This window comes from Chaetodon trifascialis, chromosome 7, assembly GCF_039877785.1.
Source record: "Chaetodon trifascialis isolate fChaTrf1 chromosome 7, fChaTrf1.hap1, whole genome shotgun sequence".
Taxonomy (NCBI): Eukaryota; Metazoa; Chordata; class Actinopteri; order Chaetodontiformes; family Chaetodontidae; genus Chaetodon; species Chaetodon trifascialis.
The window spans coordinates 26,034,983-26,140,745 of NC_092062.1; the positions used below are offsets into that span (position 1 = coordinate 26,034,983).

At 43.9% G+C, this 105,763-nt stretch overlaps 4 protein-coding genes across 7 annotated transcripts; 1 reads left to right on the plus strand and 3 right to left on the minus strand.

Moving 5' to 3' along the window:
* Positions 1–5,757: 5,757 nt before the first annotated feature.
* mtmr11 (myotubularin related protein 11) lies at positions 5,758–42,507 on the minus strand. The gene is made up of 17 exons (XM_070966399.1): positions 41,993–42,507; positions 33,828–33,897; positions 27,123–27,259; positions 26,915–26,984; positions 25,702–25,841; positions 24,092–24,176; positions 18,745–18,892; positions 18,264–18,351; positions 17,563–17,651; positions 16,802–16,929; positions 15,649–15,727; positions 15,122–15,192; positions 12,368–12,540; positions 11,928–12,098; positions 11,503–11,721; positions 9,802–10,119; positions 5,758–8,064 (listed from the first exon to the last, which is right to left on the minus strand). The coding sequence occupies exons 1-17, from the start codon at positions 42,047–42,049 to the stop codon at positions 7,612–7,614; spliced, it is 2,496 nt and encodes an 831-aa protein (XP_070822500.1). The 5' UTR covers positions 42,050–42,507; the 3' UTR covers positions 5,758–7,611.
* A 2,217-nt stretch (positions 42,508–44,724) lies between these two features.
* On the minus strand, positions 44,725–77,453 carry otud7b (OTU deubiquitinase 7B). Of its 4 annotated transcripts, none has more exons than XM_070967457.1 (12): positions 77,231–77,453; positions 58,584–58,812; positions 57,769–57,939; positions 57,435–57,662; positions 56,450–56,551; positions 55,966–56,093; positions 54,415–54,521; positions 53,625–53,752; positions 52,888–53,037; positions 51,929–52,043; positions 50,951–51,029; positions 44,725–49,922 (listed from the first exon to the last, which is right to left on the minus strand). In XM_070967457.1, exons 2-12 carry the CDS (start codon positions 58,666–58,668, stop codon positions 48,432–48,434), a joined length of 2,784 nt encoding a protein of 927 aa, XP_070823558.1. In that variant the 5' UTR covers positions 58,669–58,812; positions 77,231–77,453; the 3' UTR covers positions 44,725–48,431. The 4 variants fall into 4 exon arrangements, with proteins under 4 accessions (XP_070823558.1, XP_070823557.1, XP_070823556.1 ...); XM_070967456.1 differs by having other exon boundaries at positions 51,929–52,046; XM_070967455.1 differs by having other exon boundaries at positions 57,435–57,665.
* A 344-nt stretch (positions 77,454–77,797) lies between these two features.
* Positions 77,798–81,658, minus strand: rbm8a (RNA binding motif protein 8A). The gene is made up of 6 exons (XM_070966365.1): positions 81,578–81,658; positions 80,950–81,009; positions 80,762–80,839; positions 80,222–80,358; positions 78,547–78,683; positions 77,798–78,286 (listed from the first exon to the last, which is right to left on the minus strand). The coding sequence occupies exons 1-6, from the start codon at positions 81,642–81,644 to the stop codon at positions 78,238–78,240; spliced, it is 528 nt and encodes a 175-aa protein (XP_070822466.1). The 5' UTR covers positions 81,645–81,658; the 3' UTR covers positions 77,798–78,237.
* Positions 81,659–85,199: 3,541 nt separating this feature from the next.
* LOC139334282 (type-4 ice-structuring protein LS-12-like) lies at positions 85,200–87,110 on the plus strand. Its single transcript, XM_070967079.1, has 3 exons — positions 85,200–85,251; positions 85,585–85,735; positions 86,806–87,110. The coding sequence occupies exons 1-3, from the start codon at positions 85,200–85,202 to the stop codon at positions 87,065–87,067; spliced, it is 465 nt and encodes a 154-aa protein (XP_070823180.1). The 3' UTR covers positions 87,068–87,110.
* The last annotated feature ends 18,653 nt before the right edge of the window (positions 87,111–105,763 follow it).

Consider the following 105,763-nt stretch of genomic DNA (forward strand, 5'->3'; position numbering starts at 1 on the left):
GACCTGGCCTCATTGATTTTTACCCCACAAAGCTGTGTCTGAGACTCTCCTCCTCTCCATTAACCTGAGCACACACACACACACACACACACAAGGGATGCTACAGCGCAGCATGCGTGGCTCGGTGTCCCCGTCACGTCCCATGCAGGCAGGTCAGGGATCTGGTCTGGTCAACAGCAGCGATGAGACAGACTGTAGTCTTACTGTATTTACAGAGGAGAGACACACCCGTCCTTTATGGACACACACAGCAGAGCAGAAACAGGCCTGTCCCTGCGCCTCACTGTGACCCTCCTGCTGTCAGGATCAGGGGAAAAAGGCTCTTATCGGGATAAACTTATAGCTTCTATTTCTTGTGCTGTTTGATGCACAATTTCTTTGAAATCTTACACATGAACATGCTATTTGAAAGTATGCAATGATTATACTGCATAATATTCATTTTAGTTTCTCTCGGTTTTTAGTTTCACAGTATTAACGAGCATTTGATAATGATCAATAAACCTGGCTCTGATTGTCAGCCAGTAATAGCTGATCACAAATATATCACTATTGACATGTATGTTGCATGATAAGTAACAAGAATCTCTAATATAGAAAAGCCAAATAGATGTGTTTTCTACAAATGAGGTTACCGGAAATATACAGCTAATAATGTACAGTTCAGGCGTGGTTCACTGTAGACCATAGACCGTAGAGTCAAACACTCAAGGTTAAGGAGAGATTTGGTTACAAACAATGAAAAGACAAACTTTACTTTTAGGTCTTTGATGGGACATAAACTCAGGCCTCTTTACTGAAAGTCAAACGTGCTCCACCACCCTGACCTCCACAATGAATGTTGGCAAAGGACATAAATTATGGAATTGTCCGATATGGAGGTAAATTCAAGGGCCACTGACTTGGCTCAGCATATATCTTCTTCTTCAAGAACAACTTTAAGGGGCCCTAATCAAAAGTGTTTGTTTATTTTATGTATTTATGTAATAAAAAGCATCACTGAACCAATCATCAGATGACATTTTACACGAAAGACGGACGTGAAGGGAAGATATTTGGACACCTCTCCGTCTCGGGCCCTGCAGAGGAACCTGCTGGGAATCAGACTGAGCAGAGCTTCACGTTTCCCTGCAGCAGCTGGAGCCGACTGAAGCCCTGACACACCAGATTATCGTCCCAACAAAGCCAGATATACCTCCAGAAACAAGCTGCAGCTCTACGGCTACTCTGTGTGTGTGTGTGTGTGTGTGTGTGTGTGTGTGTGTGTGTGTGTGTGTGTGTGTGTGTGTGTGTGTGTGTGTGCGTGTGCAGCTGTTGACTCTAATTGTTCTTTAAATGCATCTTCCTCACCTGCCCTCACAAAAAGCAGGGTCACGCCTGGTTGACACACAATTTGATGTCCAAACAGGATCAGATTTCCTGGACTGGATCACGCAGTCTGGACCAGTTCAATGATGAGCTCTGATCTGCAGCTGTAAGTGCTCTGACGACCCTCAGCAGGAAGCAGAGGAGCTTTACATGAAGCTGCACAGGGACTGTTGAGCCACGTCCATTTTTAAATTTCTCATCATTAACCGTGATGCAACATGACTCATTAAGCTCCGTGAGGGATTTAATGTCAGTACAAACTCTGGTAAGCTGGTGTTTGTGACGCTTTACTGTATTATTACCTCTAATGGTTAAAAACAGTTCCTGCCTTTAAGGGAGAAAATGAATCACAGCAAAATGTTTGAGTCTCTGGAGTTTGTGGTTTGGTTTTAGGGCAAATATTTGTCGCCATCTGGTGGTAATATCAGGTAATGCTTACAGTAAAAAAATGTCTTTGCTGAAACATTCAGTCCACTTGAAGAACTGCTCCTCAAAGCTGCTCTCTAAGTCATAATTCACACATATATTTTTAACCAAAATGTAAAAGCCAGTTACAGTTTTGGAGCTCCAAACCTTCAGCGATGGTGAGAACAAGGACAAACTCTTCCCAAACCCTTCATCTGCTTCCTGTTCCTGCTCTGATGCGTATATTGTGTGTATTGAACATCATGTTTCCTGCATGCCTGATTAATGTTAGTAAAATGACAATAAAGTTGAATTGAAGGTGGAACTGGATTAAAAGAAAGAAATTAAATTAAATGATATTCATTTAATAGAGGTACACCTTCTGATGTGTGACTGGAAACAATATAAACAATCTAAATATGATCATAGACATTTTATTGTGTATTTTTCAGATAGAAAACATAGAAATAAATAGAACATTTAAAACATTTCATGTGTGAACCTATATGACACTCCATGTTGCTTTTAAGTGTTTTAAAATATTGAATTCAAAAGGGATGTCTGAATAAACTCTGAAATGTTTACATGCCGACATTTTTAATGAATGTTTTAATAAAAATACATGACATAACGAGCCCATTACCAGAGCAACAGTAGAACTGTTTTTGAAGGAAAATGGCTTTTATTCAAATATTATTAAAAGAAAACCTGTGACGTATTGTTGATGTCATTTTAAATTAAATCACCTGAGGATCCAGATCCTGATCCAGATCCAGATCCAGACCTGGAGGTGTTGGAGAGATCATCATGATCCAGTCCAGTCTGTTTATTTCATCGCTATTTTGAGGCCATTTCAGCCTCCAGCTTCACTTCGAGCTCATTGGTTGATTCTCTCTGATTGATGCAAATGAGACTCCTCCGCTGCGCCGCTCCGCGTCCGCTCTGCGCCGCTGCTGCGGAGGAGGAAGAGGAGGAGGAGGAGAGGAAGCATCGGAAGCGACTCAAACGCGCACGGACTGACGGAAACACGAAATGGAAGCAGCGCTTTGTTTACCTCCCCTCACATGCATGACGATGGCGATGATGATGATGATGATGATGATGGCGCATCCTTTTCATCCGTGTATGTAAAGCGGTGGCGTGGGCGGGGGGTGGCGCAGGATTCTGCTGTCGGTGTTCTGTCCTCAATCGAAAGGCTCGCGTTTTCTCAAATATGACGCGCGCCAGAAACCAGGTCGCTGAAGTGCGGATTCGACCATGAGAGGCACCGGCATGGATCTGCTGTGGAGGATCCTCGCAGCTCTCAGCTTCGACTGCTTTAAAGATTCATCGTCGTCAAGGTGAGCGGCGATTCACTGATTCATTGATTGATTGATTGATTAGCACCTCAAATCCCGACATTCCCGGAATATTCCGGTGTGTTTCCAGCCTGCTGTAAATCCACCTGCTGGTGTTTGTGTCGTGTGTGTTTTAAATAAAATCCACCACTGTGGTGATCTTTTAATGTGTAATCCTGCCTGCAAAGGTCCAGGCACAAACAGATCTGCTTTAAACACTGAGAAACTGGGAAACGTCGCCCTGCTCTCCGCAGTCGTTATGACAACAGGTTTTTCTGAGTCATGATTTGTGCTGATTTTATCCAGCTTTGCCCCACTGAGGGCCAGCTCCTGTTACACAACTCGGAAACGGTCAATCAGGAAAATTCCCATTTTCCATCACATGAAACGGGCCGAAGCACCGTGAATTCACAGCGGCGCTTTAAAATCAGGCTCCAGGCTGCACGCTTACAGGTATCTGCTGCACCTCAGCACGAGGAAGGCGCCAAATATCTGGATCTGAAGACAGATAAATGTCAGCACGCAGTCTGAATGATTGAGCAATCACTCACCTCTGCCCTGGCTGGGATTACCTCAGGTCTCGTTTTACCGGTTATTTATTCTCTGGAAGCGAACTGTGCACAGCAGCACATGTGTTGCGGCTGTGGACGCTGCACGAGCCTGATCCCAGCTCGCCCCCTTTTGTCTCAGCTGCGTCTGTGGTGTCTGTTTTTAAGGTTTGGTTCAGACAGCAATGTTTGGCTTCTGCCCTGAAGATGAGTCACTTCAGTCATTCTGCTGTGAGGATCTGCTCATTTTCCGGTTTGCATAATAAATAAATTGATATATTTGTCAGCTGTGACCGTTTTCTGAACCGATTCGTGGAAAAAATAACTGGCAGATTTATCAGTGCTGAAAATAATCTTTAGCTGCAGCCTCAGTTTGGCAAATCTGCAGAATGGAGTAAAATGACACTGAAATGGTGCTCAGATGATTCATTGAATTAGTTTGATTCATTTTGTTAATCTGTTCATTTTTTGAGTGACGTGTTCAGTAAAAATGCCAAACATTTGTTTCTTCTGGTCTCTCAAAAGTGAGTGATTTGCTTATTTTCCCCGTTTCATCTAATTCTGACTCAAATATCTTTGGAACACAGTGTTAAAAGACTTCGCCTCTGGCTTTGGGACATTATTATAATGGATTTTTTTGCTGTCCCAGGCCAAACAGTGAATCAGGCTGTTTCCCAACGTGTCAAACTCTTCCTTTAGCCAGCTGTGGGTCAGGTACGAGCTGAGCGAGACGCTTCACAGCTGAAAAATAAACTCGTCTGTCTCTTGAGGACAAACTGACTTGAAAATAGATCAAACATACCCAACATTTCTGTGCTGACGTCACTTCTCGGGCGTCCACACTGATGCCAGTTTATCAGCTGGTAAATTGACCCCCTGATCTACCTGTGTACGTTAAGCGTATGTTTAGGTTCAGCTGTGCTTGATGATGGATGGATTATCAGAATCAATCGATCATTCGTTTAGTCCACTAATAGTTCCAGCTGTGTGCGTCCTCTCTCCCTCTCAGGTCTCCCACCAAGCAGAGCTCCAGCCAGGCCGGCAGCCTGGAGAGCAGCTCCCTGACGGGCTCCCTGTCGCTGGGCCCCGACCTGCCGCACTGCCAGTGCTGCATCTCCTACGAGGCCCGCCTAAAGCGCCTCTCCTGCGGACACCTCTACTGTGACCCCTGCTGCGACCAGATCGTCAACCTGGCCTTCGAAGACATCGAGGGCCTGTCCGACTACCCCTGCCCCATGTGCAAGTCCATCCGGCAGCTCGGGGGCCTCGGCCCGTCCTCCTCCGGGTACTTCTACGGGCCCTACGGCATCCTGCAGCAGCAGCAGTTCGCAGGGAAGGAGCACGGCAGTCGGTGGGGGTGAAGCTGAAGCTCGCCCACGGGAGGCAGGCTGACTGATGCTGGACTTTTAGTCTCTTCAGCGATGACTTGGTTTTTAATGCACTGCCATGACAGCTGCCTGGTGACATGGACTACAACTGACGGCCATCTTTCCTCGTCTCTCTCGCTCTGTCGTCTGTGGTCATCCGGTGAAACGTGAGAATGCATGACACAAACATCCATTGGTTCAAAGTGCCAAAATGCATCTCGGCAGGTGGCTGAAAACTTCATCATAACAACATGCGGAGCAGAGGTGTCTTTATATTTCAGTCCAAAATGTGGTGAAACAGCGTAATGATCGAGAAAAAATCCACCTCATTCATGTTTTTAACAGCATGCAGGTTTTCTACCTAAAGTTCATTCTCCTGAACGTGATGTTAGAAACTGACCAAACCAGAGCTTTACCTGATTTAACTGTGCAGTAGATATTTTGTAAAGTTAACGTTTCCTGTCAGGTGAGTCCTTACTTTGTACCTTTGTGTGAACGTTTTGAGCATTTTGCACATGATCCTCTGAGGTGTTTTATTCTGACTGTACATATCATGCAGGGCGGCTGGATTTTACATTTGAATTCTATTGTACAGTGCCATGCTACTTTTTAAGTGTTCCAGATCATATGTAAATATTTATTTTGTTAAAAAATAAAGTTTGTGAGCTGTGTATCAGAACGGATTTCGCCTCTTTATGTCACAGGTTTGGATCATGAACACGGCCGAGAGTTTATGAACTGATAGCACTTTTTATTTATCAGGATCAAAACATGCTGATACAAAAAAATATGTACATCTGGCAAATTTAAGTGATGTTCGTACCAAAAACATTAAATTATACAACGATAGAGACGGACAGGTGTAGCGGAGGATCAGGTCAGGTTTTCCATGCAACGGGGCAAAGACGACCTCGTGTTTCTTCCATGGAAGAGAAGTAAATGCATCGGCATCGCACCAGGTAAGCTCTGAAATAGTAGCTGATATCAATGTGCTTTGATATTGATGAATATTTACAGCAATTTAATAATTCATAGTGCTATCAAGTGAGGTACCTTTTCACATGAGAGAAGATCGACATCAGTCACACACCTGACGGCGGTGATCCTGCCCGAAAACATTCGGAAAAGCAGACTCTCTCAAATACAACACGGTGCATTTTCATTCGTCCGTGGGAATGACGCCAGTGCATCTACTTGACACCCACATCATGCAAACGACAGCCTGCTCGGATTTAAAGGCGCAGGATCCGATACCTCCCTTTGTGCTTTAAATACAGTCAGACACTTCCAAGTCCTTGGCCTAAATGCTGGCGGCATACTAACACACCACCAGGCAGGAAGCAGAGATCAAATGAGAAGCAAACACAGGAAGAAAGAAGTTCCCTTTGTTTCCAACACTGTTCCCTTCTGAAGGTACGGCAATCAAAAGGCAGAAGAAGGTTTGTGTTTTTCAGCTCCACCGCAAAAGGATGGAGAAAGCCTCAAAGTAATACTACATTTGGTCGGAGACAATTCAGAAATCACACTTATCTACATGTATGACATCAAAAACTGACCAGTAACGGTCGAGAATACTTGAAAGATGAAAGTTTAGATATGATTATATTAATATTATTATTAAGCCCTGGAGTGATGTCAGTCATGCAGCAACTGAATCGTACTGTGACAACGTGCCGGGACTTTAGCCACATCCAGGCTAATGTAACACTCTGAACTGAATATAGGCCTCTCGCTGCTCTCATGCAGGCATGCAAATGGAGAGATATGAGAGCAGTACCAAAATAGCTCTCATGCCCTAAATTCCACGTTAAAGTCACTGGTCACAGCGCATGAGGAGTTTAACATGACGGTGACGAACGGCACTTTCAGAACAATATTCTGCTTTTCTAGTCGAAGCTGAGATACAGAAACTAGGAAAATAAGGTGCTTTGCACATTAGCATGATATGATGAAGATTTAAAGGGCTGGTCGTGGAAACAAGTCTTCTGCAGACATGCAGGCTGACAGTCACACGGGTCAAAGGTCAGATCCATCCACTGCCATGTATCCTGTCAAAGTGCCCTTAATCACACCTCTGTGCACGTCCTGCCCAATCACTGTCAGCCGCCTGGATAAGAGGCTAAAAGTGGAAACTACAAGCTTCCTCTCCGCCTTGAAGGCTGACATTAAATGTGTCTACTGCATTTTAAGATACTGTGAGATGTGCTTCTGAAGCTCTGTGGACAGACATTATTAAGCATCTTCAGCCCTTATTCTTTTAGTCTTCTTATATTCATCAGTGGAATACTGAACGCTAAGCTTCTTTACAAATATACAAAAACAGTTGTCACAGTTTTGAATACAGTACTGACGATACGCAGCAGAGTCAGGAGCTCTTGCGCTGATTTTTTCATACTATTGCGGTTCACGGCGGCCCAGCCAAATGTCGTTTTATCACCAATCAAATACGGTGTGACAGGAAACATGTCTGGGTCTCCTCGGGACACGACACCAGCGAAACTGTGCAGGCAGGTGATCTGCTAGCACGCGGTCACAGGCGGTGCGTTGTGCATCAAACATGAGCTCAGTTCAGACGAGGACCAGACCTCAGGAAGCTATCGAGGACCCGTTGCTCTTAGGCAGCTTGGCGTTATTGGGTGCTGGGTAATAGCGCTGGTCGGGGCGGGCCTCTGTGACTGACGAGTGCCCGAACAGGAAGGTGTGCTTGTTGCCGCCACCATTGTCTTTGTGGCCAGGCCTGGACGGTGGAGCTGACGCGGGCGGAGGGCCCCTGGAGGTCTGGTGGTTGGTGGAGGTAGGAGGGGGCGCCACTCTGGGCATCACAGCGCTCTGAGGCCGTGGCGCCGGGAAGAGGAAGGTGCCATTGTTGGTGTTTTGGTTCAGGTTGGTGTCGTTGCGCCGGGGCTCGGCCATCTTGGCGGGCGGGTTTGGATCCATGCCCGTGGACGCTTGCGCTAGCTTGTCTTTGAGCTGCTGCACCTCCTGGGCTAGCCGCTCCACAGGGTGGGGGTGGTTCGCAGAGACGGGGTGGGAGAACGCCTGAGGACAGAAAGCAACATGGTCAATTCCTCTAACTTAACAACCTCAGCCTCAGCTCGCCCACCAGACGGTCTTCGGTCTGGTGATGTACAGTGTAGTCAAGGCCTGATATGTCCAAAAACTACTCAGAACACAGCAGTGAGACACCGCTCCACCGTCCCTTCGCTCGCCGTCACGCTGCACCCAACGTGTGTTAATCCACAGCTGAAAACAGTCCTCAACGAATACTCTGTTTACTGTTGTTTGAGTAACGCCGGCCAAAAACGACACCGCAGTGCGAGCTGTGTTAGTGAGCATATTTAACCTTTTTAAATAAAAAAAAACAAATACTGAATGTGTGACCCGTTTTCAAAGGTTAACGTCCTCAGGGGGAACGAATGGGCTCAGGGCGGGGAAGTCTGAGAGTGCTGAGAGACGGATTAACACATTGCTGAGCTTTTATGGGATTTGTTGACAGCAAAAACATAGAATGTCACCATCCTTATCATTTAACATTCAAAAAATGTTGCATTGCTATACCAAGGTGCCAGTTTATTAGGTACGCCTGTACAATCTAATGCAACAGCCCTGCAACAAACGCTGCCTCCTACCTGAAGATGACAATATTCAGTGTTTGTTGATGTTGCTGTGCAGCATGTTTTGATGCTGTACAACCCTCCTGTAGTTCCTGAGCACTAATGTTGAGTCATTTCTGAAAAAACGGGATTGTTCTGGCCTGGAGGGGCAGCGAAATGATGTGTGAAACTGCAGGGAAAACACTCCAATTACACAAAAGCGCAGAATTCATCCTCATCTCTCCGCACTGTTAACCTGAATCTGCGTTTGAGCGCTTTCACTTCTTCCTCTACAGCTCCCTTAAAATAGACGAGCGCACCCACCCACGGCCCTCGACTATTCTGAACATCACCATGGGGACGCTGACAGACGAGGCTGATGCACAGACGGCTCAAAGGCCGCACCACGTCCGTACTGGGAGATGTCGATCGACAGCTCCAGCTAATCTGCACATCAAAGGGACGACGTCACGAAGCGAGAGGACGCAACACGGAAGACATGACGAGGCTGAACACGGCACACACGCGGAGCCTCCCGGAAATGTTGTAGGGCCAAATTTAATGAGACATTTGCGGCGGATGTCGCCCACTTGATCAACTCAATTACACACATCCGCACTTAGACACTCAACCCTGCAATGTTTAAATTAAACAGCCAATGGTTCGTTCTGCCTATCTGATGGTTCTGTATCCTGATGCTTTGTCTTTTAAAAATATCTATTTGGCTTTGAATGTATCCTTGAGTCCAGCTTGAGCCAGATGTCATGAAACTCCCTCCAGGTGTTCCCGAGATATTACGTCCACAAGAATTTAAGAGACGGACAGACAACCCGAAAACACGATGCCTCCAACCACAGCTGCCGACAGCACGGAGGCAACAGCTGCTGGAGGTGATAACAAATCCCTCTCGACTCACTAACTTTAAAAGGCAGCTGTGGAGCTGTTTCAAACATGGAACATATCACTCAGCTGACCTGTATCACTCTCTGACGTGTGTTTTAGTCACATATAATGATGGAGATCTGTGGCACTGAGGCATTGGCTGCAGTATAAGAAGAGAAAATAACACCAGTCCCAACCTTCATGCTAGACGTTCCAACCCTTTCTGATGTGAGCTTCTGCTTTTTCTTTCATTCAAAGGATGTTTGAATCTACCAGCACCTAAGGGACGCTTCTGACATACCTGTGCATGGAGCGCCCCCCGGAGGTAGCACTCCCTCCACAGCCCCATGCAGGGTCCCATAAGGACAGGCAGCAAAGGCTCATACGGGTCAAGCGGTCCTTGAGGTCCGGAGGTGGAAGCGAGGCCCTGGGGAAACTCGGTCAGGGCCCACGCCTTCAGCAGCCTCTCCAGGCCAGGCACGTTCTCAGAGGACGCCGCCCTCCGGTGGCTCTTCTTGTAAACGCCTGAACTGCTGCTGCGCCAAGGAAGCAGGTTAGCGGGACAGGAGAAGGTGCCTCGAGAGAGGAGGAAGACTGAGCCGGGGATGGTGTCAGCCAGCTGGTGGACAGATGTGGGAGGAAAAAGACTGTCAGGAAAAATTCTAATGACTTTCAACTGTGGGTCTCAACCATGTGCACAGTGCATGCAGTGCAGGTATTTATTTCAGAACAATTACTTTACTTCCTTATTTCAGTGATTTGCACCCCTCTAACCAGAGAAGAGCAATAAATCAGTTAAATTAGTGGCAGTTTGAACAACATTATAGTCAGCCTGTTCCCGAGGAGTTGATCTGGAAAGGATGCGTGTTTTTTGGCTCCCACAGGAGAGTGAGTGCTCAAATACACACTGAAAGAGGTCAGCTCAGTCACGAGATCAGACAGTTTCCTGGGAATAAAATCTCTAACAGTCCCTCGTGTTCTCTGATGCAGTTTTTTACTAACATTTCTACCTTAATTCATCAGTGAAGACTGTCTGTTTCTGATCTCTGGCTATGCACAAACATGACGTACCCCAGCTGAAACGATCCATTTCAACTCAAAAGCTGCAAAGACATTAACATCCTGCCATGAGATGCTCTGTGGTAGAGGTAAGATCTTAAGCCCAAGCCCGGGCCCAAAATGTCAATTATTAACTTTGGGTCGGGCCGGGCTTCTCTCTCGCTAATTTTTTTTAATAAATATATATTTATTTGAAGTCTGTAATAACCAAATACACGGCTCGGGACACGCGCGCGCTTTATGCAGCGCTCAATGCCAGATGTTCAAGAGGACGAGACCCGAGACTGAACTCCCGCACAATACGCACTTTACACCGAGATGACCGCCCTGGACCACCTACCTCAGCAGGTCTGACTTCTGCAAACAGCAGCTGGTCCAGAAACAAGTATGAATGGATTCATCCGTGCGCGCAGTCTCCAGCGGAGGATTTTTAAAGTCTGTTTGTCTCCGCCTTTGGTAACGAAGACTATAGTGAACCTGCTGCGCTCTGGAGGCTTTACCCCGTGTATCTCAGATGCCCTTCCTTGTGATCTACAATGAAGCCCAGAGACCTGCTCCTGCTGCTGTTCCTCTCCTTGTCAGAGAGGCGCGTCCATGTGAGCACAATATCACACACAGAAATATCTTTAACAAACTTTTCCAGCGTTATTTCATTGTGTAAATGCATTTATAATGATCATGAAAATATGTAGATTATTTTAACATTAAGAAAACTTGCGATATAAAATTTCGGGTTTGTTTCGGGCTCGGGCCTGCAAATCAAGTTAATTGATCGGGCTCGGGCCGGGTCGGGCTTTAATACCCGTGGGCCTGGGTCGGGTCGGGCTGGATTTTTTAGGGCCGATCTTACCTCTACTCTGTGGTGTCAGCCACCGGAAAACCCAGAGCTCCCAGCATGGCCACTAGAGGGTGCGTTGCATCATGAATGAGGTGGCAGCCTTACCCTGTGAGCGTCCGGGTTGATGTTGAGGTTGCCATTGAGCAGCGGTTGGAGCGGAGGCGCTGGGGGGACGGGTTGGGTGAAACGGTCTCGCCTGTGCTTGCTGTACTGCAGGGCCCAGTCCCACACCGGGGGCAGAGGAGGGTCAGACGGATCCGAGGAAGAATCCGGATGAAGCATATCCCTCCAGCCATTGACTGGTGTGTAGGACTGCCCGAGGTTCTGCGTAGAGCAGGATATACAGTTGAAATGTTCATTATATTCATGTTCTTCACCTGCTTAAAGTCTGAGGTTCTACTATGACGATGACAAATTAGAGTTAGCTGATTATTACTCTAATCAATACATTTCACAGCAAACCCTCTGAGGCCTTTTTCAGTCCAGTAATCAGGCAAAAGATGCCAAAGCCCCTCTCAGGTGTCTGGTACCTGGGAGCGTTTGCATCTCTCTCGCTGGCAGTTGGCCAGGAAGCTGGAGAAGAGTGGCAGGTGGATGCTGTCGTGCAAGGCCAACAGGAAGTCATCTGTCAGCTGGAAGCGAGAGGGATACTGGGACAACAGCTGCCACACGCAATCCAGGAAGAGCAGGAAGACGGGAGCCTGCAGGGGCAGAGGGAAGAGAGGTTAGTGCTGTAGGTAAGTTAACTTTATTTCTATAGCGTCTTTCAAAAGCACAGTTACAGGAAGCTTCACAGGTGCACAAAAACAATACCATAAAAAAGGTGTAATTTCAGGTAACAGCTCGCCAAATAACAATATACAAGGCATTTGTATGTTAACAACTGGTCTTGCTTTGGCGACATCACTGTATAATTCTGCAGTTGCTCAGTTGCACCAGTGCGGTGTTGTTGTGAACCTTGACCTCTCACCTCCTCCTTGTCATTGTCGCGGTGGTAGTTGATGCGGCTGTAGAAGCGGTGGCCGGCCATCACCCACTCCTTCTGCAGCAGGCTCTGGAAACCGTGCTGGGTCCGACAGTGGGGGTCACACATCACCTGCACCAGGCTGGACACCACACAGCTCATGTCCCGGTCGTCCGCCTCTGTAACGACGACACAGGAGGTCATCAAACTTCTACGCGATTACCTGACGCTTGTTTTACGATGTTGAAAGTGAAGTTTAGCTCGAAGCTCACGTGGGTTTCAGTTTTAGAGCAGCCTCGACATCAAACACGTCAACCCATCATCTAACCACAATGCACTGCTGCTCTTCACAGACCTTCTGAAGGGGGCGTGTTGTTTAAATGATTTTCCTGACATACATCTGACCACTGTAAGTATTTAACATCATCCATAAATGAGTCTGCATGAAATCTTTCCTGTGAGCTGCAGTCATTTAAAACCACCGTTTAATTCTCCTCTTATCTCTAAGGGTTTATTCTCCTCGACAAAAGAGGGAGAGAAGGAGAGAGAGAGAGAGAAAGATAACATCGATAGCAAAGACATGCAGCTAAAAACAATGACGACCACGACCCGGTGCCAGACACAACAAGAGAAGAGGGAGAGGCACACCGAGTTTGCTCGGGCTGGTGAAATGAGTCATTTCTGCAGTGGGATATTTACTGCTGATCCAGCCAACGTCAGATTTACCGCAACACGGAGACTTACAGCTCGACTGATGTATAAACCTCCTAGCTAAACGCTGAGGTTCGTCACTTAAAGCTACAGAGTGGTAAAGAAAGTCAAACACCAGCAGCGAGTAGCAAACATCCTTGGCTGAACAGCGTTGGGTCTGTGTCTCTCTGGGTGTTTATGAAGGCGCCACAGGCAGTAAGACCAGAAGACTGGAACGCAACAACAGCCTATTATCTGTAAGACAAGTCCTAACAGAATCAAAGGAGTTCTGCGAAATTTCTTCTTCACTCTCACACAGGGCTGGGACATACGGCCTTAAAGTAATGCCGCAGTATATCAGGGTACTTCTGCAGTAATGATATTCTCGACAATACGACAAAACAGGGAGAAAAAGGTGCCAAATGTTGGGCGATGCTGAGCCAGTGCAGCTTGTCTGCTTGGTTTAGACCTGAAAACAGCTGCTGAGCTTCTGCTTGAGGTGCTGAAATGAGTCTTCTTGCACTTCTTATACGTTACTGTGGTTTGTTGTACATCTGTACACTTCAACACTACTGCAGTCCCTTTTTGGGTCTCCTCCACCATGCAGCGGGCAGCAATGCTCCTTTAGCTTTCAGCCGTGCTCGTTGTTTCTGTGCTTAACGGTGTGACGTCATTATGTCGAAATACTGCCATTATCACAACATGAATATTTTTTTATCAAATTAAAACTGACACTGATATTATCATGAGTGCGATGATGGCACACTCTTACTGTCAGACACACATATAAGTGCAACTTGAAAATTCAACGTTACTGTGCCTGAGCATGTTAATGTCGGGAGTCAGAACAACAAAAACACAACTAATCAGCTGGCGATAACCTGAGGAGCTGAAAGCTGAAGACTCTGTGGGCAGCCAGACGCTCTGAGGTCACCCTCACTGCACTTTTGGGTTTACCTTGTCTGTCCAGCAGCTTCCCTGTCACCTGATCCAACTCACTGCCAGGTGGCGATCAGCTGACACCCACAACTAAACAACAGTGAGCGCCTTCCTTTTTGCCACACGCAGTCACGTAGAGGTGACCCTGCTGTTCAAAGGAGGAAACTCCAACAACACTCAGACGGAGGCTTGTAAGTCTTCACCCCAGGCAGCTCCAGGAGAGGGACATCCAGAAGTTTGGTCTGAGAGACAGTGCTGTGTGGACAGATGAGCCACGCTATGTTTACAGATGGTACTGCTCTACCTTCCACAGTACAGAGGTGACCTTTCACGTCCAAAGAGACAGCTTTTGTAGCCAGGGGTCAGTTGCTTTCACCTGATGCTGGAAGAGCACCAGACGGCTAAACTGCGTGTGAAACGCTGATGTTTCAGCTGGACTGCAGGTTTACGGGAAGCAGCAGTAGGAGCTGCAGTCTAAAACTTTCTAACTGATGCATTTGGTGATGTAAAAATACTGTTTGTTTGTCCTCCTCGTAAATCTGAAACTGGATGTATTAAGGAATACATCCAGATACCCTCAAACCTTCAGACCAGACGCTTTGTGCAAAGCTGTGATCTCCATCACTCCAGCTGTTTTTCATCAAATAATGACAATATAAAATCTAGTGTAAAATCATTTGGATCACAATGACAAAAAGTGATGGTTTTGGCAAGACTAGATTGACCAGATGTTCAGTATTATATAATCTAAAATAGGTACGTTCTTCTTTGACTGAGAGAAAACTAAAATGCCCAGACTTTTCATCAGCTAAAACTGATTAAAAAGGATGAGGTTTACTAAATAAAAACATGTACATTTGACACACGAGTAAATAACACTGGTAAGGGCTTGGAGGAAGATGTCCAGCTGGACTCTGAGACGCAGCTGCTGCAGCCTGGCGTGGCCGTGCCTTTAAAAGCACGTCGTATGAAGCCTTATTGACAGTGTGCATGTAGGCTCAGTGGAGTGTGCTTGTCGCTGGTACATAGCTACTTCAGGGCAAGCCCTAATGTGGGATTAATGAGAAGGTGGTGCCGTGAATAATGAATGGATTGACTAATATGAGCCGGGGTCTGGGTCACGTGACTCACCTTGCAGCGCCACGGTCAGGTGACCGCCACGAAGCAGGCAGGCTACCTCTGAAGCTTTCTTCAGACAGGACCTGGAGACAGAGAGGCAGCTTGATTATATCCAATCAGATCAATCTCATGACACTTACACAACAGCGATCACATTATAAAAATATGGGTAAAAGTGTCGCAATTACTTGAGAATATGATAAAAAGTTTTGCACATATGAATGTTTTAATCATGCTTCCACACTGGCTGTGCTATAACCTGTCGCAGGTTTCATGTTTCCTTGATATTTCTCTAAATACTGTTTTTTTTTTCCTCTGTAAGGTCAAACACTCCAAGGCTGAAAACAGAAACCCAGTTTAATTAGCAGCCATTCAGTTCCATAAATGTTTTAAGTCCTGAGTTCAAGGATTTTAGTTTCCTCCACCAGTGAACAGTTCGACAGCACAAGTCTAACATCAAACAGCCACGAGAACAAAGAACCCGATAACTTCTTGTTATGGATGATACGCTTTCCCAGATGAGCCAATCAGAGCGTTACCTGATGTAGTCTAGCCAGTGGGTGCTTTCCAGGGTAGATAACCATTTGTCATCGGGCACGGACACAGATGTGGAGATATCTAGGAGTCGAAACAGGAAAAACACAGAATGTGTTCAGACATTATGCATCACTACTAACGCAGACAAGCCTTCAAAGGGTTCAGCTGATCTCCAGAACCAGAACACAACGGCAGACACAACAAAGACACATGGAGCTCTGGACCACACAGTTCTAAATAAAGCTAACATCACATTTCCAACATGTGGACGAAGACGAGTGCGATGAAAACTTCTCTGTCCATTATTTACTGCGCAATAACAGTAACAGCTGCATTTCCAATCTCATGTCCAAATTCCTCTTTTTGTTTTATCCAGAAACACATCTTTAAAAACAGTCATTTGAAGAATGTTATTGTGACTGAGTGTGGACATCCACGTCACACCCAAAGAAAAGCTCAAAATAAACCATCCACATCTTAAATGGGATCCTAAATGCAAAATCCACTTAATCTGGAGGGGATTAGCATTTAATACAATCCCCAAAGTCTATTTTCATTCTATATCCAGTTGTTGTGAAGATTCAGAGCCCACTTCCAGTAAGCCAATCAAACACATCCGAGTGGCTGTTTTTCAGGACAATCCTCTGAGCTGTGAAGCACTCACCCACAAAAGACATAACACTGAGCTGACAAATGCGTGAACCGTGATAATCGGTGACCTTCACGCATTGTTCGTGTGCAAGAGAGAGCAAGAGCGAGCCAGAGAGGCCAGCATTTCAGTCCCAGGGCCGGTGGTCGTAGACGGCCGTGAGTCCTGCCTTCTTTCTGTTTACTCAGCCGTGGAATGTGCTGTGTGTGCTTACGTGACAAACACAACAACAAAGACCATCTCACAAAGGCTGCTCGGAGCTGCGACTGCGTGAGATTCAGCCCCAAACAGCTCTGCGACACCGAGATGTGATTATACACTCTGAAACGCGGGTAAAGAAAGCAGGAAGGTCAGAGAGCCTCGGTGGCTTGAACGACACATAAACTCTTTATCTGAGAGAGATGTGGGTGCTTCATCCGTCACAGCTTTAGTTATTTCTGCTGTGTGTAAACACATATTTGCTCAGGTGTTGTGTGCGGACATGTGTGTTCATGTCTTATCACCACCTCCCAGGCAGAGGGCACGCAGGCGGCTGTGTGCCAGCTGGATATCTGCAGGTGAGGGCAGCTCGTCGGCCAGCTCCACCACCACACACAGAGAGGACTGGCAACCGAACAGGATCATCTCCAGGTTCCTACAGAGCAGCACAGAACTGCTGTTAACACACTGACACACCTGCAGCAAGCCTGACGTCTCTGTAATCAAGCCGCCCTCACAGCTTTCAGCAGCTTATTGTCATATGTTTGTTAACAGTGGTTTAACGGTGATGTCCAAGTCTTTCATGTTTAAAGGTATGCGTGTTTCTCCTTTCAACTAGCAATGTGGGATTTTTACTTTTGTGCCTGCATCTCTGGCCCAGCCTTGCAAACTGAGCTGACCGTAAACAGGCAAGAGACTGTGTCATAAACTGCAGTGATGTGTTGTATGTCTGTCCAAATAATGCTCCTAAAACCTGAATAATATCAACAAATCCCACACGTCTTAATCGGAAAATGCCCCATTCAGAACAAGGCTGAATTTAGAAAATCCAACCGGAACATGCCGTTTATATGAGTCCTATAAAATTCAGATATTGTCATTTTGGGAATAATAGTGGAAAATTAGTGTGTGTGTTAAAATAAACTTAACTGTAGTGCCAGAGGCGGTTTGGCTGCAGAGAGGAGGCTCGCTCTCTTTCACACAGTTCATTGTTTTTAATTATACAGTGTACCTCTCAAAGAAATAAAAGGATGTTTCAAAAAGAAAAAGGAAAGCATGAAGCGCACACCTGATGTCGTCTTTCTCGTGGTAGATGTTGTTCTGGAAGCTGGCCATCCGCAGCAGATCACTGCCTCGGGGGTGTCGCCAGCACCAGCGCTGCAACACATTTCCCTCTTTAATAACACGTTCCATAGTGCTGAAACTCCCTGAAGGCTCTGCATCAGCGTTCATCTTGTCATTTGTGTCACAGGAATGTTAATGAGAAGGGAAAGCATGTCGAAAAGATGACTGCTGTTAAACTATCATTCTATTATTACACATAATATACACTTGGGAAGGAGAAGTGTTGGTTTGAAGAGTTTCGACTGCAGCTCTTAAAGCAGGAAAACACAAAGGCAGACTTGAATCTTTTGGACCCTCATCATGTTTGTTTTGTGCTGTGGCAGCGTGGGAAGGCCTGAACAGGAAAATGTGTTTTGATCTCGTGAATATTCTCGTGAGCTCTCCATGAAGCACCTTAAATATGTGTTATGAGCAGCTCTGCCGTTACAGCAAATGACATTACAAGTCTCTGTCTTAGTTCTTTTGGTTTTATACATGAAGTCCGGGTCCATTAGAATAATACTGAATGTGCACAAATTGAATACAAATGCAGAGAATTTGATTTGGAAGTGAAGCTTGAGGCTGTGCTGCTTTTTTGCTGCATTCATGAGCCGATCTTAAAAGGAGTGGTGGAAGGTGAAATCAGAAAGCACTGAGAGCACTCACAGGGATGCGTCCTTCATTGAAGTGGGCGAAGCTTTTCTTCAGCTCGGTGTCTAAAACCTTCTGCGGAACCACGATGAAGCGAGGCAGGCTGACAGGGAGCAGAACCAACGCTCAGCTTTACTGACAGAACGTGAATGTGAGAGCGGAGCGGCAGTGGAAGATGAAGCTTTTTGTTTTCAGAACGCCAACAGCTCTGAGCTTTAAGAACATTAACTGAACACACCGAGTGGTCTTCTGTGTGTCTTTTATGGGAGCTCAGCCTTGGCTTTGCCTGACATTCTCAATTATCCTCACATTTTGAAAAACTGCTTCCTAAAATGTTCTCTTGTCGAGGATTTGCAAGCAGATGCGTTCACACATCCCTGAAAAAAACTGTTAATGTCAGATATGATTTGGCACAACGCTTCATGTTCCTCTGCACTCCACTGAGGAGAGGAAAAACTGATAAACGACAGTGCGTTGCATTTCAGTGTGAATCTACCTGGTGGACATCTCAAAGCGGTCGTTGACTGAGCTGACTCTCCAGCTCGTGGCTCCGCACCTCTCCAGCTCCTGCTCCCAGTCTGAGGCGGACTCAAACCAGTTCATGTGGGTGTCCCTGCGACGGTTGCTTAGAAACTGCTTCATTTCTGGAGGAAGAAAGCGATTCAGACGCTTCATATCTTCATATCTTAAATATCATCAGATTTTGTATAAATACTACATGTACATTTTTTTTCTTGTAGCTTTCAACTGTTTTCTAAAGACAAGGCAATTCAGGAAAATACATCAATGAAGCCAGGGGTGGTATAAAGCTATGGCACAGGTCTATTTCTCTCTGTTTTATATCATTGCTTTGCTGTACACACCTGGGCTTAGGACAGCTGGTTGGACAAAGCAAGCTATTTAAAGATGAGACTTCAGGTATTGCTCCTCCTTGAACTGCCACCTTATCGTGGTGGAGGAGTTTGAGTACCCGAATGATCCTAGAGGCTATGTTGTCCGGGGCTTAATGCCCCTGGTAGGGTCTCCCAAGGCAAACAGGTTCTAGGTGACGGGTCAGACTAAGAGCAGTTCAAGAAGCCCCTTATGAAAGAAATTAAAGCAAGGAAGCGTACGTCGCCCGGATTGGCGTCACCGGGGCCCCGCCCTGGAGCCAGGCCTGGGGTTGGGGCTCGCAGGCGAGCGCCTGGTGGCCGGGTCTTTGCCCACGGGACCCGGCCGGGCACAGCCCGAAGGAGCGACGTGGGCCCGCCTTCCCGTAGGCCCACCACCCGCAGGAAGGATCAGAAGGGGCCAGTGCTATGTGGAATGGGTAGCAGTCGTGGGCGGGGGCCCCGACGACCCAAATCCTGGACAACGACTCTGGCTATGGGGACATGGAATGTCACCTCACTGTGGGGGAAAGAGCCTGAGCTAGTGCGGGAGGTTGAGCGGTACCGGCTAGAGATAGTCGGGCTCACCTCCACGCACAGTCTGGGCTCGGGAACCCAACTCCTTGAGAGAGGCTGGACTCTCTTCTACTCTGGAGTTGCCCGCGGTGAGAGGCGGCGAGCTGGTGTGGGCTTGCTTATAGCCCCCCAGCTCAGCCGCCATGTGTTGGAGTTCTCCCCGCTGAGCGAGAGGGTCGCTTCCCTGCGCCTTCGGGTTGGGGATAGGTCTCTCACTATTGTTTCGGCCTACGGGCCGAACAGTAGCGTAGAGTACCCGGCCTTCTTGGAGTCCCTGGGAGGGGTACTGGAAAGTGCTCCAACCGGGGACTCCATTGTTCTGCTGGGAGACTTCAATGCTCACGTGGGCAGCGACAGTGACACCTGGAGGGGAGTGATTGGGAGGAACGGCCTCCCCGATCTGAACCCGAGTGGTGTTCTGTTATTGGATTTCTGTGCTAGTCACAGTTTGTCCATAACGAACACCATGTTCGAGCATAAGGGTGTCCATCAGTGCACGTGGCACCAGGACACCCTTGGCCGGAGGTCAATGATCGACTTTGTAGTCGTATCATCTGACCTTCGGCGGTATGTCTTGGACACTCGGGTAAAGAGAGGGGCTGAGCTGTCAACTGATCACCACCTGGTGGTGAGTTGGATTCGCTGGCAGGGGAAGAAGCGGGACAGACTTGGCAGACCCAAACGTACCGTGAGGGTCTGTTGGGAACGTCTGGCGGAACCCGCTGTCAGGGAAGTTTTCAACTCCCACCTCCGGGAGAGCTTCAACCAGATCCCGAGGGAGGTTGGAGACATTGAGTCCGAATGGACCATGTTCTCCACTTCCATTGTTGATGCAGCCGTCCATAGCTGTGGCCGTAAAGTCGGCGGTGCCTGTCGTGGCGGCAACCCCCGAACCCGGTGGTGGACACCGGAAGTAAGGGATGCCGTCAAGCTGAAGAAGGAGTCCTATCGGGCCTGGTTGGCTCATAGGACTCCTGAGGCAGCTGATGGGTACCGGCAGACCAAGCGTGCGGCAGCTCGGGCGGTTGTAGAAGCAAAAACTCGGGTCTGGGAGGAGTTCGGGGAGGCCATGGAGGAGGACTACCGGTTGGCCTCGAGGAAATTCTGGCAAACCGTTCGGCGCCTCAGGAGGGGGAAGCAGCTTTCTGTCAACACTGTTTACAGTGGAGGTGGGGAGCTGTTGACCTCGACTGGGGATATTGTCGGGCGGTGGAAGGAATACTTCGAGGATCTCCTCAATCCCTCTGTCATGTCTTCCGTAGAGGAAGCAGAGACTGGGGACTTGGAGGTCGATTCATTCATCACCGGGGCTGAAGTCACTGAGGCAGTTCGCAAGCTCCTCGGTGGCAAAGCGCCGGGGGTGGATGAGATCCGCCCTGAGTACCTCAAGTCTCTGGATGTTGTAGGACTGTCTTGGTTGACACGCCTCTGCAGCATCGCGTGGCAGACGGGGACAGTGCCTCTGGACTGGCAGACTGGGGTGGTGGTCCCTCTTTTTAAAAAGGGGGACCGGAGGGTGTGTTCCAACTATCGGGGGATCACACTCCTCAGCCTCCCTGGTAAAGTCTATTCCAGGGTACTGGAGAGGAGAATCCGGCCGATAGTCGAACCCCGGATTCAAGAGGAACAATGCGGTTTTCGTCCTGGCCGTGGAACACTGGACCAGCTCTATACCCTCCACAGGGTGCTTGAGGGTTCATGGGAGTTTGCCCAAACAGTCCACATGTGCTTCGTGGACTTGGAGAAGGCATTCGACCGTGTCCCTCGCGTCATTCTGTGGGAGGTGCTCCAGGAGTATGGGGTTGGAGGCCCTCTGTTGAGGGCTGTACAGTCCCTGTACAACCGGAGCAGGAGCTTGGTCCGCATTGCCGGCAGTAAGTCGGACCTGTTCCCAGTGCATGTTGGACTCCGGCAGGGCTGCCCTATGTCACCGGTTCTGTTCATCATTTTTATGGACAGGATTTCTAGGCGCAGCCAGGGGCCGGAGGGGGTTCGGTTCGGGGGCCGGCAGATTTCGTCTCTGCTTTTCGCGGATGATGTTGTCTTGTTGGCTTCCTCGAGCCAGGACCTTCAGCATGCGCTGGGGCGGTTCGCAGCCGAGTGTGAAGCAGCTGGGATGAGAGTTAGCACCTCCAAGTCCGAGGCCATGGTTCTCGACCGGAAAAAAGTGGCTTGCTCCCTTCAGGTTGGAGGAGAGTTCCTGCCTCAAGTGGAGGAGTTTAAGTATCTTGGGATCCTGTTCACGAGTGAGGGAAGGATGGAACGTGAGATTGACAGGCGGATCGGTGCAGCGGCTGCAGTAATGCGGTCGCTGTATCGGTCTGTCGTGGTAAAGAAGGAGCTGAGCCGAAAGGCGAAGCTCTCGATTTACCGGTCAATCTACGTTCCTACCCTCACCTATGGTCATGAACTTTGGGTCATGACCGAAAGAACGAGGTCCCGGATACAAGCGGCTGAAATGAGTTTCCTCCGCAGGGTGGCGGAGCGCTCCCTTAGAGATAGGGTGAGGAGCTCTGTCACCCGGGAGGAGCTCAGAGTAGAGTCGCTGCTCCTCCGCATCGAGAGGAGTCAGCTGAGGTGGCTCGGGCATCTCTATCGGATGCCCCCTGGACGCCTCCCTAGGGAGGTGTTCCAGGCATGTCCCACCGGGAGGAGGCCCCGGGGAAGACCCAGGACACGCTGGGGTGACTACGTCACTCGGCTGGCCTGGGAACGCCTCGGGATCCCCCCGGAAGAGTTGGAGGAAGTGTCCGGGGAGAGGGAAGTCTGGGCGTCCCTGCTCAGACTGCTCCCCCCGCAACCCGGCCCCGGATAAGCGGAAGATAATGGATGGATGGATGGACTTCAGGTATTGTTCCCTGCCAGGGTTTTGAATGGGATTTTATAGACCAAACAACTGATTGTTTCAAAGTAATCACCAGCCCTGATCATGGGGAAGATGTATTGAAACATGATGAAAAACAACTGAGGCTGGCTGCTGCTCAGCAGGCACAGCTGACTGTGAGATGCCTCTTAACAAATCCAGTGTGAGCTCTCGCTTCCTTTTCCACCAAATTAAATTTAGGGGAGATCAAAGGGGTAAAATCACGCTAATTCACAACAGAATGGTTTCAACTGGTGCCAGCTCATTTCTACTGCAGAGCAATGTAAGAAAGATATACATGTGAGACACAGCGCTTGCTCGTCTCACTGAGTCTGGAAAATCACGATGCTAAAGTGACGTCCTTCATTCAGCAGACGGAGAGCAAAGCGCTGACCACACACCGGACACACTTGACCCCTGGGGCAGAGTTGAACTGTAGGTCATGTAACGACTTCTTTCGGGGAGAGGGGCTTGCATTATTTATCCAACAGCTGACTAGTCATCCACAGCCTGGTCAGCCTAGCGTAGCTTTAACATAGCATAATGCACTGTACAGACAGGATCGCATTACTCTATACGGTCGAGGCGAACAGACAGTGGCTTGGTTACAACTGGGCATAATGGTTAAGTCTTGTTGATGTGAAAATGGGCTGGACTCTCTCTCTGACAGCACAATATTACATATAATTATGGATTTATCTTTGACAAATTGAACTCTTCACTCACTGGCAAAAACCACCCCTTGACAAGTTTAGAGCCTCGCCTTCAAACCACTCAAGAGATTTCCTCACATCTGGCCACGGTTTCAAAGACAGCGTCTTCACTGCGTCATCGGAGACGAGAATGTTTGAAATGCTGCCAACCAGAGAGGATGTGAGCTTTACATGTCACTACAGTCTGCACAGAAACCAGAATGTTTCCTGTTCGATATTCTCTCTCACAGTCTGATGGTGCGGCAGAAAGAAGGAATAGACACAAACAAAAAAGAGATGAAAGTCGTGGCGAGATGCTAAACAGTTCTGGGTACATTCTGTCCCTGCAGCTCGAGGGTGAAAACCAAAGTGAGAGCAGATTTGATGAAGGCGCACCAGGAGGAACCTTTGGCTTAAGCAGGCGCGGCACATGACTGAGATATTCATGCTGCTTTTGATTCATGTGCTTCTCACTTTGCCTGAGCTGTTATTGAGCTGAATATTCATCAGCAGTGAAACTGAATGATAGATTTACTGATAAATACTTCAACTCTCATTTCCATGCCATTAACATCTGAGCGCACACACACGTACGTAAGGCTATAATGAAATAATAATTAATTCCCCAAGATATCTCAGAGATATTTCCAGATTATTTGGTTTAGGTCAGAATGATATAACTGTTAACTTGACAGGATCAAGATGCTGTGAATGGCAGCACAAACCAGTGAAGAATGATGAAAACCAAACAAAATGTTAAACAGCTGCAGACAGATGTAGTTTCAGTACCAGACAGGGAGTGAACGGTTGTATACATGAGGGCGCATGCATTAATCCTCTCACCTACACTCCCAAGGGCAGCGTTCTGGAAAGATAAAACTGACCCCGGCTTGGGTGGCTGGTAGGTCTTGGCGATGGTGTAAGTTATCTGAGGAGGGAAACCACAGCGAGCCCATCAACATGACAAAGGTCATCAGCTTTCAACATCAATGCCCCACAGAGTCAGATCACTACTGTACGGTACAGATCAGCTTCTCCACGCACAAGTCTTTAAGCTCTGAAATGACTGATGAACAGTATGACAGTAACCAGAGCCTGCAGTACGAGCCAGTACACACACACACACACGCACACTGAACACTGGGTACACTGAAATACACAATTTGGTGGAAAAAAAGTATTTATTAAAAGTAGACAAAAATGCATAAACGAAATGTATAAAAGGTGATTTTAAATGCTGAAAATGTTTGTGTGTGCATGCAGAAATATCATGATGCTCAGATTATGGAGCATCATAATATTTCTTATCATACTTACGCAGATGATACACAACTGTATATTTCTGTGTCATCACATGACTACAGTCCCTTACTTTCACTGAGTGAGTGTATTCATCAAATCAATGAGTGGATGTGCCAGAATTTTTTTCAGATTAATGCAGATAAGACAGAAGTGATTGTATTTGGCCCCAAAAATGAAAGGTCAAAGATCAGTGCTCACCTTAACTCCATGTCACTGAGAACAACAGATAAAGCCAGAAATCTCAGTGTAATTATTGATTCTGACCTGAATTTTAACAACCATTTAAAGCTGATTACCAAATCAGCCTACTACCACCTGAAAAACATAACCAGAATTAAGGGATGTCTGTCCAAAGAAGACATGGAAAAACTTGTTCATGCATTCATTTTCAGTAGGTTTGACTATTGCAATGGAGTCTTTACTGGCCTAAACAAAAAAAAACAATTAGGCAGCTGATTCAAAATGCTGCTGCACGAGTCCTTACAAACACCAGAAAAATGGACCATATCACACCAGTCCTCAGATCACTACACTGGCTTCCTGTGAGTCAAAGAATAGACTTTAAAATCTTACTGTTGGTCCACAAAGCATGAAATGGTCTAGGACCAAAATATATTCTAGATTTATTAACTCCATTTGAAGTATCCAGAGCTCTCAGGTCATCAAGGAAAAGGTCTATTGTGTGTTCCCAGAATGAGAAGCAAACAAAGTGAAGCAGCTTTCAGTTGCTCCTCACCTGTGGAACATTCTCCCTGCACACCTGAGGTCTGCACCAACTGTCAGCTCATTTAAATCAGGGTTGAAAACATTATTATTTGCTACAGCTTTTACTTAAAGTAAATATATTTGCTCAATGATTTTAATCATTCTAAATGCTAAATTATTGTCTTTTACTGGCTTTTGTTTTTAATTTTCCTTTAAATGTATTTTATTTTTCTATTCTCTTCTAATTTTTTTTCTTTCTTTCTTTGAGATGCATTTTCTATTTATGATTTTAAGGTATTTTTACGCTTCTGTAAAGCACTTTGAATTGCCTGGTGTATGAATTGTGCTATACAAATAAATTTGCCTTTGCAGACGTTCAGTATTCAAACCTGGTCGTACCTAAAATGAGATCACTAAATTCCTAAAAGGAGGAGACGGACACACACCTCTATGACTTGTGCGTCAGGAGTGAGGCGGTCAAACAGGAAGCAGATGACTCGCAGGTCCCTGCAGTAAAGCACCAGCTCCTCTGGAGTGAACTTCAGCGAGGAGTTTGGGGTCACCAGCTTGGTTCTGTTTGGGCCCACTGCAACACAGGGAGGGAAATCATGACAGACGGGTCAGAGCCAAACACACACAGACCGTAGGTTACGTAAGGTTGTTGGTTAGACCAACAGAGTGTGGGTTCATACAGTACATGCTATTCATTTTTGTCATTCCATTTTAGCAATGATCAGAGAAGAGCTTTGTTACTCAAATTACAATTAAATTTTATCCTTAATTCATGAAATCAAACTCAACCTTTGATAATATCTATGGTCAGCATTTTTTCAGTCATACCCACAATTTACATTCGGTAAACAACTTTCTATGCAGTAGTTTTAATTGATGATGGCTGAGTCAAACGTTCAGATTACACGACACAATACAGCAAGTGATCCAGCGTATTTTTGTCTTATTAGTCACAGCCTCACTGTTGGCTGACGAAGGCTGGATTCAGTTACTGCTGCTGCAAACCAAACATTTCTTACTGCTGCTGCGCCACATTAAAGGAATTCAATTGGGCGGCTTTTATTGTGAAGCATTCACAGGAAACACAATGTGCTGGTCACTGTGGTTAGCTTTAACAGCAGTCTGTCACTGTCTTTATGAAACAAAGACAACACTCATTTTCAGCATCTTTACGCCAGTCAGTCATTTCTAATTTTTACAAGGATGTAACAGAGCAAGAAGCCGCAGTGAGCCATAGGCAGCACACCTCTGACTTCTCAGAGAGGTAAGCAGTATTATTTCCTTCATTACAGCAGTGAGAGTTTGTTTGGCTGACAAAGCAGCTGCTCAACAAGTGTTTCTTCCTTAACTACAGCTGTTGTCAAATCAGCAGGACTAAAATCTTAAGGATTGCAACTTCAAGACCTTTTTGGATCAAACCAATTTAATAACAACAAACTCTGCAACATGCCATCTTCCTGGTATCCTCATTATAAGTAACATGAGTACTGAGTACAGCTAAGGGCAGGATATGAAACTTACTCGTCGGTGATTGGACATAAACAGGGAGTGTCAAACTAAAGGGATTGTGGTCAATAAATCTGCAGTCATAACATGAATTAAAATACTTTTTCGTGAGCAGAAATGTGGGCAGAGGGTTTTACTTACCGACCACAACCTTCTCTATGGATGCCAAAGCCACATCGTGATCTCCTAACAGCACTGGGTCTGCATTGTCCTGCATCGCGAGGGTTGTTTAAAGAAAATGAATACCACAACAACAACAACAACAAAATACATCATCATTACTGCACCATGTGAAAGGCTCTTAATCTATTTGTTTTTTTAATCAGTGCAGCTGTTCAGAGTGACTCACGTCAGGTTTGGGGCTGTCCTGGGGCACGAAGGCCACTCTGAAGTGGGTGCAGAAGAGGGTCCCAGACAGCCAACCTCGTCCTTCCCTTGCAGACAACTTCTTCCTCACCATCACAGCTCTCTGGAGCACACACTCGCCTAGTGGGGACAAAAGGGAGGCGCAGTAGAGGTTACAGGATGGAATTTATGGGTAATGTAAGGTCAGTCAAGGGGTATCAGTTGTGCACATGTATGATAAACTGCATGGCTGAGTGTGCACAGTACTGGGGGGCTTCAAGTGAGGACACATAACAGGAAGTGGAGAGAGACAGAAACAGCAGCAAGGAAGTTCACTGAGAGTGGACTACTGGGAGTGGGCGTAACAAACACCTTTCAACAAAAAGGTCCATCCTCAAGTGGCTGCTTATTGTTCAAGTCCTGGAGCCGCAGTGGATGTACGGGGAGGAGCAGGAAGAACAACAAAAACACCATCTGACAGCTGACGGACTCCTTGTGCTGGACAACATCACACCAGTTTGGTTCACTGGTCAATACTTATCTATTTCACATCTTTATTTACTTATTCAAACCACAGGTAGATCTAAACTAAAGAATGATTTCTACACTGAATGGCTGAAGGAATAAGATTCAGGTGATGTGGGAGACTTTCAGGGCCAGGTATCCACAGATTTATATGAACTGATGGGTAAAGCCAAACTACACAATCCAGCTTTATTGTGAAAGACAGCCCAGTTGAAGCTGGGAGGACTTATCAGGACATATTTTCTGACATTGTACATACATAAAGCACAATGCTCCACTTTGAAATGTGGTCACATGCAGCAGGGCAAGAAAAAATAAGCTCTTTGGGTCATGAACAGAGGATCACTATACGCTACACCTCCTCAATTAACTGTGGTTGAACAGACCGTGGAGGCCCCGGGTGGGTTGTTAGGGGGTGCCACCATGGCGAGGGATGACAAGGGAGGGTGGGGGCAGGGATTTATGTGTACGCAAAACATTTTCACTTCTGTGCCATTTGTAAATTAAGAGGCACAACGCATTGAAATGTGTTCTTTAACTGTGCAGGGTTTGGTTGCTCGTCTGCTGATCCTGAGCGATGAGTCTTCATCACTGTCCATGTGCAGACGAAGGCTGCAGAGGCATCTGAAATTCCAGGACAAAGCTCCCAAAAACAAACCTTTTCACCCAGAAAAAGTCCTACACACAAACACAGATGTGCACTCTCAAAGGGGAAAAAAAGGAAAACTGTTTCACCAAAACACACACACACACACACACGCGCACACACACACACAGCGGTGAGGCAGCACATTTATAACAGCCTCCCGCAGGAATACAAAGCCGCTGCCAGCTAGACGGTAGGTTTCCATGGCAACAGAGTCCTGGACAGGGTAGACGTGGAGAAAATGGCCTTTTTGTCCACGACAAGAGGAGCTCTGGGCCAGACGCACGGCGAAGCAAATGTTTTCACATTCGCTCAAAAGACGGGGAAAGACCGCCGGTTCCCCGAAACTGAAAAAACACCGCGAGGAAACACAAAATTCCTCCGCTGCACATGTGGAAGGAACCAGCTCGGCCCTCAGAGCAGACATGAGAACGGAGAACGCCGCTCTTAGCTCGATGAACGTTTTCGGGGATACCAAAGCAGAAACAGGAAACAGCCATTTTCACACGTGAAACACTTGTTTATGCTTCGCTTCCAACACGTAATCTGCTGATTGCACAAGAGGAGTTTAAATCTTTGGGCGTAATCTATGATTATCATGACCTCAGCCTCCAAAACCACGCATGAAGACTCTAGACTGGACTCATCAGTTAGACCCGACCACACATGATCTATCTCTGCAGATTTCAGATGCTTAGCACAGTGAACACAAGTGAACCCTTGTTGACAGCTTGTCTTTCAAAGGACAATCTGCGGCTTTCGCACGCCTCGTCCTAATGCCTCCCCGGGGTGCAACGGAGCCCAAAACATTCCTGCAGCCTAAAGACTTGGAAGCTGAGGGAGAAAGGAAGAGGAGGACGGGGAATCAGAGGCTTCTGGGCCTTTTTTGCACTGTTTGGTTAAATTTAAGGAGACTGTGCTTGCAGGTGTTTCAGGCCAGCATGAGTCAGCCGGACAAGAGAAGGTGTTTATGAGACAGTTGTCCTTTAATCAAATAAAATCTTTTTATGCTCTTCCCGGAGGGCTCAGGACAGAGTGCTACACTGCAGCTGTGCCAACACAGTATTGTGACACTGATTAAAGCCAGACTATCTAATATTGTACATGTTAATAATAAATCACAGTATTGTACTTTCTGTCTGTCTTCAGTCGCTGACTCTCTGGTTTTCGGGACACATGCCTTTCACTGTGGGTGTGGTCCACAGCTAGCTTAATTACAGCTGTGAAGAATAATAAAGCAGCAGCAGTGAGACACAGCTGAACATGTCGTACAGCAGACGAAACTCACTGAAGCCGTCTGATTTCATGTTTCCTGTGTTCGCTCGCAGTAGACTCTTCAGCGCCAGTGGCAGCTTTTAGATGCCAGTTAGATCAACCTCTGACAGCATTATGGGGTGGACAGCTCACCGAAATAAAATGTTGGGTTGGAGCTTTGACCGACTGAAGAGCAGAAGTGGGAAACTAACGAGAGACGCTGTGCCTCGAGGCAAAAAGCTGCACTGCACAGTCTCTTTACGCTGAAACCCAGCAGTTACAGGCATCTGTTATCTGTATTTGAACAGTAAGGTCTCACATGCCACCTCAGTTTGGGACCTGGCTGCCTGACAGCACCTTTCCCAATTCAAATAAACCCTTCAGAGGAGAGGAATCAGTTCAGTTCAAACAGAAAGTGTCTGACATGACGTTAAGACCAAATCTAGCTGAAAGCATTTGTAAAGTTTTTGCATGCGTCACATGCTGTCGGGCATAGACTTGGGAATTTTTCACCACATTAAGTTTAAATTTGAGTTTCCCCTTTAACATTTTCAGCTGCTTCTGTTGATGTTGTGGTCACTGACTGAAGGATATGAGGAGAGAGCGACCTAAAGGATCAGCCTGAGAAAATACAGCTGAGAGAGATCTGAACCACATGCTCTCAGCCTCTGGTTCATTTGTTTTCGTCCACATTTGGTCCTCATTTTCAGCTGGGATGCATGCGGAGCGAAAGGTTCCTGCCCTCCTCAACCCACAGGGAGGACGAGTGAAGATCAGGGTTAGATAACGCTGCATTAAATCCAGGGATACAGCTGTACCGACAATCTGATATGGATTTCTGTGTTAACGACAATGAGAAAAGTCCCCGATACCTGCAGTCTTCCCTGTAATTTGACACAGCACAAAATGTCCAGAAGGCCGCTCTGCTGGCAAACAATAGTACACAAAACCCAAAACCACCAACCTACATACGATGCACCATCCACGAGCAGTGACAGCATTTTCAAAATGACCAAGTTAGATTAGCCCGTCGTGTAATACAACCAAAGCAAAACACGTCCAACTTCTCCTTCACTAAGCCAGACTCTGGAACTGTTAGCCAGATGTTCATATGAAAATCAGAAAAGTAAATTATATCTCCAGACATACTGATTATTAGAAATGCCCCCAAATCTTGTATGATATCTCTTTTATTTAATGTCATACAAAAAGAATCTGATACCTTTTTCAATACCGAGCTTGAAATCCAAGTACACAAATATCGACGCTCCGGTCTCTTGTCCGTCAATCAACGAGCTATAAAGCTGATTGGCAGGCTTTTAATCCCACAGTAACATAAGACTGTAGAGAAAAGGGATTGTGAAGTTGCTCTGGAGGGGGTCCCGGCCTCTTGGCATTGTGTGTGAAGGGACAGTATACCCCCTCCCCCACTCGCAGCATTGAAAAGGTACATGATCTACCTATGGCTGCCGGAGCTGTCCTGACCCGTTTGCCCTCCCGCAGGCCGGCTCGGTTTCTGCGGTCCTGTGTCCCGGCGTCACATGAGAACGCCGTGGACGCTGCCCATTAACTACTGGGAGAACAGGACAACTTCGAACTTACTTCTGATTTTGTGATTGGTAGAGTTGTTCTCGTCTGAGATGGCACACATCTTAAGTTACCCTCCTGTGCAACAGCAGCCTCGCTGTGTTGATGCTGATATGAGCTTTAATAACGCTGTTTTTGCGCCGGGTTGAGCCAGCCTTTTGCAGAGAGAAGGTGTTTGAGAGAGGGAAAGGGAGAAAGAGAGAGGCCACAGGTGCAACGTGAGCCCTTTCACGCTGACTCGCGACTCCTTTGTGTCTAAAAGTGAACTTGTTCTCACAAATTGTCTCAACACTTACTCTGCAGAGTGTGCAGCGGGCCAAAGGATAGATTTCCCTGCCTGAAATGTGAATCTGTTCTTAAAAAGCTCCAAAATAAAACCGAGTGCCACATTTTCAGACCGGCAGAAAGTTATTTTAGCTCACAGAGGAGCTAATATAGGTCTCAATGGAAAACGAGGACGATGATTCTGAAAACATAACAGTGCTGCCAATACACATCTCTCTTCTGCTCTTTCTTAATACAAGACAGGTTCTCGTGGACAGCCGTGTTTCTAATCTGCCTGGAGAGGAGGTGGAGACAGAGAGAAGAAAGAGAGAAGTGAGAGAAGAATAAGACGGCTGTGGAAATGGAGGTGAAGCTGAAACCCAGCAGGGGAAAAAATGCGAAGAGTAGAGTCAGTCGACATTTCACAGTGAAATGTTAACAGCTAAGAATAGGGTCTGTGTGCGTGTTGTCAAGGGCCGGCAGAGCCTGGAAAGTATTTGAAGAAAACACACGGCTGGAAAACAAATTAGGCTGACTGACTGGATGAAAATAAGGAAGGAAGTGTGTGTGATTGTAAACAGTATGTGCGCACGCATTAATATGTGTGTACTGTGAAAGGTCAACGTAAGCCCACGAGGTCCTGTGTCAAAACAAGAAACAGCCCAGGCAGAAAATATCCTGCTTTAAACAAAAAACAAATAAAATGAAGCATCTCTTAACCTCATAACCCTCCTCACACACACTCATTTACACTCAATCTGCTGTGGTGACGAGTGCCATGACCACACAGCATCGGGATGGGCCTCTCTCAGATCTAGGTGTGCTGGTCTGGTGCCATTCTTACGAAAAGCTCCTGCAGGGTGTTGCTGACACAAGAACATGAGCGGGGTCGAGCAGGGAAGCAACTGCAGGAGCAGAGATTTTCTGTGGCCCTGCACCAGCAAGCAGATTATCACTTGGGTTAAGAGGGCTGACCTCTGGTAAGGCTAGCTGGCTCACTCTCTACAGCAGGGGTTTTATGGTGGGGGGGAAAAGGAAAGCAAGTCCAGGATGACCAGGATCTGCGGGTCATATCTTATCAAGGCAGCTGATCTCTAAAGAAGGAGGTGCCGAGTCACAGTCGGTGGCAGCGCAATTAATAATGTACTGTTCCCCCTGGAGGTGCAGAATGTACAGAGGCTGAACAGTTACTGCCCACAGCTGTTACTCTTTAATACAAAATGCATAAAATAATGTGGCACAAGTGCTTCAGGTAAACACACCACACTGCCTGAAAATGAACATCATGCACATCCATGCAGTTTTTCTTTTATGGCGCTGCTGCATGCAAATGGTTAAATCCTGCAGCAGCCATAAATCAGCATCTGCTAAAGTAAGCTCAGCAGCAGCTCACCTTTAATCACAGACCCCACAACAACAGACACTAAGTGCTGAATTCAATTTCATTTTGTAAACATCCAAGACTTTCAGATCTTATCTAGGCGCCCGTTCGGCGAGGCGCCCGGTCCCCTTTTGCGCGCTCAGGTCAGCTTCTCGTCAGCAGATGTTTTCCCATCTCAAAAGGAAAAACACCTGCTGGGACATTCCTGGTCCAGGTGTGGCTACAAGTGCAGCATGGAAACTCCAAGATACAGAGAACAGTGAATGCAGCAGCACTTTCCACCTCAATGCTGTGCAGGGTCTTTGTATTGAAGTTTGTACACATATTCACCATTAACTACCTGCTTACTAGGATACATAATAGTAGCAAACTGGCTCTTTATTATGTATTATTATGAAGCACTTATTATTATTCTGCCTTATTTTGGGGTTAGGGTTATTAAGGGTTAAGTTGTTAAGATTGTAATTCATGTGCAACAACTTCCTTACTTACTATCAATAAGCAGTGATGAGGAGGTTATTGAGGGAAACTCTTAGTTTAGTAAGAACACTGTCATATTCAACAACTATGGCTCTCTACAGTAATAACTATGCCTTAAGCTGCATTCACAGTGATTCACGGTGCATGCACTGCGGCCCTGCTGCACAGCGAGCAAGTGGGTTGTTGATGACATTAAAGGTACTGCAGCTGCCTCAAACTCTTTTCTGCCTCTTTGACATTGCGGATATGTCCAAATATATGCAGTGTTGATATCAGTGCAAAAACAGCGAGTCCTCCTCCTCCCCCTGGGTGGTCTAACCAGGCGCCGCCCCTCACCTAAACCAAACTGAGTATCTGCAGTAAGTGAGTGCATCTGACTCTGGACATAGTTCAAAGAGGAAAGAAATCAAATGTGATGAGCGTAAAATGAAATATACCATGATAGAAGATTTGGCCCCTTTACCGCATTTCTTATGTCTGATTGGCTGCGATGTTCAACCACAACCTGCTTATTGTTACAGTATGTTGAAACCGTCTTTATTCCATTGATGGCATCAAAAGCAGAGTCTTACCTGGCAGGCAGCGTAGCCCAAACACATCTCGACTCCTTGCGTTCATCCCACTCTGACTCAGCATCCTCTCCTGTAAGAGTGAAACACACACGTCTTGTGCTTGAAGGAATACTTTGACATTTTAGGAACTCATTTATTTGCTGTCTTATATCAGAAGATCAGCCGTTATGCTAAGCTAACTGGTGGTCTCCTGCTAGACTTGAGGGCTGCACTGATTTTCTCATCTAACTGACACACAAATGAATCATTTCGTGTTAACAGAACGCTAAATTTAGTTCACTACACAAACACCCTGGACGATGATGTGAAGGCAGTGCTCACTTCAAAGGAATAATGCTCTATTTTTAACCGAAGCCCAGAGACTCTTCGAACTGTTTAGTCAAGAAACAGACTAAACAGAACAACGAACACATGGACAGAGTCTTATGTCACCTTCCTTCTCGCTGAGCTTATTTAAATCATGGCTCTGCCCGCTCCTCTCATCTGGCTCGTCTCAACGGACTCATTTTCAAAGACAAAGACACAAAGCCAAACCACACAATGCTCCATGATTCTTACTTTCCATCTTGCCTTTTTTGTTCTTGCCTTCTCTATAATAGTAATGAAGTCTGTTCTACAGCAGAACCCAACCCCACAGAGGTTTCTATAATCAGACTGCAAGCTTACTAGCACATATGCTTCCACTTAACTTTGCTACTAACCCCCCTTTGTGAAGGCCATTTACATTTATCGGCTTGAAATCCCATAATACGCCAAGGCCTGCAATATGAGAGGACGATATGATTATACAGGTGGCGAACAAGCTTTATGGAAGTACAGAAATAGAGCTGAGGGCCTGAGCCGACATCCAAGAAAACTATACATTGTCCAGCCTCAAACGTCTCTCTCAGCAGTTTGGGCCACAATGAAACTATTAATCACAGTTTCATTTAAGGCTCCGGCTCTTTCACTAAACCTGCATTTCTTCGAGTCAGCAAGGACGTGTGAACAATAACAATGAAGCTACTCAGTCACCAGCGTTATGCTAACAATTCTGCGATGTGGTGAATTCTGCGTTTGCAGCCTGCTCGTGAAAACCCGACACTCTGAGCTTGTGACCCTCCATAAAAAAACAGGGAACATTTAACAAAGAGGACCATTGCTCCTTGAAGAGGCAGTAAAATCACACTTATTCATAGCTGGCTGTTTGCTTCACGCGTGAGAACGTCTAACAAAAACCCACAGATCCTGCTGTTTGCCACAGGTGCTATCTTGATCAAGCACTGGCATCAAAAAACACCTCTTTTAGCTTTTAGCAGTAGTCTTTGTTCACCATTAAAAAAAGAAAAGAAAACCTTGCTAATTTTTTAATTAATCAAATTGGGCCTAAGCGAAGCATGAACACAGCAATAAAGGCAAAGGCTGGTTTTAATCGATGCAAATCAAATGAGCGCTAATCAGTGTCACATGGGAAACTTTGCTCCGGTGTGACACCTCGCTATAGAAACTTCTATACTGCCAACTCCAACATCTGCAATAAAACTATACCAAGTAGCCAACAGCACGGAAAGCTCAGCCTGACCTATATTTTCTATGTGCTCATTCCAGGACATTCAAAATATGGTTAAACATGCTTCCAACAATTTTACTGACCAAATTAAAAGGCTGAAAGCTCCGTGTTGACAAAAACCGCTGGAGAAAAACAAGGCTATTTTTTTGATGATAAGGCAGGACAGTAAAATTTTACGAGACTTAGTTTCTGCTTGCCAGAGCATTGTTCATTTTTCTTCCATCTGGCTTTAAAATGCCTATGCTTTCCCTCAGTCTCTCCATCGACACCCACAGAAAACCCGCAGCTGAATTCCTTATCCCCTTTAAAGAACATTGGAGGCCACTCAGACCTTGTTTTGTTGCTCCTTTCATAAGTCTAGTATCTTAGATCTGTCCTCTGAGGGTTGTCGGGGCTGGAAAACTTGGGCCTCGGTTCGTCTCAGGTGAAGCCAGTGAACTCACTAAATATCTTTGCAATGCACAAGGTGAAGCACGACCAGCACTCGACTGCCAACTGGGCTATGAGCATACTGTGATAAGGGCGATATGAGTGGCGCTGCCTGGCTTTTGATTTGTGCACACAATAGATGTGACAGAAAGACCAGCAGCGAAAGCATTGAAATGTGAAATCCAGGCATTTTTCTTCACTTGCAGGCTTTGCTTTGCAGAGGTCACACAGGGAACAGAGATAAGGTCAACGGCAATGAGATAATGTCTAGGCATAAACTTAAAGATGTCATAGCCAAAGCAAGGCCGCTCTCTTCTGAGTCACTTATCAAGCAAAAACCACATTTCCAGGGCCGTGTTTGCGCTGACGTTTCACTTTTGCTTTAATTATGTGGCTTCAGCGTCCCCACTTTATCACTTTCACTGCCTCCTTCTCCCCTGTGCTGCCTCTCTGCCCCACTTTCTGCCCTCCTCTGCTCCCTCCCTTCATCCTCAGGGACGGTGGCCAAGGCTTATTGCAGTTTCCATTGCTCATGGCTTCCCCTTGCTACTGCGGCCAGACTTCTGCAGTAAGCGTGCTTGTTCCTGGGTCTGGAACATACTTCTCTTTCCTTAAACATCAGGCTCTGGACCGACACGGCCTCCTCTTTTGACAAAAATCTGCGCATACCAACAGGCTGAGCTGCGTTTAAAAAAGCAGGCACAGGGACTGACTTAGGATACTTTTTGCAGTCCCAAAACACACTGTGGACCTTTGGCATCCATTGTTAAGATGAACAATTCTGAGTCTATTTTGAGAGCTAATGCTCTGCTTGGGGCTTGTAAAACACACACTAGCTTTAAGCCACTGCTCACGGTACATGAAAGGGTCACAGCCCGTTCATTTGTATTGTGCTTTTCATTTCCTCACATGAATGGGGACAGTCACACGGCATTGTGAGCTGGCTTGCAAGAAAAATAAGGACATGAGGTAGTTTTGCTAAACGGGGCTCACTTTGAAGTGTTTCCTCTTATTCCATTCAGAATAACATGAGATTTTTGGATTACAGCGTATTTCCTTTAGAAGCAGACCTTCAAAGACAGATTGTATTTGAGGCCTGACCTCAAATATATTAATGCACTGAAAGCAAATGACAAAAAAAGCCTTAATAGTGTATAGAAAATATACTACAGGTGTAATTTATGAAAACAGTGCAACTAGATTCCAGCAAAAGCTGCATTTTCAACATGAGAGGACACAGAAATTACAGAAAAGGCAGAAACAGATTCTGACATATAGGGTAAAATAATAATTCATATTTCATGAGGTGAGGATTCAGACGGTTAATATTTAATGTGAGGATTTCTGTATCACACTATAGTGAATATCAAGCTTTTAGCCCATTTCTCTGGAAAAGCCTGAAGCAATTAACACAGCCCTCACTGCTGCAACGTCTTATTCTGAAACCTTCCATGAACGTCTGGCAAGAGGAGAATATTTACAGCAGCGTCTGCATTCTTAGCCGTTCTTCATTATAACACCATCAGTCCAGACTTCTAAACACACAACAAACAGATGATTACTGGTGCTCTTAATGGCAGCCCTGCTGAATGATGTGCAACTGTCTCATATGTGACTCGACATCATCCCACCCTCTTATTGCCAAATTAGTCAGAGCTGACACACAATTAACAGATGTTTGTGTAGTTGATGATGCACTGAAAGGTCGAATAGAATAGAATAGAGGAAGGCTAAAAGGTCACCTGAGGCCAAATAAAATACTGTTTGCTTACTAAAGGAAGACAGTAGTTTATCAACAGCCAACAGCCATGCTAGGGGCTCAGTGAGGCTGCACAGCAGTGCGCTAAACTGACAGTGCTAACATACTGATGTTTGACAGGCACGTTGACAAAGTTCACCATCATATTTAGCATTTCCTAATCAGCAGTGACACAAGGTAGAGCTGAGGATAAGGGGAATGGCATTAGTTTTGACTCAACCTTTGAGTCACTGATCTTCGCTGCATGTCTATTCCTGTGAACGTACACTGTGATGAGTGAAAAACTGCCAAATTCCTTGTATGTGTAAACGTACTAATGATTCTGATTTTGGTTAGCCACTGAAATACAGTGATGAAGGAAGTCAGCGAACGAGCTAGCTAGCCACTTCAGGGCTGTACGCTTCCTTCTTTAGGTGGTAGCACTGGTGCTAGCAAGTTAAAAATTTTAGTAACACACAGTTGGACAGTTAGTTAACGTGTTTATTGCCTACATGAATTTGATACTGATAAGAAATTCTAACAATGTTGAACAACAATTAAACTGATTCTTTAACCTTAATTTTTCCTCCACCTGAACACAACAGGATGAATTTAAACATTTTTAAACATGAAAAATCAACAGTGTTATATTTTCAATGCTCATCAGTGAACTGTCTGTGCTGGCCATCCGTTCGCCTGCCGCCATACAATGCTTACAAAACAATGCCTTTTTGGTCTGGTCGTATACAAGCCAGGTGAAATCTTTTAACCACTGAGGGTTGAATCGATTCATTTTTGTATCTGAGGAGACTGGCCGGTCAGCATCAGACTCTGTAAATGCTGTAGTAGTACTATTTTCCTCCACACGGCATCTTTTATTCTCGTTGTCGTGACCTACCGAGGTAGAAACTACAGAAAAATACCTCTTCATTTTGCTTGAGTCTTCTCGTTATTCTTAGTTGTTGCGGTTGGTTTGTCATAAAAGTGATACAAAAGTCGCGGTTTCCCGGCACAGATCAGCGAGGGCGGGAACATTAGACACTTAGAACTACAACTCCCATGAAGCATTGTTCCAACAACTGACGAACAGGACAAGAGACAGTAATAAAGCCTAGTTTTCCCCACTATTTTTTTAGACATGATACCAGCGCAACATCGTCGCACTTGTGCTAGTGGATGCATATTTCTCTTCGCACAGAATGATTTTTAGTAGCAAATGCGACGGAAATTGTCGCACTGTACAGCCCTGCACTTTATTGTCTACTATTCTTTCTATTGCTCACTTGTGATGGAGCTTGTTTTTTAATTTTAATCCTCAATGGTGGTTGTTGAACAATGCAGACAACAACTCTGCTGATCCCTCGCTACCTCTCAGTGTCATCAAACACCCTCTTTTGTTACTGACTTGCTCGAGAGACCCCTAGTGGCAGAAATGAGCGTTTGTGCACTGTGTGTTTAATGGATCAGCAACGGCTAAAACAAAGCTAATCAAAATCTGATTCTTTCTTCACTGTGCTCTTCTGTGTTTTGTCCAGCTCAAACTGATTGTGTTGTAGTAACGCTCTCCTTAATCAAAGCTGCGACCTACAGCACCAGCAATCTGTTGCAGACGTGAGAGTGCAAATTAGTTGTGCGTGTGGATAACAATTTGGTGACGCCGGACTCCCAAGATGGCAAAAATTTGCTAAACTGCTACGATAACAGATTTCCCCTCTCTCATAAACATCCAGCTAGCAGTTTCTCTGTCGCTTTCACCTGTCATAATGACAAACGTTGCACGCGGCAGGTCAACGTTAACACCACTGTCAGAGGCGCCTTGACACAGAAGTTTCTGGGATTTTACTTCTGGAAGTGCAGGAGGGTTGCTTAGCAGCTGGACAGACCATTCTGTGACTGAAACATCACATGTCTGACGCCCACAGCGGGCAGCATGTCCATCAACAGCAGCATTTCCTCCTCTTGGTCTCTGGAACATGTTGAAGTCGTGGAATCCCTTAATTCTCATTAACAGCACATCATTGCTGCAGATTAGGCCGTTAGCTAAACGGCTTGAGTGAGAATCTAATGCTGAACGCTGTCAGTGGCTCATAATGGTCTCTTGTTTGAAACATTATTTTGACAGTCACCTCTAGTCTGACAGCTCCGGTCCCACGAGTGAGATTACCAGAGCCATTCCACACACACAGAGCAGACAAACGACCTGGCCTCTCAAGACCCAGCCTTTCTGCAAGTGAATACTGCCGCTGGTTAATTATCACTCAAAGCCAGATCGATGCACCCTCTAACGGGACCATAAATCTGCTCCCGCACTCACAGGAGCTCATTGTTGTGCTCTGTTTAAGCCGTGGAAGCCTCGGCAGCTCAGGGGCTGGCAGCGAATGTGACGTCTGGGTCCTGTGGGAGCGGGTGTGGGAGACTATACTGCTTTGACCCACTCCTATCAGGCTGAGATCTTCAGCCTCTGTGAATAGAGCTCAGATGATCCCTCCTCTGGCATTTTTGCTTCTGTGGAGCTTTGTGCTGCGCGCCTTTCATGCTGACTGCTTCAAAGCAGGCTGGGAGATGCAGATAGAGGGAACTCAAGGGGATAGGCACAGCCAAAATAAGCCTCAATAAGCAGACTATCCTGTCAAGATGCAGGCCTGAGCATCGTCATGTAGCATGTATGCGCTGCTGGTTTTCTTAAAACCCTTTGGCTTCATCATTTAAACTTAACCACTTAAACACTTAATTGTGAGGACCTGCTGCTTTTCTTCATCTTATGAGACAGAAAAGCAGATCTCTTTGGATTTTGGTCTGCTGGTCTTACAAACCAAGCAATATGTGTGGAGGTCACAAAATAGCAATTAGTTGCAGCCCTGTCGCAGCTTACGCCATCCAAAACGGGCTGGGTCTTACACCTTGATTCAAGAAGAGAAGATTCACCAGTACGTGCAAACTGCAAAGCCATCTGGTCCAAATTCAGCCCAGGATTGGATTCAGTTTTCTAAAGCAGTCTTAACACATGCTCATGGAGGAAAAAGCCCACAAGAGTGTGTGGGTGGCCTGCTGTGCATATAATCTACACAGCCTACTACACCACATTACCATATCTTAGGCTCAGCCACAGCCTCATACTTGGACAAACGGGAATCCATCGGCGGGGGGCTGTGGTGATTTCTGCGTCTCGTTCAGAGGTAATCAAATTCCAAACTCCTCTACCTCCCAACTGCTGTCTCCATGGCGACAGCCAGATGTTAAGCAGCACATCACCCCCACTCCACACGCGAGCCTCGCCCCAGGGCAGAGCAAAGAGGCATCTGTTAGCGTTTCCCCCTGTGGCTGCTGAAAATAACCAGGGAGAGACAAAAAGCCAGGCAACACGGAGACATGCCAAGAGGCTGTTCCCGAAGGAACGAGTAGCGCTGAACACATCCTGCTGTGTGTGCACACTGCTTTGTGCTGTCTATCACACTAACCAGCCCGTCTGTCCTCTGTCCTCTCAGGTGCTCCTGAACAGGGACAATATCTCACAAAAATGCAACAGCAGAGGGATTTTATCTTCACCATTTCAGAGCTGTAGCATCGTGTCATAAATTCAGCTGAAACTGGCTGCAACTGTTTAGTACACAGTTCTCTGCAGATGATGATCGTCTGCACCATTTGTCTTTGTGCACAACAACTTAATCCCATATGAGGCAAACCCCCTGCCTTGAGAAGTGATTAAGATTCACCACCACTTCATTGGCCTTTAATAAGGCATGCAGCTGAAGACAGTGACATTATGTGCCCTTACAGTGATAATGCGTCTCCCTGTTGTCCAGACAGCCCCCCCTCTGAAGGCTGCCCACAGAACTAACATGAGACAGTCCACATTCACACTGCGAGCAGGCTCTCAGAGGGGTCTCTGAGGAGGGACTGCAGGTTTCTGATGGCTGCAAACTACCTGGATGTACATTTATAGCTCTGCTCGGTCAATGATGGCCGGTGTTTCCTGCATCATTACATGAACTGCTTCCTGGCCTCTCTGGTCTTCAATCACATGAGGAGTGTTGATGACTTACAGCACTGAGGAAGCCAACTTGGCTGAACTAAAACCTTCATCTGATTCAATTTCAAATCATAATTCAGCTCAAAATTACATATCTTCATACTGAAGCTCTTGCCAGGTCCCAGAACAGAGAAGATGATCAAATTAGGGGTTAAATGAAAAACGAAAAACTAGCTAAGCGCTGCATCTTCATAAACACAAGCTTGGAAATTGACATCTGCTGTACAGGAGGGGAAAAAAGCTTAACTGTCATTATACTCACACTGGTTTTTTAATACCCCTATTATTGCTCAGTCTGCAGTCATGTGATAGTATAAAACAGGCTAAAAACAAGTTAATGCTAATGCTGTTTGCTGACTTTCACTCAGCAAACAAAGCTAGTTAGCGTCAGTTAGCTAACTTAACGTGAACGACCTTACCTTGATATCAGGGAGCATTTGTCTCACTTTGAACGTGGTTTTAGATCCTGTCAACATCTTTGACGGCAGTTCAAGTCGGCTTAAATAGAAAAAAACACGAGCGAAATGAAGCCGAATGACTGAAAAATAAATAAAATCTCTGTTACTAAAAGCTAACGCTCGTCAGCGTTCTCCTCTTTCCATTTTTTAGCCGAGAAAAAGCGTGAGAAAGAGGAGAAAAGGGGTCCGGAGAGCAGTGGCGGTTAGCCTGTATCACCGGCTGCTACAACTGAGGTGTTCAGGGTGGACAAGCAAACTATTGACGCGCTTTTCATCGCTGTTCGCACTGACAGCATCCGTGTCCCGACCACGCAAACAACAACGAGAGCACACCCAGCCGAAGCCCAGCAGCAGTCACTGGGACTATTATTAACTGGTGTTAGTCACTAACGGAGAGATGTGTTCACCGTAACTGCCTCTTTCCTACCCGCTGCGCTCTGTTTATGCCTTCGCCATAGTGAAACACTCTGTCACACAGCGAAGAAAACAGCCAAGTGCAGCAGAGGAGCTTCTTAAAGGGCCAGTGCGTCTGGACCGGCAGAGTCCACGGCTGACAGTCAGAGTCCACAGGAAGTTTTATTTTACTCACCAGAAGCTGAGCGCAGCGGGAGTGGCCAGTTTTCCCAGCTTTCAGTACATCCCTTGAACTCAACGCCACTTAACGGTGACTTTTACACAGTAGTGGAAGAAGTACCACAATAATACAAAAATACACACAAAAAATACCCCATATGAGTAAACTTTCTGCACCCAATCATGCTGCAATAGAATAAAAACTATTTCAGGTAGTTATTTTGCAGCATTTTATTTAACTCTGAGAAGCCCCATTAATCTGCACAATATTTTGAGTTCCTTTAATTCAAGCCTGTTTCTCTATGGTGCCCTTTGTTTTGCTTTTCATACATCTGTGTCTTTTCTTTACACACTACACATCTCTTTAAAGTGACTCTCCCATAAATTAGACTTTGCTCTCCAGTGGTTGTTGCCTACATGACTTGTTTGGCCCTGAATGACATTCAAGGAAACAACTTTTGTTCTGCACATAGTTCGTAAAATGAAAGAGTCGGCTCTGCTTTTCACAGTGACTGCTCTGGCTTTGTGTGCAGGAAACTTGCTGCTGAGGGTTTAAATTGAAGCGGTAGCTCAGCCAGCAAGCCAACATCCATAAAACCATTCAACTCTTGACCTTCTAGTGTTTCAAGCCTGCAAAAACCCTCCTGAAAACAGAATAATCTTGCTAACTTACCAGCTACAGCCTCTTTTTGGTTAGCAGTACCTTTTTTCTGATGCGTTAGCAGGTCTGTGTGGGGAACAGCTCCTCTCCTCTCTCATCCAAACTTGTGTGGAAAAAAACACCAATAACTCTCTTTCAGGAGGCCAATTCAGAAGAAATTCCTTTCCAGGGAGAAGAGGGAAAGTCTGAATAATCCTGAGCGACAGTCTGTCCTGCTGAACAGGTGGGGAGACGGCGTCCTTGTGAACTATAATAGAGAGAGGTCTGGATTTTTTACCACATGGGAAACTGTTCAATATTACATAAGGGTCTCCGATTTCTCTAATACATAAAACAGTCCCAGACACAGGACCTTGCATCATCTGAGCTGGAGTTATTCAACAATGTATAATGCAGCAAGGTTAGGCTAATTCAGCATGACACAGATAAGAAATATTAATAATAATAATTTATGTCTGAGCTTTGTGTTTATCCCTTCATTTTATTTATATTCAACTGAAATGTTTCCAAGCTTTTATGCTCCACTTTAATTAAAATGATGATAGTATGATTTTCTTCGATAGTCAAGGAAATTCTGCCTCCTCTTGCCCGACAGAGAGTTATGTAATAGAAACCCTGGAGCTGGTCAGGATTCAGTGCTTAAGGCTTAAGGACGCTTTGGCACGACAGATGCTTTCTGGTGACTTTCTCCTGTTAAAGGACGGTCTCCCAGCACTGCCCGAAAACCTCAATCAAACAGGCTTTAATAACTGGCTTCAGATAGAAAGTGAATGTATTTTCATTTTTGAATAACCTCTCAGTTCTTTCTGAGAATAACAAATGTTCAAATTCATACCAACAGATCACAACTGAAATATCTTAAATTTAGTCTTAGTGATTTAGTGGCATCTAGTGGTGAGGTTGCAGATTGCAATCAACTGAGTACCCTTCACCTCACCTTCCCCTATGGAGACCACTAAAAACGCTGAAGGCCCTCATAGGAGCCGGTGTTTGGTTTGTCCCTTCTGGGCTACTGTAGAAACATGGTGGTGAAACATGGTGTACCTCGTGGGAGAGGACCTGCTCCCCCTGTGGACATAAAGAGCTCATTCTGAGGTGACGAAAACACAACAATTCTTATTTTCAGGTGATTATAAACTGATGAAAACATAATTATGAATATTAGATTCCATTTCTGTAAATAGATCTTAAAACCTGCAGAGTGGACTTTTAAATTCACTGTCACACAAGACAGTCAAATGCAGCAAATCTTCACCATTCAGAAGCTGGAAGCAGGGAATATTTGCTTGAAAAATTATTAATCCATTATCAATATAACTGCATATAAGTGTCAATTAATTTTTTTGTCATCTGATGAATTGACTTCAGTGTGTAAAATGTGTAAAACTATCAGATCTTTAGTGATCATCCAGCATGTTTCCTCATATTAAACACAGAAAAGAGCAGAAGCACAGCACTCTTGAAATACAATGAGAATTTATTCAAACGGTGCAAAAAAATTAATAATTATAATAATAATAATAACCTAACATAAAATCTGATGTTCTTTCTATCCAGATTGCACTGTCACACAGCCTTAGGGCTCTCCTCTCAAAAAAAAAAAAAGCAAAACATTAAAACGATAGAAAATAAAAACAGATCAAAATACCAGGACAAGTGAAATCAAGTTAAAATAATGCACAAATTTGGTAAAATGGATTGCCATTTACATGCAACAGTTCCAGTCCCATGCAACTCGAAGTATTCCATGTTAATGTCACTGAAGATGAATATTCTGTCCACACAGAAATTACAGTGTTGTACAATATATAAAAATATATCGGGTCAGCTGTGTCGCAAAACTAATTCTGAGCCATTTCACTTCTGGTTCGGAGGAAACGAGCTGGGTCGGCAAGAACATGTTACGGTCATGTTTTAGCATAGCACGGATTGGTGGTCGTAGAAAAAAGTAAACAAAAATTTACAAATCAAAAAAGCAACAAACAAACAAACAAAAAAAAGCCGGACTGCTAGACAATTAGCCATGTGAGAAAGAACATCCTAAAATGTCGCAACTAAACATTCCACAAGGAAACCTATTAAAAAATCTCACTATAAATATATATTCTTAAACGGTATCTTGCTAGGTCAGCATTGAGGAAATGCAATGAGCGAGCCTCAAGCGTCGGGAGGCCCATCTGGGAGTCGCCTCCGACAGCCGAAACGTCACTTTCTGGTGAACACCAATTCTACCTCTTCTTCTTGCGAGCTTATCATCCAGACCTGTTTTAGTATCCAACGATATACATTCTTACCCTTTTAAATACACTGGAAAACTTTGGGCTTACAAAAATAACCTGGAACATATTTATACAACCTCTCACTGTATTTTTTTATTTAAATACAAAAAAGTATTTGTAGCCTGTAAAGTCTGATGTTTTATATGATTCTGAGGCATCTGTTTCATTGCAGAAAATAAACTTAAAAAAATGGTTTTGTAAGCTAATTATCGCTTTGGAGGGCGGGAAAGCGAGTGTGCGCACATACATGTTTTCTATGAACAGGCATCACCTTCCCACAGCAAGGTAACACTTCATGGGCCTCATCTGAATTAAAATGCGAGTGCACGGACACATGTCAACACATGCAAAAACACAGCAAATGCAAATGTTCTTTTTGGGAAATAGCATTGGGAAATAGTGTTTTATTGTCATTAAAACTCTTGTGTTATTTTAAATGCACAGCAAAAAGACTCCCTTCTTCTTGGACCACATAGAAAATATTGTAATATAGTGTTAAATAGTGTTAAAGTAGCACTACTGAAAATGTTTCCCCAATATTTTGGTGATGTTTGTTTGTAGTTAAGAGTGTAGGTCTCCAGGGTAAGCGCCAAACACAAAGTATTAGAGAAAAACAAGAGTGCCCTCAACTGGGCAAGGCAGTGAATTGCATACTAAATTGTGCTTTTCTGGACTTAATGCCAAAGAACAGATTCAATGAACAAAAAGTAGAGCAACTACAGTCACACAACCAAAAGAACCTCCTCACCATGGCTTATCATAGGGGAAATAATAACAAATTGAAGTAGTCATTTTGACATTAGTACAACTAAAACAGCCTTGAATTTCAAATTGTAATAAAGACTCCAACAGAACATCAATCTGTATCAACTAGTTGATATGCCTAATTGAAAATAACAACATCATTATTTTAATAGCTTCAAGGTAATTTTCAAGAAATAATAAGAATTCGTTACACGTTGGGGCAGTAGTAGGAGAAACTGCAGGCAGTGAAGCGAGCAGTCGACGTTCGTCTTGCACAAACTGGACTGTGATGCCACGAGGACAAATGCTGAAAAAGGCAACTAGGAAACTTGAGTTAGATGGTGACGCTGGCACCAAAATGCTGTAGCTCTACACGAACTGAATCCTTTAGAGAAACCCCTCTGACCTGTGCCCCTGATTTCCCATAAACAACGGTGGCAGTGTCTGTAGAGATGAACAAGGGACAACAGTCAGGCCACTTCAAAGACAGTAAAAAGTTTCCTAAGTACGGACGTCAGGAAAGTGCTTGAATTTGTGCAAAACGAGAAAACGCAACTGGATTTAGCAGGACGAATGCCAGAAATGAAGAAACCGCCTTCAGTAGAACCTCAGAATCTGCAGTGGACGACCAATCAGCATTAAGATGTCCTCTCAGCAAGGACAGCGTGAGCGTATGACCTTGAAGTTTTGTGTGATTGTGAGAGTGTATGAAACATGTTCAACGCTTGTCAACCGTCACAGCGCGGAGGGTTTCGTTTCAAAACAGCGAGTTTCAGAATCAGAACGTGTTGCTAGAATCGGAACAATATGAACGCCATCGGGTATCGAACTCCAACAGACGTGCGTGCAGCTGTTTGCATCATGCCAACAGAAACTGGAGGCAATCGCCACGACTGCAGACATCCTCACTGCGTTTAGTCACACGCTTCATCCAAAAGTGTGACATTTCAATAATTTAGCTTAGCAGCATGTTACGCACGTGGCAGGTGTCTCCAAAATCTGTTATGCTGGATGTGACATTTTGACTTTGCGGTGTGTAGTGCTGCACGCCTGGGGTGGCCACCATAATCAAATGCCTTAATACCAACAACTGTTACAGAAAGAGGAAGACCCAACTAAGAAAGAGAAACATTCCTACAAACATATGAAATACTCCAGATCAGGCTCTGGGGACATTATTTTACGTAGTGCTGTGTCGTCTTTCTACAATGCCTGGTCATGTGACTGAATGCATTGATGAATGATTGCTATATGAATTGGATAAAAACATCATTTTAGGAGATACTTGTTTTGCCAAAAGGATACCAGTAACAGTGCAGAGCAGTTGCCTTCAATGTCTGGACATTTATGTGTTTGCATTCTGGTAACATTAGCACCACAGCAGCCCACAGAACGCTTAATCATTAGCATTGCACGGTAGTTTCAGTTTGCATTACGCAAATGGTGACCGACAAAAAAGCAATTCGACGAGGATTAATTCTGCCGTTTCCCGAGGTACATATGACGCAAGCATCTAATAACAGTAGTGTAAAATCTGTATAACACTGAAATCACTCAAACCAGGTGTGACTTCAAAATGCGCAAACATCCCTTAATTAACCAATCCAAACATTGTCACAGACCACATGTGGAGTGGAGACACACTTCTGTTTGTGCTTGCATCTCTGTGTGTGAAGTAGCATGAGCCTGACTTAGTTTATGTGTGTACTGTCTGTCTGTTGATGAGCATTATGTATAGTGCCTGCCATATACATTCTCTCCACTAGGAGGAGACAGTAGCAAGGCGTTAAATTCTGATAAAGGAGGAGAGCCTGCAGCTCACGCACACACACACACACGCACACACACACACGCACTCATACATAACGCCTGCATAAGAGCCACAGCAAAATGTAACAGAAGTGCAGTTAGATTATTCTATGGTCTAACATGTGACCCCAGCAGTCAGAAACCACCCTGTTTATTCTGTAGTCGAGTCGACTCTCTGCCACTTTCTGAGGTCTACACCAACAGGAAGTGACGCAGCTAAAAAAAAAAAAAGGGAGGGAGCTGGTTGTGCCTTTCTCTTGTCCATTCAGAGGCTGATCCGAATACTGATACTGAAAAAGGCCACTCATCAAATTCAAGCCATAGCAGGGTCCGCTCAGAACCGGTGGATGGCTGGTTCTGGCTCCCTCTTTTTCAGCTCTTCCCGGTAGCAGTAGGAGCAGTAGTTGCCCGTTTCAGGGTGTCCGTAGTAGGTGCAGCTGGGCGTCCGACAGCGGCTGGACTGCAGGTTGGCCAAACCACCGGCGCTGCCCAGTGAGTAGTGTCTGACTGGGGGTTGCCCGCTCCGAGAGTCTAAGTTGGAGCGCGTGTCCCGAAAACCGTTGGTGTAGCTCCCACCGGCGGGTTCCGACCCAGGGTAGTCTGGCGGGTCGAACTCAGGGGGATATGAGGGCGCTAGGCGAGAGGGGCTCAGGGAGGCCGGGCCTTGTGAGTTATTGTACTGGGGGTGGGAGGGGCCCTGCGTTGTGGGGCAGTGCCGTGGGAGGGTGGCGTAAGAGGGGAGGCCGGGGTAGGATGTCGCCGGGGAGCCCCCAGCTAGCTGGCGCCGAGTATCCACGTAGCCTTGCATATGAAGGTGCTGTGTGAGCGGTGGTGCAGCAGGAGGCTGGTCTATGAAGGAGGGCCGGGGGATGGGCACAACACCAGAGTACATAGAGGGGCTCAAAGGAGACGACTTGAGTTGGTTGAAGGAAGCTGACGAGTTCTCTGACAGCTCCTCTTTAGCCTCATAAGGCCGATAGGTCAGTTCTGTCCCACCAACTGTCTCCTTCTTAGGTAGCTGGATGCTATTCGTGACACCCTTCCTCTCGGCATCACGGCGCTGTTGTTCTTGCTCAGCCCGAAAGCGCTCCTCTGCATCCGTGAGGTAGCGCTGGATCATCTCCTCCTGGAAGGGCTGCCGGTTGCTGGTAGTGAGAAGGCTGGCAAAGATGAACTTCCTCTCACCTTGCATGGCGGCTCGGAGGATGCCCAGGCTGACCTTGACGTCAGCGCTGTACTTGTAGGTATCGCTCTCTGTACTGCTGCCGCCACTGCTGCTCATACTGCTGCCTGTTCCATTGAGACGCTCGCTTCCTGAGGAGGGGGAGCCTTTCCCAGAATCCTCTGAGGTGTGGGCAGAAGGCGAGCCATCCTTGCTGCCCTTCCTCCCCCTAAATGAGCCCTTCTTCTTCTCCCCGCCCTCCTGCTTGACACCTCCAGCTCCAGCGTTCTTTCCTGTCATCAGTCCGCCCACGTTTTTCTTCAGCTTGCTGCCCAGGCTCTTTCCAAAACTTCCGAGCTTATTGGCCACAGAGTCTGCCCTCTTCTTGTCTTTATCCTTGTCCTTCTCCTTCTTGGTTTTGTCCTTCCCCGCTGTTCCTGTTCCCACCGCTGCCGATCCACTGCTGGAGGAGCTAGATGAGGAAGAGGAGCTGTTCTTGGCCAAGGAGACACCTCCGTTAACTGCTGATGCTGTGGTTGTGTCCCCATTGCCATTGGAGCTGCTGCTGACTGACTCCTTGTCTGACTCTCCTGAGTCAGGAGGTGTGCGGGCATCCTCTCCTGCCGATGCTGTGGGAGACTCGGGCTGGGCCAGAGGAGCCTGCTGTGAAGACACAAAGCAGAAACACAAGCTAGTGGACAAAAATGTACATCAGACCTCAATCTGCTGGCAAATGTACAGTGACAAAGAAAACAGAGAAATACAACATTCGTAATAAATGGAGGAAAAAAGGAACGTCACATTCTGGTTCTAACAGTAGAGGCCCCCTCAGGTATGGGGGAAAAATCAGCACAAGATACAGAGGGTGTGAAAAGAGTGAGTCATCGCGCTGTTTTTGCAGACCAACGCAGAAAAAAAACAAATGACTCAGTTTTCAAATGCCTTTTCATATCCACAAACACGTTACAAAAGCTGTAAAATAAAGAATGCTGTATTTGGAAATGGCGTGACCTACATGATGACGCAGTATTCTGATCTCAAACAAGAAGCAGCAACCATCTCTCAGCAATGATGACCAACCTCACATTAAACTATAATTTTACTGATTGTAATACAAGGATTCCTATAGTGCAACCAGCCGCTGCAGTTAAAGCATGAAACTGCTCTGAGCTTGTTCTTCCACGCTCCCTGATGTTAGCATGTGGAGCACAAGAGGACCTTTGTCACAGTGTTTGCCTGGAGTGACTTCACGACCTGAATGGCCCAGTGTAGTTTGTTTTTACATGCGCACTGTACAGCAGTCCTGGAACAGCTGGTGTGATGGAAAACAAAAAAAATATTGTTCTTGTTTATAATGAGTGTGAAAAATGAACACTAACCACAAGTAGCTGTAATAATTTAAGTCTACCAGCTGCTTTGGCATCTGTCTGATAATCGCATTATGAATTGAGGTTTCTTTCTTTCTGGTAAAGTACTGAATGAGTCTTTGAAATCCTCTACCTGCCTTCACACTCAGCTGAAAACATCATTCTCTTTATCACTGCTTTATCTCGGCTGTCATTGTACAAGCCGTTTTGGACATCCAGTAAAACTTCTGAGGAATCCTGTCGTCTCAGCCTGGGCTTTATGAAGCTCCCTGCTGCAGAGGTGCAAACATGACTCAGGGTGGATGCGTGGACTTTCATCTTTACCTCACAAGGCAGGGGCAGCCAGGTGACCGTCATGTAGCTGTGCAACATTTGGAGCTTGGCCTCCAAAGACAGAGCCACGCTGAGAGGAAGAGGGAGAGAGAGAAACACGTCAAAGCTCAGCGAGGGAAGACTTTCTGCCGGAGCTCCTTTCTTGAGGAAATGTGCGTTCGTGCTGATGTTTAGGTAGCTGATGATGTTACTTCATGTTAAAATGTAACTCCCTTCTTCTTGCTGTTGGACAGTTTTGGACAAAGGTCATGAGCTGGGTTCTGAACCGTGGTATCAGAGGTAAATGTGCAACCACAGAAAACAGATCCAAAAGGACCAAGAATCAACTCTCTTCCCTGGGATAATGCTAACGTTTGCTACCTTGATGTACCACGTAATGTTGTTGCTCTTCTTTTAATGGAGACCAGTAATAAAAAGGAATGAAAATTTATGTCCTGCGATTTAACAACACCTGGTAATTTGGCTCTGAATGGTACAGCAGATGCACTAAAAGCATCGTGCTGCTGTGCACTCCTGCTCTGCACTAGCCTTTTAACTCAGTGACCTTTTCCAAACAATATCAACGGCCGCTCAAGTAATGTTATCTCTGCCCTCCATTTCAGCTGAATAAGACACCCAGTGTCATCAGCTGACGTAAATAAAGGTGGAAGGCTATTTTTACGGAGCTACTATTTTGGCGCTCTTTCCCTGGTCCATTCATAGAAGGTATTTAGGGCTAATCTTATTGTCACTGCCACTGTCACTAATCTGGAGTCAGGAGTCAATCCCTACGCTCAGCCCTGAAGGAGCAGTTGTTACTAAAGGCTTACACATGCAAGACAGAATGTCCCACTCTCGCTTCTATCTGCATCAACTGTGACCCTTCTGATAATTACATTAAAAAAGGCTGCTTATGAATACATTTGACCTGCCAAACATGACTGCATGTTCATGTGTACTGTAGGAGGTATTTTTAGAAGGAGAACATACCTCGCCAGCATCACGTTGTCTGTGTCATCCTTGCCCCACTCCCAATCTTTCCCAGGGTCCACAGCAAAGTGCAGAGGCAGCATTTTGTGCTCGGAGTCAGTGAGAGGGATCACAACTGCTGGTAGAGATTGGGAGGGGAAAAGACATATTCTTAGAAAAAAGATAAAATGTTTAAATCCGGCAGTCTGGATTGTCTGCAGACAGAAATACTTCTGACTGCAATCAAATCTTTCACTTTCTATTTTAACTTTGTTAGCCTGCTGGGTCTGACCAGTATTGTTGTTGGCTGGTCCAATCTGATATTTTTAGACCAGGAAACAATTCAATGTCTGACCAAAGTCTTGAATTTCAAGGACACACTTAGAATTTGTGCACAAACTTCAGTGTGAGCACAAGGATTCGGTGTTTTCTCCAGAATTCCACTCGTTTAAAAGGTGAAAAACGTAAGAAACAGCACTGAGGCAGACAGAGTAATGGAATATATTACATCATGAGAGAGTTGGATTTTTTAAATCCAATTCGGTCTCACTGAATTCAGCTCTTGTTGAAATGTAACTTTATTAGTCGTTCAGCTGTAACACTGGAAGGTGGTCACTTGCTGCTTGGTGCTGAGCTCCAGAGATCACTGGATAGACTCAGACGCCCAGAGGCCATTAGTCACCATTCTTAAATAAGGTCAATAACAACTGAGCCATCGAGCAAACGCACCGAGCTGTAAAGTGAGAAAGTGGCCCCTCGTGCTAAGTACCGTCAGAATATTCCTGCTCTGGACTTTGCACACATTAATACATGAAAATGACTTGAGGACTTCTCAGAGGAATGAATGTAAAAGTGTTAAACCCACGATGGATGTGCCGTAATTCACTGCTTTAAAATGTCAACTGCTTACTAGGAGGCTGGAAAAAATAAAATAAATCAATACTGAGATGCTAAAAAAGATGGATGACGCAGGGCATTACCTTGCTCTTTGGAGCTGTCTTTCTGCTCCATGGAGACCAGGGCGGAGAAGTGCGCCTGGTCGTACGCCAGGACCAGGGGCGAGCGATGGCACTTGGCAGCTGGCACTTCCAGTGGTAGGTATATGCCTCCGAACGGGATGGGAGCAAAGGCTGGGGAGGAATAACAAGGGCATTAAACATCTGAAAAGACAACCTCAGCCTTCCATCAATAAATCAAACCAACCACTTCCTCACAACCTTCTGCTGATTATCAGCGTTATCATCTTTGATATCAGCGATATCAACACTGCAGTGACTCAACAACGTAAAGCAAATCAACAGCTACTATAATTATCACAGTATTAAGGCTGTTTGCTTCACTTCCCTCACAGGAGCGCTGTACGGTTGCTTTTTGTGAGGAAAAATGTTTGTGTGTGCGCACATCTGTATTATGTGACAAAAAGCTGGCCAGAGAGCATCTGGCAGCGGTTCTGATCGTTTGTTTTAACCTGCCTGAGGTACAGATGGGTGGTTTTCACTTCATTAGGACGACTCAGGCACGCCATCAGTCACTGGCAGCTTAAGAGGTTTTCTTTCAAATACTTCCTCCTCATTGTCTAAATTTGTGAGTGTGTGTGGCATAAAGTGCGGTGCACGACAAGCCAAATTTAGGTGAGATACAAAGAGGATGAAACACATGATGAAATCATGAAAAGTATCAGGAAACCTCAGTAACGTGAGGCTCGTGGCGTATTTACCTTCTCCTCCAGAGTCCCTGAGCATGGTGTCAGCCACCACCACTATGGGCCGTCTGAGGACGTGAGCCAAGACAAACACGTGAAACTCCTCCAAACTCTCATAGACTGGTTCATCGGAGGACTCCGCCCTGAAGACGACGACAACAACAACAACAACAACAACACGGCTGGTCACTTCACAGGAACACCAACGTTTGTGCTGCTAACTAATGGATTCCTTAAAAATGACTTATAATACTAAAGAATTGTAGGCTTTAAACATATGACAGTAAGAATACTGAAGGATGCCATTTGGCACAGGCCCTTCAGACCAGCAGCTGTGCTGATATCCATTACATCTTGTGCACTATTAGATATTTTCTACTGTACTTTACTGTGCTATATATCTTTTACTGTGTTATATATCTTCTGCTGTGTGTGTAGCTGATTTCCGTTTAGTATCCTTTTTATTGTCTTGTTTTTTTTCTAGGCCCCCTTTTTATTCTTGACGTCTGTAACAACTTCATTTCCACAGTGTGGATCAATAAAGCTTCATCTCATCTTATCTCATCTTATTTAAAGTGCTTTTCCAGTCTCTAACCACATTAAAACTTTACGTGCTGTGGGGCGTTGTGAGTGTATCTGAACAACTGAACTTGTGCGTGTTAGAATAAATGGCAGATAGACTCAGAGGAGGGCCAGCCACTCAGTTCTGATTGTGAGCGCAGTCGTTTGTTCATGAATAAAAACATGAGTGTGACTCAGTGGGCTTCGGGTTAACAGTCCCTGCATTGTCCGAGCCAGACCTTACCCGTTGGTGCCGTTGGTGCTGTAGTGTATTCTCGGCTCACTGGAGGCGAGCTTCAACAGTTCATTCCACTCTTTCTGCCACTCCTCCTCTGTGTACACCAGGCCAGACTGAGGAGAAAGGAAGGACACGCGTGCACGTTTGCCATTTAGAGAGGGAGTGTCAAATGTCGCAAAAGCATGCGCTGACGTTATGGCGTCTTAACACAAAGTTACATGCTGACAACTGAGGAAAGAAATTTAACTGGAGCCTTTACAAATCCCCACGTGTTGTTCACGCTGTAGCAACAGAACTCTCATCACATGTTTAGCCTCCATATATGGACACAAGGAAACTGTTAGTATTTTTCCTCAGAATCGAACAGGCCTGTTCAAAGACAGGATATTCAGACAAGTCAGCTTCCCAACAAGGCCACCGTCCTCTGCTGTTAGCTACTGTGCAGCTCCACTAGAGCAGTTTCGGCTTAAGGACACCTCTGTGGTAGCTGCTGAAGAATGGGTGAACATTAGGCAGTCGTTCGTGTGGCATCCTCTCTGTGGGTGTCTGCACGCTGTCTGCAGCCACTTTAGAAAACATACTTAGTGTGCTGTTATACTTGCCCTCATGGGGGGAAAGTTTCTGGAAAACAGGCTCTAAAGATCCTCTTCTTGCCTTTGTAGAACACTGTGCAACTCCAAACCATCTCTTTCTGGGGTTTTGACAGAGTCTCAGTAATAGGTGGAGATACCAGCACTTACAGATAATATAATCAAACAACAATGACAAAACAATCTTAAAATCACTGTTTGCATTCGGTACAATAATCAGCACCTTGTCAAGACTAATAAAGTGAGTATCATCTGTTAAAGTCAATCGAATAACCAACGAAAAACACGAGAAGCTGACAGTGAACTAATGTTGCCTTTCTAAAATGAGGAAACTGTTGAGCGAGAAATGGAAATCAGTGTTAACTCCTGCGTATGAGATGTTTTCACATTTCAATCCTGCCAAACCTGTAATGCAAACTTTTAGATTTACTGTTGTTATATCAGCTGCAGTGCTAATGTGCAAACGCAGTGGCCACTTTATTAGGCACACCTGTACAATCTAATGCAATCAACACAACTGTTTATTTTGTGATTCCTATAATTTTGAGTTTATTTAATTTTTAGCAGCATCAGAGGGATGTTGGTTTAATTAAATGTCATAACATTCAGGTCATAGTGGTCATCTTCTAATGGACAGCTGAGCAGAGTTCACGGCAGCCCAGTGTTGTCCTGCCCGTCTCTGCTGTGTTGCTTTTGGTTTCCTCTGTGTTTTGAAAGCACTGGAATTGCATGGAACACAGAAAACCAATCAATGATAGCGAGCTGCGTGCATTTGACATTTGAAATGCTTCATTTCAGGCATGATCTGGCATGGCAAGGTCTTCACTTGTCCGCTTCTCGCTGTATATATTCCCCATTTGGTGAAAGCTTCACAAGCTTCTCTCTGCTTTAGAAAACCACTCCCCTCATACAGTCATCAAAGAGTTACAGACATGACCCAGAGAAAAGTGCAGCCTCCATGACCGACCTCTTTGTTCTGCTGGGTCTGCTGCCACCTCCACCTGCGCTTCAGTGCCTCCCTCTCCAACCCGTGATCCATCAGCGCGTACAGAGACTTCCGCAGCATCAGGTCCCGGTCATGAAAACCCCACATACCTGCATTAGAGAACCAAAAATGAAAACACATGAAGAAACTGTGAACCAATGAACGAAAAGCTGAATTTATAAATATCTTTAAAAAGCAGAGGGTAAGCACATTAATATTACTTTCACATCTACCATCCAGGTGATGCCCAACACTGGCTTGAATAATGCCTGCACATTAGTTAGGACATAATTAATTTTCTGGGCTAGGGCTCCTGAGTGGGCCACAAAGGCTAAGTGAATGTGCACTGCAACACTGTAAAATGCAATTAGTGCTTAAACTAACAATGAAGCTCTCTTAATGAATGCTAATGGAGTGTGGACCTGTACAGTATTGGGGTCTTGTCTGAGAGGTCTGTGATACTCACCCAGCGAGGCCGCGTGTAACAGGCAATTTCCGTCTCCGCTCGTCGCCAAGGGAAGCAGACTCTGACAGTTCGAAACCACCTTCGTCCACCAGTTCAGTCGCCCTGCGGGCAAACAGGAAAGGCTTAACTCGCCTGTTTGCATTACAAATATAGCACAGAATAAATCCAAAACAACTGTTGTAGTCATTTCCAAATGGAAAACGGTTTGGAAAATAAACATATTGTGTCAAAACAAGATTTCTACAGTATGAATGTGCAAAGACCCCTTCACTTCAAAAATGTGGTCGATGTTTTTGGTCTGTGGGAGGAAGCCAGAGTGCCCGGAGAGAACCCACGCATGCACAGGAAGAACATGCAAACTTCACACAGAAAAGGCCCCGCCCGCCCCGGGGATCGAACTGGCGACCTTCTTGCTGTGAGGCACGTGCACTACCTGCTGCTCCACTGTACCGTACCGCCCCCAGACGTTTTCACTTGTAGTAAAAAGCACATGTTTCTAATAATAATAAAGGCTCAATTTTACAGTTTTTAAGTATGCCAGTAAGCCGTGACAGTGTGACAGTGAGCCAGTCAAGACCCCGAAACTGAAACAGCTAAACGAAATCCAGCCATCATTAATTTTATTGCTTCCACCTGTGCTGCTACTCCCCTACTGCGCCGTGTCAAAACGTCTTCTGTGAAAAGGGCCTATGGGAAATTAAAATCCTAATTCCTCAAATTAATTTATGCTTGGCTGTGCTTATCTTCATTTGGATGTATTAAACAGTATGACTGATTGTGCAATGCTCAATTTTCTGTGTATAAACAGGATTATCGCTCAGGTGCTGAGGTTGTGACGTGAAGCGGGAGAAGTCTGAGCTGTGTGGTGAGTGGTCAGTCACAGAGGAGGCATGTGACGTCACCTGACGAACAGCAGCTCTTTTTTTAACACAGCAACGCCTGCAGGTAAATCCTTATGTGTGTGTTGGTGTTCAGTTCTTCTCACCGGCATGCTCCAAGGCCACCATCATCGACTGCTCAATGAGGTCCCTCTCGATGAAGCCACGGAAGTCGTCCCGGTACACGGTGAGGTCCGGTAGTTGGAAAGTGCACAGCGGCGTGTCCAGCAGCGGCTCACTGCTGGTACCTCCAGTGCTTGAGACGTGAGAGCGGGCCAGGGACACGATGGTTGAACTGGCGTGGGAGATGCCCCTCGACAGACGCTTTTCTGTAGCTGCTAAAAGTCAATAGCACAGGATATGGAGAACAGATGTTATACGCAGTGTGAACGGTATATTTCTAAAAGCGAGCACATTCATCTCACTTGCTGGTCGCCTCACCTTGCACCACCTCATCTTGGCGGTGGAGTATAGGCCGCCCTACCCTGGCCATCTCCTTTTCGGGAGGCAGATACGTCCTATCTTCTGCGAATGAATACGTCAGGTTCCCAGCATGCACCTGTCGTAGCTGCTCAAAGTCACTGAGGGCAGCAGTGAAATCCCAGTTCTTGCCTACAGACCGAGACAACGATAGGAACATCTGTTTGAGCCACCAGGTCCGGCGTGACAACCTGACTTTTGTGTCGACTCGAGGAAATGACACAACTTTACCAAGTTTAAATGTCAGTGCGACCATAGGCTGTCTAAGCTTAAGCAAAGGCCAGTGGCACATCCCCTCGCCCCGGTAATGATCAGAATTTGGAGCACATCTCGGCTCGCTGGCTTGCTGCTGTTCACTGCATCGCATTACATTTTTAACACATATCCTTATCTGCAACTTGTGTTGCTGCTAGGCAACAGGGGCCCCGTTGACTCCAGCTACACCTTCCTTCTGTTAGTGTATGATAGCCTAATTAACAGTAACAAGCCAGAAGCACTGACTAGGACAGCAGTCTGTCTGGCTGCTGTTCACAACATCACCCCCACACCCGCCCCCTTTTTCTGAGTTGAATTGTAATAAAAGACAAGTCCAAGTAAAACTGAGTGGAATACATTTGGTGAAGACATAGCTGGTGTGATATGTTTGCTCTTATTGTGAATATTTATCATGTGGTATGTTCATTACACCAAGAACATCATTCCACAGGAGCAGCAGTGATGAAGACAATTAGACAAATATTTACTTTTTCTCATGAAGCAGTATGAACACAACTCACCCTCCAGCAGATCTCTGGCCAATCCTGGTTCAGCTCCAGTGGAACGGACAAAGTCGGACAGGACTGCGTCCATATCCACGGTCATGTGATCATGAATTCACAAGTGTGCAGGTTGAGTCCGGTCAGAAAAAAAAACAAACAAACACAGACTCTGCTCTCCCGGGCAGGACAGCGAAGGAAGGGCTGAGGGGCTCCAGTCCTCTACCATGTGCTACTTCACCTGCCACATCTGAGAGGACAGGAGAGAGAAAATGAGATTAAACCTGCAGGAATAAACTCATCAGGGTTTGGGGAAAGATTTACAACAGTTTACAGAGATGAAAGGAGTGTTACAGCTTGAATATTTACAAGAGTAAATGAGAGGCACACACACAAAGGCTCAGCCCTTTTCAGACAGAGGCTGTTTGTCGTGGCCTGGTTGCTTTTGAACTTAACACCTTTGCAGTCACTCATCCCACCCAAAAACAATAGCTCTGGCAAACAGGTTTGACAAATGTTTGCTCACATGTGCAAGTTGAACGACAAGGCATGCAGTGAAGCAGCTCTTTTGATGTTTGTCATGTGGGCAACTTCACTTTGTGGTTTCACTCTTCATGCTGTCGAGCACTTTTTAACAATGCGTTCGCTTATGTCACGTCTGTTTTAAAATCTTGACTTGTGACCAATTCAACACCGCCTTCAGATACGACCTGTTGAATATGTAAACAGACAAGCTTTTTTTCGCCCGGAGAGACAGATCTTCAAGAGAGCGTAAGAGAAAGCAAGCCATTAATGTGAAGTGCCCAACAAAGAGTCGAGAGATAACGTCAGACTTCACTTTAAATCAGCTGGAGATAATAAGTAAGAGTAAGGGAACGGACCTCAATGTGATATACATCTTAGAGTGACATCTTTTGAGCAGTGCGACATGAGGAAACAGTGTTCCTTCAAGGAGGCCCCTTTGAAATCAAAGACAAATCATAGACAATTTGACTGTTCAAATTTCAATAGCAGATCCAAAGGACCTGCATCAGTTGGGCGCTGAAATCAATACAGAAACATTATCAAGACTGAGAGGATAAAAGAGTCAGCATCAATGGGCCATCGACACAAACGATGCAGAGGGCAATCAATGCACAGCCAGACACAAAGCTCGAGTCAAAGAAGCTCGAGCTAGTGCTTTGAGAGCCGAGCTAAAGTTAAAAGCTCCCTTTTTACCAGGAAAGATATTCTGAGCGTGCATACTCTTTCTCACCACATTCACACAGTTACAGGCCTTGTTCTGCAATATTCACCCTCCAAAAGCGCTTTGCTGGGTTAGTATAATATGTAAATAAGTGTTTCAAACATCTCAAACATCTGGTAAATGATAAACCTTGCTCATCAATGCAGGTCAAAAAGCAAATGAAACCATTCGCTTTCTGAACACCGAACACAAATCTCAGCTGGGAACGCTGTTTAAACTCGACATTGTGAGAATTATCATTAATCACTCGCATTAGTCAAGCAGATCTAAAGAATAATTTGTGCAGCTCTTTTACATACCAACACAGTGACTTGCATCCAGCATGTAATCATGGATAATGACAACGTTCTATGGCTGTCTTCATGAAAAACTGCTGTGCACAATAGTAAAACCATCCAGTCATTACGCTGCCTTGAAGTTCAGAATCTGCCTAATCTAGTTTTGACTGACTTTTTTTTTTTTTTTATCTACCTACAGTCATCTATTCCCATCCGTCCCATGGCTCATCCACCACCCAATGTTCCTGCCTCATCTCTGACTCAGTGAACCCTTTTCCACTGCGCCTGATGAGTCACGAGTTTACTCTTCTTACACCTCTCCATCGTTCTCTCGCTTCACGCTCTCTCCCTGCCTCCCTCAGTTTCTCCATCATTATTACAGTAAAAGCCACAGAGGCTCGCAGGGGAGGAACAGACTTCAGTACAAAAGGCCTTTCTCAGCCAGCAGAGTATTTCGAGAGCGTTCCCTGCAAAGCGGGCATTCAGCAGCCTCCTCTGCAGGGTCTCCTAACATCCTTGCAGTTTGTCAATTCTGTGATATTCAGGTCTACAGATCGCATAAACACAGGGTCCAAAAGCAGACTTAAACTCCACTCAGACTAACAGAGGTGTGGTACCAGTAAGAACATGTAATATGAACCAGTCCAGGAAGCCCGGTGTGTTATTCTCCTCCAAAGCAGGATTTTACAATGTAAGGTAAAAAGTTATCAGGGCAGCAAACATTTTCTCACATCTAACACGAGGACTGAGTCTGCGCTGCACTGCCTCGGTCTGTGGCACGCTGCACTGCAGTAAAAGCTGAGCCAGGATCAACTTTTGAATCAGACTGACCTGCATTTTTTTTTTTTTTTTTTTGCCAGAGCCCAATGAACACCAGCGCAGTAATCTTATGGCAATAAATGAGGAGCTTTTTTTACACGAAGCTACTGTCCTATTGTAGGACGATCTAAGAGGGTCATCAGGAGTCATCTGGCCTTCGTGACCCTCACCGTGACCTGGGTTGGCTGGCTTTAGTGAGCATGTGTAGGGGATGAGGGTTAAAGGTGACTGACATTTCAACATTTAACTCTCCCACCGAGCAGAGCACGTGGCTGCAGAGGTAAAACTTAACAAACCTTTTCAGCAATAATTGTAATGAAATATTCTGTAGTTTGTTGGCTGTGCAGGACATTTGAGTCAACATTATAAAGCTGCACAGTTTTTGTCTGGTTTTAATGTCTATTCCTTCTATTTAAAGCTGGTATTTCTGCACATATCCAGCTAAAGATTAGGCCACACTAATATTATTAGTGTTGTGCTAACTGTAGAATTAGATTCCAGTGGTGCCTGCGTAGGATGTTTCTGAATCGAGTGATCCGATTTCAAATAATCGTGCTGTGAAGTCCAAAAGTCAAAATTTACTGAAAAAAGAGAGACGTATTCAGTTCCAAAATGCACAAAAACAGGTTTACTCTCCCACATGTTGCACACAAAAGTAGGCACGTATCTGTATGAACAGGGCGGTCTAGCATCAATATAAGCCTCATGAAACTATTATTATTTCATCATTTGTTGCCTTTATTGGATTAGCCTGCTGCCTCATGTATTTATGCTGATGAAACTGACAAGTTATACTAATTAATGAAAGCTTATTTAATAATAAAAAAAACACTAATTTATTTAATCCAATGAACCACTTTAATCTAAATGAGGATTTGAATTTTTTTAGGGTGATAACATCAAAAAACCTGAACAGGAGCTCCAAATGGAGGAAAATGGCATTCAGTACAGCCTGAGTGGTTTGGTTTCACGGTGAAGTATGAAACACAGGTGCAGGCTCGGGACTCTGAACACTGGCAGCAAGACGTGAACGTGTGACACCAGTCCCACATGAATGAGTCCAGTGCATGAGGCCTGTGTGATGCAGTGCATCGCAGGCAGCCAGAAAAAACACAGTGAAAAGGGTGATGAGAGTGAGGGGCTGTGGACAGAAAGCACCGACACAAACTAACAAAAGGCTGGCTGTTGTCACTCTGGGCCTGTAACATCAGCCATTCCTGCGAACCCACGCTGGTGAATGTCATGTCATGTCACATGGCTCTCCTTCGTGTCATAGAGCGCCCAGACCACAATAATATCCTAAAATTATTTCATCAATCTGTATGCAGAGTGAAAGTGGTATTATTTATTTCTTTATTTACTGGACCAGATTTGAGAGTGCATTAGCAAGTCAGATTAGCCAAAATGAGTCAAACATTATTATGGAAAGTTGTTGCTGCGTGTCTTTGTCAGGGATGGACAGATTACTAGGATATTTTATTCAAGTAAAACTACTTGTGTAAAAATCTACTTTGATAAAAGCAAAAAGCAGGTCAGCAAAGCGTACAATCTGAGCAATGTCACTGCCTTACAAGGAAGAGGGGAGGGAGGGTGGAGGGAGGATGAGGAAAGAATTTGTAAGTGATGATGTTATATGACAAATCACCTAAATTAAGGACACATTTAGGCTACAAAATAAAGTGCATCAACATGTCAGAACACACACATCATTCCACAGAGCCTGCATGGCCAAACTAACCATATATTCCTTTTCTATAGACGTCACCTTGCAGACTGCACTCATGACCAATCACACAACCAAGCAGAAAAGAGGATAAAACTAAACAAATATGACAAACAATAAACAAAAAGAGCTATGGACACCACGGTGGGCGTAATACAAATTATTAAAACACAGAAATTAAAAATCTTGCTTCTTCTTATAGAGTTAACTTCAGAATAAAACATTACCAAGGCACAGTCCTGCACAGTCTGCTCCGAGCCCCTCACCCTCTCTCGTCCTGGTGCATTCGTAAAAGTTTTCAAACATTTTGAGCTTGGTGAGCGCTCTGCAGTCACAGCTGTGCAGTCACAGGGATTACTATCAGAAACAACAGAGAGGCCTCTCACACCTCACTGAAGGTGAAGGTTCCTCAGCCAACCAGTCACCTCTACAGGATCCACAGTGAGCATTTTAGCATTAGCATGTCAGCTGGACCCAGTGCATTGGTGTGATCTGGGTCACTGTGCATACCTGCTCGATGGTGCATTAAATCTGTGAATAATTAAGGACAATGCAACCTTTTTTGTTTTGTTGTACGTATGACAGACAGACAGACAGGTGAACAGACAGATAGAGAGACACACCAGCAGCTTCTCCTCTGCAGCTGCTGATTTAGCTCCTTTCTTTGGTCATATTCTCACACATGCTTGAGATAAAAAATACTTAAGTAAAAGTAAAATTACAAATTTCTAAAAATACTTAACAGTACACAAAGTGAGTACACATAAACTACTTTGTCTGACGACTTTGGTTATGGTCAGTTCCTGCACTTTTTATTATTTGGTGCAATATAATAAGACAAAAGATATAAGACAGACGCAAACAATGGTGGACTTGTCAGAACAAACGTCATTAAGACAGAGCACCAAATCCATTTATGACATCGGACAACACTGAGGGTGTGCTGGGCTACAATTTCTATCCAGTTTGTCAAATCTAAGGGTGTGTGTGCTATAAATTTTCAATATGACAGCCACTAAATAAATAAATAAACATTGTATTCAAGAAAGACCCTTGTGTGGATTACTGGCTAACATTAACAGCACTGCTGCCAACATGGGGCAGTCAGTGATTTGTGTCTGGGATGGCTGAGCTTTTGTCTGGCAGGAGGGCTTACGTAACAGGAGCTGCTGACAACACGTGGGTGCTGAGCTGAGGGCTGGGAGAATGGCCTGGATCACAGAGACAGAGACAGAGAGGTCACCACAGCCCACTGCGTCAGCCCTCGGTGGGCTGAGAGGGTCAACTTACTGCTGGGACTGAGGACACAAGTTTGTTTTGCTCGCCTTTAGATGATTTATGAAGAAAACAGTTTCATATCTTCTTATGGAATGCATGGCCTCACGTTTGAGATGCTACCTACATTCAGCACCAGGAGAAACACCTGAGCACAGCCACCATCTTCTACTGTTGACCAATGAGCAGGTGGAGTTTAAAGGCATCGTTTTCTGCCGGGGGGCTCAACAAGCCCCATTCTCAAGCCTGACAGAAAAGACAAGTGCAAACTAGAGTATGTGACTTAGCTAAAAATGGCACTTACTTCCTGAAGATGTAGGGAAGAAGATGAAGACACTGATGTGTGAGAAAGAGAAATGTGGAAAAAGCCACCGGCCAAATGGTGAAACAGCTATGTAACCAAGCAGTAATACACCGAGGGGACAATTTTAGATGTGGTCTGCAAAAAAAGCTAGCCTAGTTCCAAACAGCTGAATCACTGTTCACATGTCTGATTTCTCATTGAGCAAAAACGAAATGTCAGTTCAGCCTGATAATCAGGCTGAATTAAAAGCCTCAAGAAATAAGCATAAAGCAACTTAATCTGCTGCCAGTACCACCCTAATACTATTTTTCATTTCATTTCTATTACTAATTCATTCTTACACTACATTTCTCAAATGAATGGGGCTAAATTAATACAGTTTGTTGCGCTGTTTGCCTTTGTATAACTGTAAAACCATATAGTTCAGACAGGATTTAGGTGTGTAGGTACAATCTGCTGTTATCAGCCTGGGGTGAGGCCAATACTCGCTGTTAACAAGCAAAACAAGATAAGGAACGCAAGGAGAGAAACGCACAATAAAATGAATGACACAAAGGGCCGGAGCCAAAGACGAGGCCTTTAGATGACAGCATGCAAAGGACGATAGTGCTGTAAATGCTTTTTCATGCTTCAGCGTGTAGGCTGCTCACGCAAAGGTCATTCAATATGGCATGACTTAAATAATGAGAAAACAAAGAACTGTATCATTTTACAATGTGGAAGAGGAGCTGTGGGAGCATATCATTTATTAACATGAACCAATAAACTGGACCTTTAAGTAAAGAGCTCATCATTTCACAATCCAAAATTTCATTGGCCATAAAAGCTTACAGGTAAAAGTCTTAATTCACTATTAAACCCAGAACTGGGACAGATTTTTTTAAGTTGTGAACACAACATTGACAAATCGTCATCTTTTACGTTGATACGGTGAACTTGTTGCTCTGCATCAGTTACAGAGCAACATTATCACTTGTTTGGATTTGGATTTGTGTCCACATAGTAAATATTCACTCTCTTTTTGCTGCGTTTTGAACTCCTGTGGGAAATCACCTGGTTTTTCAGCTACTACAAGATCCACTATGTTCACCAGCAGGTCGCTATCTGTGTCTGAGATACAGAAGGAACCTGAGCATCTTGTCTATGTCAATCACTGAGACTACTACTCTTGTACTTACAGACATTATATATGTAAACAAGTTAGCTTTAGTTAAATGCACAGAGAGACAATTGTCTTATTCTTTTGCATTGAAATGTCTGTCAATCAATTTGTGAGACAGAGCTGACAGGAGGAGGAGGACACTTTTTTTAAAATGTGGATCACAGGTTGCGTCTTTCACAGAACCGGCTTCTCCACATGTCATTAAACTAAGCTGGGCTACCTACAGCAGATTCCCATGAGCAAGGGAAACAGGGTGATGGACTGTAATGTGTCTACAATGGAAGATTCACCAATTTATATCTGACTCACTACAGTTACATTCATGTGAAACATGAGATTTCCTTCACAATTTAGAGATTCACAAGAGGCACACAACTCACCTGAACAGACGCTTAACAATGGCCAGAGCCGGAGAATTATTTTACTATCAGCACAGTTTGTGGTCAGACTTTACCAAATGAGGATGACTGAGTCGTTCTGTTTCCCTTTAATGGTCAAGACATGATGAATGGCCACACCTATAAATGTGGTAAGTTCTATTTTAGTTCAATCCCATAAACCTTTCCTGTGATCTCAGCAAATGAAACACGCCCTATCAGCCTTGCAAAACAATATGAGTAATGAAATAAAGAGTAAGCAAACAGGGAAGGGCAACGTGGCTGGTGGGAGCAAGAGCAGGAGTGATAAGTGGTCTAGAGTGATGGTGGGATCAAAAGTCAAAGTTTCCACTCTTTGGACAAAACTATTAGTACTTATTATCTTACTGCAAATATATCCTATCAGTGTATATGTATATAAAAAGTAACCATTAAGTAACTAGAAATTGCAGTTCCGATATGCCAAATGAGGCTAATTAAGAAACATTGTCTCCTGTACATTGATTGTAAACCAGAGAGCTACAAAAACTACAAAACTACAAAATGTCCTGAGTAATATGCATCTTGGTCGCAATTCTCTGAAAACAAAACTAACCCTATCAAGATTGTTTATGCTGTGTTCTTTTACTGAGTTAAGAGCCATCTGCTGATATAACATGATCAACACTTTTTAAGCTCTGAAACATCAACATCAGCCTCAAAAGTCCAGTATCAGCTGGGCTATACTGACAGCTAACGAGGGGAATTTGGAACTTAGTTCATGAAAGTAACCTAAATAGTAAACAGATACATTTTTCATTGCAGCCCCTGAACGCAACATACGCATCACACTTGCTATCACGTCAACATATCATGGCAACTGTCAACAAAGCGCAAGTAGATGCAGAGTGTTGTCCTCTCCAAATGGAAATGGACAAACACTGTGTTTTAAGAAAGTTTGTGAGGATGCAGCTGCAGAGATGAAAAAGGCTCATCTCAAGCGTCAGTACAGCTACAAACAGCAAAACTGGATGAGCTACAAGGACAAATGCACTTGGATAAAGTTAACACTCTTCTTCGGAGTTTGCGTGGTCAGTAAGCAAGACCACGCTCTGTGTTATGCAGGCAAGTTTTGTGGTGAGCGAGCTAATGGCTAAGAACCTGAAACCTCATTCACGAGGAGCTGCGTGAAGGATGCCTTCTTGCTGCTGCGGAGCTGCTAGCACAGGACAAAGTCAAACTGTTCAAAAGTGTCAGTTTGTCTGCAATGATTCACAGAGATGAAGAAAAACCTGAAGAGGAAACTAAGCGATAGCGAGTGTGTGTGATTTGTCATTCATGGTGGACATTACCAAGTATCTCTCAGAGCTGGACCTCCAGCTGCGGCCAGCTTCTCAGCTCTCTGCTCTCAAATGTGAAATCATTTGAAGTGAAATTAAAGTGCATCGGGAGACAGGAAACACTGCGCATTTTCCTACTCTGCAAGAACAAAAGCCTGCTGCAACATCTGAATATGCTGCTGAGTGTGAGACTCAGACTCAGTTCTGCTCAATACTAGTAGCATCATCAACATCACTACCATCTGACATCAGACGCCTTGCCACAGAGAAGCAGTTCCAGTCAACTGCGGTGCTGCACCAGTATTGAGTATGGTTCCCCAACCTAGGGCTAGTGAGTCAAAGGTCGGTTTTTCAAATGCTGCAGAAACAGGGCAATTAATCACAGCAAACACCTCACAGCTAAAGAGAACCAGAAGATGGCAGTCCTTCAGCTGTCTTTATCAGTGGAGTGCTGTAATCTGGTTACCGACTGAGCCCAGTCAGCCTACACTGCCTCATTACATAACATGAGAGCTACAGCTGGGAAGGAGGCTGATCGCTGCCTGGCTAGGAGTGGAGGAACACCAAGCCCTTTACCCAGCTCTTCCAAAGTTTCCCTCAGCTCAGCGGAGCAGTACAATGGCTCTGCTGCACATGCATTACGCAGGATGAATCTCTGCTACAGGATGCTTAAAAAGCAAAGGGGTTAAAAAAAAAAAGAAAAGGCTTATCAGTGGACCCTAAAGCCTTGGACAAGAAAACGTACCACAAAGCAAAATCCTTGCTCGGTATAGCATAATATTCTATAGGGCAGCACAATGTAAACACATCCATTACAGAATAGAAAAAATGCTTCGCCTGAGAAGAAAAGTGGAAGACATCTCAGTCACTTTTCTTCTGCAACATCAGTTGTCCTCAAGGGCAACGGGGTGCATCATATGAACAGTATAACGCAGGCACATTTATTTCCAAGGGCTTGCATAACGCTGAAGCATATGACAAACACTGCATTGTAAATACCCCACAAAGGCTGCTGCAGAGACAGGTTTGCATATCAAACCGAGTCAATGCTGTTCCTCTTATCTCAAAGTCAAATTAATTCATTTATAAAGCACTTTTAACTAATATGTTCATCACAGATGAGAGAGCCCAAAGGTTCACCTTTAAGTAATAAAAGGAAAAAGCAAACAGCACAAAATTAAAAATTCTGTCAGCCTGGCAATGTTAGCCATTACTTCCTACTCTGCTTGTAAACTGCTGCCTCACTAATTCACCCACTCAGCTGAGCAGATGTGCTTGACCAGTACTGAGGGAGGGGACTGATGCTGTGAGTTCCTATTGGTTGACATCTCACAAATCAATACAGTAAATTGGAGTGTGACCATTTCCCTGGACAAAAGGAAACATACCAGTAAGCTGGTCATTGGGGAAAAATCAATAAAACCCAGTGAACTGCTGCAAAGCAGAACATCCACTGAGCTATTGTTGACATGTGAATTATTAGGAACGAGTGGACCACTGAGAAAACGCTGCTGCATGTGAACCAAACAAAGCTTTTGTCTTCTGCAGAGCTAAGAAACCTGATGTAGCTGCAACAAGGATTGGTGTTCTTCTTCCCAAATAAGGACATTAATTATCTTTCACCACTTGCCTACACTGTAAGAAATATCAAGCTAATCGAGTACTCACAAACAAGAGGGAATTCAAAATTTTACAGTAGGGAAAAAACAGCCTCCCTACAAGGAAATCAAAACATGTTTGAGAAAATTCCTCAAGCGTGTGTATTATTATTAGTCTGGGATAACATTTTTGCAGTGTGAAGCGTGTAGCGTGCACATTCCAACCATGATGAAGGCTGGACCACCAGCTGTGGGCATCTGTGTGTGTAATGCGCAAGACAACACCAGTGTGAATGCACACCCAGCTGATGTCAGAGATTCCACACCGCGCCTGCCCTCTCGGAGGCCATGCCACTCGAGCTGGTCTCGTCCAAAAGCTGTCCAGTCATCACACAAAAATGTGCCAAGTCTCGCTTCCCTCTCGCGGCCTCCCTATCACTCTTGCTGGCTCAGAAACATCCAAACCTGATCTGTGTGAACTCAGCAACCAGCCTTTCTGTCCATGAGAGCTCGAGGCAAAATAAGGTGAGGAAATCCAGATCTACTTACAGATCATGAATTTGAGCTCATTTGTATTGTTTGGTGCGTACAGAGCCACTGTAGCCACAGCTGCTGTAGCTTTGAATTTTACCACTGAGCTACGGCAACTGAAAAAGTTAATCTCATTTAAAAATAGTTCACAGAATCCATGCAACAGGATGAACAAGAAAAAAAAAAGGTGCTTAGGTCTATAATTAGTATTGTTCATATGGTAATTGTTCCTTAACGCCTATTCGACACTAGTCTGCCTGCTCTGAGTATCTATCCATGCACCAGCACCAGCACATGCAGAGAATCGCCACCTAATCTCTGAGCTGCTAGAATTAGAGCAACCTCCTGTTTGAGATACTCTAAAAATAATCTGCTCATAATCACAGTTTAAACATAGAAACCCTGCACTGTGCAGAGTTCAAAAACAGATGACAGCTAACATTTAAACTCTGTCAGGAACTAAACGCTCTGGTGAAAGCCTCATGCCTGAATTAAAGACAGTCACATGTTGGTGACGTCAGCCGCTCTCTCAAAGCTTGACATCCAAGCATACTTCCAGGTTGGGTCTAATTTTCATTAACAAAAAGACAATGATACCCTGGAGGCTGCACTGTTCTGAACACAGCGCAGCAAGCAGAGTTAGGGCAGGCACCCACTTACAGACAGGATGGGTTCAAGTGAGGTTTTACATGACGTAAACTCATCTTGCAGCATGCCCACTATTCAGGTGACAAGGTGTAAATCTGGTTCGGGAAAAGGGACATGGCTTCAGACAAAACGTCTCCTCGTCCGTGGAAGACATATTAGAGTGCTTCATAGTGGTTCCTTCAGCCTAATGTGGACTCTTGCTGTTATTCACTGCAGCAAAGTAATAACAGCCAAGCGCAGCCAATTGAAATGGGCAGTATTAGCTTCTGAGCACAAGTGTTTATCAAAGTGTCTGAGAGCTGACGTCATGGTGTAGCAGCGCATGTAGCAGGAATCTCCGAACTCACTTAGTTCCCAAAGATACTGTACAGCATGCCAATTCCTCAACGAGGCACTGGCATAACAGAGAAAGCGTCTTCAGAGGATATTTTCAGGACAAAACCAGAAGTCTCTTTCTCCATATGGATACAATAGTGGCAATAATTTTTTGTTTGAAAAAGAAATAGCTCTACCCACACGTTTTCCTCTGAAACTCGATGCGTCTGAGAGCAGCTGGTGATTTCTGGTCCATAGGCCCTATGATTCAGCTTGAGATAGCCATAAGTAAGACTGGGGAATATTTACATTTTAACTCTATATTTGCTTTTTTCAGATGTGACATAATTATTATAAAAATATTTTAATGACTAAAAGATTGTCAACATTTAAAGTGTTACATGTGTCCGTGCATATCTCAGTCTTCAAGCTATTGGACTTTTTTATTATTACTGCAGGACTATTACTATGTTCATCATTTTATCTGGATCGTCTGCTGCTTGAAGTTGCAGTTTTTTCTTTCTACCAGTCTGTCTGTAACGGTGGTTTATTAGGCAGACTATTAAAGCTGGCCTCAGAGGTTCCTAGCCTGTGCCCGGGGCATGTCACTGCAGTCAGGCCCAGTAATCACCAGTCAAGGAGTGCTAATTAACAGCCACATGAAGCAGGCTGCTGTGGAGAGGACTAGAGGGGACCGTAAGTGGCATTCCCACATTCCACACAGAGACCACATTACATTGTGCACACTGCAGTGAAGACCTGAAACAGCAGAAAATGTAATGAGGATATCTGATCCTCAAAGTGAGTGAGGGAAGTGGAAGCTAATCTGCCATCAATGCATAACTGTTTGAGAGATGTGCACAAAACGAACCCCTAAACAAGACATTCAGAGTGATTGCTGCAGAGCCTCCAAAGCAAAGCGTTGCTGCGCCTCTGAGGGACAGCAGCATGGAGGTAGATGGATAAACTGCTTCACTTAGGGAACATTATGCATTGGGTTCAGTATTCCTGAAAGCTGTCAACCTTAACTCCAGACTCTGAGGGTGAGAAGTCCTCATTCAGCCCTGGCAGCCTCTTTAATGATTTTTCGCCTTTGTGAAGAAATACAGGCCTCTGCAACCATCTGAACACTGCCCACCTATTTATGAGCAAAGAGTGGGGAAGTTCAGCAGTGAATTACAACACATGCAACATGACTGCAATACAGACTTTTGCTACAAACAAGCTACAAGAATCAGTATCTTATCTGTAATCTATATATATGTAGCAATACAATTTTTGGTCAAAGTTGTGCAAGTCAGACTGATAGACATCGAAATATCTAAAGCGGAAACATTTCACTTCTCACTTTGTTCTGTGACACTGATAACAAATAAGATCTCTGATGCCAAAATATCCTTCTTGCTTAGCGTACAAACAATGTGCTTGTTATTACATAATTCACATTTAGAAGGCAAGCTAGATGACTGCTCTTAATTTGCATTTTAACCCTTGATAAATATAAGACATTTCTTTGGACACTAATGTGAGCCTTACGCTGCGATGTTTAGACTTAACTTCATTTACTCCACTCCTGCAAAACAAGAGTGCTGCAAGAGAGGAAGAAGCTTCGAAATGCAAAAAGGCTTGAACACTGCAAACAAAATGGAGCTACAACTTGCAACTACCATGTTGCAAGACAGGACCAATTCAAATGCTCAAGATCTACCCCTGCTAAATCAGCCTGAATGTGAAGCCAACCAAACTCTGCTGGATCTAAAGCCAGTGGCTAAACGAGCACCCGCCTCTGCAGGCGGGCAGCACTAACGCTCATGTGAATCCCCACGTGCTGCAGGCCAGGCCCTGTACACAGCAGGGCTACTTCACGTCACTCCCTGTGTGATGTCATCCTGGGTGACAGGCTCCTCATCAGGGCTGTGTGTGGGATTAGTCCTGCTGTCCTGGATCAACAGGGCAGGGCGTGAGGGACCGCTGCCTTCTAGACTGCACAGGAAAGCTACGCTCTTGTCCACAGGCTAAAGTGGGATCTAAACTTCATTATTCACCTGCTACACGGCTTTGAAATAACTGTTAGCCAGTGAACAAATGTTCACAGATTTTGGCTGGAAGAGTTGATAAATTCACCAGCTGTAGCCCCTTCGACAGGTGCCACTACAACACAATCAAAGCCTCCTCTGGAGCCTGTTAGTTTTCAAATCCACCAGCTAACACTTCTGTAGTTTCCTGTCTTATGAAAAAAACATCCTGAGACCCTGAAGTAACTTTACTACAAAACTGAGTCATATTAGCTTGGATTGAATTGATCTGTCAGCTTTAAGAGGTTTTGCAAAGAGCACACTTATATATGAATTTTCAAAGCAACATTTCACTAACTCACAGGAGTGCAAAGAGGCCAAATCATCTGCAGGTTAGGAGTGCACCGTATCATATTGTTCATGATTGTATGTTGTACCAATGACTACGTTTACATGCCCAACTTCCCAAAAGAGGCCTTATTCCGAAAGGAGCATTTTTAAATTAACATATGCAGGATATGCTGATATTATTCAGGTTTTAGGGGCTGGACTAGTACACAGCACAATATATGCATCTTAATTGAGGTTTTTACTGCAGTGTGTAACACATGGTCGAGATGCAGGCACACATGCACATTCTGGTTGGAAAGAGAAACACACATACTTTTAAACATTATGAAATACTCGGATATCAGCAGGTTTTTTGAGATGTGCAAATATTGCGAGGCCGACCTTTTCAAGAAGGAGGCTGTGCTCATTAATCGGCTGCATGTGAATGCAAATATTAGTGGAATCTTCATTTTCATTAGTCATGTAAACAACTTAGTTGGAACGTTGTCATTTTTGGAATAAAGGACAAAAACTGAATATTTTCTGCATGTAAATGTAGTCAATTTGTCATATCATATCGTTAATATGCAATTTCATTTCAGTGACTTTGTGACTACATACGGCAGTAACAAGCAGAAAGCAAAAGCAGCATTGCTACCAAAAACAATAGTGACTTAGAAAGTGTGGAAGGGCTCTGGGTGTAAAAAGCTAGATCTGCAACAAACTATAGTGACGTGTAAACAATGAGGGAAGAAGATAATGGCAAGAAGGGGAAAGACAACAAACTTATTCCACCATATTTCACAAACCTGAGTTCAAAGAGACCCAGAAAGCACGTGAGAAGAGCACAACATCAAAAATATAGTCATCCAACAACTACTATTATTTTAAGGTAAATCACCCACCCTTACTGCAGATGCATGGATCAAAAACAGCAAAATTACTTCAACATAAGAGAAAGATTCTTCATATTCGTGGCCATATATCACAAAGCTGACAAACAGCTTTGAGGAAAAAGCAGCAGCAGTGACAAGCAGGGATGTGACAGACAAAACAGACAATGACAAATGCTGCTTACTGGCACACAGCCCAAAATGATCAACCTTCGTAGCTGTGAATTCAACGGTAACTTATACACCTTAAAATTTCAGTCCTGTTTCTAGTAAAGTCATGATGTGATTTTGACAGTGGTATATGAAAAAAGCCAAAATTTCTGACAGGACAGGCAAGGCTGAGGTTTTGACTGGTGGCAGGTATTATCATCATTATTAATTTCCCACCCTGTGCGGTATGTAGAGGAGGAAAAGGTGAAGAGCATAAAGTAACTGATCCATTAATCTCTCATTACCATGGCCTCTCTTGTGGGAGTGACGTTTGACGCTGTATGGGATTATGGCTGCTCCGTTGGTACGTAAGGCTATACTTTCCTCGTATAACCGTTCCATCCTACTTCACAGTCCCTTCTATTGTTCACCAGATGTGTGAGTTATCTAACTATAATCTCAAAGGATTCAGTGTAGGCCTAATGTCCACAACTTGCTGCTCACAACTGCTAGCACCCAGGTAGATGCCTCTGCTCTAGGTCTCTCCACCCTAACACAAACAGCCCTGGGCACTGGCTGACTGCTGTGTCACAAGACTGGCAGGCAACCAGCCATGCTGGGGAGGGTGGGGCTCCAAAGAGTTTTATGAGTTGCTGTCTGGACACAGAGGCCTCTCGGAGACAAGCCACCTATTGATCCCTGTCTCACTGTGGCAGCGTGGGGACGTAGGTAGTATACTCTTTCGGATCACATCTGTTCCTGTCATTTTGGACGGTGGGACTTAGAGATAAGAGCACAGATGCATGGATGTATAGGTGCGAAATCTATGATTTGTCATTTCATCTTCTTGACCATAATGAAGGCTGCCAAGTGTCCTACAAGAACCAGGATGTAGGCTCAGTTCCCACTTTATTACCTACTCTATGGTGGATGTGTACACTGGAAAATTGAGACATACATGTACACTGGACACAAACATCACGTGGTTGTCCTACTAACCTGAAGAAGCAGTCATCTATTTACTTATTAATCTCACTGTGTTTGAGAGATCCTATGGGAATACCTCCATGGCCAAATGGGCCAGGCTCTGAAACTGACACTGGATCCCTAACACACACACATACACACTTGGTGAACAGCTGTTTGGGGGAGCCCGTCGAGAGACGAATTTAAATTTTCATACCCTTTGCATTGCTGAAGCAGCGTGGTTACCCTGTGAAATACTATATTCACCAAGGCAGTCATAACAGCCACAGCCGTGCAGCACAAAAACAGCAAGTTAGATCCATGTTAAAGACATTAAGGATATGAAAGATAGTTGAGGCAGTAACACAAAACCTTTGAGAGAAGTAATGCTCCGAACTACAAGTTTTCCACCAGAAAGACAAACAAGTTCAACTGCCTTCTTTGTGAAACTGCAGTATAAACTGGGACTCATGCTAATTCATTGCTGGTCTACCCTCCATTGTGTAATCATATGACTTTGCTATGTGTCACAGCAAAACAGTGTGCATATAATTCCACTGCCACCAGGTCTTGCAACTCCAAAATGATAGTCCTATAACAAACCCTTTTCCACAGGCATTACAAGAGTCTCCACATACTGATCGTTTCAGAAAACAGTAAAAAATGTTTCACCCTTCTCATCAATCTGCATCATTTTCAAACGAGGCCACTGTGAAATGCTTACTGCAGCTCATTTCAACGCTGCCGGAGATCTCTGCACGATAAGCTGCAAATTGCAAGCCACACATTTTCATTTGGATCAACAAAATTCAAATGGAGCAAATAAAATCAAACAGCAGCAACTCGCAGCACAAAGGCTTTAAAAACACTCTGCCTTGCTCTGTGAAGCTGGAGGCAGGTTGAGAGTGGATTTACTGGGTGTTTCCTACGTTGACCAATAGAGCCATTCCAGTATTAACAAACCAGCTCCTGTCATGTGCTTTTAACTGTGTTTATGTTGTGTTGAGTGATGAAAAAAAAACCTTTTATCTCAAGATACTTTTCCTTTTACACCCTGCCAGTCTGGAATCTGAATTGCATAGGGAAGGATGCTACACCCTACTTAAAATACTTACCCGAGGTGCTCCCTGCGCTGCTGTACACATCAATATGTCCCTTGAAGTGCTGAGGACATGCACAATGAAGCCTGACAATGCAACCTCACACACCCTTACAAAGACTGTGCATCAGGGTACGAAAATCTTTTTCATCTTCAAGCCATAGCGTCTGGTGGATCCCAGACCTTTAATAAATTCATCAGTCGCAGAGATACAATAATGCATGAAGTCATGGCTGATTACCTGCCACAAGGACTGGTTCAGCAGCCACAGTTATTAGCATGGAGCTGGTAGTTCATCCTAACTTTCCACACTGCTACTGATCAACAGTCTTCTGCAACTGTCAGACAGCTGTTAGTGTGTCCCGCATTTCAAACATCACCTTGCACAGCTACTAGAGGGAGCAGGGGTACAGGTGGGAGGGCTGGATGTCTTTCTTTTTCCTACTACACAAAACCTAGCTTCTTGAAATTCCATCAGCCTTGTATGATGAGGTTCCAGCTTACTGCTGTGTGTGTTTCCAACAGGATATGGCTTTATAACAACATAAACAGCCCCTGTAGACCAAGCGCAGCAAAGAACTTGGTGTCCCAGCAAACAAAAGAGCCCACAAACACAAGAACCTGAATAATTCAAGACAAAGTGTAATGCAACCCTTTCTCATCGGGAGAGAGAGAGGGGTTTGCATTGTCGGAAATGACTGCAAATACTCCAAGTCGTCAGTTTAGAAATGAGGACGGAGCACTGAACCTGATGAACAGCTAGTTCAGGCTAGACTCTCACATATCTGGCAGCAAGGTTTGGCAAGAAATGCCTCCCACTGCTGACTTGACTCACTCGATCAAGTTAGCCACTTAACGATAGCTTAATGAAACCGGTCGTTTTGGTGAGACATTAGGAAATACACGCGTGTGTAAACGGTTAACTCTAACAATTTTCTCTGAGCTGGTGCTTTAAGTAAATGTTACATCACACATGCACCTTAAATAAGACCGGGCTCAGATAATCTGGATCGTGACTGCCAGCTTTTAGAGATATAGCAAATATAATGTTAATTCATTCTTAAGGCAAAAATATAGCTGATGAAAGGGCAAATACAAAATTGATCTCTCATTCAGCCCAACTTGAAAAATGCAAAGCTTAAACTGCACATCTATGGTTGACAGCTCGTAAAGCTAATGTAATGTTCAAAAACCAATTCCGTTTCACAGACCTGCTTAACACGGCAAATAAATGCAGACCAATGCTATTGATGATGGCTTGTCCTAAATGTTGACTCTGAGCAAGCTATTATGGCTACGACTATTCTTTGAAACAAAATATCAACGAACAATACACATGCTTACATAAACGCATTTGAGCCGTTCCAACGCATGGGGTTCGTGCACCGTTTACACTCAGTCCAATAACTTTATTTTCACGTAATACACTATTTAATTACCCCTCTGGAGAACTACCATACATGTGCAAGGACCCTCATTACAGAGAACTGTTGTTCATTTTCACGAAGTACATCGAACGGTAACGTTTGGCTAGCAAGTGGCTACTTCAAGCCTGGCTAATCAGCAGCTAACGTTAGCTAACGTTAACGCTGGTAGCTAGAGTATCCCTTTACTGCTTACCTTGAGCGTCCTCGCAGATATTTTTCTCATCGTCCCATTTAGTTTTCCAGAAAGTATCAACTTGTGAATGGTATATACGTTTCCAAGACCAACAATTCTTAACTTTTTAGCATCTTCACTGGTGAAACTAAGCGTAAAATCCCAAACCGGACCACCACCGACAAAGTAATTTCACCACCACTTACAACAACAACGTCAAGCGACGAATTGCTCCCGCCCTCGCGAAGAACCACCCAATCAGCGAGCAGAGTTTCTTTTATTGACGCTGATATCCACCAATGGTCATTCTCGGGGTCTTTGACTGATGCTGTCCAATAGAATAAATACCAAATAGGAACGACAGAGTACAAAACATTTGCTTGCCAATTGGCTGCAGAAAAATAAGGGGCAAGGGGTTTAGTCCAAATAGCCTATGAGTGTTTCACTGAGTCCAGAGTGACAGGTGCTTTGGGGTTAACAAAATAGCCAGGGCGGCATCATTGCCTGGGTGAGGTCATCTGGGATGATGTAAACCCTACGTCATTTGAAGTGCTTAAAAAAAAAAGCAGACATACAATAGGGCACAAATTCAGCTTTTTAAAAGTTTAATTTTCCCCAGGTAATATAAAACAAAACACTCCCACACAATACAATGCACATAACATTGAGGAAACTGAAACAACATTTTGAGGGAATCATGAAAAACCATAAACATGTACTAGCTACAAGTTGGTGTTGAAAGTAAAAACCTAGTTTCACTGACAGAGCTTTGTGGATGTCCTTAGGTTACACTGTATAGCAACATAAGCAATTTACAAAAAACTGAAAATGCTGCCATCAGGCCAATTTGTTATTCATCTCTTAAGAAGAACAAGTCCTTATCTCAATATTTGAAACTGCACAGCTACATGCCCTAGCGACTGTACTCATAATATTGTACAAAAACTCTGAAATTAACTTCTTATGAGAGCATTACAAACTGCCTGTCAAAGTGACAGGCGACCCATGGAGCCAATGGCGAGCCAAACTCAACGCCGCCTCCTGTCTGGGCTTCTGCTGCGTCTCCGTCCGCCAGTCCTGCGAAAAACCAGTTCAGTTATCGACTTTAGAATATTAAGTGGTTGTTCTACTACATGAAAAAGCATTACATAAATAATTTAGATCATACATCACTTTTATATACATATCTTAACACCATCCAGGCTGAGTAATACTGTGATATCTATTTTTTTTTTTTTTTCAAATAATATAATGAAAATCAATGACAACACTTCCATTACCAGCAAGTTAATACCACCACAGTTTGAGACACACAGATTATCACACAGCACCCTCACCTCCTCTTGTTCTTGGGGGGTCCTCTGACAAATCCCCAGTCAACGCTGATAGGCTGGCCCATCAGGTCCTGACCGTTGAGCCCTTCCATGGCTGCCTGGGCTTCTTTGTATGTCTCATATTCCACCAGTGCATATCCCTGGGGACAGTTATCAGGACATCATGCCAATTATTGCATGTTTGTAACATTACTGCTTTGGAATTTGGCAGAATTTACTATTTAAATTAACAACACGGTGCAGAACACAGAGCTGCTTATCACTCAATAATCAAATAATGTTATTCAGTCTGACTACTATAGTGGCCCTATTAAAACCAGTGTGGGATCACTGGGCAAACATGTTTTGAACCGAGCACAGAAGCTTAGCCATCACTATAATTTTCTGTCTCTGGGGAATTGAAAGGTGACCAATTAAATGTGTGATTGCTACTACATTATGTTAATCATCAAACATCGTGTTAAAAACAGACACTCACTGGGCTTTGCTGAAATGATTGAGGAAGAAGAGTTTCAGGCTAAAGATGCTTATTTCTGACCTCATACTCATAACAATGCTGCCACCTTGTGGCTTCTGAGAAAGTTGAGGCATATTGTACATTTGGATGTTAAAAAAACAATGGCGCAATGTTTCAACTGTGCATATTAAACACCGCAAGTATTTGAAAAACCTTGGATATATCCTCTGGATTTGCACAGCATGCAGGCATTAGCAAGTGGTCAAGTACAATCAAGTCTACAGTGCTTATATAGCTCAACATCACAAATTTGCCTCAAGGGGCTTTACAATCTGGTCAGCATTCAACACCCTGGAGAAAACCCAGGAAGAGCGACACAGGAGGGATCGCAACAGGCATGCAACAATGCAGATGTCATGTAAACAAAGTAAAAACCACAGTATGGAAAATCAAGGCTACAAAATTCTATAGGCTGTAAACCTCTATGGAGGATATGGATGCAGGTGGAACCAGCAGTGAAAAGGTCAACAAGGTTTACTCGTACGTATAAAGCAACAACTTGCTTACACAGACCTCAGAAGGGCTCTGGTTTCATACAACAAATGGGACGGAAAAACATTTCTCATAATGTGATATTTTTTAAACGTTACATAATATAATATATGCAGCCTTCAAATCTCTCCATCTGGAAAAAATATCACTTAAGCAACAAGGAGTGGGATTCAGAGAAGCTAGGGCAGATGTTCAATTTTCTGGTTGACTCAACACGACTACTCCAAGAGTATTTCCAGCCAAAGCATTCAAATAATTACATTTGGCTCACTGGATACCATTCTGTTCTGGATTTGAACTTGACATGCGCGCCTCTGTGGTGTCACCATAAATTGTTAGGTGCATTAGTTGTGCTTCCAAGGGTTTCACAAACAGTTGCAGGGCACCAATTTGTGTACCAAACTATCTTTTTTTTAAGAAAACTAAGCATAATTGTTTCTTTTTTATTCATTCATTTTAAATTAGATGTAAAATGCCCTACACAATATCCCACATGCAACTAAAAACCACATTAGTAACCAGTTACAGCAAGCAAGTGGCCAAGAGGTCGTGTTAATGAATTCTCTAAAATTAAAAATAACAGATCTGCATCAACTGCATGCAGTCCATGAAATGAAAGACAAGCTAGAACTCTGAAACTCGCGATTGAGGGATAGTTATTTGTCTCACCTTGAGGTAGCCTGTTCGGCGGTCAAGGTTGAGATGCAGGTTCTTGATCTCTCCAAACTCTGAAAACTTGTCATGGATGTCTTCCTCTGTGGCCTCTTCGTGTACACCTGTCACAAACAGGATCCAGCCCTCCACAGCTGCAACAAGACAAACACATGAAAGGGCATCAGGGGTCAAATAATAAAACAGGGAGCATTTTCAGCGAAGTACACTTATAATCCAAGTCCAGCTTTGATCACTAAACCTCTCATTTCATGCAAGGTGTACAAATAAACACTGGTCTGACCAATGAGAGGCCCTCCGACCTCCAGTTTCTGCCTGCTACACTGATATTTATCCAGAAGCCAATAACTGGTGACAGTGGATGAATTTCAATTACTAAATTTGAGGATTGCTGTGAGTAAACCACATTCATAAATGACAGAGGGTTTGTACCTTCTCCTACCTCACAGAGGAGCTTTAAGGAGGCAATTTGTGAAGATAAGACTTTTTTCTAGTAGGTTACATTTAACCTACATCTTTGAAATGAACTACACTTACATCTCTGAGGGCCTGGCTCGTCCCCATCCTGTTCCACAGTATCATAGTCCTCTTTGATTCTGGACCTGGCCCCTTCCTCTGGAAACACAGAAAAACATTGAACTCTGACTGCTGCTGAACAACTACATGAAAAGGATTCAGCAGGAGATTACATGAACTGATGCCATGATGATGGTACGTTAACTCACCTGAACCAAACCCTCGTCCTTTCCTCTTTTTGGCTTTCTCCTTCAACTTGTGGATGCTTTCTGAAGAGGGAAAGTTGAACAAGTCGAAATCAATACAAGTTTGACCACTAGCTAACAGTTAACGTTAGCTCACTACTGGGTTTATGGACCGTGGATACATTTTCGGTAGTCAACGGCATAATTACATGAAAATGACCAATAAATCACATGATACGGATGTTGAAAGTTTCGTCAGTGTACCTTACTGTAGTTGATAATCGAAGACTCGGAGCGTGCTAACGGCGGCTAATAACACGCTAATGTGATAAGAGTTATATCGTAAGGTAACGTTGATGTTAACCATATTCTTATGCTAGGAAAATAATTTAAATCAGCATTTGGTACGCTTTGCAGCTTGCAACAATCACAACCTAGTTAACGTAGCTTACAAATACCGTTTGAATGAACCACCAGTGCGTTGTTAGCTTAGTGCTAGCTTGTTAGCATTTGTCAGGCCTGCTACCGCGCAGTTAGCGTTTGTAGCATTGTCGTCTACGTCCATTTAGCTGGTCTCAAGATTTACGCATCAACTGAAAGCCAGTCTTACGGCGCATCTGCTACCAATAGGCATAATGATAACTATTTTTACCATCACCATCCTCATCCATAGGAAAGTCCTCGCCTCCCGCCTCATGAAGGTCCAGTACGTCCGCCATGATGTCTGCGTGTGTCTGCTGATCTACGCAACGTGCGTACGCACAACAGGTTGGCGGATGTTGCCGGGTTGCGCTCCGTAAAAGTAGCTGCAGTAAATGTTACTGCACAGCAAACTACAGTAAACCATATTTATCCTCTGATTCAGTTTCTAAGAAACAACAGACAAGCTGACTGGATATACAAGTAGGCTAACGTTAGAGATGATTTTATAAATAAAATACACTTTGTTTCCCTAACAGCCATTAACTTTGCATTTACAAGTGCGCTGTTTGAGGTATTTGTGATGAGCGACATTTTTTCCCCCTGGACAAACCAAAAATAATGCCCAGGCTGCTGAAGATTTGGGCATCCTTCATGAAATTCTGCATTGCTTTGGCAACGTTTGGGGTGTTTATTTGGCCTTGGAGTAACAAGGTTGTTGAATTTTTGTACATCTATGCACCACTCAACACAGACAACTGGATAACTGGGGATCACCACCGATGGGTGACGTTTTGCTTGCGGACCAGACTCCACATGTATAGTACTACATTTTTTAAAAATAATTCACATGGCCAGCAGAGGGCGCTCACGTATCCATGCAGGCTCTTGGTCCATAATGAGACCTGAGGCTGCATGATCTGCACACTCAGGTAGAGAGAAAGACTGTCATTTGATCACCATCTGGTGGTGAGTTAGATCAAATGACAGAGGAGACTGACAGGCCTGGTAAACAGAAAAAATACCAAGTGAAAGACTGATACACTTTTCAAGTTTACCTCCAAATATGTGGTATCAACTCAGACTCTGTTCAAATCTTCTGTTATGGACTAGGATGCTGAAAGCTATGCATCCCAATAACAGGCTGTTCTCAGTGTTGGGACTACCTGTGGAGGCAGAGCTGAACGTGGTCCCCGTTTGTTAGTTTGAAATATTTGCAGTAACAAAGTGAAGGAAATTGTACAGTAGATGTTGTCTTCATGTCATGGTTGAATATCAGACATATTTTGGAAACACCAGCCTTCAACTGGCACTCACCTTTAAGTGAATCATGTCTCTTATTCTCCCTGGGAAAACCCATACATATTGCTCAATGTCTTAGCCTTAAATCTAGCAGAAACAGTGCAGATTACTTTCTTGACACAATATAGAGCCTCTCCCCTTCCATGTAACCAGAGAAGAAAGGAATCTGTTACGTCTGTCTACACTAGGGCAGGATATTGTTTGAAAATTTCCTGTATCTTTATCAAGGCAATACTTTCCTTTGACTTAGTTTGGGGAAACCCTGTTTGCAGCACTGGCACTAAAAATACTTGTTCAGCCTGGAATTAGGACGTTAAAGGGATATGCCATGTCCCATTTTCCAGATGGGATGCAAAGGAACAGCTGATGAGTTTATTTGGTGTCATTAGAAAGGCCTCTAAGGTGTTTGTATGTAATGAATGAGCATCAGGCCTGAGTGGAGGGGATCAGTTTCTTGTAGCCTTGGAAATGAGTGAGGGTAAAATGAAATGTGATTACTGGTCAGGTGTACTGGCAACAGGCAGTGAGCAGCTGCTGGAAGTCACAGATTTAACTGGGTAATGTTTGGTTTAAACACAGGGTGGCAGGGCTCTCTTTCCACTTAGGCTGCTCTTACAGTCCCTCACAATGTTGCTGTTTGGTGGCCACAGTTGGAAAGACCACACCTCAAAACCTATCAGAGGAAAATGACAAGTGGGCTGCTCCGCTTGCCCTGTTGCCATTGCAATCCAAAACCAGAACATAAGCAAAGCCGTGGATGAATAAAAGAAAAGTGCATCAGCGGTCAGAGAGAGACAGCGATGTGGTTTATGTTTATGAGCATTTCTTACTGTGTTGCACTGACAGCAGACTCTGTAGAGGCAGTGCACAGGAGGCAGACGCCGCACAGTGGTGGAAGATTTGCAAAGCAAAGGTGCCGCAAAGTTAAGACAAGAGTGCATTTTCTTAAAGACACTTCACAATTCACATAATGTCTGCTACAGATATGAGAATTTCTTTGTAGTTGCTTTATTATGCTCATTGTTCCCAAACATGCAGCATATTAAAATATCAAGAGGTACAGAAACAGAAGGATATGTAAGCTGTGATAGTGACAGTGCAGGCACATATAATGCTTATAGCTTTAATAATGCAAAAGAGAAGAACACAACATGTTTAAGCAAAAGAAAGGATTACACATAAATACACAATAATTGTGTATATATACAGAATGCTTTTAACCGTTTGATCATTTGTAGGAGTATCTTAAAAGACAAAAGGCCTCAGTATGATAACACACTGAGGAACTGCCGTATCTTCTCCAGTATCTTCTGGGGTGTTTATCAGGAGCTGAGGGTGCCACAGTATGAGGCAACAGCTGATAGGACTGAGCAGATCGGTTCAAAAGGTCAGGAACAACCGAGTGATTCTGTCTCATCAACCGACCCTCTGTTAAGCTGACGATGTGCGAATTAACCCATCCATCATCAAGGACAAGCGCAAGACTCATTAATCACATAATAAACTTTATGTAGCTGTTTGTCAAGTTTTCACGGCTGTTTTCCACCTCAGTACGATGCCATTTTGTGTTTTTTTATTTCAGTTGATATATATTTCAGTCAGTTACTGAAAGTGTTTCATGTTTGTGCAGTGAATAAAAATGGCAGCATACCAAAATACAGCATACCTGTTAATATTCTCATTCATCCAGGTCATTGTAAGCTTCAGGGCATTCAACCCATCGCAACTGGACTTTGTCAGTTAGACAGCATAGAGTGTGTATTTATGTGTGTATTTAAAATACTGAAAATACTCATGATGTGGGCAGAATGGCTCCTGTCAGTACTACACGGTGTTACTGGATTAGTATTGCTGATGAATTGATGAGTATTGCTGTAGCTGGCTGAAGTTACGATACATTTTACTACTTTATATGCAGCTGGCTTAATGATTTTATATTTGTCTTTGAAATGTAGTGAAGTAGATGTGGCGTAAAATTGAAATACTCAAAGTACAAATACCTCAAAACTACTCTTCAGAACAGCCCTTGAGTAAATGTACTGTGAAATAAAAGTGAAGATTCATGAGTTTCTGTCAAACAGCCAACAGTTCATCTTTTTCTCCAACTCACACGCTGAGAAACTGAGTGGACTTTGTGTCTGTCTTGTGACGGCTATCAAGCATCAAGGTTCAGCCAACACAAAGATTGTATTCTCTCCTGTCAGGTCACCTCTTTACGTTGGAGGTGATTAAATTCTGATTAGCCATGATTTACTCTTCCTCTGGAGCTATAAAAGCCCCCGGCTCCCTGACAGAAGCCACCGTTAGGTCCAAGAACCCCAGGAGTTAAGGTGAGTCTCTGGCTGCTCTGCTGTGGTCTTTCTCACTCTTTGTGTGGCTGTGGGCAGAAATGTATTGTCGTGTATTTGAGGAAAACACTGACTGTTCTTTACATTATGAGAAACTGCTGCTTCACCGCAGTTTGATTCCTATTTGTTGTAATCTCTGCAACTTCCAGTGTTATCTGACCGACTCTTCCACTGTCTCTAGGTTGGTCTTGCTCTTCTGCAGCCATGAAATTCTCCCTTGTTGCCGCTCTTGTCGTTGTGCTGGCTGTTGCCCATGGTGAGACATTTTTTCACTGATTTAAAAAACAGTATTTGATAAACGTGATGTATTTTTAAGCTCTGAAATAGACTTTTGAATATCTGCTGCATTATCAAAACCTTTTCTCTTCGGCATTTTAACAACTAAAATATACACATGGCTTGCCATCAGCATTGTAGAGTAAGGTTTATAAGGTTCAAAAAATACTGTATACTGTGTGTGCCTACCCTTCAGTCTGATGAACTGAAGGCACTACTGTTCCTATTCTCAACGGTCTTCATGTCCTGCTGTGTGCAAGCTTTGATTAAATGTGGTGGATTTAAGTAAAGAACAGCAAACACGTGTTCGCAGGCACTGAGGCCGTCTCGCTGGTGAAGCGTGATGTCCAGTCTGAGGTGGACAGGATCACCAAGCTCATCAATGACATGTCCGCCAGCATCACCACCGCAACCCAGGACATGGTGGAGAAGGTGAAGGCTCTGGAGGTGACCAACACCGCTCAGTAAGTAACAAGCATTGAGTCACCACGCTGGGTCTGGGGTGTGGGATTCGAGCTGCTCCACTCAGTGTGAGCAACAGGTCGGGTAGAGTATCCAGGGAAATGTTTCAAGAATAAACTCTAAATGTAAATGGCCAGTGTTAAGTGCTAACATGAATGTGTGACAGCTGAATTGTTCTTAGAACAATATAGTCAAAATGGCACATGGAAGCTGAATGGAAGGGCTAATTTTCTGTCAGCAAGGTTAACTTTATTTTATTATTTTCTGACTTAATTTTATTAGCTATATACCAGTGCATACAGTGCAAGTTTATTTATTTATTTATTTGAATATTTAAATGCAGAATGTCTCTGGCTTTAAACACAACAGTTGTGTCCCCTTTAAGTCAATTGTCAAGATGAAAATGTCATATTTTGGATGCAAATGACATGTAAAACATGAGGCTAAAGGCTAACCACGTCTTTGGATATAAATGGCTGTTTTTGAGATAAAACTCACTTACTGTTCCTGAAAACTTGGACTGAATACGCGCATGAATACACACAGTACACACCCTGACTGAGCTGGTGTAGCAGTAATCAGTAGTCAACCGCAGCGGTCGCACTGATCCACCGTCTCACTGCAAAAAGCCAAATCTGATGCAGTATCTTCAATCAAGGCGATATATGCTTGTTTCTTATCTTCTTACCTTTCGTTACATTTTACTAGTTTGAAGCTTTTTCCCCCTTAAATATCTCAATAAGATATCACAACTTCTGAATGAGACGTTGTTACTAATGTTTGAAACTAGAAGTTCCAGAATTATAAAGTCAAAATGTCTTCGTATCCAGACAGATGTAACTGTTTTTAGTCCGGTCACAATATTTTTCAGATAACTTTGGGTCTTTGAGAGTAGATATTTTCACTTGATGGTAGATCATTTTACTTGAGTAATATTTCCCCCATTTAATTCCTTTCCCCCTTGTTTTTGAGAGCTGAGAGCTTTGCAGTGTTCCACTTCATTTGTCTTTATTGAAATGCGAGTCAGCAGCAGTGATTAACAGAGGATTGTCGCTTCCTCTGAATTCCACAGGACTTACATGGAGGACAGCAGAGCCAAGATCCAGCCTCTGGTTGAGAAGTTCCAGGCCGAGGCCACCAAGCTGCAGGAGCAGGTCAAGCCCTTCATCACCAACATCGAGGATCAGATGAAGCCCCTGACCGATAACTTCAACACTCAGGTCAGGCCTCTGACCGACAACTTCCACGCCCAGGTCAAGCCTCTGACCGACATGATGGAGAAGTTCTTCCAGCAGGTGATGGACCAGACCAAGGCCCTGCTCCCCCCTCAGTAAAGCTTGCTGTTGGTTCGTTCCAGCTGAGCAAGAGCTCATTTTTGGTTCTGCCCAAAATGCTTTGCTGGTGTTTGTCTGTCATACTCCTCTGTCTTTAAGTCACCTGAGATATGATGCTTGAATCATCATTAAAGGGGTTTGAAAGTCATCATTCTGAGCTGGCGTACTCTTTATTTTGGCTCATATGAGCAAAGCTATATTTGATTAATTAGGTTCATGCATGAAAAGCCAAAGGTCAGGTCATAAAGTCGAAATGAAATCTACTGTAGCTCATTGAAGTGGAAGTCAATAGCAACATTACCTCTAACCTCTGGGTCAGCTGTGTTTTCCATCATTTATGGCTCAATATTCTGACGTAGGCTGTCAAATAGGCTGGTGTGGATAACATCAGGCTGATGAGATCAACCCAAACGCATGGATGCATTGACTTACAGCCAATAATTAACCTGATACACAATCAGAGAGATAACCACGACTAACCCGACCGTGTCAGTGCTAAACAGCCCTTACTCCATCTGCTCTTATCACAGCAACCTTTAAGCTCTCAGGGAAAGAAAATCTCCACAAGTGTGTAAAAAAGCAGATTAACAACGTGTGCATTTTGTATGTTTAATTTGTCATTCGGACACAGCTCAAGACAAGTCGATCAATAGCTCAGAAAGACCTGAAATTCACCATAAGCTGCTGGGAATGATAAAGGGTTACACATCATTATTAATTCTGTTTGAAGCACAGTTTAAACGATGTGTTCAAAATTACAATAAGGCAGCAAATTTGTGTTTCTTACCAGTCAGATTCCACCTCGCTCTGTTTGCTGACGTCCAGACAGAAGGGACAGAAAAACGCATCACTCACCACGAGCCTGTGCAATTTAACTGAAACTGGAACGATTAATTGACAGTTATTAGAAATAAATGTCTTCATCTGAAGTAATTTTAAGACACAGAGTTAGAAACAGTCAGATTCTACCAATAACCTGCAAACATGGAGCAGCAATATGCATTGGTAAAAGTATTTGCATGCTGTTAAAAAAGGTTTTCACTGCGAATGTGGAAATATTTTAAAAACATCAATATCTTAAAAATGACGCCTTTAAACATTTGATGCAGGATTTTCAGGCAAAACTGTGCGACTCCTCCATGGAGATAAATCACGCTTTGACCCAGTTCAGTCTGTCGTGCACAATAGTAAGACATCACGGTGTAATTACTCCTCATCTTTCCTGGAAGGCGACTGGTGCACTTGCTCTTTTTCAAAGGCCTCTTTTATTATGCAAGTGCCCTGGGGAAATTAGAGCTGTGTCAAATTTTAAGAGAAATTTTACAGAACTGGCTCGAGTTCAAGCTCGTGTCTCAAGGCAGTGAGGGAGACAATGACTTGTTGTCAGTTTAACCACAAAACAACAAAATCACTAGTCTTCCACGCCGCCATGGACTCCCACATCCAGACAGTAAAGATTTACCCTTTGGTAGTCAATAACTGAGCAGCGTTTTTGTCTCTGCAAACTAAAGTCTTAGAAAACACTCTTCATGCCAGCTACAAGAGAATAAATAGAAGAATAAAGCTTTCTAGAAACACTTAAATGTATATTAGCTCGCTCAATAAAACACTACACTAAACACGACACTATTATTCCCTCTGATGTTAATCTGTCACTGCGCACTGCCTGCGGTTCTGTTGCCAAGCTGCAATCCATACTCAAGGTGGCCTCCTTGAGCTAATATATGATCCACATCCTCCTGTGGAGACGAGGCAGGGCTGAAGGGAGCTTTTGACAAAACCTCCGTGGCCCTCCTTCAAACTAAACTTTCCTCGGCACTCAAAGCTCTCTGGTGAAGGCTGGGGCCTGTTTGTCACAGCAGAACTGGCAGTCCTGAGAGGCCTTCTCCTTGTGCTTGTAGAGATTAAATGAATCAGTTGGCAGCCTGTCAAGAAACCATCTGTAAAAGTGCTGGAACTCATGCTCGAAAGGAACGCACTCAGGATGAACAAGTTCCCCTGCGCGGGCTGTTATTTCGATTACTGCAATTATCCCTGCGCGACTACTTCATTATCTTTCATCTAGCATTTTTCATATTTGAAAACAGGAATCATAAATTCATCATCGTGAATCTGTATTTACCAGTACTGAATGTTTTGTCCCCCTTTGCCACTGTATTGTGTTGATAGACAGAAATCTTTACACTTCTGCTTGTGCACCAGCACAAACTCGTCCACACACATGCAGTTTCTCTACCTTGACACATGAAACAGTTTTGTGAGGGTTCAGTGTTTGAGATCCTGATGTTCTGGAGGAAGGACGAGGCCGAGGGATGGATGGAGGAAGGCAGAGGGGCTGGAAGCAGGACCGGAGGGGGGTCGCCTCAGGGGTTATCTGCCAGGACAAACTGTGTGATCCAAGGCTCGGTACAGCCGGTGACAGCCCTGCACGCTGGAAGAGAGAGAAAACACCTGCTGACGCGCCGTCGTTCAGGCGCCGTGCGGAGTCTTAATGCGCTGACGTCAGTGTTAATCAGTTCAGTGTCACTTTGATAGGCCAGGCAGGAACGCTGGTGAAGTTGGTGAATGCTGAAAGAATATTAACATATTCCTTCAGTTTCATGCAGCCAAATGTTTGTCTCTGTAATAAACTTTATACCGATGAAAGACAGTGCAAGCCGTTAAACTGCGTTTCACCACGTTAAACGCTGCAGTGGAGCTTTTCCTGCAGAACTGCAGCGATTAGTTGAATGAAGCAAAATTAATCAGCTTTTGTTCATTGTTTCCGTCATTTTTAAGGCAAAAAAACCAAACATTTGATGCATCCAAGTTCTCAGATTTAACAGTATGTTGCTAGTCTTGGTATTTCATGATAGTAAATCGACAAAACGACATTTGACGACGTCACCTTGTGTTCTGGGACGTTGTGATTGACATTTCAAATGTTTTCAGTGAAATGTCAATTTTTGCAGACCAAATGATTTATCCAGAGATTATCAATAATGGAAATAAACGCTGGTTCCTGGTAAAAAGAAAATAATGACAGACTGCTGAGAATATACAGTATGACATAAATGTATTTAAACAATATGAACACTTAAAAAAAAAAGCTGTGAAAATATGAATGGAGTTTTTATTTTCATTTCCCACCTGAGAAGCAATCAAGGCTGCACAAACAGATTATTTTACATTTTTCATCTCTCCCAACCCTCCAGCTGAAAACTACTGCATTAATGGAACATTTCTCCCTCGTGTGTGTGCTGTACTCAATCCCACATTGCCAATGAAGCCTACAGGTTCCAGCTTTGCATCCTCAATAATGATCAATAATTTAACATTAATAATAGAGTTTTGCATGTCTGAAGTCAGCTTTTGAGGGAAGACGTACAGTCAGTTGTTTCTTACTGGCACTTTGCCATTTTGTTAATGCTCTAGCTGGACACATGCAGTGTTACAGTGATGGGCACGTTTAGGCAAACAAATTATACTGACACATTAGATGCTTGATTAATATCATAAAAAGCAATTTAATTTTAGGTGTTATACCGACACGTCATCCTATATATTTGATTGATCACATACTTATGTCATAAAGTCATATATAACATGTTAAGAGAGGGAAATGGGGGTTGGTAGTGGGATTGTTTTCTCGTCTTTATACATTACTGCTACTTGTACATGATCAACGATCCGATAAAGATGTCTTCTCATTCTTTTTAAAGAATAAAATCTATCCTTCAGTCTTCTCTGCCGCTGCTGAAGGAAAAAGTGCCTAATTGTTGCAGCATTCACAGCTCTGCACTTAGGACTGACAGAAGATTTCATTGTGTGAAACTGCTTCCTTCTGAGCGTAAATCTGACCGTGGACGCAGAGGATGATGTGAGTATTTACTGAAACTTGATAGCATGTCGGCCAACAGTGCTGCCATCTCACCGGACCCTCTACACAGACAACCGTGTGTGTTTGCGTATGTGTGTGGACTGCACAAACACACTGAAACCTGATCCGTGTGTGTGTATGTGAGTGTGTGCTTTTGCTTGTATTTGTGTGTGCATACGTCTACAGTATGTCAGTATGTTGTGTGTGGCAGTCTAAGGGATGCATGTTTGTAGATAACCGCCTGTTTGGGTGCTTTCTGAATCAAAATGTGTGTATTTTAAATGCATTTTGTGAGAATGACGAAGAACAACCAGATTTCTCAGGATGTCACTCACATCTATGTGCAGTTTAACGTAAAATGCAGGGGATGCGGAGACATAATGGACCAGTTGCACAACTGAAAATCAATAGGAGAAAACGGGTGACACTGACAGACAATGGCAAGACAGTCACGAAATACTGATGAAAAATTATTTCTTTCATTTAGGAGAGAAAAACTGCTGCAATAAACAGGACAAATATATTAAAAAGGCGATACAGGTGGTCTCGCTCAGTCAAAACAATACACAGATATACAATATAATGAGAGACACATTGATTTATCTGATGGTAAAATTGTTGGCACTTACCATTTCTGCATTAGGCACCTGGGGTCATCCACAAGGGCGTTGATTGCAGGCGCACAAAAAGAGCAATTTTCCCTGCACAAAGGGAAAGGGGAGTCTTTGCCAAAAAAAATTAAACTCACTTGAATTCACAAAAAAGGATGTTTGAAAAAAAAAAAAAACTGGACGTAGACTCACAGAAGAGACGCTAAAAATGATTTGGGTTCGAGGGGTCTAACACCTAGCGTTGAAGGCAACGGTCGATGTTGGCCTCTGAGGAGAAAAAGGACACAGTCTGTCTCCATTGGCCAGTGGAGAACACTGATAGATATGTTTTTGCTGGCATGGGTTATGTTTTTACTCAGAACTGACAGACAGACAGCCCCCATGCACACAGGTGCTATTCAAGGAAACTGTGTAAAAGTGACGTCACTGAGAAAAATCTAGCCCACAAACCTTTTCAACACTCAAGTCCCGCCCACTACATGTTGCTCTTTTCATATTTTTCCCATTTTCTCCTTTTTTTCTCTCTCTGTACCTCCACTTCTCTCTCCCTCTCCCTCATCACTCTTTGTCCGCCTGTCTTTGTGGATCTCCATCTCTCTCCGTCAGATCCTCAGTCCATAAAGTACATTTCAACAAACTATGAAGCCATAAACACTCATCTACTGTAAACTCAAAAAGCCTTACGGGCGTCTCTCCAGCTCTTTATCTCTGTTTCAGTTCCTGTCTTCATCACTCTGCCTCCATGTCTGTCTTTCTCTCTCTCTCTCTCTCTCTCTCACACACACACACACACACACACACACACACACACACACACACACACACACACACACACACACACACACACGCTGTATAGGTTGAATACACGACACTATATAAATCGTTCAGTGTTTGTTTTCATTTCGCCATCGCCAGCTGAACGCAAAATATGCTCTCGATGTCTTCGCTTCGCCGGCGTTCGTGTGGCTTTTGCAAATGTGCGCTGCTCCTGATGTGAAACCACCAAATGAAGCTTCCCCCAATTTTCATAGCCCTCCAATTTGGAGCACGGCCGTCTCCCTCTCTCTAATGCTGAAACACCACTTTGTGAAATTACAGTACAATTTTGAAAAGTAGAAACAGGCAGCAGGCAATTCAGGTGCTCAGCCTCCGCAACAATGGAGTGCTGGCCTTGGTGATGGTTGCTAGGCAATGGAGGAAATACAATGGCCTCCTCTGAAACCAAAGGCCCTTAAGTGGACTGACAGGAGTGAAAGCACACACACACACATCCACACACACTCGCAAAATAGAGCGATGCAAGGAAAAGGAGAGTGTAAGTGAAGCTGTGCACCTCTGTGTGTAGACGCTCGACCGAAATATTGCAGTGGCTGTTTGGAACATGGGGAGGGACGGGGCTGAATAACACTGAATCAGGCTTTTTCTTTTCTTTGGGCAGCACACAGAAGAAAAACAGGCAGGCTAGTCCTGGATATGTGAAAAGCAACATGCATGTATTGACTATACGAGCTGTTGCTGCATGCCTGTATTGGATACATAAGTTGTGGGGCCTTTTTTGTTTTTGTAGACGGCTTGGGACAACCTGATAGTGGGGGATAATGTTTCACATGGAGCAATGTATTGACCAATCACATGGTCAATAGAACAACAATCAGCGGCAGCTCACGTCTGGCAGCCTGTCTGCCTCTCCATCTGTCTCTTCATTTCTTCGTCCATCCCTCCATCCTCACACATCACCATTTATCTGCTGCTATGTCTACCCAAACATCCACCCACCTTCCTGTCAACAGGCTAATGAAACAATATTGTAAACAGTGCCACCGCTCCATGTCCATGTCCAGTGAAAAGAGGACATGCAGTGAACATTAAACTAGATAAACAAGATTTCATCAGTCAATTAAATCTTGTTGATGATGCTGAAAAAAATAAATAAATAAATAAATAAATAAAGCTGGCTTTTACAGTCCAACTGCAATCATGTAGTCATCCCCATTTTCAGCCAATAGCCATTTTATTGTCAATATTTCTTTATGTATTTCTATTAAATGGAAGAGAAATTGAAATAGTTGCTTGAAATATTGGAAATGCTCCTTTTCCTTTGCTGGAGGGGCGTACTGCCGTTTGACTGATTGACAGCAGGTGGCAGGCTGAGCCCCCCTGGAGAGACAAACGAGGTAAACAAACCTGCGCCGAGCTTCGTCATAGGTAGTGAATTTTTCAGCAATGGTATTGAAGAGTTAGGAACACACGACCATATAAAGTGACCAAAGTGACATTTTCAGGTAAGTTTACACGCTGTTTTACGTGCTGACTCGCGATTTAGCCTTAAAGTAGCTTTCGAGTATGCAAACTGACGCTGGCTGTTAGCATTGGTGAACGTTACAAGCGAAGGCCAATGACAAAACGCGTTTCAAAGTTAGAAAAGAAGCAGGAAGGCTAGCATGGGTTGTTGTTCAAAGTTTCTGGCTCCGGTGTTGTGGAGCAGGCTGTTGTGTGACATAAAAACTGCTTTATCTATGTAGATGGCGCAGTAACGGTAAAGAAACGCGAAGCATTCTGGGGCGGTGCCGCCATTTTTCTGGAGGGTGGCTATGAACTGTGATTATCTGTCACTCTACCACGTCATCTGTCATTCGTTCATCACCAGAAATATATAAAATATGCACGAAAGACAAATGTACATATAAAAAGAAGCTCTCAGCAGAGGCAAAGGAGACATATGGCAACACTGAAGTTAGTTAACTGTACGGTTAGCTAGCTAATGTTATGCTAATTGAATGCTAACAAAACGTCGGCTACTCATGCATAATTATTTACTGCTATCTTTTTTTTTTTTTAAATAATCTACTGCTACCTAGCAGAATGAAACATTAGCTTACCTTTGTGTCTGACTGCATATTGCGACATTTCGTGTTTTGAACCTTATTAAATGCGTAGTGTATTTTGTCTTAGTTCAGCAGTACTTTTTTGACACCAGTTAAACAGCCAGCAGATGGCAATCTTACCCTTATAGATAACCACAGTTAGGAAAAGATCCAGATCATCATTCTGTGTAGCCTCACACTGTAACACCTAACATTTAGGCCTACATAACTAATAAAATGGCAGATTTTAACTAACATGTCAAATGTCAAACCTGTAGTCACACATTTACTTTGTCTGTACTTAGGCCCTGCACTCATAGCGCCTCAGTATGATCTAATATTTTTTGTTTGTAAAGCCCAAAATTCAACAGTTTTCACTGGCTGTGTTGAAACTGAAGGTTAACTGAGCTGAACAGGCCGAGACTGCCCAGCTAGATGGGTGGTGGTGGTGCACATGTGACAGTTTGTATCCTCCAAAAATGGCCATTTGCTGTTGATGATTTCCATGTCCTGTTCTGACAACCATAGCTGGCGCCATCATGAAACCATCAATTGCTTATCCTCTCTGACATATTGAAAACATTACAAAGACACTATATTTAATGTATTACATCATCAACTTCATTGATTTTTTTGTAAATATCTGCTTATTCTGAATTTGATGCAGCAACACATGCCAGACAAGTTGGGATAGGAGCAACTAAAGACTGGGAAAGATGTGGAACGCTCCAAAAACACCAGTTTGGATCATTCCACAGATAAACAGGTTCATTGGTAACAGGTGATCATCAGGTATCATGACTGGGTATCAAAGGGGCAACCTGGAAAAACTCAGTCGTTCATAAGCAAGGGTGGAGCAAGGTTCACCTCTTGATTGGATAAAGGAGATTACTACATGGCCTCAGGAATACTTCGTAAAACTGTTGTTGGTAAACACAGTTCATTTGCAAATGATTGCATTGTTTTTTCATTACGATTTAAACGGTGTCCCAACTTTTTTGGATTCAGGGTTGCACAGATTTTTCCCTTTCTGTCTCTGATTTAACACATAACATGTCGCTGACAGATCAGATGTGTCAGATTTTCTTCTACGACTAACAGTCACAAGTTCAGCAGCACAATGAAGAGAAATAACAGAACGATCTTGAGAACAGCGTTAGTCCTCTGCTGCTGACAGTTCCCACTGCACTGTACTTTTGTACTGTTTTTTGTATAGCCGAATCAGATGTACACTTTGCCAGAAAGCGTTGACTGAAAATAATCAAGTAACATGTAAAGAATACATTGTATTGCATGTTTGTCTCTCATTCGATGCTCCTCTTGACCATCTAAAGCATTATTCTGTAGGATAAACGTGAGTGCATCAGTGAAAATAACCTCATTAAATGTGTATTGTCGGGGGTATATTTCAGTGAAATTAGCTGTATTAAAGCAACAAAGGGTGTATTCAAGTACGCAGCAAGACCAATGGTAATGCTTTTATTTCTCTAACAAAAGCTATCACAATTAGGAGGTGCAGCATGGATAATTACAGCCTAACAGTTTGGGCTTCCTGGCCACGCCATAAACACTGTGCAATAACATGAGTTTAAGGCACATGCTGACCTTTTGAGACATTTCTAACAACCCTGAAAATACTAAGAAGGCCAATATCTCTCTGAAGTACTCCCCTTCCCCTTCAATCTCATTTCCCCCCTACACATCTCCCTCGTATGCTGGAGAGAAACTGAAGCACCACTTCAAGCCAGCGCTATTATTTGCTCCTTTCGGGGCCCGGCCCCTGAAGTACTGCACTCAGTTAGGACCTGTAATGTAGATTCCATTTCAGCTGCTATTAGGACTCATCCGTTACAGCAGACCTGCCCGTTCGTTATTCCTCCACTGCTCTCTCCATCCTCCATACTTCACCTCCACATGTGGCCATACAGCCCCCACCCCTTCTGTTTTCGCTCTGCCATCCCTCCACTCATCCTCTCATTCCTCCTCGCTCCTCCACCCATCTGTCCCCCTATCCCATCCTGCCATCTCTCCACTCCAGCACTCATCTGACCACCCCGGTTTCTTCCTCCCTCCCCTCCCTCCCTCCATCCACTCCACTCCACTCCTATCCCCAGCCTTGCCCCCAGGGGAGCCCTGCAAACTGCTTATTCAACAATCGGCCGCCATAAAGATATGTAATGACATTTTCGAAGGCAAAGAGGCCTGTGTGGTTTTTAATTCATATTTAATGGCTGTCAGGCTAAATAGCCCACTATCCTAAATGGGAGACAGGCTGCTGCTCTTCCACTTAAGACTGAGAGCTGTCTGCGTGTGGATATCTGCTGGCTGTCCAGAGCTGCTGCTGCTGCCTCTCTCTGTTTGTTCACCTTTTGGAAAATTACTCACAATACAAGACACAAGCTGATGGTGCGGCAGAGACAAGCTTGAGCATGAATTATCCGACAGCAAGAGGATAAAAGGACAGCTGTTTTTTTTTTAATTAATATCCGACATAATCGGAAGAAATCTGACAGTGCAGTGGGGCAGTCAGCCTTAATTAGAGCTACATCATGAGCAGTGGTGGAAGAAGTATTTAGTGCTTTTTCTAAAGGTGTCAGTACCTAAAAACATTTCAAGCAAAAGTTCAGCATTAAGGATATTTCTCAAATAATAGTACAGAATATAGTGATAGCAATGGAATGTATGGAAAGTCTTAAAGGTTGAAGTACTCAAAATGCAGCAGAGTAGCTCCTGTTAGAACGTTATTATATCTTAATTTTCAATTTTTCCATTATCAATATTATTTTTTAATACCCACCTTTTGTATAGAATATGTGGCATTTTTTTATTTTGTATTTTTTATTCTCTTCTGTGTCTCATATTCCTGCTACTAGTGCTGCTGCCTGAAACACCCTAATTTCTTATCTTATCTTATCTTATCTTATCTTATCTTATCTTATCTTATCTTATACTACTGAAGTACGAGTACATCAAAAGGCTTAAAAACATCTACGTTGACTTCTACTTTGAAAGAACTCTGATCATTTGTTAACACTTTCCCAAAATCGAATGTAATTACCATGTGGCATAAAATAAAGTCATAATAATCAAAGTCATTGTAGCTGCTCTTATTGGCAAACAGTAGATGAGTATGTAGTTGTTATCAGAAGTGGACAGGATGTCTGGCTGTCCAGTCTGGACTCTTACTTCCTGTCCTGCTCCACCTTCATATACCCTTCACTAAGTTGTCTTCTGTAGAAGCTAGATTACTCTATTTAAGTTAAGTTTTTAACTGCTGTTCAGTTTAAACGAGTCATAAAATTCATTCTTTATCGCTCATATAGTTCATTCATTTATTAACTCATTTTAGCCACAGCAGCAGTGTGGCTCTAAGGCTGCCAGTTACTGAACACAAATTACATGATATTTTTTGTAATAAGTAACATAATCCATTTTATCATGAAAAAAATGTGATACAGTCTCAATACTTTTGGATTACTTCAAAATCAGTAACAGCACAATAATTTGAGTTCCATAAATATAATTTTTTTCTCTTTGAACATCTTGAAACATTTTCAGTGCAAACAAGTCATTTTGCATAGTCAGAATTGGGTCAGATTAATCCTTGAATGTCAGACATGTTTCATGATTATTAATTTGATTATGTAATCTCAATTTCATGTAATCCGTCACTACCCATCCCTGCTCTCAACTAAAATTGAAATTTCATACAGACGATTGTGTCTCAGGCATCATCACAGCAAAATGTCAGTTTTTCCAGAACTGTGGTTTATAACCAAATACTTGCAAAACTGATGACGTTCCCATCAGCCTCAGCTGTGCTTTGTGTTTAGTGCTCCAGTATTTAGCAGATATTATCATGCACAATGAACATGGTAAATATTATACCTGCTAAACATCAGCATGTTGGTATTATCACTCACAGTATGTTAGCATGCTAGCTTTAGTATTTCACTCTAGACGGCTGCTAATGAGGCTGCAGACAGAGTCTTCTTTGAATTTTTCCAGAAACAGGAGACAAAAGCTTGTGTGTTTCCCTTTCTACAGGCTTCTCCCTCACCATGAGCTCAGTCGATGCCTGCCGCTAACCTCTGTCCAGGCAGGAGCCCGGAGGTTTTAGAGGTCAGACTGTGTGTGCAGTGTTTCCCCTGACTGGCTGGAAAATGTGAGTGAGAATTGATCTGTTCCCACTTAAGAGTTACTGTAGGTGCTTTTAAGCAAGGCAGCAATGGAGACTGTTGTGGTCAAAATCATCCAGATGGTACTGAAAATGTGTTTTGTTGGCAAATCTGAGGATAAATAAAAGATAAGCAGGAAGTTAACACTGTACAGAGATGCAGTCTGAAGGCTGAGAGAAAATGTGGCATTCACCAGCTGATTTGTAGTAATTACATAGTAGGCAGAAATTAAAACCTTGAGGGCCATTTATAATTTTAGATTGCACATTTGGTCTAATATTTGGCACAGCGGGAGTTCTGCACAAATATCTTCAAGCCTTTCAAACTGAAGTGACAGCCTGGCCATTTGGAATGACTTGAAGGTAATCATAGTGGTACAACAACTGAGGAGTGCTGCATTGTGCTCAATCAGATGTGATAATGCAATCATGTTCATGAAATAGCCATTGATTAAGTGTTAGTTAAAGTTAATTACAGGCAAAAAGACTCCCGGTGAAATTTGCTCAGCCATCAAAAAAAACCTCTCCAGAGGCATTGTTCTGTATAAGGTGTTCAAATGTAGACTATGGATACATCTGCATGTGTCCGCCCCAGCCAATGACTGACCGGTGCAACATGCAGCATCACCAGCAGCATTAAGTCATCGTCATGAAACAAAAGAGCTGGGGGCTGGGCAAAGTAGGATCATCACTACTACAAAATATTGATGCCCTGGCTGCCTCGTATCATTTTTTTTCCTGAGTGGGGTCCAGGCGCTGAAATGTAAATAAATCTATCAGAGCAAGGAGCTGGGGGCTCCAGTTACCACTCCGAACAATCAAGAGGCTTTTCATGCTGCCCTGGAGGGCCATTCCTGTAACGCTAGCACACTAGAGAGAGCCACAAATCATCATCTCTTCTCTGCTCTCCCTCACTCTGTTTGGCTCTCCTCCTCCTGAGTTTTCCCCCCTCTTGGACCCTGGTTTTTCTTTCTCTCCTCCCGCCTCTTGCCTATTTTTTTTTTCTATTTCACTCACACACTACCCACTACTGTCCTCCATTCCTCTGTTCTCTCTTCAGCCTTCCCCCTTTCTAGCACCTTCCCTTTATTCCTAATGCTCTTCATCACAATCCCCTCATGCTTTCTGCTCTCCCACAGCTCTGTCTTTATATTCTCACTCCTACTCTTGGTTCCTCACAGCTCCCTAATGCTCTTTAGTGAAGCTCACACTACAATAAAATGAAAAGACTTGCTACCACATTTAGCAAGATCCCAAACATCATGTCATTTTAAGAACATTTCTGTGTCAGAAAAACCACCTATCAACATGTCATACGTGCAAGAATATTGGTTCAGTGCTGGCTGAGGAAGAGCTCAAAATGTGTTGCCTACACCAATCTGTATTTCATCCACTTTCATTCATCGTTTGCTCTCTGCATTCAGTGATTTCTGCATGTTGAGAACTGTTCACATGGTAAGTTTTGCGAGTAAGATCCTTCCAACTTTCTTTATACTGATGTCAAGAACATCCAACGCGTTTTCTGATCTGATGTAGTGTTGTTTTTTGCGGCCTGTTTTAATTTTAGTCTTAGTCTAGTCTTTGTGTCAAGCTGTCATTTTACTTTTTATTAGTTTTAGTCACATTCATCCTGTTTTTAGTCTAGTCAAGCTTCAGTCGACTGAAAGTCTGAGCATTTTAGTCAGAATTATCTGTGGCTATTTTCGTCTAGTTTTAGTCGACAAAAACTGATGACATTTTAGTCTAGTTTTAGTCAATGAAAACTGTATTTTAGTAATGCAATTCTATTTAATCAATATAGTATAAGTACCTTGTAGTATAGACGAAACCAAAATTTTCTTTTAGCCAAACGCATTTCACAATTCAAACAAGGTTGTCTTATTATTATATTATTGTTACCTTATAGACTCAAGAATACATCCATTCCAGACATGAAGACGCTCTGATTTGAATTTACAACATATTTATTTTACCAAGCAAAGCCGGCTGGCCGGCCATCGGTCCCATTTTCTGTGTCAGCTGTCCGTCGTTAATGCTAACCGAATGCAGCTGCATCTCCTAAATAATGCTGCGAGTGGGGATTGAGGAAGTGACGCCTGATGCAGCCGCTGAAGTGAGACACAGGAAACAGAAATACTACAAAATAATAAGAACGCGACTAAACAAGACGAAATAACGTTATAACATTTCGTCTCGTTTTAGTCAACGAAAATGAAGAGACATTTTAGCAGAGTTTTTATTTTGTAAACCACATTTAGTCTTGTTTTTATTCGTCGACAGTATTACATTATATATTTAATTGTAGTTATCGTCACATGACGAGCACTACGATGGCTTCCAGAACTATCACAAATCAAAAGTAATGATCTTGCCAGGGTTTGGTTTTACCTTGCGAGGCAGTTTGGTTTGCAAGATCACACGAGATCTTGCGAGCCGAGAATGCGTCTCGCCAGGCTTCAAGTTATGCCCTAGTGGCCGAACCACAGTTGTTTGGACTCATCAGCATCCTGTGAGGAACCACTGGCAGCTATGGGTGGGCATTGCTTTTGTTTGAAACAATGCTCTTCTGCATTGATCTTCCGTTGATCTGATTCGTTGAAGTTAGCCCATGATATAGACAGATGGTTCATTCACCTGCCAAGTATTTTTCTGTCAATACCTACCCATTTTCCAAAGATGACTTCTGGTGGTTCAGGTGGTTCTGGTGGATTTGGTTTAGGTTGGGAAACCTTGTGGTTTAGGTTAAAATTGTAACATTGTTATGATTAAGGGACCTTCATAATCATGGTTAAAAGAAACAAATGTGAACTGTCGAAAAGTAAACAGGAAGTGAACGGTCTACTCCAATATATTGTTGACAGTCATGCTATTTCCTTTTATGCCCCTGATGGACAAGAGTCATAATTACCACGGCTGGTAGCCGGCTTTGTGACATGACCATAAACATAGTGTATGTCATGGAAGGACAGTCTGAGATTGTCAGTGGCTAATAAGTGGCTGGTTACACCAAACAACCTTTAAATTATGATGTGTTATAACTAAAACACACAACATGGAAAAGTAGAAGATTACCTCAGTTTAAATGTGTGCACAGCAGTACATGATATGAAACATCAGTACTGGCCATGATACAGTGGGCTGATAACATAATTCATAAAATTACTTCTTTTTTTTCTTTTTCAAAGATTAGATCGTACCTGAGGTTTTCCATATTTTAGCCCTTTTATAATAAATCACATATATCTTGCATTGATCAGTTTTGCAAAACATATTGCAGAATTTGAATGTATTGTTCTGTGCTTCCAGGCATCTGTACCTCGCCACAGTAGTGTGACTTCTGCAAAACTTAGTGCAGACATGATGTTCAGTATGATGGATTGCAGAACAAAGAGTCTAACTGATTTGCACACTGTATTGAAATGAATAGAAACCAAAGTGAAAGAGACAGGGGCATGCCGGTGTTCTGATAGCAACAGGTTGGTTATTGTAGTTTGACCCACTGATTTGGCCATTTGTCTGCACGGTCTGGATTTGGAGCAGTAGCAGTGACTGTGACACACAGCTCATGCAGGCAATTTAGGTACTTGAAACAGAAAAATGATCAGACTTTTGATACCCAGAGCATTATAGCCTGAAACTACAGGAGCCAAACTGAAATGGAGGAAATATGATGAACAGTTTATCATGACTCACCGCAGCCTCTGTGTGTTTTGTAAAGAAGGCCACCTGACCTGCACCGCTTCTGTTGATTTATCCTATAAACCCTCAGAATTTAACCAATATTGGAGGCATCTCAGTGACTCTATATGTACATCCATACAGACATTCATAAGGTAAGCTATAGCAAAGATGGTCACAGTATAATATATTTGGGGGGGGGGGGTTGCAGGGTCAGATATATTTGAAAACGGTCAACAAAAATGTAAAGTATATGCTACAAGATTTATAGATAAGAAACCAAAATTCATTTTCGCGTTCACTGGTAGGATCATTTAAAGTCAAGTCACTTCAATTCTATTCATCGCCCAATGGCCTCACAAATTGGCCTCAAGGGGCCTTACAGTCTGTGCAGCATATGACATCCTTTATTCTTAGACCCTTGATTCAGGCAAGGAAAAACTCCATAAAAGCCCTTCAACTGCACACGCAACAGATGTCATGCCTACAGACCAAAAATAGCAAAATTACCCCATGGAAAATCAGGATAATAAAATTCTAGATGAAATTATATATGATCAGGGATGGTGTGGAGCAACTTCCAGGGGCCATATGGCAAAATGTGAAATTGCTTGTTAATGAAAAGAGATTGAATGGAGTCATCACAATCACTTTTATTGGTGAAGTATATGTACACTTACATGGAATTTGACATTGCAAGTAGTGTACTTACATAAGAGCAGACATGACAGCAAAGAACAAGGTGTATATATAAAAACATATAAATAAATACATTTAAAAGGCACCAATGTCCAACAGCATACATAAAAAAATGTGATTCACATGTAAACATTTAATAATAACGGCATGCTTTCCAGTGTGTAGACATGGACACTATAGTTTAGATAATAGCTCACGACAAGTGTCTTTGAGTACCCTGAAAAATGCTCCATAAATAAAAATCTTATTATTATCATTAGTTGCCAAAATGATTATTTGTCATTTACGGCAGAGTTTTGTCATTGTTGAATAAGGAAAACTTGTAAAAACACAGTGTGAGTTGCAGATAAGTCGAGAGCAGATTCAGTTGATCATCCATCAGCTCGGCCCTCGCACCACAATATTTCACTGTCAGCTGTTTGTGCTGTGCTGCTTACCCCACACTACTCTTTTGTGTTGGAGAAATGGATTTGCTTTTAAAGACAGCGTGTTCTTTTGGAGAAAAATTCAGGAGACTGGACTGAAATAGCAGATGTAGGTGAGGGTGAGGAGGTTTTGTTTGGAAGAGAGAAAGGAGGTTTTCGCAGCCACTGAGTCGCTGGTATTGATCCACAACCTTGCAAACCCCCTGCACACATCTTGTCATCAATTAGGGCATTAAAAGTCTTACTTACTGCACATTTAAGCACTATGAAGACATATAGGTGCTGGACGAGGATGCCATCTTATTTCCAGCCTTCACACAAATGATCTACATCTGCTCCTCGGTGAGCGACGATGCTATCTTCTTCCCCTGATCAATGATGGCCTGAGCATGTCATCGATCTGTCTGGCTGAGGCTCTGGGACTCGGCCTGTTCTGTTCTGACCCACAGAGGGCGGCCGGGTCGCACAGGTCACAGCCACAGTTTAGACTGATACCGCCAGAGGTTAATATGCACCGGGTAAACATGAAAACATGACACTGGGAGAGATAAGACATGTCGCTGCCTGATTCTTAAAGTCAAGAGATGAGCAGGTAGAGTTAGAGGCTTTTCTTCTGTCACTTGAACGAACAATGAACGAAGCACAACATAAAATTTTATTATTTCGAAGCATTAATTAATTTTTTCGTAGTGCCTGCAGTCTGCCACAATTCAGCTTTTTATTCAAACATCAACTGAGTGATTTTTGTCATCTCGATCAATAAGGCGGAGGATGTGTTTACAGTCGTGAGCTCCAGCCCTGGGTAATAATTTCATCCTCATGCAGAGTGTAATTTCTCCTTTATCCACTTCCTGGGTGAGTAACTAAATCCCCTTTCAGACATGCACCCCTTTAAGTCAATCTGATGCCAGTTTAACATGTCAGTCCCATGTTTGAGTAAACACCCCGGTCACTTTTACTTAAAAGTCACGATGGCAATCTTATGAAGTCAGACCTAGAAACATTCACTTTCAACTCTGCAAAAGTCTGAGCTGACTATATTTTCAGTGTTCCAAGTGCATGTCCAGCAAGAGGAATTAAACTTAATGTCCCATCATTCAGTGCTTGTACTTCATTCTGCAACTGTCCTCTCGTGTCTCGATGAAACATGGGCGGAAACATTAATGTAAAAGACACCTCTGTTTGAATGGATTAGGGTTAGGGTAACATAGATTAACACAGCAAATTTATGTGTCACATGTCTACAAAGGGTTAAATCTCATCTCTGTTCCTCAAGTGTGATTTCCCTGAGTGCCGACTTAGATATCAAGCTGCCAGGTGGATTAGATGGTGACGGTCTGGGAAAGTGGGGGATGGAGAGCCAAAGGATCAGCTCTGCTTACACACACAAGCTACGATTTGTGATTTAATTAATGCAGTGTTCCATCACTCCATCACCACACTTAAACTTTTCAATGGATTAAACAAACAAGATATGGCATGTTAATTAATGAGTTTTTGAGGTCCTGGTAGGCAGATTTTGTTACTTTTAAACAGAGCAAGGTTAGCTGTTTCCCTGTTTTCTGTCTTTGTGCTAACCTTAGCTAAATGGCTGCTGGCTGTAGACGTACACTGAAAGGACACATGTAGGAGTTTTATGGATCTTCTCATCTAAATTGCCACCAAAAAACTAGGAATAGGTGTATTTCCTGTGGAGAAAGATCTTGATTTAATATTGAAAAAGTCAACAGTAACTTGAAGCACAAGATAAATAGTGTTTATTGACGTTAAACCAACGCTCTGTTGCTCATAAGAATACAAACTATACACACAATACAGGATACAAACTCAAAAACGCAGCATGTTCTTCATTGGACAGTGAACATAATCCAGGCTGCAACTACATTTGCCACCGAAACATGATCAGCGAAACACGAGTAGGGTTACAGGGTTGTCACAACTTGCATTGTAAAGCAAGCAAATATGCTGCTCCCATGAAAAATGTGAGCACCCTTTGCAGCCAAGAAATAAACTAATATGGGAACTATTAAGAACTACTGTAGAATAATCCTAAAAGACAGTAAGAGCTAGAATACGACAATGAGCTCTGTGCTGCTCATCGTTGAGAAAAAGGTTTCTGAAAATCTCAATCATCAAATCCACTTATTTCATAGTGTCTCGTATGTTCAAAATCTCTATACATGAGACAGAATATACAGAATGAACTAAAGCTGAGAGTTGAGATATCATGTGACAGACATGTTCTCAACAGTACCTCACACAACTCTGCTGGTCAAAGTCAAACTGGTCAGGTAGTGGTCTTACATCCACAGCATCTCTTGTCACGTGACACCACCTTACATTTCACTGTACTGCTTGTGCTCAGATGGTCGGATGCTCGGAT

Coding starts and splice junctions, on each gene's coding strand:
- mtmr11 (XM_070966399.1), bottom strand. CDS start 42,049: ATGTTGACAGGATCTAAAACCACGTTCAAAGTGAGACAAATGCTCCCT. Junction 10,120..11,502: donor TCAACCCGGACGCTCACAGG/GTAAGGCTGCCA, acceptor TCTGTCCACCAG/CTGGCTGACACCATCCCCGG. Junction 8,065..9,801: donor GGGGGGCGCTCCATGCACAG/GTATGTCAGAAG, acceptor TTCTGTCCTCAG/GCGTTCTCCCACCCCGTCTC.
- otud7b (XM_070967454.1), bottom strand. CDS start 58,668: ATGACCGTGGATATGGACGCAGTCCTGTCCGACTTTGTCCGTTCCACT. Junction 57,940..58,583: donor GGCCAGAGATCTGCTGGAGG/GTGAGTTGTGTT, acceptor CTCGGTCTGTAG/GCAAGAACTGGGATTTCACT. Junction 57,666..57,768: donor CCAAGATGAGGTGGTGCAAG/GTGAGGCGACCA, acceptor ATTGACTTTTAG/CAGCTACAGAAAAGCGTCTG.
- rbm8a (XM_070966365.1), bottom strand. CDS start 81,644: ATGGCGGACGTACTGGACCTTCATGAGGCGGGAGGCGAGGACTTTCCT. Junction 80,840..80,949: donor AGGACGAGGGTTTGGTTCAG/GTGAGTTAACGT, acceptor CTGTGTTTCCAG/AGGAAGGGGCCAGGTCCAGA. Junction 78,287..78,546: donor CCCCCCAAGAACAAGAGGAG/GTGAGGGTGCTG, acceptor GGTTTTTCGCAG/GACTGGCGGACGGAGACGCA.
- LOC139334282 (XM_070967079.1), top strand. CDS start 85,200: ATGAAATTCTCCCTTGTTGCCGCTCTTGTCGTTGTGCTGGCTGTTGCC. Junction 85,252..85,584: donor TGTGCTGGCTGTTGCCCATG/GTGAGACATTTT, acceptor ACGTGTTCGCAG/GCACTGAGGCCGTCTCGCTG. Junction 85,736..86,805: donor GAGGTGACCAACACCGCTCA/GTAAGTAACAAG, acceptor TGAATTCCACAG/GACTTACATGGAGGACAGCA.